Here is a 121,896-nt window from a genome sequence, read left to right on the forward strand (position 1 = left end):
TATTATATTAAAGAATACTAAACTATACTAAAGAATACAGAAAGGATACTTACAGAAGGCTAAAAAGTTAATAATAAAAACTTGTGACTCTTTCCAGAGTCCCGACACAGCTTGGCCCTGATTGGCCAAAGAGTGAAAACAACTCCCAGCAGAATGCAATGGAACAATCACCTGTGGGTGAACAATCTCCAAACACATTCCACATGAGCACAGCACAGGAGAAGCAAATGAGGTAAGAATTGTTTTCCTTTCCTCTGAGGCCTCTCTCAGCTTCCCAGGAGAAAAACCCTGGGGCAAGGAGCTTTTCAGAGAATGTGAATTGCCACAAGGTGCTGCCCCACAGGGGACAGAGCCCATTGCTGTTTGTCCCAAACCGATTAAAGAGCTGAGAGTGGCTGTCAGCACTTCCACTGCCTGGACAAGGTGGGGCCCAGCCCTGGGAGCAGATGTAGAGCAGTAATCCCCAGGTTCCCTGAGGGACGCAGAGATTAGCCCGGAACGCCCTGCTCTGAATCCCTGAGGAGCTCTTTGGAGATCTAAAGCACCGCACGGATCCCCTGGCCTGCCCTTGCTGGTGTCCTCTATGTGCGTGGCCATCCTCTGGAGAGAGCTGCTTATCCAGCATGGATCCCACCCTGCTGCCCAGGGTGATTCAGCTTCTCCTTTCCTGACCAGAGCTGGTGCTTCTAGCAGTTTTCCCTGGGATCTTACAGGGGCTTTATTGCCAGAAAAGAGACCATAAAATTAACCCTCCTCCTTCTCCAAGCCTTGTAACTTTTAGAGGCAATGCTCTTCTAGTGAGATCCCATTTGGGTGGGATTCATCCTCTCCTTCTCCCATATATCCCCTAGGCCAGATCTGAAGGGGATCTCCTTCCTTGCAGTGATGCTCAAGTTCCATCTATCCTCATAATTAATGTTGGTCCAGCAACAGGCAGCATAATTAATGTTAGTCCAGTTTTGCCAACACAGGCAAAACCCCAGCCTGTGCTCATCCAGGTTGTTGACTCTTTATCCCCTCCTGGCACAGTTTTTCCTGCCTCAGGATATGATTTCCCGGTTAGGATGGCATGGTGCATGCAGGCCTTGAGGAGCTTCAGGAAGTCATTTCATTTGCAGTGGATGTGCCTCTGCCAGTGCCTGGGAACACAGCTCTTGTTTGTATCCGTGTATCTGTGTCCTTCCCGTGCTGGCAACAATGGCCTTGGGAATGCTGGCTGCCAGGCAGGCCTTTAGTCACTCCATTGTGTCACTGCAGTGCTGAGCAGCCACTGATGGGCCACAGGACCTTTGCTGGAGGGACTTTCCTTATTTCCTGTTGTTCTGCATCCCTTAAATTCCTCATCTCTCCCCGGGCCCATGGCATTGTTCGGAGTGGGCTCCGTGTTCTGCCTGGCATCTTGTTGTGGTGTCTGCTTGTGCTGTGACCTATGGAAGCTGTGAAGGTGACATTAACTGGGAGGCACTCGTGTCCTTTCACAGCTTTGTGTGTGTGCTGCTTGGCACGGGGATGGAGTTGGTGGCGTAACTTAACACATTCCTGATGAGCTCAGCTACCCGGGGTGGCTACAGCTTTTCCACTTCTGCAGGCTGACAGACTGGGGGAGTTAGGAACAAAATTCCACTGGAAGTCTCAGACAGGCAGTGTTTGGTTTGGGGTGAATGTTTCTGTGGGCTCTGGTGACACAAACAGCGAAAGACACGAGGCTGGGTTTGTGCCTCCTGTTCTCATAAGCCATTAGCCACCAAACAAGCAGTCATTTACCTGGGCCTGGCTGAAGCTGCCTTCCAAAACTCCAGTTTTTAAGGGCTGGAGCCAGCATTTGGCCAGTATTTCTCTTGTGAAGATGAGCCACTGCTCCAGGCTCTGGAGGCTGCACATCCCTGCAGCTCCTTGTGTGCTGTGCTGAGGCCTGGCAGGACTCTGGAGCAGCAGCTCCCACAGGAATTGGTGTGATCCAACAGCCATAACCTGATCTGGGAGCTGCCAGAGGATATTAGGGCCAGGAGGCCAGGCTGCAAACACAGTGCCTGTGCAATGCAACGTTCTTGGCCCTCTGTGAGTCTGCTTTCTGTCCTGAGTCTTGCTGCTGTTTGGATTCCTCTGGTGCTTGCAGGGGGCTGGCTCCTCTCCCTGCTCCTGTGTGGCTGGTGGTGGATGTTTGGTCAGGGGTCTTCAGCCCACACAGACCTAGAGGAGCCAATGGTTGTGATGAGACAGAGAAGCACACAAGATTGCTGCTCCCTGGGAGCCATAACTCACAGCAAATGAGAAATACAGCCTGGGCTTGCCCAGCTACAGGCAGGACAGGTTCCTGTTGGTACTGGGCAACAGGAACTTGGTGGAAGGCAGAAAGGAGCCACCAGAGCCCAGCCTGTCACAGCATCTCCACAGCTGTCCTGTGGAGCTCCCTAGCCTGGTTTGTGGTCTCTCTCCTGCACACCTGTAGGAAGAAACAATCAAAGGTGCAGGTTAGATTTGACCAGTGGAGTCAGAACCTGCTGGATGGTTTTTGCTGCTCACCTGGCACTCACTTAGAAGGGACACAGACTTGGCCAATACAGTTCAGCTGGGGCTCCACAGAAAGAAATCTGCAGCCCAGAAAGTGTTTCCGCAGCTGATGATGGCCAGTGCTTTTTCCAGCTCGGGGAAGCTGCTGCCAAGAACAGGACAGCGTGCAAAAAGCACAAATGCCTCCTAAAGCAAGGCAGCAGATGCCCCAGGGCAGCTGCCAGCAGCTTTTCTACCTGCCTTCCTACTTCAGGGAAGGACATTCCCTGAAAAGCCCAACAGTTGCTCTGACTTTCAGCCTGGGCCAGGTGGGACCTTCATCAGCTTCTCACCTTGCCAGCTGCCATGAAAGCAGCGATGGCAGGTGTGAAATTGCAGGTGACTTGCTTGCTTCTGGCACTCCAGTGCTGTCATTTTTGGCTTTTGACAGCCTCTGAGTGGGCAGGATGAGGGAATCACACTGAATTCATGCCTTCTGAGCAGGCCTTGGGCCATGGAGCACTTGGGTGGAAGGAAAAGGGTTAAAGGGGAGATAGGAAACACTTAGTTCAGGGCTAATTCCATAGGGTGATTTCTGGGAAAGGAGGGGCTGCAATCAGGCAGGATGAATTCACTTCAGGATCTTGGGAAATCAAGCTCAGCATGGCCCAAACCAAGGTGAAAATGCAGCAGGAAAAAGCAATGTCCCTGCTTTACCCCACCTTGTGTCAGTGCAAACAGCCCAGATAACATGAAAATCAGACGTGGTGCAATGCTGACATTGCACGAACAACCAAGATACCCGTGGGGAAATGGTTCAGCTTGAAAAGGGCTGTCCTGGAAAGTCCTGTCCAAGGCTGAGAGCAAGGGCCCTCTCCAGTCCTCTCTGCATTTCTGCTGAAGGTAGCAGAGAAAAGCTCTGCAGGGAAGGTGGGAACTGCTGGGTCACTGTCAGAGCATGGAGAAGATCTCTGTTACTCCACAGCAGATCACTTTTGATCAGTGCAACCCCTGGAAACAACCAGATGCAGCAGAGGTTCTTCTTTTCTGTCTTCTAATCCTACAACTGAGTTTAAAATCTGCATTTTTAAAACTTACCAGGAGTACAAGTTATCTTGTAAAGTAACTGCAACTGCTTGCAAGTGTTGGGCTCTGCTGAAAAGAAATCAGACACAGATCCTCATTTTCTCCAGACTGCTGTTTGTCCAGTTTGGCTACATAAAATTCAGAAGTGGCTCCTTTAGTTGCTGACAAAAGTGTTTCAAATGCTGCCAGACAAAGCTAAAAACACACACCCACACCCACAATGATCAGTCAAAGCTTTTGTTTTGTCACTTTTGTTTCCTGTTTCTTTGCATGCACACAGGGCATATTTTGGTTCTCGGCCCATTAAATGGTGAATGAACGCTCACAACATCCTTCCCTGCCTCCTAAGTGGGGCAAAGTCCTGCAGGTCAGCCTTTTTGTGGCAGAAATGGGTGAGGGAGACTTCACAGACTCTAAAAGCACTTTATTCATGTTCCTGCATGAGCAGGGGAAATGGAGATGGTTGCAGACAGCAGGTACTCTCCTTCCATGAAGCTCTAGAAAGTGATTCTGCCTTAGGGAAATGCACTGTGCCAGGATGAATCACCTGGAGGAGTTTTAGGAACATGGGCTCTCCCAGATTTTTCAATGAGCAAAATTAACTCTGAAGAGCAGATTTCTCCTTGAGCTTACACCTGAGGAAAGAACTTGTCAGAGGATCCTAGGAAAAAGGATTTGAAGAGCCCTGAGAAGTTGTCTGCTACAAACCCCTGTCTCAGGCTGGGTTATTCTGCAGGTGGGAGCTGGTGCTGGGCACCCTGTGCAATAAGCAGGGGCTCTCTGACAGGAACCTGGGTGCCTCCCATTGCAGTGGCACCCCATGTCTGAAAGGATGTTCCAAACCACACCAGGGGTTTGGGTGACTAAACCACATCCCAAAGTACCACATCCACATGTTTTTTAAATCCCTCCAGGGATGGTGACAGAATGCTGCAGAAGTTCTTAGAGGAGAGCTCTGGGACCTTCCCAGGAGGAGCAGAGCACCTGTACCAGGGGAATGACATGTCCTATTGTCACCCCCCTGCCTTCTCTTTCTGCTGCTTGATGGGAGGCCAGACAGGCCTTTGCTGTGATCTGGGCCAGCCATCCTTCTGTTCCCATGTCTCCAGTGGGAAAACCTAAGCCTTCAGGGTGTTTGGATGCTGTGGGAACAGGTGCAATAGGGGGACCTAAAAAACAACAGATCAGAAAACATATGGGCCTGCCCCAGCCCTTAATTAACCTAATTGCTGTAGCTTCCACCAAAGTCTGCATGTTTTCCTAGGGTGGTTTCTGTCACAGCTCCATTCCCTGTGACAGAGAGCAGACACAGAAATGTCCTTAGCAGCCCCTTCCATCCCACAAGGGCTCTGTGTGGAAACCCAGGGCACTGGGAATATTTCTCTGTCTGCTGTGGGGTGCCCTGACCCCCAGGGGAGCACTGACTTTGACCCTCATCCATGGAGAAAGCATCCTAGGCTTTAAGATAGGCTGGAATCCACAAAAGTGTGAAATGAATTATAGAGAGCAGTGTGGGTGTGTCACTGGGTGAGAAATTGAGGGTTTGGGATTTTTAGTGTGTTGTGGATGGAAGCAAGATGGGGAGCACAGGGTGTTGTCCTGGGTTTCTTCTTCATGCTTCTTCTTCCTCCTTCTCCATGGGTTTGGGTGGCATTTTGTAATTGGGCAGAAAAGTCCCCATTGGGGCTCTTTGGGATCAGTTACTGGGTTAAAAGGGAAAAGAATCTGTTGTATTTGTGAGGTGCCCCATGGCAGGAAGGAATGATGAATCTGACCCTGTGCTCTTAGAAGGCTAATTTATTGTTTTATGATACTATATTATATAAAAGAATACTAAAGCAAACTATACTAAAGAATAGAGAAAGGATACAGACAGAAGGCTAAAAAGATAATAATGAAAAACTGGTGATCTCTTCCAGAGTCCTGACACAGCCTGAGTGTGATTGGTCAATGAGCAAAAACAATTCACATGAAACCAATAAAAAAATCACCTCTTGGATAAACAATCTCCAAAGCAGCAAAACACAGAAGTGAATCCGATAACTATTGTTTTCATTTTTCTCTGAGGCTTCTCAGCTTCCCAGGGGAAAATCCTGGGCAAGGAGATTTTTTCAGAAAATATGATGGTGACAATAATCCACGTGTCAGTTCTTAATTGGATGGTTTAGTCTTAAAATACCTTGTACCAAGAGATTGTTGGCCATTTTGTGCCTTCTGATGAAAAGCTGCCCAACTCACAGCAGTGAGATGTTTTACTGATAAGAAATAATAAACACTTGAGTCCAAACATGAACTACCATCTCAAGTGCCTTCAATCCAGACCCAGAGAATCCCACAACTGGTACCACCACTGCCCTGCAGGGCAGACCACCTCCCTGAAACCCAACTGCTGGGCCCAGGATGCAGGTTCTCCACAGCCCACCACTCCCTCGAGGTGCTGTGGGCTTCTCTGGAGAGAGACTGGGGGCAAGGGATGGGTTTGGGGAGCTCACAAGGGTTACCAGAACCCAGAGCTGGGGCTGCTCAGCCTGCCCTGTGTCAGAGGAGGAGGCTGCCTGATTGCTGCTGCAGGGCACTGACTCACTCAGGTTTATGAATGTATTGAGCCAGCTCACCTGCATCTTACATGGCACACTGAAACCTCTGGGTATTTATAGAAAGAAAGTGGTGCCAGACGAACACAAAATGCTCTTTGGTTCAAGAGCACAGCTGGGCTGCAGCACTTTCTTCACGACTTCAGAGCTAGAGAAAGGCTAGGCAAGAATCTTTACTAACCTCTTTTGTTGCTCAGACAACAGCAAAGGTTTTTCTCCGTTCAGAGTCACTCTTCCTCACTGAAAGTATTTGGAGAACAAAGTCATTGCCAGTTTGGTTAAACATTTGTCTTTCCGTGACACTGAGTTGTAAATAAAGCTGTTGTCCTAAAAATCCTACAGATAACTAAGTTTCCTGAGGCTCAAAGATATCCTCTAACAGCAATCCTTGTGCTGTGCTGCAAACTGACATGTGAAATTGGCTGTCCAGATGTCTGGCAGCGAGCAGCCCGGCCAGCCAGACGGCTCTTTGCAAGGGAGCAGCTATTCCCACTGATGTGCTGCACTCCAGCAGAGCCTCAACCCTCCCTGAAACTCAAGGGCTGGGGATGTGAAGCACAGCAGAAGGAGCTGCCTTCAGAGGTGCAGAGAGAGAGAGAGGAGAGTGAGTGCAGTGTCTGATGCAGGCACATCTTGTCTGGCCAGCCAAGCCAAATGTTGATCACCTTAGGATTCACCATGCTGCCCAAAAAAGCAAACCAGACGTGTAGTAGTGTTGGCAATCTCTGTAGGAACCTCCTGCCTGCCAGATCCTCTCTCCCCGCCCTCCCAGCAGGTGCCAGCTGGGTTTTTGCTTTCTTTCATCCTATGCTTGTGTTTCATCAAAGCCAGCCCAGTCAGGGATGCAGAGCCTAAGGGCTTACTAAAATTAGACCTGATCTTTGGTCCTGTTTGCAAGTTGTTTCCAGGCACAGCAATGCCTGACACACAAACTGGCCAAGAGCAGGGTTTGCAAGTCCTAAGTGCAGCCAGCTATGTTTGTGTCACCGTTTGCAAGTGCAGCTATGTTTGTCTCAGTGTTTGCAAAGGCCTTTGGAGCAGCTGTGTGCCTGCTGGGACAGAGCAGCAGCACGCAGGCTCAGATCAGAGAGCCCCTGTGAAATAGATCTCAACAGACAAGCAGCCTCCACTATCCACCTACTTGACACAGGGGGATCACAGGAGAGCACAGGGGATGCAATTTGGACACAATCCCAGCAGGCTCACCCAGTCCCCACCACTCAGTGCTGGTGCCACACTGCTGCGGAGATCTCTGGGAACAAGCAATGAACGAGATGTTAAGCCCCAATTAAGTTAATGGGGCTTAAACAAATCTTTCAAGTTGAATGTAGTGGTTTGTGTTTTAGTGGATCTGGATCTTTCTAAAGCTTCCCTTCCCCCCTCATCCCACAGAGCTACTTAAATAACAGTGGTTACTAAAGAGTAACCACTGGAATTATGAACGCCAGTTCAGACCCCAAAGTGCAGTTTGGGGTCTAAAGGAAGAGGTGTCTGGAATATCTGTACAAAATACCTTCAAAGAGATGATGAATAAGCAACAGAGGCAAGGAGGGAGAGTAAAAAGGGTGGTTTGTGCCTGTTTTTACACTTAGCTCAGAGTGGTTTTTGAATGAAGATGACATGTGGATGTTGGGTCTCTGGTTTGGCTGATTGCCAAAGGTGCCAGGGAAATCAATGCCCAGTTGGTAGCTGACAGGGATGCAGCACTCTTTTAAGGATGTACCTGAGAGAGCTGAAGGGATTCAAGTTCAAAATAAATAAAAAGAAGTGATTCTCCATTCTTTTTTCACCTGTCCTGGAGCCTGAAGTCCCGGAAGCTCCCTCTGAGCTCCAGGGAGAGGCAGGGGAGATCCTGGTGTCAGCCCTGAAACAGGCTGCTCCTGGACTGTTAGAAGCTTTCTGGGCCAAACCCAACCCCTTCAATTTCACCTGAAAAAAAATGGACAATCAGATCTGCTGAGCACCCTTCCAGGAAGTTTTGCAAGGCAGGCTTTTGTTACCACTCTGACTATAAAGGTCTACAAGCTCTCATTTGATGAACAGACAACAGCATTTTTTTCCCCTCCTAACAAGGTTTCCTTAGAAATGGATCCACTGCTGAATCCTGAGTCTGCCCAGCATATTCTGGGGGACATCTGGTGTAAATTCTTCATTATTAGATTACATTAGTTGCAGCAATAATCATTCACATGGGATTATTACATCCAAGCTTGTCTCATTGCCTTTATCCTTTCACACATTGTCTTTCCTGGTTCCCCTTCAAAGGGCTGTTGTGAGTCTGTGTCGGAGCAAGAAATTAACTTGTTAGTAATTTATGCATCATTTCCTCCAGCCACATGTATTTAGGGCAAGATCAATAAAATAGAATAAGGAAGCAGGTGGGTATTGTCACCGTGGGGCTGAAATAATTCCTTTGGTATCACTGTAAATCTTTCCCTGGCACATGAGAACCCACAGTCCTGTCCATCACCAGTTTGTTTGGCTGGACTGCATCCACAGGACATTGATTCAGCTCTTTTGTGTGCTTGGAGAGTTCATGTCCTGCTGCTTCTGCTCACAGCCACACAAAGTGCCTCAAGTTAAGATTTTTTTTTTTGAGAGAACCATATTTTGCAGCCTTTCTTATGGCTCCTGTGGTGGAATCAAAGCTGTGCCATGTCACACTGGAGATTTATTTCTGGAGCAGCTCCATGCCCTGGCAGCTGCTGTAATGTGTTAGGTCTGAGAAAGGGAAAGGGGTGGGAAGAGGGATCTGAGCACCACAGCTCAGGGCTCAGCAAACCTCACTGTTTGTGGGCACTGGGGAGGCAAGCCAGAGCGGATCTGAAAGGTCACTGGCAGATTCGAGGGGATCTGGAGTCCCTGAGCAGTGATCTGCCTGCTGGGCAGCCCTTCCAGGCTAAAAATAAAATAAAGAAAGAAAAGAAGGAGTTTGGATCTATTTTACCCACAGCAGTGCAAGGACATCAGAGGGGCAATGATTGTAGCTGATGGAGCACACTGAATTTCTAAAGAGAAGTCTCTTTTCTCACCTCCTGGCTTCAATCCAGACTACCCTGCAGGGTTTCAGCTCCATGAGAACTTGAATTTGAGGAATTTGTTGCAGTTTCAGATGAAGAATTTCCTGAAAATGCAAAGCAAAACCAAAGCAGCGATTTGGCACCCTTGCTATCTCTGCATGCCTGGACTCCTGTGGCTGCTTCTCCTGCAGGAGATGTCCTGGCACTTGGCACTGCTGTGGAAGGGGCTGTGTGGCCTCACTTGGCTTTGGCATTGCCCTGACTGCTGATCTCAGCCCTGCATAGACTCCAGACCACCAAAGTCTCTGGAGGGCAATATCTTGAGACCACTCTGCACTTTGAAACCCTCATGTTTTGTTGCTGCAAACGTGGAGAAATTTTGAAGAGGGAGGTGGTTAAAACCCCCCAGCAGGTCTGGCTGGCACCCCAGAGGAATTTTTGGTGGAGCTGGGCTGGGCTGGGCAGCACACAGTGCACAGGATGGGGCAGTGGAGGCAGAGCAATCTTGCCCTTCACAACCCCGGCGGTGTTGACACAGCCCGAGGGGGAGCACGAAGGAGATGAGATACCAAGATTATCAGTTCAGACAGGGGAGAGGAATGTTGTTTGCCTGTGGCTCTTCTCCATCAGGACTGGCAAAATCCAAACACGAAGATGTCTACGAGTGGTTAGAGAACGTAACAGAGATAAGCGAGCACAGGAACAAAGCCAGGGGCCCTAACTTCAGCACCAGAAAAACCGGTCACAGCACAGGCTGGTTGTTTTCTGAAAGCCTCCTGGAGACAAGGGTCTGTCCAGGTCACCTGCAAGAGCTAGGGACACTGCCCAGGAATGTGTACAGAACATTGCTGCCTTCACACCTGCTCCCATTGTCCTCAGACAGCTTTGGTGAGGCAAAAGCAGCTGTGCTTGGTCTCCACAGGAGGCCAGTGGTGATGGGGCTGACACTGCCACCTTCTTGATGCTTGTTACCAGATAGAGTTGGTGCAGATGAGAAAAAAACAGTCAACTGGCAGAGAGAAGGAGGAAGGCAGAACTGAGGCAGATGCTCAGACTGTATGGATGGCAGTTGTTGTTTTGTTCCTTTAGGAGCTGGGATTAGAAGAGAAGTGGCTTCCAGGAGACACTTTGTCAGCAGAGCTGCTCTGGACTGACGGCCTGGTGTGGCAGGGCCCTTCCCAGGCAGCCCAGCCCTCCCCATCCCTCCCCCTGGCATTGCAACATCTCCTGCTTTCCAAAGAGACAGGAGCCCAAAGAGCAAACACAGCAAACCCCAGCCTCGGTCAAGGTCTGGAAGGTAAATTTGTAACTTAGGACAGATTGGGAAGATGCTGCTCTGTAATATGTAAATACTCCTTTCTTTCTCCAACAGCCCAGAGCTGCTGAGGGAGCTGATCCCAAACCTCCCTTCATGGTTGAGTCTGCTGAGGAGACTGGACACAGGTTGGAAATGCAGCCGGGCATGCAGGCTCCTTATTCCCTGGAGACAGGATCCTTCCCTCACTTCTGTAAGTCCTGCCCTGAGCCCGGGCTCAGCTGTGGGCTGGGAGGCTGCAGGGGAAACCACTGAGAGCCTTGCCAAGAGCTCTGGGCTGTGCCCAGTCTCCTGGGCATGCTGCTCCTTTGGCCAGCAGTGCCAGCTGAGCAGAGCCTGTATGGGACTTGAATTTGGGTGCAGGTTTTGGAAAGAAACCCTGATAAGACTGTGCTGCACTCTCCACTGCAGGAGAGTCCAGACACTGGGAAAAGCTATTTAACAGGAATGGTGGAGGTGTGATGGCTCGGGAAGGAGGGGACGGCTCTGTCCTTGAAGGTCTCTGATTTGGGGCAGGGAGATGGGCAAGCTGAGCTTTTGTCCCTCTGTATTTTTTCCAGACCCATGAGCCTGTGTTTTCCTCCTGCAGCATAGGAAAAGGAAAGTTTTCAGGGTGTGGAGGGGGATACTGTGTTTATTAATGCCTGTACTAAAGGAGTTCTGGCTCATCAAGGGTAAAAAAGCTCAGGTGGCAGTTACTCGTAGAGCTAGTCAAGAGTTTTCCATGAGAATAATACTTTTAACAAAGTGATGGTTCACTAAAAACTGAACCTCTCCCAAGATAAATATCGAGTCTCTCAAATATATTAAATATGTGTGTGTATGTACAGAGAGAGAAAGAGAGAGAATTCCACTGGAAAACTGTCTTAATGGCCTAATTAATTTCAGATCCCTTTGAACCTGGTTTGGGTTTTGAACTGATTCAATGTGTTTCACCACCTCTGCTGCATATGAGCTTTTTGGAATACGTGTGTATCAATATTCTGACCAAAAGGAATATATTTACTCGCCTTTACATATTTCCAAGTCACATGAAATATAAACCAGCTACCTCTGTTGCTGCTTTATTAGTAAATATGTCACATATCCATATCAGTATCAAGTTTAATTAGCATCAGCAGGCACACTGCTTGCCTGATTCCTATACATCAGTGGAACTGATCCAGTCAGATGCAAAGTAACCTTTGCACAAGTTCTGAACTCTAGGAAACAAAACCAACCTGTGCTGGGCAGATATGTAAGTAAAGGACAGAGAGAAAATTATCTTATTGTCTAAAAAACTGCCAGCCTACTTTCACCCCTCAGGACGAAGGAAGGCAGCACAAGATCCCTGCTTGGTGCTCAGCCCCAGTCTCAGTTTCAGGCTTAGCCCCCAGACTCTGCTGTCTGGAAGTGATCCACAGAGGATTTGTGACCAGCTGCAGCCAGCAGAGCCCAGAGATGGAGTCCAGTGTGTGCTGCCCAAACCAGCTGCAGGTACTCCCAGGCTGGCCCCTTCCACTCTGCATCTGTCAATTAAGTGAGCATCCTTCCCATCCTGACTTTTCCCAGCTGACCTTTTTCAGCTCAGTTGCAGGCTCTTCCCCCTGACAGCTCTGAAGATTCATTCTGAATGCTGCAGAGGCAGTTGGTTTAGGGGAGAGGTCTGCAACCTTTCCCTTCCTCAGAGAGCAGCTCACGCACACCCCAAACCACGGTGGGGAGCTGGGAGATGCTGCCTGTGCCTGTCCCTGCAGACAGAGAGCTGGGAGCTGGCTTTTGCACGAGAAAGAAATGTCTGTGCCAAGCTCCCAGGGAGCTGGGAAATCACAGGTGACTGTGGGAAAGGGATTTGTAGAGAATTCTTAAAGCTTGACAGAAGGTTCACATAGTGTGTATGCCACAGGATAGGACAGACATTGCTGAGAGAGAAATGGAATAGAAGCAAGTTTCGAAGGATGGTTTTGTAAATACGACTGGATACTTTGGAGAAATAGAACTATGGAAGATGCATTGTAGTAGGACTCACGAGGGGTAATTTTAGATGATTGCCTTTAAGGCATCTACAGCAAAAGCTGATAGGCCAAGAAACCCTTCTAGTGCATTGTAATTAAGAATTAATTGGCTTCTGATTGTGATGACATGAATTATAACACCTGTATTGTCTCACCCTTCTCATGAGACTGAAAAAGGAATAAAAGTTTTTAAAACAGCTCTCAGTTGCCCCATCTCTGGGTCAGAAAAGGCTTAATCTGACATGGAACAACAGGAACAACTCCTGCTGCAACTTTCATGTCACTCCAGTGACCTCTGAGGGATAAGACTTTTCTTACTCAGCTACTGCTTGCAGTGGAGACAGAACATTAAAAGCACTTTAATTGGCTAATGAGAAGGTTACTCCTAGGCCAAACCTAGAGTGTTGTAGCAGACATCACCACAGTGGCAGTGGAAAGGGTGGGAATGTGTTTGTTTGCACATACTTTTTCCTTCAGCCAAAGCCCCAAGGACTTTTTTTACCCACAGGATGAGGCTAGAGGGTGGTTTGGAATTAGATTCCTCTCACCTTGCTATAATGTTGGTTTCTTCCCTTGCTCCTGTTGCTTGCTGGGGTGATTCAGAAGCAGAGCCGAAAGCCTTCACCGTGTGCCTGGTGTGATGCCTGGCTCTGTAAATCAGACTGTGACCCAGTCTTGCCTGGGCTAAGCAATCTCCTGCTGCCCAGGAGGCACTGCCTCGCTGGGCTGCCCTTGGGAGACACAGGACCTGTCTGGAGCAGGTTTCTCTGTGCCCTCTCCTGTGTCCCAGGGGCAGTGCAGCAGCTCTGAAGGACCAGGATGCCAGTGCCTGCTCAGTCCTTGATGTCAGTGGTTACTGAGCACAGCTCTCTCCTCAAACGAGCCCTTCTGCCCTGTGGGGATTTTGGGAAGCTCTTAGCTCCTTTCTTGTTACAGGTTTTTAACGGGAAGCCTTTGATACAGTTCTGGCAGAAATTGCTCTCACCTTGGCCTGCCTCTTCTGAGCTTTCTCCAGAAACATGGCTGCATCCTGAACAGCACATTTTGGGGCCAGGTTTTGGATGGACCATTTCCTACCTGTGAGGGGTGGCAGAGGTGACAGTGGCATTGTGGGGAGGCCAGGCTGCCTCTACTCCCAACTGGCAGAAGTCCTTTGCTGTTAGGAGTTGTACAAGGGCTTTATTTGTATTTTTTGTTATAGCTCATTTTACTCTGGTTATGTATGCATTTGTTGCTAGGGTAAAGCCTCTGAGTGTTTGGGGGAAGTAAAACATTACACTGCAAATCTTGTAGGAGAAGCTGAGTTCAGAGACTGAGACAGACTCAGGGGTGGATTCTCCAGTCGTTGGCACCAACCCTGCTGGGCTTGAGGGCACAAAGCCGAAGTGCACAAGGAATCTCAGTCTCCTTCTCAAAACAAACAAAATTCGAGTCTGCCATCCCTCAGCACCCTGGAGACTACATGCTGGGTCTGCTGTAAACCCAGAGCAGATGAAGTTGCCTGGGGAGTTGGGCTGTTTTGAGGTGCAGGCTCACTCCTTTCTCCTTGGGTCCATTTCTTTGGGATCCCCAGTGGAAAGGAAGGCATGGGAGCAAAGATATCTTGTCTGGGTGCTGGGAGCTGTGCTGGCTGGTCCTTTACATGGGAGCCAGCAAGGTTACAGAGTACAGCACTCTTTTGGGGGAAGGCTGCCTCGATGTTACAGGAGAGCACAGCACTGTTTTGGGAGGAAGGCTGCCTCGATGTTTGGCTGGCCCTGGGGGGGCAGTGAAGGGGTTAAAGCTCAGCCGTTCTGCCCAATCAGTCTGGCTTGCCTGTAATAACCAATTAACGAAGTGTAATTGTGCAAATCCATATGTGGCAGTAATTACCAGAAAGATTAATGGATTCCTTCCTTTCGAAGCGGACCCCACCGCAGCTTGCCAGCGTCCCCCCGCCACCCAAAAGGGCTGGCAGAGGGGGGAAACAGGGAGCTGCTCTTCCCTGGACACTGTGATGAAGCCAAGCGGACAGGGAGGCCCTGTGGGGACTGCCCTGTGCTTGTTTAAATAACCCTTTTCATCTCCCTGCTTCCCCTACGTCCAGCTCTGCTCCCTGCCTTGGAGCCAGCCTCCTGAGGACAGTTTGTGCCCAGCCTGTCCAAGCCCGGGCTGCCATGTCCCTGCCCTCCCCATTGTCCATTCATTCCCTGCTCCCTGTTCCCCTGTTTAGCCCTAATTGCTGCAGAATATCGAGTCTGTTTGCCCTCTTCTTTTGTAGCTTTATTATTTTAGTTGCAATGGGTAATCCAGCAAACTGTTAAAGGCATACACGAGGCGAGGAGGGGACAGCAGGGCGCTGGGGGCAGGATTTCAGGCCAGGATGTGGGGTTGTGTTCAGGGGAATGGCAGCTCACAGGCAGGCTGGGCATGACACATGCTCTAGGGTGGGTTTTCTTCAGGATGTGTGACCAGGGAAGACAGGAGTGACCCTGGAGCACGTGAATATTCCCCCCTCCTTCTTGAATGTTATGGTTCTTGGTTCAGGTGTTATGATAAGGGTTTTTTTAAATTGATGTTGGATTTCATTTTGATGGGGTATTATGTTTTTAAAGGATATGTTTTTTAAGGTTTACAATGGTTTTTATGGGTTGTAGTATGAAGAAGAGGGTAGGTTTTTAATTCTGTTGTGGTGGCTTTTATTAGCGTGAGTATGTAGCGTTTGTGTTGGTGGGTGTGAGGTAGTGTCCTGTAGTTAATTGGTGAGGTTTTAAAAATATTTATAATTGCATTATTGTTTATTAATGCTCCTAATGCTCTGGGGGGTGAAACAGGGCACTGAGCGCTGCTGAGGGAGGAGGGGGAGCATTTGTGGACCTGTCCCCTGGCAAATCACCACCTGGGCAACACAGACCCCTCCACAGCTGCACCAGCACCTTGAGCACTTGAGATGCAAAGAGCCTTGTCCCACCTTGGTTAGACTCAACCCCCATGGCCAGAGGGAGCTGGGAAGAGCTCAGCCCTGTTCCAGGGCTGGGCCATGCTCCCTGGCCCTGTCAGGGATCTCGTGCAGAGCCCCAGCCCATGGGGAGGGCTGCTCTGCTGGCTGGGGAGCCATTGTCACCATTGTCACCGGCTGCACGCACAGGGCCACACGTGCCCCGGGGCTGGCTGTGCCTGCTCAGCAGGGGATGGGGCAGGTGGCTTCAGTGAGATGCCAGGGAGTGGTCACATCACATCTCACGTCAAGCATCCTCCTTGCCTTCCTCTCCAGGCTGAAAAAGGGATGCTGGGTCCGTGAGTTTATTTGTTTGGTGTTTGTTTGTTTGTTTGTTTGTTTGTTTGTTTGCCCTCTGTGTGTAGGCTGGGATTTGGATTTGGGATAGCTCAGAGCTGTGTGGGCTGGGTGAGAGCTTATTCTGGATGTAAAAAGCAGTCAAACAGAGCCAGGCCAAAGGTCTGTCCCTCTTGAAAATGAAGGATGCATCCAGGGAAGATAGGAGCAGAGTGAGTACTTCCCCCAGCAGGTACCCACCAGCAGCCTGAGCTGCTCAGCATCTCCCATCACTGATAACCTTGTGGGTCCAGGACAGGCTGCCCCCAAATCTGTGAGGACATCTGCACGGACATTCCTGCAGAGCACACCTGGATGTTCTCTGGCAGCCCTGGCCCCATCCACTGCCACACAGATGGTGACAGAAGTAAATGACCTTTTTCTTACTGCTGACTTGTTGCAAAGGCCAGGAATGTGGCTGCTCTGAGGGAGTGGCTGTGCAAGGTGCTCATCAGAGACACAAACAAGGCTCTTCTCCAAGGAGGGTTACAGATGATGGGGGAGGTTCTGGGAGATTCTTCCCTGAATGTGATGGGAAGGCACAGAAAGGTGCAAATTCCTAAAGGAGTGGGAGAGGTGGAGAACACTGTCTGAGATTCTGCTCTTTGGTCTCATTGCTTGGGGTTCTGGGAGCCAGGCCACACAGACTGCTTGGTTTCCACCCAGGAAAAGGCACCAGGGCTGCTCTTGGCCATTCCAAACAGGATTGTTTTGTCTGTCAGAGAGGTGTGTCTCCTGCAGTCACCTGAGGCCCTTGATTCTTTCAGCTCTTCCATTTCACCTACCCATGGGTTCATCAATACTCCTCTTCCCTTGCTGCTTGCTTGTCCTGGGTCAGAGATTATGTGTGCCAAAACATGGCAGGTAAATGTGTTTCCTGGCTCTGCTCTCCTTTCTAGAAAGCTTCCAACCAGGCACAGATGCCTGGGGGGATTCAGGGAAATAGGGCACTGAGGGGTGTATCTTGCACAGTCTATGGTGGGCTTGAAGTGTTGGGTCCTTGCTGACCTTGATTTTAGGTACCAGGGCTGCCAGATTTAGTAGATAGGTGTGATTTAAAAGCCTCATTACTTAAATGAGCCGTGGAGATGAATTTGTGTGGATATGGCTTGGCTCTTAAATGCCCAGAGTTCCTGGTGGGAACACTCTTTGGCCTGTGCTGACTCCCAAACTGTGCTTGGGAACTATCTGATGGGAAGTGCCAGTCTTTGCAATCATCAGGACAGGACAGACCTTGGGACTGTGCCCTAGGACTGGTGAATTTATCAACCTTTCAGGGTGTGCTTCTGCTCTGGAAAACTTAAAGCCTGAAAAGAGACCAGGCTCCAGATTTTTCAGCTGGGATATGTCTGGCTGGCAGAGGAGACAGCTCTGTGGAGAAGCTGATCTTCATGGCTTGCTTTAATAAGATGACTTAAGCCAGTGCACATCAGTGCAGTGCCAGTACCTGAGTATGCCCACATCATCTCAGGTCATTTCTCCGCTTCTGCTGTGTAGAGGCTGCTCCTTCTGCTCAGAGGCTCAAAAGGACAGGGCCAAAATGTGTGGCTGCTGCTCTTTTCTCTCCCTCTCTTTTTCCTGAGGAGGGGTTGAGGGACAAAGAGCAGATATTTGACAGTAAATGTCATTCCACATCCCTGCAAATTCCTCAAGTGCTTGCTCCTTGCTGTTGGGCTGTCATTTGTGGTGTGGTCTGTCCCTGCCTTGATCCTGGGCTGCTCCTTTCTTTGGGGCATGGGGAATTTTGCCATGCTCCCACAGCTTTAAATACCAGTGGGCTTTCCATTTGGTACAGGGGAACTTGTGGCTTTTGAGAAGAGAGGACAAAAGGCAATGGAGGGCACTGATGAGGAAAGAGATGCTCACTGCAGCAGGCTCCCAACCCATCCCTGGGCTGCACAGGGCTGTGAAGGGATTAAAACATCTTCTGCAGGGGAACATTTCTTGCTGGAGAACATCTTGGCTGAGTTTCATGTTGTGTTTGTCTCCCTTTGGCTGGAGAAGGGCAGATGAGCTGCTAGGACAGATGAGAGTTGTATGTCTGTGTGGGCAAGGCAAAGGGGAGGCTTGGTCCTCTGCATCTCAAACAGACTGGGCTGGCAGAGTCTGCTGGAATTGGTTGCACCTATAAAGAGATAACCTCAAAATGAACCTGTTGCTTTTCTGTGAAATGTCTGCATGGCTTAGAGGACAAGTACAAACCACCAAGAGTGGAGTGGTTTGGGCCACCAGTGGAGGCAGAGACAGTGAGGCTGAGCTCTTTATATCCCCCTTCTCCTTTTTTTTTTTTTTTACTACCAGTTCATGAAGGGATTCTTTGGGTTTGCTTATCTTAAATACATAATTTTATGCCTCATTACTTGAGTTGTGCTTAATTTCTTGCAGTTGCCATGCCTGGGCAGTGTCTCCAGATCTGGTGTTTGTGGAGAGGCTGTGTGGGTATATTTGCACCAGAGCATGGACATGGCTGCATCTATGGGCAAAGATGGGCTCTGGTTTACTGGCTGGGGGGCTGTGGTGTGGGGCTTTTATTCCGTGATGACACAGAGGCATCACAGGTGTGAGCTGGGGGCTTGCATGGTCAGGGTTGCTGGATTGGGGTATTTGGAGCAATGGAAACTTGTTCCGAGGCTTGCCTTGAATTCCTGATTGGAGTTCAGGAGACCCATTCCCAGGAATCCTGTGTCATTACAGAAACAGGAGAGCTTTCTTCATGAGAGGAGACAGCAAAGCCTTAAAAAGCCTGCCTCTCCCTCCTTGAGGACACATTTGGGTTTTAGTGGTATTTGATTTCCTTCCCTACTCTCAGGGAATCCAATGGACAGGAAGAAATCTACTGTAAAAAGGGTTAAATGTGCCAATGGCACCTGCAGAAGTGAAGTGGAGGTGGGATCCAGGTGAGCTGTCTGAGGAGCTCCAGGAATCCTGTGAGAGAGGCAGCTTCCCACTGTGGCTAACAGGAAATGCCTCAGTGACTGGAGCAAGGACTAAACTCCAAAGACAGCTGCCTGAGAAGTGCTGACTGGAGCTGTGCCATGGTGATTCGGTGGATGTGACTCTTGGGCCCTTGGTCCAGATTTAAAGCTCTGTGGCCATGCGATCCATAGTGCTAATTTGGCAAAAATGCCCTCTCCTTCCTCAGATCTTTTCAAATTATTGTAATAGGGTCAATTTGATAAGGCAGGCTTTATCCTGGACCAGATCTGCCAGAGAGCAGACTCTGCTGGAGACATGTGAGGAGAGACAGGAGTGATTCAGAGAAAGCTGGAGCCCTCGCTGTGGCTTTAATTTGACAGTGTGCAGTCAGAGGCTCACATCTGATCCAGGCAGAGTTCAGTGCAGAAACCCAGTGTGAACAAGTGTGGTATTTTCAGGGTTCCCCAGATGGAGGAGGAATTGAGAATCTGACTCCATGTTCTTAGAAGGCTAATTTATTATTCTATGATCTATATTATATTAAAGAATACTGCACTAAAACTATACTAAATAGAGAAAGGATACAGACAGAAGGCTACAAAGAATGATAATGAAAACCCATGACCCCTTCCAGAGTCTGACACAGCCTGACTGCGATTGGTCATTAAGTCAAAATAATTCACATGTTGGGTAAACAATCTCCAACCACATTCCAAAGCAGCAAAACACAGGAGAAGCAAATGAGATAATTATTGTTTTCCTATTTCTCTGAGGCTTCTCAGCTTCCCAGGAGAAGAATCCTGAACAAAGAGGATTTTTCAGAAAATATCATGGTGACAAACAAGCTTGAAGCTGTGGCCTTTCTTGGAGAGAACATGAATCAGAAATCCAAAAGTACCTGCTGAGCTCCCCTCTCCCATGCCAGGACCCAGAGGGACCTGGGATTAGATGTCTTATGATAGATATCAACCTTCTGGGCTTTTGGGGCCTGCCTGCTGTGGCTGGGACCTTGGGGACCCATGGCTGTGCCCTCAGCCATGAAGGTACCGGTGCTAGCCCTTGATGTGAAGCTGTTCCTCTTGGATGCCTCCAGCCTTCCTCCTCTGAGAAAGGAGCTACTCCAAGCAGAAATAACTCCTGTTCCCTTGAACTCCAGGATGGCCACGTTGTCCTGTCAGGTATAAATAGACCATCTGAGGCAGCTGGACGTGATGGAGATTGACAGGTTGTCTCCGGAGTTTTGCACTTGCTGAAGCAGGAGGAAATGTAAAAGCATCAACGTGGGGATGCACAGCATGAGAGCAGCAAAAAAAGCCCCCCAGCTGCACAGCAGGCTGTGCCACCTGCCAGGGAGGATGCAGGTGGGAGCCCTTGGTGGCCCTCAGCAGGGCACTGCTGTGACAAGACCTTCCCTGAGCCCTGCAAGGTCCAGCAGATGCCTTGTGTGTCACCAGCTCAGCCTCTGGCCAACAAGTCTGCTCACAGAAATCCAGGTTTCCCAGCAAAAGAATAAAGCAGGATTAAGGGTGGGGGGTGGGGAAAGGGGTTGACAGTTTTCCAGAAGTTTTGTAGAGATAGGTATGAGGACCAAGTTTCACTCAGGTAGTTTGTTCCTAGGTAGGCAAAGAAGCCTCTAAATCAGAAATTATTTGTGACTGAGGGTTACCTTTTTAATTTTTTTTAAGTACTTGTCCCTACAAGCAATAATGGAGGGTTAACCTGGACAAGGAACATCTTCTGTTGAGATGCTTTGTCTGAAAAATGGCTGCTGTGGGAAAACTGGGAAATTGCATGGGCTGTGTCTTTCAAGATTTCTCTGAGAACCCTGGTTTTTTGGTTGGTTTTTTGTTTTTTGGTTTTTTTTTTTTTTTTTTTTTTTTTCAGCAGATGAGGAAATCCTGGTCAGGGTGTAGTTTTCTTTGAAGAAAGATGACCTAACTGTTTTCAGGCATTTTGCAGAAATCTCCGCTTCATATCATGTGAACAACAGGGTTAAAGATGGGCTTGTGTTTAGATGACAACCTGTATGTTCTCAGGTGTTCTGAGTGGAGAGTTTGCTTGGAGGGTGGTATCAAGGAGGTATCAAGGGAACCTGTCTTCACATGTCCTTTGAATATCCCTTGCAGAACATCAAATGACTGTCAAGGTGAGCTTAACAGCTGAGTGCTCTTTTCCCAACAAAATCTTTTCTGGACACAAGGCCCTTTTGTCAGAGACCTGCTTTTGGATCTGAGCGACTTCAGCACTTGCACATAGAAATCTCCACTTCATTCAGTGCTCATCCAGCCTGGAATCCTGGTTTTACAGCACAGTTTGCTGTCCTGTACCATGGACAAGAGAAATAAGGTGCCTTCCTTGAAGTGAGAGGAATGGGGGACTCTCCCAGTTGGAATGCTGTCGTTCCTTTCTTGTCTCTCTGATCTTTATTCCAGGAAAGGTAAAAAGTTGGAGTGACCTATCTGAAAGCAAGGAGGGAGCTGTGAACTTCCAAATTCTGAGCTTCCACCCTCTCAACCCCACCCCTGCTTCATCAAAAAATGCATGCCCAAACCCCTTTGTGCTGCAGCACAAATCCCCTGCATCACGGGCTCGCTCATTCCCCTGCAAAAAAAAAATTCCCAACCCAAAACAGCCCATACTTTTGACAAAGCATTATTTTCCAGAGGATCCAAATGGCCACTTCTTCGGATCCACCTTCACAGGAATACTTTGCTGCATGCTTTTCCATGACGCTGCTGACCTTTCTACTGGGGCAAGGGGGAGTCTCTGGGAAGCACATAGGCAGTGATTCTTCACTGGCACAAAGGCCGGGATTGTTGGCAGCTTGACGCCCCAGAAAGTGTCTAATTGACTCTGCTCTCTCTAGCTGGGCTCCCAATGGATTTTCTGCCTCAGGATATCTCATGGTTATAGTGGACCTGTTGTTTTTGCTGCCCTCATGATATTGAAAAGTGCATTGTTGGAGCAGGGAGCTCCAACAGAGGCAGAGCTGCCTGTCGCCCCGCCAGCCATGGCCAGCAGTGCCACGGGGCCACCTGCCAGCCTCACCCGGGGGCTCCAACCTCTCCTGGAGCATCCCCTTGGCTCGATGGGTACAGCTGACAGGCCTAAATCTGCCCTTTGCATCTCAGGGAGTGGCAGCATGGGAATATCTCTGCTGGTTTAGCAATGTTTGTTCAGCCTGATGCCTCAGAGTGGCCACCAAGAAGAGAGGCTGGGAAAGATTAAGAGAATAAAAGTGGGAATTTATTGAAGGCCTTCTCTAGCTACCCTGTCGCCATCATATTTTCTGAAAAATCCCTTTGCCCAAGATACGTCTCCTGGGAAGCTGAGAAGCCTCAGAGAAAAATGAAAACAATAATTATCTGATTTGCTTCTCCCATGTTTTGCTGCTTTGGAGATTGTTTATCCAACAGGTGCAGTGTTTGATTGGTTTCATGTGAATTGTTTTAACTTAAGGACCAATCACAGCCAGCTGTGTCGAGGCTCTGGAGAGAGTCACGAGTTTTTCATTAGTATCTTGTTAAGCCTTTTAAGTATCCTTTCTCTATTCTTTAGTATAGTTTAGTATAGTATTCTTTTATATAATATAGATAATAAAATAATAAATTAGCCTTCTAGGAACATGGAGTCAGATTCATAATTTCCTCCCTTCGTCGGAGGACCCCAAAAATACCACACCACACCTTGGGCAGTCAAAAGCCTCCAAGGGGCTATACCCAGGATGTACAATGGTCACAAGTTTTTCCTACAGTTATAAGTTTGGTCTGTTTACATACCAGGGGTTAATCCTCCAATTACAGCTTCAGGTAATGAAGTAATTTACTCCAAGTTTGCCCCTCCAGTTCACTGTTGTTTACATCTCTTGGTGCCTAAGACAATAGGGTGTCCTTGAGTTTCAGGCCCAGAGAGGAATTGTTTTGTCTGACCAAAATGGGAGAACAGTAGCTGGCAGGCTATGGGGTTTTAGAGTTGTACACTAAAGCAGTACAGAATCTGAAAAATAGAAAAGCTAAATCCTAAGGCATCAACTCCAGTGCATCACCAGTGTGGCCTTGGCCCAGGTGCCTTTGGGCTGGGCAGAAGCCTTGTCAGGTATCTCTGTCACCTTGCACAAATGCCTGGGAGTGCTTTACCTTCATCTCTGTCAAAAGACCTAAGTGCCACCACCACTGGTGCCTGTCTGAGGAGGTAATTCCCTGCAGGATTGGGCAGCTGGGCTCCGCAACCAGCAAAGCTGCTGGAGGTGCTTAGGCAGGCATAAGAGGATTCAGTGACACTGCTGATTAGTGTCCAGGGCCTCATTAGGGTGCTGGTAATTGCAGGTCTCCCAAGGTTTAAACAGGCTTCTTTAAATCTGCCCTCAGAGGCTACGCTTGGCTGCATGGCACGGTGCTTTCTGCAAGGTAGGCAGTGCCCTTCCTCCCTGGAGCAGCCTGGCACTGGGGATGATGGCCCTGGCCAGACAACCTGGGGGTGGCACTCGCACTGGATGGCAGCTGTGGGGCTCAGGGAGAGAGAGGGAAGGCCTGGGGAGAAGGAGAGGGCAGGCTGTGCTCCTGCAGGTGTGTTCGTGGTGCTGCTCTTTGAATGTGCTGCTGTCAGTAATTGCATTAGCCCGGTGGGGCTCTGGGCTTAATTTCATTAGCTTGGTGTCTGTGGTTATTGCTGGGCATGAGGAGGGGCAGGGATGGATGGGGAAGGGCTGATGCAGCAGCTCCCTTCCTCTCCACCTCCAGGCAGGCAAGTTGCTTTTGGTGACTTGTGCCTGTCCCAGGCCAATGCCATGGACCAGTGCAACACATGGATGAGGTTGGCTCCATCCACTTTGCCAGCCTGGAGAAATCCAGTTTCAAGTCCCTGCTCTGGCACTGACTTCCTCTTTGGCCCTGAGTAGGTCACCTGGTGTCTGTGTCACCCTGAGGCCAGCAGGGAGGAGAATGGGCATTTCGGCTCTTAGGGCACTCAGCCTGGTAGCCCTTATTGCACCTCATTAGCCATGTGAAGGGAGCCCCAGCTCTAACACCAGCACCCCACAGGAAGTGGGTTTTCCCTGGAATTCTGTCACTCTGGAGCAGTGTGGCAGGAGGAAGATGAATGCTGTGGGATTATAAGAGCTGCAACCTTTTTATTTGGTCATATCTATGGCATCAGTATATCCATGGACTGCCTTTGCCTTTGAACAAAGATGGGGTGGGGCTTGATGGAATTCTTGAACGTATTTGGGGTTTTCCTAGTTCAAGGAAAAGGGACCATATTTACTTTCCAGCTTTCCTGGTTCTGGCACAAAGTGGGATAAAATTATTCCCCTGTAGGCCCTTATGCAGTCAGGCTCCAGAGACCAGCATCCTAAAGGCTTGGTGGAGCAATACTGGTGGAGGAGTTCTTCGAGATGCTATTCCAGCAGACTCAGGATTCTATCTACAGTACAGTGGCCTTGGAAAGTTACCTGGGAGGTGAGTGAGTGAGCTCAGGATCCCAACACAGCGTTAGCATCTCGGCTGGCTTGAACAGTCCTGCTTTGTCAGGAGTCCTGCTCTGACCGATGCCCCCAGGTGTGGCTACACTGAATCCCATCTGGGTGCAGCATGGCTCTGGTTTTCCCTCCTAAATTAACAGTGGCAGTCTTCTCCTTTTACACAACAATGAGGACAGGCAGGGGAATAAAAAGCATATAATACTCTGAAGCTGTGAATTGTGCTATTCTACAAGAAACTGAGGGGCTGCCTCTGTAAGGCCCTGCAGTACTGCTTAAGGGAGGCTGGGCTGGCTCCTAGAGTCTGTCTGTCACAGACTGACTTGGGTGCAGGGACTGGAACTTCTCCATGCTCCAAAATCCATGGTGGCCTCCTAAATTAATTGCCTGCCACTTGATTTGCCTGAGGAAAGGGCCTGGAGGGGTTTCCTTGAAGTTGCTCTGTGTGTGCATGTGTTCTGCAGTGCTAAGCACTCACTAACCCAGATCTGCTAAAAATCAATAAAGTAATCCACTTACTGCTTGGGACTGCCAACCTTTTTAAGGAGCTCAGAGCTGTTTTGTCTTCTTTCCCCTCCCAAAGAAAGAAAAGAGCTGTGGGGAAGGGGGTGCTGACAGAGCTGGTCTAAAATCAGGCTCTTTGCTCTGGGCAGATCAATAAAAATAATTCCCTACTAAAACTTCATTAGCATGGAATTAAAGCTGCTGAGATCCCGTGTGGTGGGTGAGAATAAATGAGGCTGCTAAACCTCGGCACGGCTGGTGCTTAGAACACAAAGCTGCTCACACCTCCCTGTTCCCAGGGCATGCAGCTGCATCTGCCCCTGCCTGGCAAGGGCACAAACCCTCCTGTCCAGCCTGAGGGCAAGGGACAAGCCAGGCTGGCATGGCAGGGAGGTGTGGCTCCAGCAGGTGGAAGCGAAACCGGTGCGCAAGAGTGGATTTGTGTCAAAACAGCATCTGAGTCCTGAGTGCTGGTGGGCACCTGGAGACCAGGGGCACGAGGCCACACTGCAGCTCTGCATGGGGGTTGGATAGGCATGGCAGAGCTTTCCCATGACACCAGATCAGAGAAACATCCCTCTGGCAGGCTGCACAAAGTTCTTCTCTCGTGTGGAAGTTTTGGATCTTACTGAGTGCATGTTTGCATGTGTGCGTGTGAAAAATCACTTCTTTTGAAAGCAGGTTGTTTGCTAGGCTTGTTTGATTGAAAAATGTTTCTTTCGGTCTTGTGACAGAGGGAAAAAAACTTGCCCTGCTGAGAAATCCAATTTTCTATCAGGAGATTGAAACAAGGCACCTTGCAGCGTGATCCTCAGCAGTGCCCTGGGTTTGTGCCTGCAGGGCATTGAGGTATCCCTGCCTGGTGCCAGGCTTTTGCTTCCTGCTCCTAACAAGGATCCCCAGCGTGGCTGTTAAAGGACAGCAGTGGAAGCAAAGCCAGTGTTGTCCTGAAACAGCAAACTTTGCCAACAGGTTAGAAAACCTGGTGGTTGCTGGGATTGACACCACTTGGATTAGACAGGGTGGAGTGAAACAGGAGCTGTGCCTACATCTCCTGCACCTGGATGCAGCTGTGAACACTGGAAGGACTGGCCTGAGCTGAGGACATTCCCTGGGGATGGCCCTGTTGTATGTTGGGGTGGTGGCAGGGCAGGACACCAGCTCAGCTGAACAAGAGAGGGACAGGACACAGCACCACACAGTCAGATGCTGCTGTGTTGTGCTCTTGTGGTGGTCATCAAACCCTTTGGTCCCCCTTCCCCAGAGCTCAAAACTTGTGGCCAGTGAGAGGGATGTGTGCTCAGCTGCCTCTCCTCCTCTAAAAACAGCTCTGCAGTGCCATTAATGTTTGTGCAGTAAAACAAATGAGATGTGAAAGGTGGCCAGAGAGAAAATACAAGAGTGATCTCTGCTGTTTGTATTCCCCCTGCAAGACTGCAGTTGCTTGGTGGTTTTTTGCCTCAGTAGAACCTACTCAGAATACTGATCTCTTGGTTGTTTTTTTTGTTTTTGTTTTTTAACTGTGAGAAAAAAAGAAGGTGTGTGTAAACCTAGGCCATAGCTAATGGGCTATACAGAATGCTGATACTGCTGCCTGCAAACCTCCTTGCTCCTGACAGCAGGCAGGTTATCCATTTGTTCTGCTGTGAGGAGATGCACTCCCAAGTGTTAGGTTCCCATTCCCAGGTAAACTCTAAGCCCTGGAGCTGATCTGATGTACCTGCAGCACATAAAGAGCTGTGCATCCATGCCATGGTGTCCTCCCAGCACTGCATATCACCAAGCCCTCACACGCAGATGCAGAGCAGGAACTGGAGGAAATAAAATCACCTTTTAAAAATAAAGGTTGTTAACATAAGGGAGAGGAAAAAGCCTTTCCCTTGCCTAAACTCTAGCTAGAGATAAATGGATGTGGCAATGTCTGAGAGCAAAGGAAGAAACAGAGCTAACAAGGACAACCTTTCCTTCTCCTTCAGACATGATACCTCAGGGCTGACTGCACCTCAGTCAGCATCTGCCTGAGCTGCTGCTGGGTGCTCTGAGCAGCTCTGGGCTGGCAGATTCCATACCCCCACTTCCAGCATGCTCTGTGCCAAAGGGCAAAACGGGTCCTGGGGTGACCTGGTGGGAGCCAAGGGCCAGAAGGCCCTTGTAGGATGCCAAACATCCTAATCTGCTCTTCCCTCCTTTTGTCTTGCTGCTTGCATGCCATGCTCCCCATGGTCCCCCTGGGAAGGCAAAGCCCCTTGCTAGCCCCTTTCTCTGCCGTGTGGCTGGTGGCAATGCCAGGTCTGCAAGCCACCTTCTCCTCCAGCACACATATTAATGCAGACCTCCAGCAAAATTTATCCCTCCTCCATTCCTTTGAGGTGGCTTCCTTTGAGGCTTCTCAGATCAGAGCCCAGAACCAGTGGGCTGTGCTGTATCCTTACCTCTCCCCAGGAGCTGCAGGAGCTGGGCTGGGGTTTGCCAGTCAGGGAACTGGAGCTGTTCCTAACCTGGAGCACCAGGCACAGTGCTGGGGACCACATGTGGCTCTGCCCCTGTCTGGCAGCTGACTGCTCGTTTCAGCTTATTCCTGCACATCTCCCGCAGAAATTCATTGCTGGGAGGGCTGGGCATTAGATGAAGTTGTGGATGTGGGTCTGGGGCTGTCTGAAGCTGTGCTGTGAACTTTACTGACTGAATGCAGTCGGTATCGAGGTATCCCTGCCTGGTGCCAGGCTTTTGCTTCCTGCTCCCAACAAGGATCCCCAGCGTGGCTGTTAAAGGACAGCAGAGGAGCCAAAGCCAGTGTTGTCCTGAAACAGCAAATTTTGCCAACAGGTTAGAAATACTTGTGGTTGCTGGGATTGACACTCATGGATTGAGCCTCCCCGGGCTCTGTCCTGTGTCCCACCTCCTGTCACCCCACACAGCTTTAGCAGCCGGTTAATGAGGCTTTTGGGGCGGTTTCCGTGTGTTTTGTGCTCCTTTGGGTGGGGCTGGGTATGAGAGCTGAGCTGCCAGCTCTGCGAGCCCCAGGAAGGTCCTGCTGGCCCTCAGCCTTGCATTTCCTTGGGGTGGCTGCAGCCCAGCACCGCAGGGCTGTGCCGTGATTTCGGGAGCGCAGCTGAGGCACGATGTGGTGTGGGATGCGGGGTGGATCTGCAACTCCTCCTGGCTAGGGTTGCTCCCTTCCCTGGCCACAGAGACCCTCCACACGGCCGGAGCGCCTGGAACCAACACTGGTGGAACAGCAAATCACCCCCTCCTTCCCCACGACGCTCCTCCCCTGAACAACTTAACCTCTCCCCCTGCTCCCAATTCTCGATCCATACCGGAGCCGCCGTGCATTGATTGGCGTCTCCGCCGGGCGATTATGCTGCGTGCCCGGAGCGCCGGGAATTCGCAGGGAGCCGAGGCAGCCGAGCACGGGAGCGGGCGCTGAGGAGGAGCGGGGGAACGTGGGCCTGGCTCGGCCCCGGCTGCGGCCGGCGTGAGGCGAGGATGGGCCCGCGGCGGGGGGAAGCTGCCCCGGCACCTTCCGAGAGCCCCCTCAGAGCCATGCCCCGAGCCCGGCTGCGCTCCGGGCAGCTTTGAAGTTTGGAGGAGGCAGTTGTGTCGAGAAAGGCGAGCGATGAACTGAAGATTAAACATGTATGGGAATTATCCTCACTTCATTAAGTTTCCTGCGGGCTTTGGCAGTAAGTATTTTACTTGCGTTTGCGGGCTGTGCCTTCTGGGATGGGGGGAGGAACTGATCCCACGGTGGCGGCACGGGGGGCTGTAAAGGGAATTTAAAAACGTGTTTAACCTAGCTCGGATGTGGCTGTAACCGGCAGTGCCCGTGTGCTTGCGATCGAAGCTGTCCTGTGGTTTTATGTGCTGTGAACTTCTGCACAGCCACACCAGGCTGCCTGAAATTCTGCCGGCTTGGGTCAAACCGCTCCCCTCCGCTTTGAAGTTTAGCGGATCATTTTCGAGATGCGTGTTTGTGTGTGCGGTGGCTTGAATCTCTTCATTTGTAAGAACAGCATCAAACCAAGTAAGCATCTTTCCGATTTCATTTTTATTAACTTTTTGGGGGGGAAAAATTACTTTTGAAACCTGAAACACCTCCCGAGAAAATCTGAAGAGGGCTAATTCCTTGCTTTGTGGGGCTATCTCCTGCCCTTGTGACACAGATCCCACCGTAATCGTGTGGAGCTGTGTCGGATTAGCCAAGGGAGGCTGCCCAGGAGGCTGTGACACCCCTGTGCCCACCGTGGGCGAGCCCTGGCTGCAGGAACCGCGGCTGCCCTCGGGAAATGCACTTTGGGATTACTCTTTATGTTTTATCTGCGGTTATTCCCCTTGCCTTGACACTGGGGGAATGGGTTGAGGAGCTGTAGGTTGGAGTGCTCGGCTGCGAGGGGCTGGGAGCACCCACCTGTGGACTGCTGGAGTGCTGGTGGAGCAAAGTGCATGCGTGTGCAAGGTCTTGGTACCTCTGGAGAGCTCCTTAAGTTGTTCCCAGCCCTTCAAGGTGTGGAAATGCCTCCAGGATTCGCTCTGGAGGCCCCCAGGCTGGGTACATTCTCTGCTGGAGAAGCAGTTTGTGCAGACATCACATTGACATAGGATGCTCCCACTTTGTGTGGGGTTTTTTCCTCCCCTCCCTTTTTCACCAGATGCTCACCTCTGGTAATTTTCCGTCTCCAGAAAAGTCATTGGTATTGCATCAAGTTATCCTCGAGTTTCACAAGCTCTCGACTTCCAAAATACCTTTTTAGGCTGTTTCTGCAGAAAGGGGATGACTCGTTGGGAGAATCTGTTGCTCACTGGTGGTTTTAAGGACCCAGCAAAGACAAGCTGAACTCTCTCCTACTGCTGCAATAACAATGAAACAATGAAAGTGTTATTTGTGTTTAATTTATTTCTATTAAAAATTTGCAACGAACCAAGAGCAAAATGACTGTCAAGCTGATCTTCATAGGAACCAGGCAGAGATCCCTGTAGGGACAAGGGTCACAACACTCAGCAGAGCCTTTGGGAGATTTCTAGGAGAGGAAATTGGTAATAGGAGCAGAGGGATTTCCGTTCCACCAATGAAGGTGAAGGGACTGCTCTCTAACAGTTCAGTATACTGGGAGTTTAACTTCCATTTAAAGTATTAAACTGGGGTTTTAACCTGCTTCCAGCTTGGTGTTAGAAACAGAGGTGTTTTCTGTATGTGAATGCCTGGCAGAGATGCAAAAGCATTGGCCAAGTTTTGTTTGGGATGCTTTAAAACAGTCCCTCTGTCCTGTCTTGTGCTCCCTGGATGGAGTTTACCACTCCTGGTCACGCTCCTCTCAAAGCGAGAGGCCTTCCATGTCCCTGTGGCAGCTTGGTGATGTGGCAGCTCCCTCTCCTTGGGTGAGGGGGATTCTGGCTGGCTGAGAAAGCAGTGCCTGTTTTGGCCAGACAGCTTTGGGCCTGTGTGAGAGGGCAGCCAGGCTTTGGAGGAGGAGAGATGGTGGTGACCACGGGTGGAAGGGATCTTCCACTGCCTCGGGTCCTCACCACGAAGGCCGTGCAGGCAGCCTGCATCTCCATCAGGCCCACCATGTGTTCCTGGTGTTTACTGCTCCCCCAGCCTTGGAAAAGCCATGAAACTCTTCCTGGATGTGAATTAGGGAGAACATCAGGGTGCCAGGGCAGTGTCCACCCTAAGCTGTCAGCTTGTGGCATTCATTGCACGGTGTTGCTGGAGGGCAAAGTTAAGGTGATGCAGGTTCTGCTGTTTTTCTTGAATTCAGATTTCTTTTAGCTTTGAAATTCTGAGCTTCAGTTTCAGCATAATGGCAAAAAAAGGGATCTACTCGCTGTCTTTTTCTTTGCTTTCATGTACCTGTTCTATCTGCTTTACCTTAATTTTATCTGCATTCAGGTTAGAAATAAGGTGCGTGTTTTTGACGGTGTGTGCAACACTCACTTTGATCTTAAACATCTGATTAGCACCACCAAGTTTGTCTGAGAAATACATCCACAACTTGGTCATAAGCACATGATTTGTGATGAGACAAGGACAATCAGACTCCTGGGTGTCACAGATGAGTTTGTAGAATGGCAGGGAAAATGCTCAGATGAGTCACCCTTAGACATCTAAAGCAGGAGATGTGCTGGGCTAAGGCTGGGCTACAGGAGCAAAGAAAGGGCTTAAAAATGTGGTTTTATTCTCCAAAAGGATGCATTTCACCCAAAGCCCAGCTCCCAGGGCAAGGAAAGATGCTGTGCTGGCTGTCCTCTCTCTCTGAGCACTCTCTGGCACTGTTGGTTGGGGACAAGAGCTAACTTGGCTCCTCCACAAAGTCTCTTTTATTGGTACTCATGTAACTTGGCCTGTGGCCACACCACCTCTGGCTGCAATCTTGTCAGCTCTCCCAAGCAAAGCAGGGTTAGGCCAGGTCGTTTAGGGGATAGGGAGAGGAAAACCCACATTGTGCTGGACTGGCTCTGCTGCCTGGCTGGCTGGCACCTTTATCACATGTGGTGGTGCCAGGTTTTGTGATCTGCAGGATGCTTTTTCCCCTGGGTGTCATGGCTTGCTGTGTCCATTCCTATAATTGTGGATATGAGGGTGGAAAAGAGCCCTTTGACCCAGCAAAGGCGTGAGGAAATCCAGTGACTGGGCCACTCCAGTATCTGGGGAAATGAAATTTTAAATTTTGTGAAAAATTTTCTTTTAAAGCAGGAGACTCCTGCCTTCAGTTGCCTGGGGCAACCAGAGTTCCTATAGTCAGTGGGATCCATTCTCCTGGGGACCTGTAGCTTCTCCACAAATTCAAAGACAACTGTAGGAATTTGTGTATGCTTTTTCCTGGTGGCTGCTGGCCAGGTGGGAAATCTGATCAAACAATCATGGAAAAAAACCCTTCAGGCCTCAAATTCAACAACTTTTTCCTTTTTTTTTTTTTTTTTGGAGACGGGGAAATTTATCCAACTCTTATGTGTTACTGTGGTCACCAGGGAGATGTGACACCTTGTTAGGGTGAGTAAATTTGGCTTGCAGTTCTGTTTTAATTACTTGATGTGTAGTTGCTAAAGGAGTCTTTCCCTGGTGCAGCCTCAGCAGCAGATGCTATTTTGAGGTCTTTGCCTGATTGGACTGAAATTGGATGGTGGGTCAATAGCTTAGTAAGTCCAAGGACATTTGGACACAACAGACAGCTTCCTGTGGCCAGGTTTTGAATGGCCCCTGTTTGCAAGGGAGCCACAAGAGCATTACCAGAGAAGAGAGGAAGCAGCTCTTCCCACCACCTGGAGAGCTGAGGGAAACTTTCTGCTGCCCAGTGTAGGTCCCTCTTGGAGAAACCCCTGTTCCCATGGGTGCCACTACAGCTCCTGAGAGTTTTCCTCTTCGTTTTTAGTGTTCAGGGAAGGCTGCATTATTTATTGGCATGGAGTTGAGCAGGAAGATGGAAACACAGAGGTTACTGGACCTTAAAAGCAAGGCAAACCCACTAACCTTTCTGTGGGATATTAGCATGGCAGTTTGTACTGTCTGTGGGAATCTGCTTGGGTGGTTAAAAATATCTTCGGAAAGGGAAGAGTTTTTTGGTTCATCTTCTGTGTATTAAACAAAAACAACTTCTGCAGTCACAGCAGCAGAACTTTGCTTGATTCCAGTTAAGGTGGGTATCCTGCCACCATAACTGCAGCCACTTTCAGGAGTGTTTCTCTCAGGTATTTCCCTTTCAAGGTCGTCCCCAAGGATGAGCTGTTTGGCAGACTGCAGCTCCCACACCCACTCGTGCTCCTCTCCTGAAATCAGCCCTTCTCTGCCTGTCTGTTCCCACTTCTCAGTGCTTTCTGATCTGCAGAGGATGAAGTATCTGCAAAGTCATGTGTCAGGCAGGGCAACTCATACCTTTAAATGTTTGTGAACTTTTTCTCTGAAGCCTTGGGAGCATAACTGTTTTTCATTATTTGATGACTACCAGCTTTTGATTCTCTCTGATATTAAAAAGGAAACTGTGAATGTTGAGAGTGTCATCATCTCTAGGCTTGCCAGGGATCTTCAAGGGCTGTTTTAGGCCTTAGATGAGGCCAGACCCTGGTGTTGAACACAGGTATTTCTCTCAAGGCTTTGCTGGGTGTTAGAACAGAAGGGGCATATGCCAAAACAAACCTGCAGCCTGTGGTGGTTAAACAGACAGTGTGTGCAGTGCTTGGATGTTTCTGGTCTCTGCATTTCAATTCTTCTTTCTGCTCAGGCATAACTGCTGAAGCTGATGTTTGATGCTATTATCTGTGTGAAAATCAAGACAGTTTTCTTGGTTGCAGCCTGATTTCTTCTCGTCCTATTTCCTTCACCAAGATACAGGGGTCGCTTGTGTGCTCTTGCAAAAGAGAAGTCTTTCTTTCCATGCCTTCCTCAGTTTTACTTGTGAAGTGCTTGGAACACAGAGGTGCATCCACAGTGCCTTTATCAAGCTCACCCTGGTTCAGTTTCACTGTGCCAGTCCAGACCTGGCTGTTTAGCATTGGTGTGGTGGACCTGGAGCTTTTGTGCCCTGCAGGTGCATCTGTTGGACACCTCCACATCTGCTGTGATGTAGATGGTGTTCTTCTTCTCCTGATTTATGAGGCTATTCATGCAAGTTTCCTATCCCTGGATTAGGATTTTGATAAAGTGAAGATGAAACACAGTTGGATGTTGAGTATCAAAGCTTTGTGTGTTTGCTCAGCTTCAGTAGCTGGTGGGTGAGGGTAATGCTGTTGCTTATGTCCTCAAGGGTAGTATTTTCAAAATGCAGAGGAGTGAGTGTTTCTTGGGGTCTTTCTTCATTTTTTTTCCTGATGTCAGCAGAGATACTTAAGCTGGCATTGGATATGATCCTTTTTCTGAATGCTGAAGTAACAGTGTGGACACTGCCTGTGTGTGTACTTCAGGTGCTCCCTGACACAAACAATGCTGTAATTTGCAGAGCCACTTTGAAACAGTGAAACACCCTTCACCAAGTTCTTCTTTCTTAAGCTTTGCTCCCTTCAAAGAGAAGGCTGGAGTGTGTGCTTCTGTTTAAGGCAGCTTGTGGAGAGTTGTTGGAGGCACTGGCTTCTCTGGGCAGTGCATGTTTGCAGCAGAGATACTGGAAAATCCACACAATCCTCCTGTCCTCCCTTCCCTTGCTCCTCCAGGAGAGAAATAAATACAAAATTGAGCTGCCCTGAACTTGGATAGGAAACTACCTGTATTTTATTAGCAGTGTGCCCCGTGGCAGGAAGGAATGATGAATCTGACTCCATGTTCTCAGAAGGCTAATTTATTATTTTATGATACTATATTAGATAAAAGAATATGATACTAAACTATACTAAAGACTACAGAAAGCATACTTACACAATGCTTAAAAGATAATAATGAAAATTCGTGACTCTTTCCAGAGTCCCAACACAGCTTGGCCCTGATTGGCCAATAAGTCAAAACAATTCACATGAAACCAATGAAACAATCTCCAAACACATTCCACATGTGAGCACAACACAGGAGAAGCAAATGAGATAAGAATTTATTTCCCTTTTCCTCTGAGGCTTCTCAGCTTCCCAGGAGAAAATCCTGGGCAAAGAGATTTTTCAGAGAATATGACGGTGACGTACCCATCCAGGCATTAATGTGGAGAAGGGAACAGGGCAGAAGGACAAACAGCCCCACTTGTGGGTCAGAAATAAGCCAATGGTGAATGCAGAGTAGGTGGTAAAAAGCAGCAGCAAGCCCCTATGCTCAGTGCAGGCCCCAGCTGGCCTTCCCCAGCTGGTGTGGGGACATGGCCAGCGTGGTTGGTGCCCTGTGCTTGGGGCATCCCTGTCCCTGCTGTCACCTTGCATTACCTGATGGACACTGCAGGCCTGGGTAAATGTCACCTGTGCCCCTTGCAGCGGGGGTGGCTGGCTGGGGCTGGCTGCAGGACTGACTGCTGTCTCCCCAGCCCACCCTGCTCCTGCCCACAGCTGCTTCCTTGCTGCAGAGCAGCTCCTCCCCAGCTGTAGGAGCGACGATGGGTAGGACGGTCGGGACAGACGGAGACCAGAGATCTCTGCAGCCAGGTCGTGGAACTTGTGGGTTATTGCAGAGGGCCTGGGTGCAGGGCCCTGCTGGGAGCTGCCAGCCACAGCTCAGAGCAGGCCTGAGAGAAGTAGAGAGAGAGAAGGCAAGAAGGTGGTAAAGAGGATGAGAGAGTGAGGAAGAGTAAAAGAGAGAGAAGTTCCCGTTGCAATACCATAAATCTTCTTCTGTGCTGAACGTTCTAATTCTCACTAACCAATCTAAGATACAAATCCTATAGCATGTACATACAGCCTGTAAGAATCATTACATTACCATACTGTGTTACATTTTAAACCCTAAAAACTCCTCTTTGGACCCCTCCTGCCAAGCCAGTAGGGTCTGCTCTGACTCTTGGAGCTGCCTGCAAGCAGAGGGTATTGTTTCATCAAAAGGGAATTACCTTCAGCCGGCCATACCATTGTTTTCCAGTTGTTCAGTAACTAAGGTATCTCAGAGCTTGCTTTCATTTCACTCTCGCTTATAGTTTTTATATTCTCAAAATCTTTTGTCAGGCAATTGTATTTATAAGGCTTTCCTGTTTCATCTTCCCCAACACCTAGCCCTGTTCCACTGCCATTTGTCCATCTCCCAAATGATGAGAGAAATAGCTGGAGTAAAGCCATTCCATCCTGGTGAACCCAAGAACTTTCTGGGTTCTGCTGGGAGATGTGGGACACAGATCATCAGTATTTTCTTGCAAGTCATTTAATTTAATTATTTTCTTTCAAAACTTGGCTGTTTGCACAGTCCAAACCTCCCTGGCTTCCTTGAACTGAAACAAGTTTGAGTGTGTTCAGCTGAGCGAATAATTAACCCCAGGGTCAAGGATGCTTTGGCTTGGCTCTTCCTGCACACCTTTCAGCCATGAAAATTGCTCCTCTCCCAAGCTGATAGTCTGCTAACACTCATTTCTTATATCCCTCTCTGAGCACTCTAGCCTGAAAATGAGAAGCTGAGAGGAGGATTTTTCCCAGGTGCAGGAGAATGCTTTTCTGCTCCCCTGGCAGATGACTTAGCAGATTTATCCCAGAAAGGGACTGGAAGTCAAAGTTTTTTGTTGTTTGTGGGCTTTTTGTCTCTGTTGTTGTGCTTTTCTAAATGGGGGCTTTATTCCAATTTCTAACAGATAGCTAAAGTTGTTGTTTGGGAAGTGGAAATTTAGCACTGCTGGATTTGAGCAAGGGGTTTGTGAGAGCCTTGGCAGGACAGTGTAGCCAGGCACTGTAGAAACAAGCATGAAACTTTGGTTTGTGTCATCAGGCCCTGGCAAAGCCTGGCTGTGCTCTCCAGTAGGTATTTTCATTTATCCATCCATCTCCACCAGCAAGCACTCCTTTGTCCATTTACACTTCCTATTCAGTATCTCATTGCTGGGATAACAGAGGTGTAACAGGGTGAACCCCTCCAGGTTTCCTGGCTTTGACCTTTGATCTCATCCTGGCGTCTGGGGGATTCACCTGGGCAGAGCCCTGAAACATTTGTCCCTTGGCAGGGGCATGAGCCTACCATGGGACTTGCACTGACCAGCAGCCTCCTGGTGGTGAAAGCCTTGCTCTGGGTCCTTGTGAAACTTGGAGCCTCTCTAATGGAGAAACTTAGCAGTGACAGCATTTCTGAAAGGTCTGGCATAAAAGCAAACAGTTAACTCTCCTGGGTGTCTCTCCTTATTGGTTTAAATCTTCTGCATGATACTTTCAAAATATGCCCTTTTCTGTGTTAATGGAAAAGGATGAAGAATGATTCTTCTGCTCAGCTGTCCTGGTGTGATAGATCTTTGCCCAGTATCCCCTGCAATGACTTATTTTCCAAGCTGAGGAATCCTCAAAGGCAATGTTGTTTACCGAGTTATTGAAAGAGGCGTAAAAGCAAATTCTTTCTAGGTCTGTGCTGCACAGACCTATAAAGAATCCTGCACAGGAGGACTGGGTGTTGTGGTACCACAGGTGATGAAAAATGCATTTGCTTTTCTCTGAAGCTGATAATGGCCCAAGTCAGGATGGTCGTTTTAAGCCCCAAGAAACATCTGAGGTGCCTGTGTGAGCTGAGTGCATGCTTAGGTAAGGGGGGGTCCAGGCAAACAGCACAGCTTCTGCCCAGTGCTAACGCACTCTCTCCCTGGGATGAAGGACTGGAGCACTTGGAATCCATTCCAAGGCAGAGATTTTGCTGTCTGCTGGCAGAAGTCAGGCTGTGTGTCTCCCTGATGGTGGCAGGGGGATGTGGGGTGACTCTGTGGCGGCAGGCAGAACCCTGTTCCTGCCTCCAGAGCGCCTCGCTGCCTCTGAGGCTTCTGCTGTTGTCATTGAGCTGGCTTCCTCCTGCTGCACATCGCTTTCCCACCGGGAGAATTGATCCAAAAAGCCAAAGCAAGAATTGACAAAGACCTTTTCTCCCCCTCCCTCAGCAGAATTAAGTCTGAAGCGGGTTGATAACGGCGGATGGAGTCCTCCTTGACTCTGACAAATGTCTTTAATGTTATTCAGCAAGCTGACCTTTTCCCGTCTTTATTGTGCATCTTCCCTTTGAATCAGATTTGATTGTTACTTCAGGTAGAATAACAAACACTGTCACGTAAATAACTTTGCAGTAATGGTAAAAGGAGGGAAAAAACCACAAACAAACAAAACACCCAAGCGTTGCCTTACTTGCAAATGCAACGGGAGAATGTCTCCTCTGTGCCAGCCATGAAAAAGCAGCTGTGTGACCTTCCCACACAACATCTTTGCCTTGCTACTCCAGGGAATCATCTCCTGTGTTGAAAAACCAACAGAGAAATAATGGTTCACAGAAATGTTAATGACAGCTAATGCTAACTAGGGCTGGTAAATTCTAAGGGAGGGAGAAAAGGTCATGGAAATCCTTAAAATGCACCTAGATGCATGACCCATTGGGACTAGTGGGCATTTGATGCCTAGATGCCCTCTGAATATTTGAGACTGGTCTTACAGAAGACAGTATTTAGGCCTTGGCTGAGCTGTTCAGCCTCAGAGTCTGCCCTGAAGTGGCAATGATCAGGGTTGTGTTGCTTTTTACACCACCTCTTCCTCAGCAGGGTTCAGGGGCAGACTGATCTTGTCTTGTGGCTGCTGTGAGGCTGAGCTTGGGGATGTGCACTGCAGCTTGTCAGTGTAGAGGGAGAAAACCCCCTGTCCTTGTAGCTGTGAGAGTGCCCTGGGACATGTGTGTGGCCAAAATCTCAGCTCTGATTTGTACAAATGAGGAAAAAATAAAGGACAAATTGTTTTGGGGCTGCCTTGTCCTGAAACTTGCATTGCATGCATGTCATGAGCCATTCCTGGGTTGCTCCAGCTGCTGTGGAAGATGCTGGCACCCAGCTTTGGGAGTGAACGTGTGAAAAGGCACAGTGGATACACAGTGGGTGGGGAGAGGGAAAGCTGAGCCATGGGAGCACAAGGCCAGAGGCACCTCAAGGAGCAGAGGTGCTTCATCATAAGACTTGTGGAACATTCAGAGTTTCCAGGCTGGCTGGTGAGGATGTCAGGGTTTCAGAAGTGTGCTGTCCCTAGAGCTGGCTTGGACAAAAGAAATGGGACCTCAGGGAAGAGTTCAGAGAAAACTGAAAAGCAGCCTGAGGCAGGCAGTGGTGCCTTCCTCCAAGTCTGCTGAGGCACCAAAGTGGAAAAGGAATATTTTGTTATTAAACATAATCTCCACAATACGTTTTGTTGCTGTATATTGTGGATTCTTTAATTTCTTTCTTCTGCCAAGGCTGGGATTAATTAATTAATTAACTAATTACCCGTGACTCGCAATGCGGTCTTTTTAATTAAAAAAAAAAATATATATATATATATATAAAATATAATATAATATATATATTACAACATATATTATATATATGTTATTATATTTATATATAATACAATACTGCTCAAATTCATGAAGAAGAAGGTGAAGAAGGACTAGTTTTCGCTCTAAAACTTCTATCTTGTTTTATATATTCTATATAAAAATATATATAAATTCTGTAGATATATTCTGTATTCTAAAACTTTAAACCCTAGGTTTTCTACTATGTGATATTACACACTCATAACCTTAGTTTTATCATTTAATTTTGGAGGTCTTCTCTATGGTTTCAGGTTAAATGTAGTGTTCTCTTGGGGGGTCAGCACAGTAAGTCTCAAATTCTCAGTACCCAGCATTCCAACAGTATACAACTCACTTTCCTGTACTATAACCAACATTTTTTTCTTTTCCCTTTACAGCATGCTTTGCTGCTTGGTTTTGAGGCTGGGCTGGCATTTTAAGCTGACACAACCTGTGGTATTTTCGGGGTCCCCCGTGGCAGGAAGGAAATGATGAATCTGACTCCATGTTCTTAGAAGGCTAATTTAATTTTTTATGGCATTATATTATATTAAAGAATGCTATACTAAAACTATACTAAAGAATAGAGAAAGGATACTTACAGAAGGCTTGAAGATAATAATGAAAATCTGGTGACCTCTTCCAGAGTCCCGACACAGCTGGACCGTGATTGGTCATTAAGTAGAAAAAATTTACATAAAACCAATGAAACAACCACCTGTTGGTAAACAATCTCCAACCCCATTCCAAAGCAGCAAAACACAGGAGAAGCAATCAGATAATTATTGTTTTCCTTTTTTTTTTTTTGAGCATCTCGGCTTCCCAGGAGAAGAAATCCTGGCAAAGGGATTCTTCCAGAAAATATGACTGTGACAACAACCGAGGCTGGGCATCTGGTGGCTGTTACACTCCATCTCTCCTCTTCTCCCTGCAGATTCCCCGGTGCACGGCAGCTCCACGTCCGTGAGCCTGTCCTCGGGGCTCTCCACGGGGAGCCCGGTGGTGGAGGGGCCCCCCAGCTTCCTGGAGCCCCCCGGGAGCGCCGCGCGGGCGCTGCCGTCGCCCATGAGCGCCCTGGGCTCGCCCTACAGGGTCATCGCCTCCTCCCTGGGCTCACACCCCGTCGCTCTGTCCTCGGCCCCCGGCGTGAATTTCGTGGCACACGCCAGCCCACAGGTGGGGATGGGATGCTTTCTTCGCTACAATTTGGTGTTCAGGATGGGTGAAGTCCCAAAAGTTGAGGGAGAGGGTTGGCTGGTGGGGAGTGCGGCCCCTCGGGGAGCTCAGCTGGAAAGAATATTTTCTAGCACATGAGTCTGCATTAATCAGCCTTGCACAGACACACAGAGCACACCAGTTTTAAATACCTTACAGGATTCTCGGGTTTCTGTGGTTTAAATGGCTCCTGAGGTATTAGAAAGTCTTTTTTTCCCAGCCCCATGATCGAAGAAGTAGAGATTCGTGGGTTCTGCTTCTCAAGGTTGTTTATTTTCTCTTATCTGTTACACTCTTTCTCTGCCCTGCTGAGATCTGTCCAGCAGGTCGGGTTGTGGCACAGTCCCTGCCCTTGGGGCGGTGTTAACTTTTTATACTAAGAACTACATGTACTTTATTTACAATAATTTTCCAATACCTATCACCTATGTTAGACAGTCTGTCTCTATTCTAAACCAATCCAAAAGTGTCACCATCACAGCAGAAGATGGAGGACAAGAAAAAGAAGAAGGAGAGGACATGCCCAGATTCCTCCATCTTGCCTCTTGAACCCCCATTCCAAATCCCCAAAATTCTACTTTTTCACCCTGTGACAAATTCACTATCACTCTACTCAAACCCTTGTGCCTTGTAACTCTTCACACAAAGTTGGAAATTGTTTCCATGGGCTAACATCAAAGGCACAGGTGTCTTTGACTCCATGCCAAGGTCTCTGAGCCCCCTGCCAGGGTCTTGAATCATCCAGGGAAGCCAGAGGAATGTCCTGGGTCCTGACACAGGATGAGGGAAGAGAGCTAATTTCCAGCTTTGTTCTTGCTGTGGGTGCAGTCCAGCTCCCCTCTGCTGCAGTGTATAATTACTGTACATGGAAACAGACAGGATAGCCAGGGGCTGCAGCATGTGAAACATTGCCCTTCCTCCTGCAAAAGCATATCTGCTTCGTTTGGTTATCTGGAAAGGAGACAGACTTTCTAGGGAGAGACAAATGTTAATGCTAAATGCCAGCCACCTACTGTGTTGCATATCAACTTGGCCTGAAGCAAAATGAAGCACTCCCATCCTTGCTGCCGATGCTCATGTGGGTGCTGAGGTTTCCCTTCCAGACAGGTCTTAGGGCTGGTGCCTCCCCAGAGCCATGGGAGGGCTGGGAGCCTCCCAGGGTGGCTCTGTGGGATGGAGACATGCTGCTCCAAAAGCCTGGCACTGTCTCCTGCATTTCTGGTGGCACTGTGGCATCTCAACAGAGAGCTGAAATGTTCTGGGCATCCAGATCTAAGTGAAAATTCTGCCTCTCAGGAGCAAGATTTTGAGTTTCATTAGTGGGACCTGAAGGTGGGAAGTGCTCAGAAGCCTCGTGGCTCCTCCTGATGAAAAAGCAAGGAGATGGTCCTCAAGCCCTCTCTGCCCCATACCATGCTGCTACTCGTTGGAATGCCTGAAGCTCTTCTTAGTGCTTGGAAAGCTGGGAAAGGATGGGATGGGAAGGCCTCTGAAGAGCTCTGAAAGTGAATAAAGTTTGGCTTACCTTTCCCCAGCATCCTCAACTCCTGTGTGGGCCCCAGCTGTCAGCAGTGGGAATGCTGGAGGATTCCTCTTCCCCTTGCAGCACCCAGCTGTTCCCCATAGATCTGACAGTGTTTGTGCCCATGACATCAAGGACAGGAAATTGTGGCAGCACTGGCTGGTTGGAAGCCTTTCCTTTGGGACTGGGGGTGCTCTGGGAAGTGGTTTCCCCAGCCTGGGCGCTGTGCCAAGTTCCCAGATCCGAGGAGAGGGTTCCATTTGTGTTTTCTCTAATGCAAGGAGACAGCTGGGCCCTGGGGATTCAGCAGGGAGGCAGCTAATGGATTTGGGTTCAAGCAGTTGTCCCAGATATCATCCATGATTGCACTTCACCTGCAAGAGTCAAGCTCTAAGGACACTGATGGCTAAAACTGCCCTGTGTGTCCCCCTTCCCTGTACACTCTCTCCTTTTTATTGTTTCAAAGTGCATGCAGGGAGGAAGAAAAGGTGGTACCCGAGTTCTGAGTAACATTTCAAACCATAAAAAGTTCCTCCTGGCTCAGCATTTTGCTGATGGACACCTGTGGGGAGGAGGGGGTTTATTTCTCCTTTCCTTGGCCTGGATTTTGAAGCATGAGGATTTACAGTTGCCTGGTTTGAGCCTCTGCTGAGGAGATCAAACCTCTGTTTCTCTGGGCAATTTTTCCCAATACACTTATGTGTCCTAGTGGAGCAAAACAACTTGGCTCCTGATTTTTGCTGGATAATTTTTACTTTCCATCTTATTAAACCTTTGAAGCTTGGAAAATGAAGGGATAGTGGTGAGGGAAGATAAGAACAGACTTCACCTTTTTATTTTTCTAATGACAGGTCCAAAAATTCAAGTGGAATGAACCATTGTTCTTTACCGAAATTTACTGTGGAAATTACCACTTTTTTTGTGGGAAATGTACAATTTCTTGGAGCAAATGGAGAACAAGCAAGATGAATGAAATGTGGTGTTAAATGTTACAGAGATTGGAATGAAGGCTCGAGCTGGGTCTTCATCCAAACCCTTGTTTTCTATTCCTGCTTCTGCCTTCTTTGAGCTGATAAATTGGCACGACTGTTCCAAACAAACCCAGGGATGGAACAACCATCCCCAGCCCTCATCCCACAGCAGTGGGGAAGGTGATTTGGTGGTGGATGGTGGGCTTGGAGAGAGATTGTTCTGCCCAGACTGCTTTTGACAAGACGTGCTCAGTGGCCCTTAACCCTCCCCGCCCAGCCTGACGTAGCTCCAAAGCAAACAGCAATAAAAGGAAGCCCTGAGCAACGTCAGGCTTTGGTCTCTAATCAATGTGGGTTTGTAACCTTTAACTTCAGCAGCCAGGAGCAGCTCCTGGGGATCTCAGCTGGGGGCTCTGCATTGTTTGCCTGTATCTCACAGCTGCTGATTTTTAGATGCTCAGCGAAATCCCTTCTTTTTTCTTTTTTCTTTTTTTTTTTTAATAATCTAGTAACACCAAATCTGCCACCTGTGATAGTGTTTGGGAACCTAAGTTCCAGAGAGTCACCAAATGGTCATGAACTCATGTGTATGTGCAGATACTGTGAGTCAGGGAAGCTAACCCACTAATTTTTATTTATTTTTTCTTTTCTTAAACACCATTACAGCTTCCCTAGCCATGCAGCAGTGCAGGTTTGATTGTAACAAATCACCTGTCTGCAAAGCTCTGCTTTACTAAGCTGTTAGTGCTTGTGGCTGCCAGCAGCCAGCAATCAGCATCCTCTAATGAAGCAGCCAGGATCCCACCAACCTCATGGCTTGGAGGCTGTAACTGAGCAGCTGAGGTTAGTGCCTGTCCTTTTCCAGCTCTGCTCAGTCCTGGCTTTGGTTACAATATCAGGCAGTGTCTGCTTAGTGCCTGCTTAAACCCCTCCTGCTGGATTCAGCAGAGGATGTCTGTCTGCCCAGAGCAGCCCCATGGTGATAAGCTTGGGGTACAAGCCTGGCAGGAGCAGCAAGGGAAGAGTCAACTCCATTTGGGGGTGGTTTCACTGAGATGTGGGTCTCTCCCCTCTAACCTGTCTTGTGGTTTGTGCAGCTCAATGTCCTGAACAATGTCAGCAGCTCGGAGGATGTCAAGCCCTTGCCGGGTCTCCCAGGGATGGGGAACATGAATTATCCATCCACAAGTCCGGGATCCCTAGCCAAACACATCTGTGCCATCTGTGGGGACAGGTCCTCAGGTAGGAGGCTTTCTCTCTCGGGGAAGGCTTTGTGCCTTGAGAAGCCTGGTGCTTCTCTCCTGGTGCTCTTGTGCAGCACTGAACAGGGTTGGAGGCTTGCTGGGGCCACACTGGCATGGTAAGGTCATGGCTGGGTCTGGCTGGCTGTATTGCAGATTAGTGCCCAAAAGTGAGAAAACTGAATGCTGTACTCTTCTCCCTCGTGTGTGTAACCTCATTTTATCTTCTGTCCCTGTTTACCAAAGGTAAATCTACCAAAATCTTTGTGTTCCCATCTCCTGTGCTTTGTGTCAGCTGGGCTCTGGCTGTGTCTGGGTTTTCTCTGGTACCCCAGTGAGCCTTGCAAGCCCTCTCCATATCAGTACACCCCGTTTGCTGCCTGTGGCTGTTCTGCAGCTAAGATGCTTCACATCACTCCACTGGCATGCAGCCCCTCCTTATCACAGGAAAACAGTGGTCCTGGGGTTTGACTAAGTCAAACTGCTGCTAAGACTCACTGAAGCCAGTTCAGGCCTGCCAACCCCTGCAGTTTTTTTGCCTTTGGATTTGATTTGAGCTCTTCCACATTCAAATCAGGGAAGGAGGGGCAAATCAGGGAAGGAAGGGCAAATACCTGCCTGCCCAGCGATTCCCTTGCCTCCCTAGGGAAGCACTATGGGGTGTACAGCTGTGAGGGCTGCAAAGGCTTCTTCAAGAGGACGATCAGGAAGGATCTGATCTACACCTGCCGGGATAACAAGGACTGCCTGATCGACAAGCGCCAGCGCAACCGCTGCCAGTACTGCCGCTATCAGAAGTGCCTCGCCATGGGGATGAAGAGGGAAGGTAGGGCTGCTGGGAGCAGTGGGATTGGAGAAATTTTCCTTCATTCATTAGGATAAATCAGGCTCTTGGTGACCCTCCCAGGCTGAGGGCATCAGGGTGTTTCGGACTTCATTACGTAAAAAGGAAATGAGAATCGTGGTTTAGGTTGGAAAGGAGTTTTAAGATCAAGTGGAACCATTGGCCCAGCAATGCAGATTCCACCGCTGAACCCTGTCCCTAAGTGCCACATCTACCTGTCCTTTAAATGCCTCTGGGATGGTGACTCAGCCACCTCCCTGAGCAGCCTGTTCCCGTGTTGGACAGGGTGCAAAAAATGCTTCCTCTCTGAAGACTTTATTCCTAATAAGGGCTAATAAGGGAAGAGACTGATGGGCAAGCTGTTACAGTGTATTTTTCTTCTCACCTAATCATACACAACTGGTGAATATTGAAGCTTTTAACTGATTTTGACCCAACCTTGCCTCTAGTTAGTGACTCTTAATGGCTTGGACCCCTTGGAAACCTGTAAACCTCTGCTGAGGACAGCACCCAGCAGTGAGGGGTTCTGCAGCATTCTTGTCTCCTTTGTGAAGAGCAGCTTCCTTTTTTTGTTTTTGATTTGCTGACTTCATTTGTCACCACCTAATTCTTGTACTGGAGGATAAGGGTGAATGATTTATTTCTATCTCTCATTTTATAGTTCTCTGTCATTTCCCCTCTGTAATTTCCACTCACCTGCTGAGCTGGATTGTCTCCCAAATTATCCTAACAGATGCAAGGTCAGGGAGTGACAACCAACACAGCATTTAAACTCATTTTTTCTAAGATAAAGTAACAGAGCTGCCCAGGGAAGCAGCTGTAACTCTGGGCATGAGCTGATCCTCATCCTGCAGCATCACCAAAGCTGTGCTGCCTCAAGCTCACAGGGCAGCAGGGGACTTCACAATGCCAGGCTGGAATCAAAAACTTAATCCCAGGTATAGCACCCTCATCCAGCCAGGTGCAAAGTGGTTCAGAGGACCACGGTGTTAGCACAACTTCCTTTTGCAGAGAGTGAAAATTTAAACCCCAGGATCCTGGTGGATCCTATGGGAGTTTGGCTACAGCAATCACAGGCTTTTTTTGGGAGCTGCAGAAACTGGGGACACAGAATGCAGCTTGAGTTCAGGGGCTGAGTGATGTGACTGGTATTTCCTTGCCATGTTCTTTCTTTCAGTAAGATTTTGGTGACTTCAGAAACACCTGCATGGCTTTCTCTGTCCATTACTCTAAAGAGCACAAATATTCCCCCCCAGCTAGCTGGCTTATATTGTGTCCTGTGTTGCCCTTCCTCACAAGCACCAGGCTGGATGCCCCACTGATCCATCTCCTTGGGAGCTGCCATTTCACCCCACCAGTGAACTGAACAAATACAATGCCTGCTGGTCACTTCTTAAGCGGGATTGTTGTATTTCCCTTTGGGATTTCTCAAAAAAAAAAAAAAAAAAAAAAAAGTGTACCAGGTCTTTTGTTGCACACAAGATACAGCAGCCCTGGGAGTTAAAAACTGAGCTTTGGAGAGAATTTCATGATTCTGTGCCTTCTCTGGAAAACATATAGAGAGGGGAGAAGGGAGTGAAGGTGTTGGGGTACTGATGTAGAAGGAACTTTCTAGTGGGGAGGATCAGGAAGAGAGGTGGTGGAGGGAGAGGTCATGCCAGGGCTGGGCCAGACAGGGTAGTATTTTACTTAGGAATGAAACAAGCAGCAGGTGTGAATCCAGCTGGGGGTTTGGGACTGTCTGGTCCTGCTGCTGGATGCTCTGGCTGCTGTAGAATTGTTGAAAGCATACTGGGACTGGTGGAAGCACGCTGAGAGCACAAAAAGCCTGTCTGTGAGTGCTGGGTCCCTCCTGCCTCCTCCAGCACACAGTGACAGCCAAGTCCAGGCTGCCACCTGGAGGCATCAACTCTTCTTGCCTCTGTTCTGGAGCTTCATACTTTGGAAATCACAATCTTTGGTCAAATTTGGAGGCTACTGGTCTGCAGCAACCTCAGAGTTCTTGGTGTGGGAGCAGCCATTTTAATGGGTGAACATCTGAAATAACCATTTATTGTAAAATGCAGGTCCACCGACAAGGGGACAGAATGATGAATCTGACTCCATGTTCTCAGAAGGCTAATTTATTACTTTATTATACTATATTAATAAAGAATACTATACTATACTAAAGAACACTGAAAGGATACTTACTGAATGCTAAAAAGATAATAATGAAAACTCGTGACTCATCCAGAGTCCCGACACAGCTTGGCCCTGATTGGCCAAAGAGTGAAAACAACTCACAGCAGAATCCTGTGAAACAATCACCTGTGTGTAAACAATTTCCAAACACATTCCACATGAGCACAGCACAGGAGAAGCAAATGAGATAAGATTTGTTTGCCTTTTCTCTGAGGCCTCTCTTGCTGCCTCTCAGCTTCCCAGGAGAAAAACCCTGGGCGAAGGAATTTTTTCAGAGAATGTGAATGCCACCCCCATTTATTTTCTGTTGTGGCCTGCTTGAGGGGGTTTCCATCCCACTTGTGGGGACCCCCTGTGAGCAGGTGAGCGTTGCTGTGGCTGTAGAGAGCCGTGTTTGTGTCCCACAGCTGTGCAGGAGGAGAGGCAGAGGAGCAGGGAGCGCAGTGAGACCGAGGCAGAGTCCACGAGCAGTGGCAGTGAGGACATGCCTGTGGAGAGGATCCTGGAAGCTGAGCTGGCAGTGGAGCCCAAAACAGAGGCCTACAGTGACATGGGCACAGAGAGCTCGGTAAGAGCCCCTGGCAGCACCTGCAGCCAGAGATTTGAGCAGACAAGCACTGTGTGAACAACAAGCATTGTACAAGGGGGTTTTGCTCCACACACCTAAAAATCACCAACAGTTTCTGTTTTGGAGATACTCTGAATGGCAACTATATGTTATTTTCCAAGCATTTTTTTCCCCAGTCTCTCTTCGTTTCAGTGAGGAATCTCCTCATTGAAATAGATGCTGGAGAGCCTGAGCCCTGTGCTGGCTTTCACACGAGCATAGCCCTGAACACTTCTTGTCTGCCCCCGTGACCAAGGCTGGGGTAGAGCTGAACACAGCAGGTTTACTGCTGTGGTTTTACTGGGTTGGATGAAACTGGTGCTTGTGCCTGTCCAGGGGCTGCTCCCTGGCTTTTAGATATGCCCTGGGGAGCAGGACTGCAGCTGACCCTGAGGGACTTGCTTTGCAAAGGGTTACAAGCAAACAGAAAAGTCTAGCAAACAGCTTGATGCCTTAGGATTTTAGCCTTTATATTTTTCAAATCCTGAGCTGCTTTAATGTATAATTCTAAATTCTATATAGAGTGTTAGCTACTATCTTCACATTTTGGTCAGACAAAACAATCCCTCTGGGCCTGAAACTCAAGGACACCCTCACAGCCTCAGGCCCCAAAAAGGATAAACAAAAGTGAGTTGGGGGAGAGAAAACTGGGGGAATATGACTTCATTACCTGAAGCTGTAATTGGAGGATTAACCCCCGATATGTAAATGGACCAAAATTTATAACTGTATGAAAAACTCATGACCATTGTCCATCCTGGCTGTAGCCTCTGGGAGGCTTCTGGCTGCCCAAGATGTGCCTGTTGAACACCTTCAATAAATTCCTGTTTTTATCCTCTTAATCTGGTCTAGCCTCTGTTCCAGGTGGCCACTCCAAGGCATCAAGCTGACTTGGCTGGCTGCAGAGGGGACAGTGGTAACAAATACCTTCTCTTCCCAACAGCACCCACCTGAGATTATTGTTAGTTTGGGTGTTGTACTTGTGGCATTGAGTGTCATTAATTCAATTGTGATTATCAAAGACTTTCCATTGATGAATTCTCCTCTTTTCCTCTGCTCTTTTCCTTTTGATACCCCTCTCTGTTAGACAAATGACCCTGTCACCAACATCTGCCACGCTGCTGACAAGCAGCTCTTCACACTGGTGGAGTGGGCCAAGCGCATCCCCCACTTCTCCGACCTGACGCTGGAAGACCAAGTCATTCTCCTCCGGGCAGGTAGTGTCCCCCACCTGTGGCTGTCCCTGCTGCTCCTGTCCCTTCTCTGGGCTGTGTGAGAGACAGCCAGACTGGGTGGTGAATGTGCAATCCTGAGCCAATCCATTCCATGTCTCATTCTGAGAAACAATGAGAGGTTGGCAGAGGCTGTGGATGGGGCAGTAGAATCTGTTGTTTGTAAAGAGATTGCAGTTGCTAGGAATATGTTTTTTAGGAAGAAAACCCAGAATATTTTCCCCCTTTTCTTTTTTGTAATTTTAATTGTTTTCCCTTTGAGCCAGTTTCTGCTCCTTGCTTGCTCCTAGTCAGGATCATCAAGTCATAAGATATCCTGAGGGGAAAGGAACCTGCAAGAATCATCAAAGTCCAATTCCTGGCCCTGCCCAGAACAACCCCAAGAATCACACCATGTGCCTGAGAGCATTTTCCAAATATTTCCAAGGGATTGCCCACCCCTTGCAAGGGGTGCAGCTGGTACCTGGGGTGCCAACTCTCCCCTGAGTTTAGTCCAAAGCCATCAGGGAGAAACCAGCTCTGCTGCTCCATGTGGGACTGCTTTTTGGCAGGACTGCCTGACGTGTCCTGCCCTCCTGTGCTTGCAGGCTGGAATGAGCTGCTCATTGCCTCTTTCTCCCATCGCTCTGTGTCAGTCCAGGATGGGATCCTGCTGGCCACGGGTCTGCACGTGCACCGCAGCAGTGCCCACAGCGCTGGCGTGGGCTCCATCTTTGACAGGTAGGTGGCTGCCATCCCCCAGCAGGGCTGGCCAGGCTAGCTCTGCCTTCCCCTCTGAATGGGAAACATGTCCTTAAGGGGAACTGGAGCAAACTCTTCATGGCTTGGGGCAGAAGTAGCTTGGAATGAGCAGGGGATGTTTGACTGACTGTTTAAAAAAACAAGAATGAAAGGTGAAAGCACAGTGGGAAGGGATTTGCAGCTGCAGAAGCAGATGTTGGGTTGGGTGTGGAGGGGGAGGAATGTTCCTGTCTCAAGAGTTTGCTGTAGCTGTATCTAGGCCTAATACTGCTCCCCAAGAGCTTTAGATGGCAAAGCCTTAAACCCCAACTTGCTTGTGTAACAAGTGCATGTATATTGTCCCTGTCATGCCTGCTCCCTGCCTGGCAGGACACTGCCTCACCACTCCTTACCTGGCACATGTAAGGACAGAGCCCGTGTTTTGCACCACACAGTAAAAAGTGGAGAAAACCCATGTGGTTTTCCTTGAGTGAGTGCAAATTGGGAGTGCTGTGTGCTGAACAAAGTGAGAACAGGAGCAGGTTTGATGCTCAGGATGTTGCTGATGCACTTGTAGAACAGCAGTGTGGGGCATGGCTGTGCCTCAAAGATGCCTCTCTTCCTGCAGAGAAGAATTGAGGGTATTCCTAGTGCCTATTTTCAGTGGAGAAATTGGTCTCTGACTGTCTGCTCACCCATATCCCCCACATGCAGGGTTTTGACAGAGCTGGTGTCCAAAATGAAGGACATGCAGATGGATAAGTCGGAGCTGGGGTGCCTGCGAGCCATTGTCCTGTTTAACCCAGGTAAGCCCAAGGTTAGGGACAGTCCCAGGTGACAAGCACTCCCTCAGGGCCACAGCAGGTCACTGTGACAGTGAGCAGCAGGGCTGCAGACAGATTTCATGCTTTGGGTTGGAAGGTTCCTCGAGGACCACATCATTCCACCCCTCCCCTCTGCAATGGGCAGGGACAGCTCCCAGCAGACCAAGATTTGTCCTAGTCCTCTCCTGCCTGTGCAGACAGTGCAAAGACTCCCTCTGCAGAGACCCTTTCCCCACCTGGATTTCTTGCCTTGACCAGATGCCAAGGGTTTGTCCAGCCCCTCAGAAGTGGAATCTCTGCGGGAGAAGGTCTATGCCACGCTGGAAGCCTACACCAAGCAGAAGTACCCCGAGCAGCCAGGACGGTGAGTGCCCCCAGCAAGGCAGCGTGATGCCCATCCTGCAGAGAGGAGCCTGGCTGTGCTGGCTCTGCCTGAGCCACAGTGCCCAAATCCCTAGCCTTGAGGGTGCCGTGGAGATGGAATTCTGTTGCTTTCCAATCCAATCCTACCCTCTGCTGGCCGAGCTCTTGAAGCGCCGGCAGCTGCGTCGGTGCCTGCGGAATCTTCTGCTGGTTTTGGCTCTGGCTGTCACCACAGATCCTGCAAGTGGGCTCTGGCTGTCACCACAGACACTGCAAGTGGGCTCTGGGCAGGGGGAACAGGGAACAGGCTGCCAGCTGCATCCCCTTCCAGCTGTGCCTCCAAACCAGAGGCAGTGACTGGCAGCTGAGGGGCTGCACACCCTCTGGGAGCCTGGGGAGTTTTTGAAGACAGATTTAAATGGTACTGTGGAGATGTAGGTCATGTTAAGATGTTCAAATCTGGACGTGTCTTCTTTTTTGTTTGCTTTCTTTTTAAGTTTTTGGCATTTTTAAAAATGCCAAATTCTATTATGGAAAGGTACATATTCCCACCACACGAGGCAACAAATGCTTATATTGAAAGCTTAAGGGAATCTAAGTCTGAGAATGCCCCAAAAGCATTTTCGTGGGAGAATCTGGGCTGGTGCAGGCTTGGAAATAGCTGGGAGAGGGCAGCCAGTGCCTCCCTTGTGCCTCTGACTCTGGTCTTTCCCAGGTTTGCCAAGCTCCTCCTGCGCCTGCCAGCACTGCGCTCCATTGGGCTGAAGTGCCTGGAGCACCTCTTCTTCTTCAAGCTGATTGGAGACACCCCCATCGACACCTTTCTCATGGAGATGCTGGAGACACCCCTGCAGGTCACTTGAGGGTCAGTCTAGCCAAAGCCTGGCCCCTCTGTGCCCTGCACAGCCTCCTGCCCCTGTGCTCTGGGCCTGTGAGAGCTCCAGAGATGTCCTTGGCCCTCCGCTCCTCCTCGGTGGGATTGTCGTGGTTTTGTACAGCTGTAAATCACCCCCTCGAGCCCTCCCTGGCCTGTCTGGGATGGGGGGGTCACAGATCCTCTACCCAGCTAACCACCCCCCTGTCCCCCTGTACAGATAATTGCTTTAAATTATTTTTTCATTCTCAATAAAAGTCAACAAAACAAATAAAATAATGAGTGAGGCACTGATTGGAGTTGGAAGAGCAGTGTCCTCTTTTGCTGTGGTCACAGGTCCAGCTTGGGGTGGGGCTGAGGGTTCCTCCTGAGACTCTTGGATAGCCCAAATCAGGGCAGAAATGTCACTTGGGATATCTCTGCTTGTGCTGGTGGACACAGTCCTCTGGCTGAGAGAAGACACAGGTATTGCTCCTTCTTGTTTCTGCTAAGGAAAAGCCAAGAGAAACTTGCTGCTGTGATCAAAACATTTCATTCCACCATCTTGGACTCTTCAAATTCTTTGAAGTTCTAAAGTAATATTTAAAGCAAGTTTTTAATGTGTGAGAGGGTGCTTGTCTGATTTTGGTTGGTTGGTTGGTTGGTTAATTTGGTGTTTTCTTTTTCTTTTCTGAGCTAGTCTAGCCACTTACAGAAGAACCAAAGTGTTTCATTTTGGTCCAGGTGGAGCATTTTGAAGTGAAGCAAACCTTGTGTGCTCATGGATAACTTTCCATTTTCCTGATTTTCCTGAAGCTTCAGGTGTCCCATTCTTCTTTTTTTTCCCCTCCATATTTCTGCTCTGGAAACAACTTCACAAACCCCAACATTTATAATCTCCCACTTCCACAAGTGAAACTTGCAGGGAAGGAAAGAACAAGACCCTCTAACAAACCACCCTCAAAGGCTTGCCTGCTCTTTCCCCTGCTCCAACAGCACCGCTGGAGCTCCCCATGGCAGCCGAGCTCACCAGAGTCAAACGAGTTAAAGACATTAATTTGTTCAATATGCAGCGCTTATCCTGGTGGGAAAATGTCCTCCCAGGAACCCAGCAAAACTGTCTGCATTATTATTCATAAAACAGGTGTAGTGTTAAGTGATCTGCCCCTCCTGACCCTCTCAGCAGACAGTGGGGTGAGATGCAGCTTTGGCTGTCCGCGTGACAGATTGCGACGCTGCCGGCTCGGGGAGGTTGGAGGGAGAGGAGGGCTGACAACAGAAAAAAGGAAGGAGGATAAAAATGAAACGTTTTGTTAAAGCTCCCACATGGGGACATGATTCATTTTCCAGTTTTTCACTGAGAGAGGGAAAAGGAGAATCTAAAAGAGCAGAGACAAAGAGGGAAAACCCCAACATTACGAAAACACTTTAATTTTTTCTTTTCCTCCTGAGAAAAACCCAGGGAGAATTTCAAAACCTGTGAAAAGCACTGACCAAGAAGCTACTTTTTAATTGAAAAGGTAATTTTTTGGTTAAAAGAGAAGTGTTTAAATACAGAGAATACACAACCTGCTCATTGAGAAAGTGTTGCTGGAATTTGAGATGCTGCACACAGGCTGTGCTGGGATGGTGCCACACCACACTGCTGGTTAGATGAAGCAAGCAGTCACCTCCAGCCTGGGCTGCTCAGGCTTCCCCTCTAAGAGATGTAAACTTCTAAGAGCTGGTCCCCAGCTGCCTGGGTTGGATTTCTTTTCTGATTGATGCTGATCTCAATCCACTGTTTGTAAACAAACCCAGGCTGCTGCCTGTGATATTTTGATTTTGGAAGTGATGGGGCAAACCAAAATGGGGCAGGAAGCCTCGAGGTGGCTGCAAGACACACTCACTCTTAGCCGTCTCTAAGGTTTCTCTCTGGGTCCTGGGCCACAAGGTCTCCAGGTTGCAGTTTGAACAGGGCTTTGTCCTGTTTCTCCAGATGACTACTGGGTTTTTGGAAAAAAGAATTAACACACAGCACACCACAAACTCCCCCACCCTGTGTCTGGCAGGGCAGAGAGACCGTGACTCTCCACGTGGCCTCTGTGAGTAAGACACCACTTGCTCATCTGAAAGTGCCACAAGCAAACCAATGTCCTCTGCAGAGGAAACAAGCCATGGAGCAACCCAGCTCTAGCTGCAGTCACTGGGGACCTGAGGGTTGATGCAATCTCCTGGATTTGGTCCCAACCCTTGGATTCCTCATTCATATTGTAGACCTCTCTCCAGGGGAGTTGTCCAAGAGCTGTGCCTCCCCAAGCCTTGCAAAGTGTAGGAGTGAGTCTTTGGACACCCTGAGGAACAAATCCCATAGCAGCTGGCAATAACTCAGTGGTGTGGTTATCCTTCTGTGAGCTGCTGCAGAAGAACAGCAGCTTGGCATGGCGGGAGCTTCCGCAGCCCTGCAAAAACCCATTTTCATCAAACAGCAGAAATCACCATCATTGATAAGCCAAAGAAAGCTTCATCCAGTCATTGGTTGCCCCATGAAGCCCCTCATAGCCTCAGATCAAGCTCAGACAATTTTTCCTTTGCTCTGGGATTAATAAGCAAGCCAGGCTCTGGGAATGATTGGTGCAAGGCCATTTTCTCTTTGCCACCATGCATCACATCTCATGAGCTTCCTGAGTTAGCAGCAGGTCCCCCCACCATGGACAGGCTTTTTTGTGGTGCACAGGCCAAATGTGTCAAAGCATTTATTAATTCTGAGCTGCTCCCTCTGTGATGCTCTGTGGAGGGGGCTTCAAAAAAATAGTGGAGTTTTGGGTTCTGTAGCAGCTGCTTCAGTTTCTGCTGAGTCCAACAACAGCACTTCTGGATGGAGAATAAAAAGAATACATCTCAAACTATAAAAGTTTGAGCTGGTTTATGTTCAGTTCGACTCTGGGCTCCCTGATGGGTTGAGTGATTGGGGGACACATCCTGTAGACCTGACATGACTCAGACACCAACAGTGTGGATCCAACTGAGTGCCACCAACACTGACCTTCCCCCAAGGACCTCTTGTCTGGACTTTGTCTGGCAGCCCTTTGATGGGACTGCCTTTCCCATCTCACCTGAGCTTCCCTGGGATATTCTCTTTGCTGCCTGATTCCTCTGCTCCTCCCCTCTATGTCCCTCCCAGCTCTCTGCTGTCCCATGGGAGGCCCAGCTGGGAGGCTCAGTTGGTGCCTCTTGGGGCACAGGGAGGAGGGGTAGAAGAAGAGTAGGCTCCCCAGAGCTGCTGCTGATGGCAGTGGGAAGCAGGGTGTGTATCCTCCCTCAGGGAGGATGGCAAGGTACATTGTGGTGGAAAGCATGGCAGAGAAGCCCTGATAAATCCCCAGGTGTTTATCAGTGTGAGTGACAAAGACCAACCTCTATCTAAGCAAGGCTGCCGCTCCATTTCTCTCTCCTCTCTTCCTGCGCCCTCTGTGCAATCAGCTCTACCTGAGACAGGCATGGTCTGGTGGATTTCAGTGGTGAAACGAGAGGATTTCATCACCCCAGGGCTATCTGACAGCATGGTGGTTGTGGGCTGGTTTCTGGCTTGCCTCTCTGTGCCAGGCTGGCCAGCCCAGCTGGCTGTGCAGCTGCTGATGCCTCTGAAGGGCTCTGGGGGTAGCAGAAGGACAGGGAGGTGTGCTCCTTGCAGGGGGAAGTGGCATCAAGGGACATCTCTGCTGCTGGGCAAGGCTTTTTCTTCTGTGTCAAGTTGGCTTTGGCGTTCGAGGCCCCTGGATGGTGCTGGCCCAGTGACTCCTGTCCCAAGGGAGGTGGCTCATGGCCGTCTTCTTCCTTGGTCTCGTGTGTGCCTGTTTCTGGAGCCAGCCCTGCCTGCTCCTGGGGCCAGCCCTGCCTGCTCCTGGGGCCAGCCCTGCCTGCTCCTGGGGCCAGCCCTGCCTGCTCCTGAGGGTTTCTGCATCTGCTTGGCTGGGCAGAGTTAAGGTGATGCTGGAGGAGGGATCTGGCTGCTGCTGTCTGCAGCCAGGGCAGCTGCTGTGGCTGTGGCTACCTGGGAGCTGAGTGCTGCTGATCCCCTTCCAGCAGTGAGCAGTGGGGACCTGCACAGAACGTGACAGCTGGGCAGCCCCAGCAGGGCTGGGGAAGATGTGCAGCCCCTCTGCCAACGTTGTGGCCTTGCTCATTCAGTTGGCTGCTTCTGTTTCATGCACTTCTCCAGCACCACCCACTTTTTGCAACACCTGGCTGCCTGCAGACCCTACAGCTAGAAGGAAAAAGGCAAGACCTGCTTTTCCTCCGGTTTAATTCTCTTTGGTTGCTGATGTTTCCCCTAGTTCAGCTCTGGGTGAGCTAATAATGGAAACAGCTCCTCAGAAGCTGTAGTGAGCTGCCTGAAATACTCCCCCCATGTTTTGTAGGGCCACTGCCCATGTTGCAGCTGCACTTTGGGGGGGTTTGGAGTGTATTTCTTGCATATTTTACTGGTTCACCTGGTGATCACCTTTTGCACGAGGCCAGGTGTGCTCCAGTACCTCTGACCTGTGTGGGAGCTGGGGGATGTGTAAATCATGAGCAGCAACACCCGGGTGTAACACACTTGCCTCAGCCCCCAAACCTGATCTTCACAGACCAAGCTGGGAATTGTACACGAGAGCTGTGAGGTGAGACAATCTCCAAACCCTCCCTGTATGGGGAAGAGGAGGAGGAAAACCGTGGGGTGGCAACATCCAGGAAAGAATGACTTCCCTCCCAGCTGTTCCTGCATCTCTGAGCAGGGAAAATCAGGTGGGCGGTCTGAGTCTGCAAGCAAAGGGCCCTGCACAGGGACACAGTTTTTAGCCCTGCTTGCGGATGGTTTTCCCACCCCACGGGGCTGCCACTCCCTGGCTGTGAAAGGAAAATCTGCCCTGCACAGCTCTGTGGGATGGACAGGGTGGGGAAGAGCAGCAGGCAGTGCTTGGAGCCCCTGGTCATGCTGCAGTCAGTCCTTGCTGGGCTGGTGTCTTGGCAAGGTGGCTCCAGTGGATCTGGCTGCTCTGACACTTGGCTGTAGCTGCTCGGAGACCTTCAGGAGAGCCAAAGACAAAGGTGCCAGAGCCCAGTGCCTCCCTGCTGCCGCCCAGCCCTGCTGGATGTGAGTGGTCAGAGCTGTTTGACACTGACCCGTGTGATAGTACCAAGGCTTTCCTGCCTGAACTCCCGGTGGAGTCACACTGGGACGCAGTAGGGCTGTCCCAGGACCGTGTTGCCCTCTCCCGTGGGATTTTGGCAGGGCGGTGAGCTGCCTGTGCTAACCTGTGGCCTCTCTCCTTCCTACGAATTCCCAGAGGACATGACCTCGGTCCCTGCATCACCCACGTCATCTGGGTGTGGGGAGAACTCGGTGACGAGGATGCCCCACAGAGAGGCTGGGAGCGCATCTGCCCCTGGTGCCAAGGTCAGCGGTGAACACAGGAGGTGAGGTCCCTAAAAGCCTCCCATCCTCCGCGATCCTAAAGCGGGTCCCTCGCAGCTCTGCGGCCATTCCCCTGCTCGCCGGCCGGAGTCGGGGGACCCAGCCCTTCTCCGTGCCGGGGAAGCCGTGGATTCCCGTCCGGGCTGCTCCAGCAGCGGCAGGTATGCGGCCCCAGCCCCGCTGCAGAGCGCTCCGACCTGCGGGGCCGTGAAACTCCCCGGAAAACAGCGAAAACCCACAAGCAGGAGGGAAGGGAGAGCCGGGAAAGACGGGAAAGTGCTGGGGCTGCGGGAAGGCTCCAAGTTTCATCTTCCCCGGCCGGGCGGGACCGTTCCTCCGCGGGTTTCCCCTCCCCGAAACCGATGCGGTTTGGCGGAGACGGAGCTCTGCTTCTCCGGGGCCGCTTCCCCCTGCGGCCCCGCGGAACCGGCGCCGGGAGCGCACCGAGCCCCGCTCGGCGCCAGGGTTCACTGGAGACGAGCCCTCCGGGGCAGCTCTCCGACTTTGGTGCTGGGATTTTTTTTTGCTGTTGTTGTTGTTATTTCTTTTTTGTTTTCCTCCTCCCAGCACTCATTTTCTTTAAACACTCCGGAGCCGCGGGAGCGAGGCGCCCGGGGCGATGCGCAGCGCGGGGGAGCGCATCCCCGCCGGGGACCGCCCCGGGCAGGGGACGGACTTTCCCCAAAAACTGCCGGCCTGGGCTTCTTCTGGAAGGGGGACTTGATTTCCAGCCGGTTTCATTACTGGGAGAGACTCTGTGGTGGGGCACCACCCTCTACCTTTTTTTTTTTTTTTTTTTTTCCCTTCTTTTTGGCTTTCTAAGAAAAGAAGGAAAAAGAAGCCAGGGAGCGGAGCGGAGCCGGAGCGGCCAGGCCGAGCCGTGCACCCCGGAGCCGGGAAAGGCCGACGGCCCCTCGAGGCGTGGCGGGGCCGGTGCCTGCAGCCAGGCAGGAGAGCGGGGAGGAAACTTATTTCGAGTGGGGTGGAGAGGGGAGGGCAGGGGGTGGGGGTCGGGCAGGGAGGTATCAGCTCCAGGAAATGTGCCTTGGCAGCAGTCGGACGGGCGCTTCCCTGCAGGTTGGTGCGCTCCTCTCCGGAGCCGTCCAGGGAGCCGCGGCTCGCTCCGCACCCCGGGCAGCGCCGGCGGCGGGGAGGCGGGGGGCTGCGCTACAGCCGGGGAGGCAGGAGCCGCCGCAAGACCCCCCAGGAGCGGTGGCTGCTGACGCCTCTCCCGCCGGCTCCTCGCAGGAAGGCACCGCCCGGGCCGCCCCAGGTAAGCGGCCGAGCCCCGCCGACGGCAGCCCCGCATCCGTCCTCCCGTCCCGCATCCTCCCGCCCGCGGCTGCGGGGGGCCCGGCTCCCGTGGCCTCCCCACATCGGGGCCGCGGGGCTGGGGGGCTGCTGCGAGCCCGGCCGGGGCAGCGGCTGCGCAGCGTTCCGGGGGGCCCGAGGGGTTCTCCTGTTGGAAGGGAGGAGGGAGCGCGGCGCCGGGAGCGGCAGGCAGCCGGGGCGGGGAAGCCCCGGCCGAGGGCGGCGGGGCCGGCGGCCGGGCTGAGCGCGGTGTGTCCGGGCTGTGTTGGCAGGCGGGCGGCGCGGCCCCTCGCCCGGCCCGGCTCCCCACCATGCTGGACGGGCTGAAGATGGAGGAGAGTTTGCAGAGCGCCCTGGACCCCGCGACCCCCTTCTCCTCCTTGCTGGGTAAGTCGGGGCACCCCGCTTGTTCTCCTGGGGACCCCATAGGGCGGGGCACGGCCGGGCGGGCCCGAGCGATGGATGGGCACGGGGGATTCGGGAGGCCCCGGGACGGCTTTCCCCGGCTCGGTCCTGCCCGGCGCCGCGCCGCTGCCTTCGCCCGGGGTGTGCCCCCGGCGCCCGCCTTCGCTGCCCCCGCTTCGTTCCGCGATTGCATTAAATTGTGTGTCCCCCTAAACCCCCCTTGTAACGAAGGGCTATCCTTCGTATCGAGCAATAAATAATTCATTTTTTCTTTCTATCTTCGTTTTAATATCGGTTTCAAACCGTCGCCCTCTCTCTGAGCTGCGGCTCCGCTGCCGCCTTTCCAAGAGGAACGAAATTGGGGGCGATGTGCCCCCCCCGGAGCTGCCCTAAGGCACAGGTCCCTCCTGGATTCCGCAGCAGCTCCCCGCACACCCCCGTCTCCCCGCGACCCACGAGCCTGTGCGGGGGAAGCGAGAACCGCGGGACCCTCCGTCCGTCCGTCCCTCGCCCGGCCCGTCTCCCCGGCCGCCCTTCCCTCCGCCCACCCCAGCCCCGGCTCCTTCCCCGCAGGCAGAGCCGCGACCCCCAAGTCGGTGTGCGAAGGGTGTCAGCGAGTGATTTTGGACCGGTTCTTGCTGCGCCTGAACGACAGCCTGTGGCATGAGCAGTGCGTCCAGTGCGCGTCCTGCAAGGAGCCCCTGCAGACCACCTGCTTCTACCGCGACAAGAAGCTCTACTGCAAGCTGGACTATGAGAAGTAAGTGTCGCTTGCCCCTCCTGGAGCCCCCCTCGCTCTGCTCTCACCGCCCACAAAGCCCCAGTGTCCTGCAAAAGCTTGTGGGGGGCACTGGTGTCCCGGTGCTGCTCCCCGGTTCCCTTGTCCCGTGTTTCCCTGGAGGTGTCAGCCCTTGCCGTGCAGCACGGCGAGTTGTTCTTCTGCCCCGCGGTCTCGTTGCCCCCTGGTTCTCCCCTTTTCGGAGGTGCTGTGCTCAGGTTGTGCCCTGGGAATTGAGGATGTTTTGTTGGGAGCCTGGGAAACCCACAGTAACCCCAGGTCTGCGTGGGGACGGGGCCAAGCATTTTCCCCTGGCTTTATTTTCCTATTGAGCATCTGCAGGAGGAAAGTTATATCCTCCCTGACCTGGTCCTGGGCGAGGCTATTGTCCTAATATCCTCACAGGCAGGGAAATGCTATTGCTCTCCCCCCTGGTTGGTGGGGAAACTGAGGCATTTGGCAGGAACCAGGGAAGGCCCTGCTGAATTCGGAGTGTTGACTGTCACGCAGAGACTTTTCCTGCATCCAGGTCTGTGATGGTGAAGAAATTTGGGTTTTAAAGCCTCCCAGCCCCGACGCTTTCCCCTTTGGAAGTGTGGGGTTAGGGGGAAAGACAATGAGAAAATAATTTTTCTTTTTTAAAAGCAAAACTGTTCTAGTGGGTATGGGGAGAAGGCTACTGAGTCTTTCCTCCCCTGCAGCTGCTTTAATTTTTTCCTGCTCCTCCTGCTCTTGCTGTCCTTTCCGGACCCCGCTGCCCGGCCAACTTTCAGAGCTGTTAAATTTTTGTTGCCTCTGGGCTGGTTGTTTCTTGAGGAGGGTGTAGGTGGGGGGCCTCGCTATGGCGATAGCATGGCTGTCGAAGCCCTGCAATTTAATTCCCTTTTTTATAGCAGAAAACAGCGATTGCTGGTGCTCTCCTTCCTGGCCTTCACAGTGCTGGTGAGCGTGCCGGGGTCTAGCCCAGCTCCAGGCCTTCTTAATGTTGGGGTTTTGGGGTTTTTTGGGTGGTTTTGGGGTTTTTTTTTTTTGTCCTTTAAATCCCGTATTGTGGGTCTGAGTTTAATCACTATGGATACAAGGCAAATTGAAAGCAGAATTTGTGCGCGTGACCTTGTTTTCAAATGTTTACGAAAGAGCGGAAGAATTAGCTGCTGTGAGAGTGGAAAGGAGAGAGCTGCGCCACGGGGTTGGTTTTTGTAGGCAAAAAAATTGTTGAGATTGGGTGCGCTGCTTGTTTGTCTGTAGAAATTTGGCTACTGGTTCCCATACATTTCCACCACGGTTCAATCCTCATTTTCTGCTTTATCCGTATTTTTGTTTGGACCATCAAGGGGAAATTGGGGTGACTGTCACCCAGAAATGCCTTTCCAGCTTGCAGCACATGTGGATTTTACTCTTGACTGCAGCTTGTGAGCTCTTGAAGTGGCTCCAACCTGAAACCCTCCTCTGATGTCTGTTGGCCGTGAAAGAAATCGGTGCCGCAGTTGGCTTCTTGCTGTGCCCATCTATCTCACTGTTGGGATGGACAAGGATGATTGCAGGAAAAAAATGTTACAAATTTTTCCTGAGGTCCAGTAATAGCACACTTTTTTTTGGGTATTTCTTGGCTGTGTTTGAGTTGGTGACTTTTGCCCGAGCCGGGAGGCTGAAGCTCTGTGACGGGCGGTTTCCCGAGGTGTGATGGTTTTAACCCTAACTCGCTGCTGGCCTCTTCTCCTCCTACCCCTGCCTGCTTCTTGCCATCATCTCATTGTTCCTTGCGTTTAATATTAATTATTTTAGCATGGGGGTGCAGTTTTGTGTCCCTTCTCCTTTCATCCTCCCTGCAGGACTCTGCTGTGCCGCTGGTGCAACTCCTTACCTGGTGATGGCAAGGATGCAGAGCAGAGTCTCAGAGAGCTGCTCCCTTTGGGCTCTGCCAAGCTTTATGTAACACTCTTTATTTACCAAAAATCCTTCTTTCTTTTCCCAAATGCCCGTCCTGCCTTTGGACTGAGCATTTTGCTGGGTGCAGGAGCACCGTGCCTGCCTCACCCGCGGTGCCAGCGCCGATAGCAGGGATTTGCGAGCGAAACGCGCGGAGGAAGAGCCGCTGCTCTCAGACTGAGCTCATTATCTCGAGCCGGTTAATTATCACAAGTGACTGACACTCCTTGCAGGGGAAAGCCGCGGATCCTCCCGGTGGCAGCGGCGTAGCCGGGCTCCGGAGGCCTCTCTGGGTGGGAGGGCTGTGTGTGGAATGCTGGGGGTGTCAGGGAAGCAGCCGGGATCCAACCTGCTGTGGTCATGGCATCGGTGTTCTGCGGTTGTGTTTGGTTGTGAGGTGTTTTTTTTGGGTTTGTTTTTTTTTTTTTTTTTTTAAATTGAAAGAAGGGATTTCTCTTCCAGATGGTGAACGTTGGGGTGTTTTCCCAGGGAGGAGTAGGTGCAGAATTTTCCGGCACGTCTCTGCGCTCTCTGTTTGAGCTCTGTTTGTGACAAGGCCGCAGAGGGTTAATGAGGGAGCACGAGACGGCAGCCATGCCTTCGGTTATAAATACACCCATGGAAAGTGTTACGGACGGGTTTAAGGGAGCATCTGACTCGCTGGACTCTAGAAATCGAGGAGTAATTTGTTAAAACACATGTTTTACATTTCTTTGTCTTTCACAAAGAGGAAGAACTTGGGAGAGGACTTGGAAAGGGATGGATTAAAGGCCGTGGGTGCCAGGTCAGGTCTTGGCATCTCTTTGGGGTGCCACGGCTCAGGACCCAGGGGCGGTTCGGATAGGGATGCTGTGTGGGAGCTTGGGGAGTTGGGGGTCACTCTCGGAGCAGTTTCCCCAGCACTGATGGGGAGGGCTCCTGGAGAGGAACGGCTCAAGCCTGTGCCCCTGGGACGGCGTCTATCTGGGGCAGAGGACGCTCGTTACAGAACATCCCGAATCCCGCGGCAGCCCCCGGCGCTTGTCCAAACCTGATAACTCTCAACTATGACAAGGTTCAGTCTTCACCCTGGCCGGCTCCCCGGCTGCAAAGTGGCCCTGGGGACATGTCCTGGCTGTGGGGCCCCTGTGGTGGTGGATCTGGGGGGGCAACACCAAACCTGGCCATAAACAGGGAGGAGTGCTGGAAGCGATGGGAAGAGTAAGGCTACTCTGGAGCTTTAAAATCTGCACGGGGACAGGAATCGTTGAGCCCCCTCTTGCCTAGTGGTGTTTCACAGTAGGTTTGCACTGGCCAAGCAGAGCCAGGGCTGTAGGGAGGACCTGGAGGCACGGGAAGATCCCCACGGCAGGTTCTGGGGGCCGGGAGCGCTGACAGCGGTGCGGTCATGACGGGGGGCGCAGCTGGGGAGCGTGGCGACGGCGGGATGGCTTGGCACATCCCCAGCCACGGCGCAGAGCCCCGGCCCCGGCCCCGGCTGGCAGGAGCAGATGGCCAGCACATCTCGGAGCAGGCCTGGCATGTGGGCGCCGGCAGCGGAGGGGCGGCTGCAGCCCCCGAGCCGCCAGCGCCGCGCCGGGCTCCCCGGCCGAGGCAGGCAGTTGTGTGATGCTCGCCCTGTCTTCGCACGGCTTGATGGCTCTGTGCTGTTGCCAGCTTCCACGCGGGGCTCTCCTTGCCTGCCTCCAAGATCCCGGAGTCACGAGCTTGTGTGGGTGCTGCGGCCTCCTCCTCCTCCTCCTCCTCCTCGGCGAGTTAAAATCTGAAGTTGTGTCCGGCTGCAAAGGGAAAAAAATAAAAATCCTTCCACCCTCCTGGTGTGCACGCCTGCGAAGGAACTCGTCGGCGCTGGGTTTTAAAATCAAACCCGGCATCTTCGCGTGGGGAATGAGCCTCAGTCCTCGGCAGCGTGGTCCTGCCAGGCCACGGGTGGATCTGTGGGCTCGGGGTGGCCTCCTCTGGCCTGCTGGAGGCTCCTGTGGCAGCTGCTGCTGTAGAGGAGGCAGGGGGAAGAGGTTTGGAGCATGGTGGCTGTGTATCCTGCTTCACGTGGGTCATGTAATTGCGCAATTACCTGGCGCTGCTTTCCCAGCCCGGAAGGACTGTGAGGGGAATAATCCCAGATGGATTGAATGGAGGCAGTGCTGGACACTTCAACACAGCCTGGTCCCACCAGCTGGAGAGTTCCTGTGGTGTGGTGGGTTTGTCCTGGTGGCTTGCAGTCTCTCACCTTGCCTTCTCTTGCTTGGAGAAGTGGGAATTTCTGTGCTTTTTGTGGCTGATGGGAGAGAACTGTCCCTCCAGAGAGCCACAGGTCAGCCCAGATGCAGTCCAGCATGTTCTCTGGAGGCCTGTTTCCCTTCTTGTAGGGCATGCTGTGGAGAGGATGATGCTGACTTGGGTTTCTCCAGCTGGCCAGGCACTGGGAGCAGTCAGGCTGGCCTGGACGGGGTAGCAGAGCACACACCAGCTCCGTGGCACAACGTCCCTCTTGATGGTCTCTCTTTCCCCATCTCTCAGTCTTTCCCTCTAGCGCTTCCCATGCTTCTTGCCTGCTCTCCATCCCCACCTAGCACCTCGTCTCCTGTAGCAATCACCTCTCTGTCCTCACCCACAGCTCCTGGAGGAATAGTGCTGACTCCTTGTGGGCTGGGAGGAGCGAGGCTGTGGGGCAGCCGAATCCCCACCAGGACACCGTGGTTGGTACTGCGAGGCTGGGACCAGGCACTGCCTCTTTTGTTTTTTTGTTATTGAGTCAACTTCTTGTGCTGGCAGGGGGTGGGAAGGCAGGGAAGCAGCAGGAGGGGTGTTACAGGGGCCACTGTGGGATCCGTGCTGGAAATGCCAGGCAAGCTAAATAGGCCTTGCCTCCGTCTCCACCAAGTCCTATCCTCTCACTTGTGGGACTCCCCCTTTCCAGAGGGAATGAAGGAGAAATTTGGCATCTTGCCCCTTCTCTCGGCCCTTAATTAGATTTGTCTTACAATTAATGTTTCATAGAAAGGCCTGGAAGTGAGTGAGGTTTGGCAGATTTGGAGCTAGGCAGTCGAATAGACTTGTCAGCTCTCCCTCTGTGGTGGGGACAGGGGTGGCTTTGGGGCCACCCCATTGGCAGTGGGGTCCTGGAGACTGCAGGCCAGTACCATCAGAGTCCCACCCTGAGCATCCTTGGGACTCCTTATGGTTTCTGCCATCTTATTTTGGACATACCATGATTTTTTTTTAATCTTTTTTCCCCCACTCTACGAGCTGGTGCTCCCTGCTCAGCCCCCGATGCGGCTCTTAAAGCTGTGGGAATCGCTTCAGGTTTTTGCGGTCCTGACAAAGGCACCAAAAAGAAATCGGCCGGGGAAGAAAGAGGGGTTTGTTTCGTTTTGATGAGAATTTTGTCTCCACCAGCTGGAGAGACAGCTGGGGTCCTCTCCTGCCCCGGCTCGCCAGCCCTCGCCTCGCCGGCTCCTCACCTGCTCGCAGCCGCCAGGCGCGGGGAGGGATTTGCCAAGCCGGGGGTTTCAGAGACCCCCACTTGGGTTTGTGCTTCCTTGGGGAGCCCTCCAGCAGGCTCTGAACCTGCTGGTGTGGCCAGGCCAGCTGATTTGGGAGCGGGTGGCAGTGCTGGGTGTGAGCTGTGCTGACGGCTGCCCAGTGTGCGGGCAGGATTTGCTGCATGTGCTGCCGGGGAGACTGATCTCTGCTGGCTGTCCCCAACCCTGCTGGCAGCCAGTGGCGTGGCCTCAACGTGCCCAAAACCCACTGCAGTTCCCGATTTTGATGCTGCACACTCATCCCAGGGTGTGGCAAGGGGGATCCCAAAGGCCCCTCTGCCTTGGAGCAGGAGAAAAGGGAATTTGGGGTCTCCTGCTCACAAGGCTGCAGGTCCTGCTCCTGGCTGAGAAGGGGGAAGACCCAGCAGTTTGGATCTGGATTCGCAGCTCCCCACTTCTGGTGAACCTTGTGGTGTGCAGCCAAGGGGGTACTCAGCACTCAGTGCTGGGGCATGTCTGAGGGAGGTGGGAATGAGAATTATCCCGGGTATTTTTCTTCTCAAGATGGTCTTTGTCTCTTTGTGCTCTCTTGTCTCTGTCTCGTGCCCTCTGTAGAAGCAAACATGAGGCAGGATTGGGGCCTGGGCTGTAGGATTGTGCCTTTACCTGCAATTCAATCAAGCACCTCCTCTGTAGCAGTAGTGAGGAAGATATTTAAAGCAGGGAGAAAATACTTGGATTTACTAGCCAAAAATACTGGGGTCAAGCCAGCTTAATTTATTTATTTTTTTTTTACATAAATGTGTTTTCCTGAGAAATGTGAATTTCTGTGTGTTTGAGATTTCAGAAGGGGAGAGGTGAGGGGGGCTAGCAGCGCTCTCTGTCGTGGCAAACTCTATGACAACCCCTAGTTTTGTTCCTCAATACTTTTATCCTGGTTGGAATCCTGCTTCCTGGCAGAAAGAATCCAGCTGGTCCGTGGTTATCTTCTCCTGGGGTTGTTGGCCCTCAGGGGCAAAGGATGCACCAGTGTTGTCTTACATGTCTCTGTGAAACCAGCAGGCATCTCATTGCAGCTCTGTTTGAGGTTTGCTGTTTGTTTTTGTAGGGTTTTTTCTTTTTTTTTTTTTTTTAAGATGGCCAAACCTTGGTTGCCCAGGAGAGGGGTTCTGTAATTCCTGGCTTCCCACCTCAAATATTTACGGACAGCCAGATGCCAGAGCTTTTGCAAAAGGAGTGGGGCAGGCTGAGCTGTGCCGTGCTGGGGCTGTGCAGGGCACAGTGCTGGGCTGATGGCACCCCTGTCCCCTTTATTTGGGGGGTTTTCTGTCTGGTGGCTCTGTCTTCTTGCTTATCTGGGATTTTTCTGGGATCTTTTTAACAGAAGCTTGTTAGGGATCCTTCAGGTGTTCCACCTTTTGTAGGCTGGCTGGCTGAAAATGGGAGTTTCTGCCACAAATGTTGGAATTTTCAGGAGGGTGACGCGAGAGTTTCTGAGTGCAGGGATGAAATCATGTTGTGTTCAGTGCAAATAATTTATTTTCTCCTGCTGCACTGTATTACTGTTTTCAGTAGAGTGTTTCAAGTGCCCATGAATATGATCCTGTTTTCTGGATTCAGGTCTTCTGCACCAGTGCTTGGTCTGGGTACAATGGACCATGATTGCACACAAGAGAAAGAACTGACAGTTCTTTCTTCTGTCACCCATGAAATGGAGCTGGAAATACAAATCTAGCTTTAAAATGCTTCTTTCATCATCATTAGTGCTTACAGCACTAATTTGAACACTGGATACGAGTCCTCTGTGTCTCTCCAGATCTGCCTGATTTTTATGTCACGCTTGCCTTTGGCTGCCTTGGACCACAGGTGAGCCAGAGTTCGTGTTGCAGCTCCTCCCAGGCTCACATTGGCATGATTAAGGTACAGATTGACAGGAGAAGGCACAGATCGTTAGGAGAGCCCCTCTCCTCTGTATCCCAGCAGGCAGTGATGCCAAAGGGTCCCTGTGGCTCCGTGGCAGTGGATGAGTGGCTCTCCCTGCACGGAGACATCCCGCTCTTCCTCGGGGCCAACGCCTGGAAGGGCAGAGGATGCTGGAGGATGCTTCCTCTGCCAGCCCTTGTGCTTTGTGAGCATTGATCCTCCCGAGCTGTCTCCAAGTCACTGCTGTCCCTACATTGTCTCTCTCTGCTCCCCACCCCTCTCCTTCCCTCGTGGGTTTCTTTTCCTAACGCCGTCCTTGACAGTGGAACAAATCCCTTTTCACGGGACCATCGCTCCCCGGCCCGTCGCCCCCCGCCCCTGCCGTGCAAAATCCCCCTCCCCTGTTCCTCTGGAATGACAACCACCATCCCAGTGGGGTGGAGAGCCCCTGAAATCCCTCTGGGCAAGGTTCCCTGCCCTATAAGGGAGCAAAGTGGGGTCTTAAAGGCATAAGAGGCGAGGGCGATTCCTGGAGAATCCATTGTTTGGATGCAATTGATCTCTTTGGGAGGTGCATCCTCTCCTCTGATGTTGTGCTTCAGAGATCCTTGGATGGACCTGGAGCCTGTGTGTCCAAGGACTCCTTCCTTCCTGCCTGGGGCCAGTGGGGCCATGCTATAAGTTGATTTTTCGCTGCATAGTATTGCACAAGGTGGCTGAGCAGGAAGAGGGTGGTGGGAATTTTCTCTTTGCTACTGAAAGCTCACAGAAGCTTTTGGCTGGAAAAATTTGGAAAGGAGAGAGAAACAGGTTAAGGGACCTGAAGGCAGTTTTCAGCAGCAGCAGCTTTTATTTGAAAGAGTCAGTGTTGTCATTTCTTGCCTCCAACCCCTGCCATTGTAAAATCACAGGGATGCTTTTGTTGGCAAAATTTCTGCTTGGAATTTGCTGGCCCTGCTAAGCCTTTAATTCTGGAAAACTGCATCTTAGCTATGAAAAGGGTTATTAACCCCTGCAGTGATTTATCTGAATGGGAGGAGGGCAGTGTCACATGTTTGCAGTGGCCTCCACAGGGGTGATTGAGATGAATAAATTAATGGGTGCTGCTAGTGGAGGTGGGTGTTTGTTGAGGAACAACCCCAAAACTCCTGCCTTGATGATTTCTTTGTTGAGCCTGGGTTGGAACTGCCCTCCATCCTGCTTCTGGGGCACCTTTTCTGGGCATCTTTTCCGTTTCTGGTCTTGGAGAGTCAGCAGGAGAGGAGGGAATGCCAGCTGTGCTCTGCTGTCAGGTGTGCAGGACCCCAGTTCTTGCTGGGTGCTGAAGAGGGGATGACAGCCTACTTTCCCCTTACAGACCATGTCCTGTAGGTTCCTGCAAGGGCTGAGGGGGAGGAAGAGGCTCACACAGGATTCAGCCAAGCCAAGGTCTGAACTGCCCCATGGAAATGCAGAACTCCAGGTTTTGGCTGCAGGGAGAGCAAGATGTTGCTCACCTGAACGGTGTCCTTGAACCCAGCCATCCTCTTGGCTTGGGTGTTTGTGGACTCTGGAGTGGTGGGGTGGCTCAGGCTTTTGTGCCTGGAGTCTCACCTGTGCCAGAGGGATGACCAGCAGGGTTGGTGATGGGGAGGGAGCTGAAATCCTGGATGATTTATATCCTGGCATCTCCTCTGCCCAGCAGGAGTGCTATCAAGCAGGTAATTTTAAGTGGTGCTGTGGGCGTGGGAGCTTGGTTAGGAAATCATGAAGTGTCTGAAACTTCTTGATGCCTGCTCAGGTGGGTGCTGCTCCTTCCCTCTGCACCCGTCATTATGAGAGGCTGAGAGAGCAACCTCAGTGGACTGGAGTAAAAGTTTAATGAAGCTTAAAGCCTTGGAGGCCAGGCTGTTGAGTCTGAGCTTGTTTCAGCTCTGGATCTGGGAAGGAGGCTTAAGCAGAAAGGAGGAGAGGCTTCCTGCATGCATTACCTCAAGGACATTAAACCCCACGCTGATGGGAGAAGCTGTTGTGGAGATGGATTAGGAGAAAGTAATGAAAGAAGACATCAGAGATGGGTGAGGGTGGGTGGAGGGCCCTGTGTGGTGAGTGTAGCTCCGTGTGAGATGTTTATCCTTGGCAGTGGGAAAGCTGCCCGTGGCAGAGACGAAGTTTTTCTGGCCCCTGCTGTGCCAAGATGCACTGTGCAGCCCCAAACCCGGGTGGTGGAGGTGCTGGCATGCAGCAGGACCTGGGTGGCTCAGCCAGCTCCTGTGGGAGATGCTCCAGGCTGGGGAGGGTTGTTGGGATGCTGGTGTGTGGGACACAACGAGTTCCGTGGCATTGTTTTGCTGCTCCATGGCCAGCCAGGTTCAGAGGCACTGATGCAGGAGGATGTGAAGTGATGAATCTGGCTGCTAAACCAGAGGCCCAAATCCCAGCTCTGCTGGGATGGCCCATCCCCATCCTCCAGAGGAAGTGCAGTTTCCCTGCCAATAATGTCTTTATGCTATTTCCAACCACATAACAAAACATCCCAGGAACTCCCTGAATCCTTGGCTTTTAAAGTAAGTATACCCCCACCTTGAACTGATTTATTTTTGCCTGTTTTGGGACTTCTGTCTCCAAGCATCAGCCGTGATCCTTCCCTCCCCAGCCTGATGCCTGCAGAGCACCATTCTCAGGCAGAGCAGCCTCATTTTGGGGTGATGCTTTGCAGGTCTCCTTCATCAGCCAAGGACATGTATCAGGCACATTGTGGGGGAGAGGTGCTGATGAAACAACACCCAAATCTGTGCCTTTCCCTTTAGTTCCCTTGTGCCAGAAAAGTGCAGCAAAAGTCAACCAACGACACATCTTGCCGAAGCTGCATTTTTTTTTCTGTGAGGATTAGTGGTTCAAGAGCGGGGATTTTCAAACTGACAAGCCCTTGGCAGAGAAATAATTACAGGCTTTTTTATCCTTTGTATTTCCTAAGTAGTTCTAAATAACTTTTTCCCTTGAGGCATTTTTTTAAGTCTAAAATACGGGGGGAAAAATGTGAATTTCCTTAGTGTCCTTGAAAATATGCAAGATGTTTGTGGAGACTATTTAAGTTTCAGCTATAAGGTTTTCTGCGTGAGTTTTTCGCTTTAACCACGTCCAATCAACCAAAGTTTCTTGGCTGGTGATGCTTCAGAAATGGATCTTAGGAATTGGAGATAGAGGGAGATGGATGTGATCACTTCTTGGCCATCTCAGGAATGCGAGTTTTGCCTCTCCAGTGTATTCCCCAGGGTTTCTTACCCCACTCCTTGCTGTAAGAGAAGATTTCTGGGGCCGGTGGAGTGGGTTTTCCTTGTCAATGTCTATTATTTGATTCCTCCAAGGTGCTGTGTGTCCCTCTGGGAAGCCATGGCCATCCCCCTTTCCTCAGCATCCTGCAGCATTTCCAGGGCCTGCAGAGCCCAGCAGGGCTCACCCGGCCCTGTCCTCTGCTGGCTTCTCTCCTTGCCTGTACCTCCATCCTGAATGCTTTGCCCACTCTTTTTAATTTAAAAAACAGAGAGAGTGATGTGAAAAAAACCTGGGGGCAGCTCCAAGACACACATGAGCTTCTGCTTTTATCCTGGGGAAAATCCACCTCCCGTGGGTTTCCATGGAAGCCCTGAGCATGGTACCCTAATTTTCTGAGCACCTCTGTGCTGCACCAGGTTTTGCCATGCCTGGAGCTCTTTTTACCCCTGCTCTTTTGCCCCTCTAGGAAGAGCCCTCTGGAGGCTGCTGTCCCAAATCCCAGCTATTCCATGCCTGACCAGGTATCCATTCTTCCCTAATGCTAAGCCCTGCTTGTGATGCAAGGGGGGATCTGGGAGGACCCCCTGGTGTTTGCACTCACTGCAATATCACAGGGCAGTGCTGGGGCTGCCTTATTGCCTCTGCTGTCAGGGCAGTGCCTGGGTGCTCCCCTGGGATTGCTGCTGCAATATTCCTGCCGTGGGCAGGCTGCTGTTAATAACAGCTTTGCTCTACCTTGGCTTTATTAAGTGAGGGAAGCCTCCTTTCCTTCCACCCCAGGCACGTCAGGGTCTGGCCTTTGGGGTGAGAGGGAAGGAGGTGGGAGAGGAGAGGGGGGAGTGTTTGAAGTAATTAGAGATGCTTGCTGCAGAGTGGGGAATCGCCAAGAAGGGTGGTATCTTGGTGAGGACCCCCTGCAAAACCCCCCTGTGGGCTCTGCCTGACTCACCCCACTCCTCCCAGCCCTTCATCTCCCTTGGGGCTGTGGTGTTTAGAGAGTGGGGTGGTGAATTACTTGCTTTCCCTGTTCCCCCTTCTGCTGAAAGCCCTTTTAGGGTACTTAAATTCTGGTTGAGCTGGTGAGGAGGCCACAGGGTAGCTCCAGGGCTCACAAAATCCCTTGTGCCCTGCAGATATGGCAGGGGACTCTGCAGGGGAGTACATGGTGCCAGGAGGGGACCTGCCTGTCCTGTCTCTCCGCTGCCTCAGCCACCATTTCTCAGGGGAAGGGTGTTTTGGGGTTTTTTTCCTCAGCTTCCCCATCCAGACACTGCGAATCCCACTAAAACTTTTGACTGGAGCAGGGATTACGCGCTCGGGTTTCAGCCCGTGTCTGCAAGTGGTGTAAACTTTCTGCTGGAGCTCAAGTGACATTTTGTGGGAGATAGGAGAGTATTAAGTGTTGGTCCTTGCAGATAAAAATAGCCACTGGCCCAGCGACATTCTCTGTCATCTTATCTTTGCTGCATTGCCTCCACGCTGGTGCTTCCACCCTGGGCTTTTCTCATCATCAGGTGCTGGGGGCACCCAAAACCTCACCCTGAGCATCCTCACCTGGCCAGGTCAGGGCTGGGCACTGGCTGTACGGCTGAGGCCAAACTCAGATAGGAGCAGCAGCTCCTGGTTTTGTGTTCCTGAGAGCTGGAAGGAAACACCAAGCCCAGGATCCCTCTTCCCCGGGAACCACGAGTCCAAATTGCTCATTGCTGCAAACCTCAGTGCTCGAGTGGGAGCTTCCCTGGTTCAGGAGTCCCCATGTGCTCACACGTGGCTGCCTGAGTGTTTTTCCCGTTGCTGTGTTCCCGAGCTGATGTTTTTATCCCGAGGTTACAGCCGGGGCTGGCTGGGGGCCCCCTGCAGCATCGGCAGCGCTGACTCTTGCTGCTCCAGCACTGCGGGGCTGGGGCCGGGCGAGAGGAGAGGGAAGGAGAGGAGGAGGAGGGAGTGGCAGGGTCTGGCTTGCTGCTGAGCTGTGACCAGATCTGCTGCTGGGAGAGGCTCTCTCACCCTGCCTGGCCTGCATCTTACCCAGCTCCTCTTTGGAGCAGCATCCGTGTGCGCCATCTCCATAAACAGCTCTGGGAGAGCCCGTGTGTGGTTGGAAGGATGGCAGCAAGGGCACGGTCTCCTCCTCTTGAGCCTCTCCTCCTCATGGCTGGGCCAGGAAGTCCCCTGGTATTGGACTGGGCATCCTTTGAGGGTCCCTTCAGTCCATCTGCTTGTTCTTCTGAGTGAGGATGCTCTCATCACTCACCCCAAGGATCGCTTCCTGAGGAGAGCTGCACAGTCAGGCTCGCTTCAATGCAAACTTTTAATTGCAGCCCTTAAATACCTTTCTGGAACAAGTGAAGGCATTTGGGAGCAGCATCTTTTCCTCATTCCCCTTCCTCTCTGGTTCAAGGCCCACTTGCTCCTGGGGGTTTCATCATCCTGCCTGGTGTCCTCCATCAGCTGAAGGATCTCTCCCTCCAGGAGTAAGGAGCAAGGTCCTCCTCGTGTGTCTGGAGCCAAACCAACGCGGTGGCACTCGGCCACTTACAGTAGTGGGCGATTTCTGAGCCCCTGCCAGGAATTCTTCCAGTGGGATTGGGAAGGCTGTGGGGTGTTAAATTTGTCCTGCAGTGTGTACCCTCTGAGCAGAGCCCGCTGTGTTTTGTAACGGGTCATACGATGCCGGCGGCGGCAGCCGCCCGCCCTGCGCCTCAAGGTCAGGGCTGAGCATGGGGCCACAGGGGCAGCTCCTGGCTGCAGCCCTTCCTGCCTTCTGTGCCTCTCCTGGGCTCAGCTCCCTCCTGGGGCAAAGCCTCTGTCCCCTCAGGAGCCCAGGCTTGGAGCAGGGGGCTGTTTTTCCCCATCTGGTGAGGCTGCAGCCCTTCCTGCCTTCTGTGCCTCTCACCAGGCTCTGCTCTCTCCTGGGGCAAAGCCTCCAGCACCCTGGGAGCTTGGGCTGTTTTCTCCCACATGGAGGGGCTGCAGCCCACATCTCAGGATGTTTCCTTGCAGGGTGTGCTCCTGGGATACAAACCCTGCCCATATCTTGTGAGCCCCCACCACGCTGTCCCCACACCTGCAAGCCACTGCCCTCAGCCAGAACTTGGGCAGGTGCAGCTCTGGTCCCTGAGAGTTCTGCAGCATCATGCCAAGGACAGGACCTTTCAGGGTACTTACAGACAACATTCCCTCGTTCTCCTTGCCTTAAAACATTTCCCAGTGAGGAATTTATCTTGTATCCCTGCAGCTGAGGGAACTGCTGAGTAGAGAAGGGTCTGGCAGAAGTGAGGAGTGCAGGGTGTGGGGAGTGTCACGATGAATAATCAGTGATGCTCCTGCCTGCTCTGTCCCATGGCTTTCAGCCCCCCTCAGGAAAAGCACATCCATCCCAATGGGAAGAGCCTCTCATGGTCTTTATCAATAAATAAATAAATGTTTGAGGCCCACCATTGTATCAAGGAATTAGAAGGGACTGTTAGGACAGGCTGTTAAGTAAGAATTAAGAATTAAAGGTTTCAAATATTAGAGGGCAATTGGCCCTCACCAGTTCTCTTGTTACACAAATGTTTCATTTATAATTTGGACCCAGGCTGGGATGTGCTGAGAGATGCTCAGGCTGCAGCCTGCACACGGGGGTTAACGTGGTGCTCTCTCCTGCCAGAAAATAATAAAAGCCAGGGACTGTCTAGGGATTGTGCATGAAGGATTAGGAAGAGGATATGCACGGGCCTGTCTGCAGCTGGTTGAAGTCTAGTGCAGAGGGGTGAGCCTGGAAATCATTGTTTTCTGATGGCTGTGAGGGGGCCAGCATGGAAAGGGATGTCTCCTAAAACCTGGGGGTCTCCACAGCCGGCTGATGTTTTTGGTGGGAGGCAGTGAGTGGATCTTCTGTCCCTGAGAGACATCTGTGCTGGTCAGGAGGGAGGAAGCACTCTGCTTTCCACGTGTTGCAGTTGTTCAGCGTGAGTGGAGGATGCTGAGCTCAAGGGATGGGTTTTTTTGGTGTCAGTGGAACGTGCTGGACTCTGGGGAGCAGAGTTTGGGGGCTTCCTGTGTGTGAGTGGAGCTTGTTGGGATCTGGGGAGCAGGGCTTTTGGTGTAAGTGGAAGATGCTGGGCTCCAGGGACTGGGTTTTCAGTGTGATAGAGAATATTGGGCTCTGGGGAGCAGGTTTTGTTTTGGTATGAATAGACTTTGTTGGACTCTGGGGACTGGGGTTTTGGTGTGAGCAGAGGATGCTGAGTTCCAGGGACCAAAGTTTTCCACCTTTCTATCAGATCCATGGATTCTGCTGGAATCCTGGCTTAATCCACAGCATTTCCTGTGACCTTTTGGCTTTTGAAGCTGCAAGTCCCAGAGTGAGGGAGTTGAATGAAGTCCTTGCTTGGAGAGGAAGAAGCCAGAAGATGCTTGGGTCTCGTGTTTGTTTGACTTTGATGCTGGCAGTGCTGTTCCCAGAAGTGGTCCCCTTGAGCTGGCTCAGGAAGCTGGGGTCTCAGCTCCTCAGCTTAGAGGGAGCATGAAGATTTCCCAGCATCAGGTATCCACCATTAAGGATTTGCCTCTGCAACCACCACGCTCCTGGAAGGTGCCTGCTGAGATGGAGGCATCAGAATTCCCCAGGGCAAGTCAGGCCTTTATGGCCCTCACCCAAGACAAGCACTGGTTGCTTTTGTGGCAACTATTAATTGCTTCCTGAATTTAAAAGGCATAAGCAAACTCTCTTGCTGGGGAACGAGTTACCTGGCACGTAAATGCTTTGCCATTAATGCCTGGCTGACCCTGACCATGATGTGAGGACCAGAAGAGCTTTCAAAGAATTTACCAGAAACCATTTTCAGGGGAGGCTGTGGGTTGTACATTCTGAAGTAATGGGATGGAGGGAATTAGGTTAGATCATAGTTTGCAGAAACCGGGCACGATTCCCCACCGAGGGCCTTGAGATCATCAGAGCAGCAGTGGTGAGGGGAGGCCCCCACGTGTCCTCAGCCACTGCTGAGCGAGTTTACAACCTGGAAAATGAGATTAGTGGAGGGTTTGTTTCACATGTGACACTGGGGAGAAAAATGGGGTCCTGCTACATCCAAAGGTGTGTTGTAAAGCCACAGGGGTTCCTGGAGGAGCACCCGGGATGGGGCTGGTGGTGCTGGCTCCAGGATGCCCAAGGATGCCAGCACCCATTGCAGCAGCACTGGGGTGCCTTGCAGCCTTTTGTGGGAGTGTCTTGGGGGGTCCTGTGCCTCTGCTGAGCTCAGCCCAGCTTAGGGGGATGCTTCACAAAGATATTTAACTGTTAGAGCAAGGCTGCCTACCTGGCTTTCACAACCTGCCCTAGTGTATAACACATCTCTCCTCTCCAGCCATGAGCTGTCCTGGAGCTGTTTGCAGGTTTCTGGGGGGGGGCCCAGCCCTGCCTTGCCAGCTCCCCAGCTCGGGGATGGGGCTGCTGAGCTATTTCACAGGGAGCTGCTGGCCTGTGGGGCTGTTTGCTGCCTCCCTCCCCTCCAGCAAGGCCTTTCATTTCCTTGCTCCCTCCTCTGCTTTGCTCTTCCTCAGCCCGCCCCCACCGGAGGGATGGAGCCGGGCCAGCTTTAGGGATGCTGATGGTTTGGGGGGTTTTTTTAGCTCTGCAAACAGCGTTAAACCGCTCTCATTTGAAAGGGCAGGTGTGGGAAAGGAGCTGTTTCGCCTGAAGCAAAAAAAAAAAAAAAAAAAAAAAAAAAAAAAAAAAAAGTATTTCCCAAATCCAATATCTATGCAATGAGGGTACCGTGGTGGGAATTGCACATCCTTCCATAGGGCAGTGCTTGCAGGGAAAGCAGTCAGGGGCCAGGCTGCCTCCAGTCCTAATAATAGTCTTGCTGGCTGCCTGGGGCAAGGCACTGGGGCTTGAAAGACCAAATCTAGTGGCTGATATTTGCCTGCCTGTGAAGGTTGCTGCAGCAGATCCCATCCCACTCGTCCATTGGCTGTGGAATTGCCTGGCACACAGACAGAGAGGTCGGTGATGTTTTCAGGATGCCAGCACTCCACGCTGAGGAAGGTGTGAGTCTAAACCAGCGCTGGGGTGTGTGGTTTTGCACTTCACTCTGTCCAGCAGAAGGACAGAGTTCAAAGGGGTTCTGGCCTTCCTGGAATAGGAGATGGTGGGATCCACCCCGGAGCTTTTTCTGCTCTTACCCAGAAGAGTCCCACCCCAGCCGGGAAGCCCCGTGTTCAGCTGGGTGTGGAAGTCTGGGGATGGAAAAGTCTGTGTGAGAGGACTGTGCTCCACTTCTACTGCTGGTCTTCCTTCTTGAGCACCTGTGAGGTTGTGCTTAATCTGGGGCTGAGCTTGGGCTTCCACTTTATTCTCCATCTAAAAGGAGGGAAAGGAAATTCAGGAGGCCCCAGCAAGATGGGCTTGGAGCAGGGTGGCTCTCCCTGCACTGAGCAGGCGTCGGTGTCCAATTTTCTGTCTTGCTGTGTTAAATGGACCTGGGAACCCGTTGCAAAGCCAAGATTGCAGAGGCAAACGCCCCGTGGCCAGATTGCAGGGTCTTGCTTAACCCAGCTCTGCTGGGCTTTTCCCCACAGTTCTCCTGTGAGGTCCCAGCTTCACCTTTTCACCACTGAGAAGCTCCCCGGGATGGCAGGGCTGGCCCTGGGGGACTGGGTTTTCTTTTGGAGGCAGGTTTTAATCAGCCTCCAAAGCATAGATACTTTCTGTGATACCTACTTAGAGGTGGGAATTACCCACCAATTGTGATGCTTGTTTTGAAAGGAGTCCCTTCCTTTCTCCCTCTCTGGACGTGGTTTGGAGGGACCTTCCCATGCTGGCACTCTTGACATTGCCACCCCAGGAGCAGCCCACCGAGGTGTTCATTAGGCTTTGGAGGTAACACTGTGGAAATCAGCAGGGAGGATCTGTCAGCAGTTGGTTCCCTAGCCCGGGGCTCAGTGTGGCTTTGATTTGGGCTCTGTCCCTGCTCAGGTGGTTTTCCTCCTTCCCTGCAGGCTTTCACAGGGACTGAGGCTGCCTTTGGCTTCCTGCCTGCACCTGCACGGCCCTGTGGCCTGAGGTGGTGGTGCCACCACCGTGGTTCAGCTTGGAGTGAGTCCTTTCCCACCTCTGCATCCCACAGAGGAGCCACCTGGGGAGGGGAGGTGCTGTAGAAGTCAAGGCAGGGTGGCCTGGTGTGCCACGTCCATCACTGTGTCCAACCACCCAGTGAGTCACACCCCTGCCTGGCTTGGGGATCACCATTCCTAGAGGCAGAGAGTGCCAGGTGTGGATTTTTTTCTGGGAACAGGGACAGAGAAATACAACATCCATGTTTGCAAGCCACTGGAGACATCTCTGGAGGAAGAGGAGGAGGAGGAGGAGGTGTGGGCGTGCTTGGCATGCAGCTTCTGGAGGGGTGGGGTGAATTTTAGGGGCTTGGGGTTCCCTTTGCACTGATGCTGCTGGGAGAGGCTGTCTTTTTCTGGTGTTTTCCATTGCTTGGCTCAGCAGTGGAAGGTGAAGGGTTCCCCTGCCTGCCCTGGCTGTCAGCAGGGCTGTGCAGGCAGGACATGGGAAGGGAAGGAGAGGAGGATAACGCCCCAGCCTCAGGCCCTGGCCATTTCTGGATGAGTAGGTCATCTGGGTGTGGGAGGGGAGCTGGTGTCCAAGCCAGCCCAGAGAGGCTGGGATTGGGTGTATGTGTGATTTGGGGGAAAGTGAGAAGGGATTTCTTAGGCGAGAGGAATGCAAGTTTCCTCCTTCACATATGTCTCCTGTTCTTCCAGTTTGCAACAAAAGTCATCAAATTGCCCAAGACCTGGCAGCAGGGACAGCCTGAGAACAGCCCACAAATCATGGGAAAGCTTCTCCCCTCCTCCCTGCCTGCCTCCAAGTACTCAAGCATCAGGAACCACTTCAGTTCCCCTTTGGGCAATAAAACTCTTGCCCCTTCCCAGCCTGGGGCAGCTGCACAGCCCAGAGTTCTTGTGTGGCGAAGCACTGGTCCTGGTGGGTTAGAATTTGGGCTTGCCCCTGAACTGGTGGCTCTTTCACACCCTCCAAATGCTCCAGGGGAGGGCTGCAGTGCTCAGACATGCGGGGTGACAGCAGCTGTTTGGAGGGGACACCGTGACACCACCGGTGTGACCTTCCTTGTCACCAGGCGGTGGGGACAAGTGACAGTGACTCAGGTCCTGGTTGGTCTGCCTGGATTATCAGGCACTGGGAGAGGAGTCAGGCACTGCCAGGGATGCCCAGCTGGGCAGTTTGGTGGTGTAGGGCTCCAGCTGAGAGGCAGAGAAGCAGTTATGTCCCAGGATGAAGGGGGTTTTAATGTGCCAAGCCCTTTCCTGCAGTCCTCCTGGCTGCTGCTTTTTGTTTGGCACAAGGAGCTGTCGGTGCAGCAGAGATCAGGAGAGCCTGTCTGAGCTCTCCTCTTCCCCCTCTGCATCTCAGGGACGGGCAAAACCCCTCCTGCCATGGGAATGGAGAGATGGAGACTGTTGCTGGAGAATTGCTTCCTGCAGTTTTCTTTGTGTCTCCCAGGACACCCAGAGCAGTGTGAGAGGGGCTGCCACCCTCCATCCCCTCCATGCCCCTGACTGTGAGTGCTTGCTTGCATCCTGCCTGGTTTTGCACCCAGGTCCATGAGGATCCCTGGAAGAAAGGCACTCTGCTTACCTCATTTTGGCCATTGGAGTAATTACAGGGTTTTGGTACAAGAAAACAGTTCTATCCATTTCACTGTCAAGTGTAGCCAGGACTGGAATCACCAAGGAGTGCCACCCTCAGGGTGCACCCTGTGCCCCATGTCCCATCAGACAGTCATGGGGCAGTTGTCACAAGCAGATCTGGGGGCTTTGGGGACAGAGGAGACAAGGGGGGCTTCAGCCTCACAGGGAACAGGGGCATCTGACACTCATGCTTGGGACATCCACACTTGTCCATGCTGGCCAGGAGAGGCTGAGCACTGAGAGCTGGAGCTCTGCAGAGGAGGAGAGGAATTGCTTCCATGTCCAGCTGGGGTGTGGGGGCTCTCCTTTCGCACCATGAATGCTCCACACACCGCCTGCTGTCCCACTGCCTTGCCCACCTGGGGGGAAGGTGACAGCTCTGCCACCTCTCCCCTTCCCATGTGGGGCCAATCCACCTGGGAGCCAGGAGGGGAGGTGTCTGTGCAATGTGTGAGAGGGGAAACAGCTCCAGGCCAAGCCAGGTTTAACTCAGTGGTTCTACTCGGGACATTATTTTTTCCTACAAGAAAAGCCCACCCCAGCAGGATGCTCTGCCACCATGAGGTGCTGCTCCTTCTCCCATGGCCTGGTGAAGCCATGCAGGCTGCCCTGCTCTCTCCCCAGGGAGCAGGGGGCTGCCTTCCCTTGTGCTCCCACACCGAGCCTCTTTCTGCTTCCCTGCTCCCGCCTTCCTCCTCCTCCTCCTCCTCCCCGCAGCATCTGCTCCGGATGTTTTTTCCCTGAACTGCAGAAGCTGCATTTTTCCAAGGTGAATTTCATTTGTTTTTTTTTTTTTTAATCTCTCCAGGGTCCCCTTCAGATTGCTTTGCTCCCTTCCATCCTCTCCAGTTTATTATCTTCTATGAAGGTTATTAACATGGTAATTAGTCCCTAATTGCAATTGCCAATGAAGATGTCAGATAGGGCTGATGCTACCCCTGATCCTTCACAGTACTCACCCTGATGCTTCAGTGTTTTTCCCTGAATCCCTGATTCCTCTGTGCTTTCCCTGAATTCCCTGATTCCTCTGTGCCTCTCCCCTCACCTTTTGGTTCGGTTTCACAGAGGAATGCTCACGTCTATGTAAGTGACATTTCTCCCCTAGCAAAGACCCAGCCCAGGGTGCTTTATAAACCCCCCAGGGCCACGCTGGTGATGGGTGCAGCTCTGAGAGCCACCTCCTAGCTGCTCTCAAGGTTTTGTCTCAAAGGCAGGGTCATGACTGGCTCTCCATGGCAGCTCCCTTGGGAGGCAGAAGGGAAAGGATTTTGGAAAGTCGAAGGCTGGCATTTGCCATCCCACCTATTCACTCAACCCTCTGGCTGCTCGGGCACTGTGCAAAGGTCTCCCGTGGCTATAAATAGGCAGAGGGGTAGGCCAGGAGATGGGGAGATGGGATGAGGACAGGCAGGGAGCCAGCCCGGGCCGGCATCAGGAGCTCTCGCCGCCTTCGTGCACACGGGAGGCGCGGTTTGTTCCGGCCCCGCTGCTCTCAGCAGCCGAGGTTTGCCCCCGCAGAGGCTGTTTTGGAACACGAAACCCCCTGGTTACCTCTTGGAGGTGCTGCAGAGAGCTGGGGCTGCCTTGTGGCGAGGTGTCCTGGCTCTGCTGTGGGACGCGGAGCCACGTGCTCCGTGCAGACGTGGCCTGCGGAGATGAAATGTGGCTCTTGACCGATTGCGAATAAATCAGGGTCAGGAGCTTGAATGCTGGCCAAGAAACCCAAAGGGATAAAATACAGCCTCTCTACAGACTGTTAGCAAACAGCACGTGGGCTGAGATCTGCTGGATAAATTTATGCGCTGTGAATTGTTCACCCAGCTGTAGTGGAGGGATGGATGGACCCACGGAGAACTGATAACCATATGTGGTGGACATGCCTTTGGTGCTGACCTTTAGAGGGTTCAGCAGGGCTGGGAGGTGGCATGGTGACGTCTTCTCAGGGGTGCCACCAGCAGGGAATGGGGCACACGTGTTGCTTGGTGCGAGGGAGGGGGATTCAGGCTGCCTTTGCTCCGGGAGACGGGCTGGCAAAACAAATTACTGCTCCTGACCTTGGTTTGCCCATCGTGTCATTTGACGTGGATTGAGGGTAAATACCAAGCTTTTTGCCTCTGTGTTGTCGTTTCCAAGCTGGTGGGACTTGCCAGCCTGAGAGCTCCCATTCCTGGTGCAACCCATGGAGATCAGTTTAAAATGGGAGGTGGTATCAGGGGAAAAGTGAAAAGATGGGGGCACAGAGCCTCCAGCACCTGCTGTCACCTGTTTCGGGTGAAATTCTGGGGACTGCTTCCTCTCTCTGGCCCCGAATTCCTTGTGGCCACGAAGGGGAACATGGGCTTCATGTTGGGATGAAACAGCCTGGTGGCAGAACCAGCTCTAGGCAGGCTGAGTCAACGAGACTTTGGGCTCAATTCAGCTGCTTTAAACCAGAGACATGGGCCTGGCCCCAAAACACGGGGCCAAGCAGCCTCACACTTGTCCAAGCTGCAGAGGAGCATGAGTGGTTTGTGGCTGGTCCCTCCTTTCTCTAACCAGGCACCTGCTTCCCACCCTCCACCCCAGGATGCTGGATGTGTGCATGCTGTCATCAGATGGGACTGGCTCATGTTTGTGTGTCAGCATCTTACACATCCCCAGCTCTGTCCTGGCCTTAGCCCAGCCTGCTGGGGTGACCTGACCCCCCGTGGGTACCAGACCCTGTGCCCTGACCTGGTATGGGGTGGCCCTGCTCTGTCTTCTTGCCTCATTTTACCCCAGTGCTTCAGTGGGAACCTGAACTCACCCAGCTGTGATTCAGAGAAATGTGGAGAAAAAAGTATCCTTGTTTTGAGGGGAAAAAACATTTCTCCCTGATGCTGGGCCAGTCCTGCACTCCAGAGCTGGCTGGGCAATCTGCCTTCCCTGGGCTGCAGGGGATGTGGTGGGGAATGTGAGCTTTCCCTGCTTTCTGGGGTTTTCAGCATTGTTTTGAGGTTGGCATCTGGGAAAAGAGGCTTAGAAACTGGGCATCCTTGGCAGCCTGGGAATCCTCGCTGGGATGGAGCAGGGGCTGGCTGTGCCCAGAGTGTCTCCTGCACTGCTGCAGCAGGGTGATCCCCTGTCCTGCTGATCCATGTCCCACCTCCATGGCTCATCCATCAGCTCATCCATCACCCCCTGTGCCTTTTCCTTGGGCTGTGACTTTTGACACAGGCAGGACACATTTAACAGTGTGCTCTGAACGCTTTGCAAGTGGCCACCGGTGGGCTGGGAGCCGTGGGGCTGTGTCACAGCTCCTGCTGGAGTGACACCAGGGCTGGCATTGCCATCCCTGTCCCTGTGGCAGCTGGCAGAAGGTGGGAGTCACCAAAGGCTGGTGGCTGTGAGGGTGAGGGTGAAGGATCCCCACTGTGGCTGTGCAATCCAGTCATCTCACTCTTCTCCTCACATTTGTTTGGGCTTCATCAGAGCAAAACCCAGCAAGTTTTCCAGGCTGTTTTACCCACCTGGATGTCTTTCCTTTCTCCCTGTGGCAGTTGTAGATTTTCACAAAACCTTTGCAGGAAGTCTCAGATGAAAGCTGGAGCAGTGAAATCAGTGTGATGAAGCTTGGGTTGGATGTGCCTGTTGCTTTTGGTGGGGCAGCTTAGAAAAGCCCAGCACTAAAGACTTTGGGGGGGTTCCAGTCCTTGGTTTTTCTGGGTCTGGGTTGAAGGCACTTGAGACAGTTAATTCATGTTCAGACTCAGGTGTTTATTATTTCTTATCAGTGAAACAGTCTCACTACTGTGAGTTCAGCAGCTTTTCATTAGAAGGCACAAAATGGCCAACAGTCTCTTGGTACAAGGGCTTTTAAGGCTAAACTATCCAATTAAGAACTGACACCTGGATTATTTTCCCTTTTAACCCAATAACTGATCCCAAAGAGCCCCAATGGGGACTTTTCTGCCCAATAACAAAATGCCACCCAAACCCATGGAGAAGGAGGAAGAAGAAGCATGAAGGAGAAACCCAGGACAACACCCTGTGCTCCCCATCTTGCTTCCATCCACAACATACTAAAAATCCCAAACCCTCAATTTCTCACCCAGTGACACACCCACACTGCTCTCTATAATCTATTTCACACTTTTGTGGGTTCCAGTCTATCCTGAAGTCTGGGAAACTTTCTCCATGGATGAGGGTCAGAGTCAGTGCTCCCTTGGGAGTCAGGGCACCCCACAGCAGACAGAGAAATATTCCCAGTGCCCTGGGCTTCCGCAAGACATTTTGAAGGAAAACCTTTATTTTTAATTGTTTTTTTCATTTAAAGGATGTGATTCAGCAAGAACCTACCAGCTGGTCAGTTCTAACCTCCTACCTGGACACATGTCTGGCTGCTGGGGGTGGAATTTGTGGCACTGCCACTCTGGCAGGGGGTTCCCATCCCAGTGGCACATGCACTGGCTGGGAGAGCCTTCTCCTGAATGAAAGCTTTGGGATATCTTCTGCGAGGGGTTCGCAGCTAATTGGTACAATCAATATTTGTTTTGCAAATGCAATTGGAGGGGAAGAGGGATTGAGAGCGCCAGAAATTCAATTGACCTGTAAGAACAGATAAGGTGTAAAGGGAATCCTTCCCCTGCCAAGCAAATATTTAGAAAGGAGAAGCAATAAAATGAATAAGCAACAAAGTAATATCCTGCCTCCACGGCCGAGGGAGGCTGCTGGGAAGGGCTGCTGCCCCCGATGCTGCGATAACCCTGAGCAGACGAGTGGCAGGAACCTGTTTCCTAGAGAAAGCATGTTTGCTTTTGCCATCTAATTCATCAAAAGCTCATCGTGCTGCCTTGACAGCACTGGGACCTGTCTCAGGTAGCCTGGCAAGCTGGGCACTGTCCCTGTAGCCCTGCAGCTATGACTGTGGCATAAACTCAGTGGGGGCACAGGGGACAGCCTGCACCCTTGGCTCCTCTTATAGGGGTCTCTGCTCTTTGCTGCCATGTCCCTGCTCGGCCTTCTCTGGTGATCAGACCACACTGGGAAGGGTTGTGGGTGCTGTGGGATGTGAGAAGTGTATGGGAAAGGGCATCAGTAGTTCCTGCCTGGAAGGATATTCTGGTGCCTCCACACTCCTTGGTGTGAAAATACAATGGTTAAGGGAAGAAAAAAGACAATACATGTTTTTTAGATCAAAAAGCTCCAGAAAAACATTTTAGGTCAGGAGTGGTGAGGTGGCATCCAGCCAGGGCTTTGGCTGGATGGAGCAAAGCACCCGAGTCCCTCTTTGCCAGATGGCTCAGCATCCCTGGGCACAGCCCTGCAGTGTGACTTGAACTTAGGCTTATGGCTGAATTTAAAAATCTCTGTGAAAAGCTAAGATTTTTCAGAGAAAAATACCTCATGCTCACCTATATGCGTGTATGTATATACATACACACACATATATCTATGTATTAAATAGAGCAAGTAGAACAAAGGAAATTAATTTTATAGGGAAGCTCTTAAACAGGTCCAGTGCTGAGCATCTTCAGGCCACTTTGGAGCCTTTTGAGCATCTTCCCCCAGTGATGGATATTGACCCTTCTGATTGGTGTCAGGATCTGAGAAGTCTGGAATCAGTTAGGGCCTTTTCTGGGGGCTACTGGAATCACCTTGAAATCCATTCACTACACAGAAGTCAAAAAGAGGTTTGGATTTGCATTGGCGGATTGCTGAATTTTCAAGAGAACATTGGCTAAAAACGTGAACTTCCTCGGGCTGAAGAGGAAAAAGCTAGAGAAGCTCAAGCAAATTTTGGGCTCTTAATAAAAAACCTCAAATTTTCCTGAGGTTTTATCCCTCTTACTGTAAGACTGAGCCCCTCTAGGATGCTCTGTACCTCCCAGAAGCTGATGCTCAGGCCCACGAAGGGCAGAGCTCTGATTTTCCACATGTGAGATGTCATTTGGGAGCAGACCTCTTGCAGGCATCACAGAGGATGAGCTGCTGGGCTGGCTCTGCCTCTGAATCCACAGACCACTGATGGCATGAAATGCCCCCCATGTATCCTCATCTGTTATCTCATCCCTGTCTCAAGTGCCACGAGGCTGCAAAACACATCCCAAACATTTGTTTCTCCCAAAACCCCATCCTGAGAGCACACACCAGGAGAGAGCAGCAGCATGAGCTCAGCGGAGCGAGGAGGGGGGAGAGAAAAAAGATGGCTTAAATTTAATGTCTTTTCAGACGAGTATTTCCATTCATTCCAGAGCATATTCCTCTGGCATTTCCAGCACGCTTGTTTAGCCGAGTAGTTAACAAACTTCATGGAAACACATGTTATAGTGCTCTCTAGTGCACGGAGCTGTGTATGAAGGATGATTCTTCTGAGATATCTCCATGCGAGCGCAGCTTTTGCTCCGCAGCAGCCCGTTAGCCACAGCAGCTGCTTCCCATTGTGGAGGTGCTGCTGAGGGGGGGGAAAAAATCCCAGCAAACCCTCAACCCCATCCCAACAACTTGACAACACACGCAGATGATATTTATGCAAAACCCTGCACGAGGGTGAGGGAAATAAAAGATAAGGCAAGAAATAAGCGGGGCGGGAGAGCGCTATCTCCCTGCCGGCAGCGCCCGGCGCGCTCCCGCCGATCTCTGTTTGCCGAGCTGCTCCGAAGCAGCTGCTCCCTGTGTCCAAGTGAGTTTACTCTGTTTAGCTTTTATACAGCCCAGCGATTTTTATGGCCACCAGAGCGCCGGGAAGCTCCACAGGATATTGGCCGCCTCCTAAATGAGAATTTGCCGCGTCGGCACGTCGGCGCAAACAGCCCCGGTGAATGTTGAACGCCTGGGAAACGGCAGCTCCTGCAGCCCCATCCCTGGATGCTCCCAGAGCCCCTGGGGGGAACGTGGGGTTGCTGTAATAAAGGGAAAGGAAAGCCTTGATTGTAGCCTAGGAGACTCGAGAGCAGTTGAGGCTCCCGGCTGGACCCTGGGCACCCGCACTGGCCGCGGTGGGGATGTTCCAGGAAAGCCTCGCAAGGCCAGGGGAGCCCTGGGGGATTTGGGATTTGGGGGGTCCTAAAGGTGAGGTTGGACTTGCAGGTCCAGGCAGGTGTTGAACTCATTCCCCTGGATTTGCCTGATCCCTTTTTGAACCTGTTGGTGCAAGGCGGAGGTGAATTTGTGGCCTCACAAGGGGGCTGGGGCTGGAAAGGACTGGAAATCTTCTCAGTCCTTCTTCTGCTTGGAGCAGGGCTCACTTGCATGTGGATCAGGTTGTTCAGGGCTGGAACCAGTAAAGAATTGGCTGTGCCCAAGGAATGAGATTTTCGTTTGATCGGAATGCTCTATCTTTCCTTTGTTGTTGGGTTGGTTTTTTTTTTTTTTCATTTGTAACTCTCCATTTGAAAACCTGAATGGAAAATAGAAAGGTTTAATTTTGGCTTTTGTCTGTATTAATTTTCCATCACAGGAGGTTTAAAAAAAAAATCAGAAACAAATATAATGACTTGCAAGAGGAGTACATTAATCTGGAGTAGAATGAAAATAACTCCTTCCCCCACGGTGGTACAGCACCTCAAAAAAACCAGCGTGTGTGTAAAATCCCCAAGGGGGTAGGAAATCCAGCCTGCAGGAGGTTTCAGCCCGGATATCTTTTTCTTGGAAAACAAACAAACAAACAAAAAAGAATAGTTTTCAAGATCTTCACATTTTTATCCACAAAATGAATGACGTGAACAGCATTTCCTTCTCTCCTGGTTATTCCTGCCCCGCTCACAAAGCCAGCCAGATCGGGGTGGTGGTGGCAGCAGTGGCACATCCTCCCGCTCCTGGTGACTTTGCTTTTCCATCATTTGCCTCTCCATTAATCTCAGTACAAACAAAGGCTCTGAAGAGACAAGCTGAAAAGCTCCTGGGGGTACGTTTAAATCAGTCCTTTCTAATAATGTCTGTCGACCTCTCTGTGGAAGCACTGCTCCCCAAGGAAAGGACACGGAGCTGCGGCAGCGTGCTGAAATATGGTGGGGTGTAATTAATTCTGACCTCTGGCTCCCGCTCACTCACTCTCAATATTAAATTTGACTAGTGATATTGTGGTTTTTCAATTATCCTTGTTTTCTTGGGGGCATAGGGGGGATGAGGGGGGTCGCTGCTCAAAATTCAGCTTGGTGGGAGATGCATTGCTTGGATGCAGGACTGCTGAGCTGGGGGCTGGATGGGATTGATCCTTGGGTTGGCTTCACTGGGATGGCATTTGGGCCTGGACGTGGGATTGTGTGTGCCTCTCCCCCTCCTACCTGTGCCTCTAAAACCTGGTGCTTCATCGGTGCTGGGATGGGACCAAATCCCTCTCTGATGCTGCACACCATTGTTGAGGGTGGGGGGACTCCAAAAGAACAGGTCTTTAGGGAAAAATGGGATGGAAAATCAGCATTTTGGTCTTGGCCTTCTGGCCTTGCTCGGGAGATCACTTTCTGGCCACTCCTGCCATCAAGCAGAGGATTTTTATCAGGCTCTTGGTGGGGGGACAGAGCCATCAGCTGCTGCAGGACCTTGTTGGTGAAAGTCTTATTAGTGTGTCCTTGATCAGAAATGGAGCAACACAGAGCAGCCTTGGAAGATGTGCACTTGCTCCACCTTCTCCTTGGACACAGGGAGGGCTGCTGGTGTGTTTTGGCAGCGGCTGCTCGCTGGGAAGGCTTCGTTTGTCTGTTTACTTAACCCCATCATTGTAGCACTGCCCCTGCTGTGGTCTCCGAGGGTCCAGGAGGTGTTAAGTGACCACTTTTGGACCCCATCCAGGAGTCAGGGGCGAAGGTGCCCTTTCCTGGGAAAGCTCAGATGGTTCCCATGTAGCAGAAGGAGGGTTGAACAGCCCAGCATCACCCCCCTCTGCTCTGCTGCCCTCCCTTTCCTCTCTGCCAGCAGCTCCCCAGCGTGTCCCTCATCACTGGTGTCCTCTGCCGTGGGACCAGGCCCTGGGGGGGGAACACAGGACCTGCTCAGGTGCTTGCATCAGAGCAAGAGCTCCTTCAGGGATGCTCCTGCAGAACACCCATGCACAGACCCCATAATTTAACCTCTTCAAAACCTCTGGGTCTCTGGATGGGGCTGCCCCCCCCTCCACACCCAGTACTGGCTCTGCCTTTGGGAGCAAGCTGTGCTTACTGGCATCCTCTGCCATGATGGGCTCTCTGAGAGTGCATGGCACAGTGGGATGCTGGATGGGGTAGAACCCCTGGGTTAGGACACTCAGAGAGCTGGGTTAGGTGAAGAAAGGCCAAAAATAGGACTCTCAGGCTTCTCCTCCCTTCCTCGCTCTCTGGCCTCTCGGAGCATACAGCCACCAGCCAAGTGAATCAGTGATTCACCAGGGGTGAATCTGACAGAGGCCAAATCTTGGCTTCTTGGGCTCCCTGTTCCCTGTTGGCATCAGCAGCTCAGCTGAACCCTGGGGAGAACTTGCACCCCAGGGCCATGGAGCCGAGCTCACATCAGCCCCTGGGGTGAAATAAGCTCGTTTCAGCTCAGTTGCCATGTCCCCTCAAAGTGTTGGGAGATGCATTCAGGCAGCAGGAATGAGAAGGGCTTGAGCTGGGGGGGAGGGAGGAGAAGGGAAATTAAAGGACAGGAAAAAAAAAAAAAGGAAAAACGCCACTTGCTGCAGAGCGAGCGAATTCTCCAATAAACCTGAATCTGCTGAGAATACATTTTACAAACATGCAGCGAAGTTGGCTGCTTTTGTTTGGGCGTTTGTTAAGCATTAACTAAAGAATGCCATGGTCCAGCCTGCTCGGTGTGAAACCTAATTCTCCCCCTTTCTGGAGCCATGGCATGGAGTGCTCAATTTTTTTCTCTCTGTAGGACTGCAGCCTTCTGGTACTCCAGCCAAAAAACACTCATATTTTAGCAAGCTTAGCCCCGGCCCCGTTGCCAGGCAGTAAAGCGAACACTTGTCCGCCTCGGGGGGGAGGGAGCTGGGAGACAGGGAAGGGTCAGGAGAAGAGCCCCGGGGAAAACATCCCTCCTCTGTCCCACCAGAGAGCTCCCTGAGGGCTTGGGGTGCACAGGGAGGGAAGCGAGGGTGGCTGTGGGCGCTTTCCTCCGTCAGCTGGGGAGCCTGGAGACACAGTGTGGGTTTGGAGGTGATCCCTGGTGTGGAGTTGCCCTCTGGATTGTGCTCCCCATGCCCAGGATGTGCCAGCCTGCTCTCCACAGTGCTGAGTTGGACTCAGCTCTTTCCGACTCGCTCCCGTGGTGTCAGCACCCCTCCTGCCAGGAGCAGGGATCCACGGGGTGCCCTGTGGCTGCAGCTGAGGGACACCCTCACTGTCACCATCCCCTTCCTGCTTGGCCATGGTCCATGCCCTCTGCATCCTCCTTTGGCTCCGTGAGCAGCGACAGGGTGACGTGAGCCCAGCAGCAGCAGGGCAGCAGTGGCTCATTCCCAAGCCATGGGTGCAGGGTTGACAGCAAGTGGCATTTCTCCACTGCCAGCCCCTCGAGGACCCAGTGCTGATGTCCCCCCTTCCAGTGAGTGGCAGTGGGTGAGAAGATGACCAAATGCCAAGACTACTCAATCTGATGTCCTCACTCCCTGTGGCTCATTGCTGGCACTCACTGCCAGCCTCCTCCAGCACCCCTTGGGCTGATCCTTGGCTCATCCCCACACCAGGATCGTGGCCTTGGTGGGATTCATGGCTCGTAGTGGCCAGGCTGGAGCTCCCAGAACCTCCTGATGGATTGGTCAATGCCAGTTTAGTTTTTTTCTTGTGGGTCTGTGCCCTTCAGCATGGAAAATTTAAAATTCTCAGCATCCAGGATTCCAACAAGTGAGGACCTGCTCAGGCTCCTCCTGAGCCGTGATCACAACGTGGGGTGAGTGGGGCAGGTCTCTGCACAGGTGTGTTGGAAAACCCAACATCCCTGCGGATGGTGCCAGTGCAGGGTCACCCAGGGGCTGCCCCTGCCCCTCTCACCCCATCCCTGGTGCAGGCCGGGGGGAAGCAGAGCTGCCTCACCTTACCTGCCGCCCCAACCCAAGGCTCGGCGATTGGGATTTGTCCTTCACGATCTAATATCGGCGTCCCCGCCCCGGGAGGCTCCGCGGGGCCGCGTTTGTATGCGGGGCACGCAGACAGACAGCAGCCGGGAAGCGCCCGTCAATCACGGCCCCTTTCAGCCTGTCACCTCCGCAGAAAGGGGGAAAGAGGCGCTGATGGCTCTGCTGGGAGCCGGGGCTGCACCCCGGCCATCGGGAGGGAACGGGGGATGCAGCATCCCAGAGGTGGCTTTGGCCGTGCGTTGGTATTTTGTAGGTTTTGGTGATGCTGCGTGGATGGGAAACCCCAAAGGAGAGGTCTGGGATGCTTTGTCGGGAAGGAGGAATGGCTTGGAGGAGTGGGGCTGCATCCTGGGGGATGTGCCTAACGCCGCCAGCAATGCTGAGCTTTTGGAAATGCCCAAATATTTTACTTCAAAACAGGATGAGAGTGTGTGGCCAGATGAATACAATACAAATACAAGATTCTCTTGAAAGCCACCACCAGTCCCTTTCGGCTTCAAAACTGCAGCTTGTGGTTTCAAAAGAGACCTAAACTTAAAAAAAAAAAAAAAACCACAAAAAAAACCCGAAACAAACAAATTAATCAAAACAAGAATGGGAATATTTTTAATATCAGACACAAAAGGCTGTGTGTGGTATTAAAAATTGCTCACATCGTTATCTTTTTGTTCCAGTTGCCCCTAAGTTGAGTGTGTTGGTTTTATTTACAAATACTCACTGTCAGTACTCACCTTAGTGAGGTGTTTACTGAGCTGCTGGTGGCAGCCTGGTTCTCCACCAAGCATCCCAATCTCCCTGTCTGGTGCCCTGGCCAGCTTCCCACCTGGCTAAACAAACCCAGTGCTGCCAGTCAGGCCTGACTTAACTTTGGAACCACAGGTTATGGAGGGGAAAAAAACCCCTACTGAGAACTAAAGCATCCCTAAAATGCCAGAAGTGAAGCAGGAGAGAGCTGGGCATGCAGCTGAAGGTCCCAGAGATGGAGAAAAACCTCTGTGGATCCAGGCTGGTGTGTCTCACTCAGGCTGAAATGTTAAATTAATTGCTAGAGTCTGGGTTTCAAGGGAGTTGAGACACCAACAAGACCCTTTGCTCTCTCTCCATTACCACCTGTGCCAGATCGTGTTTTTTCTGCCTGTGACCTTTTAGTGCCTGAGGTCTCAGTTTATTGTGTGTTTATAAGGAGCTCTTTTTGGTTTTATGGGGATTTCTCTGCGGCTCCCATTGCCCAGGGGTGGGGGAGTCCTGCACTGGGCAGTGAAAGACCCCTGGACTGAGCAGCATCCCTCAGTGGGAGCTGCTTTGGAAATAAAATCATTTATTCAGCCACCTAGGAATGGCTTTAGGTGTCTAATATTAGGCAGCCAGTTACCTAAATCTTCTGCTGTGCAGCACACTTTGGGCTTGGAAACATCCACTGCTGGGGTGGTGCTGCTGTGCCTGCTTGGCAAAGGTTTGTGGCTCTCTAAGAAGTGCCTGGGAAACAAATTTTGGGCACATTTATTCCTGGAGATTAGATGGCAGTAATGTAATATCTTATCAATATTTTAGTGCTGAGAGCAGTTGGTAATCCCAACAGGTAGGGCCTAAACATCATTTAAACAGGATGAGAATGTGTTGCCAGACGAATACAAATCGCCTCCACTTTGACATAAAAGAGACATAATTAAAGATGAAGTGACTACAGAAATATTAATGCAAGCCAGTGTATGTCTGAGCTGGAAGAAGCAAAAAAATGACCCTTCAGAAGAGATGCTTTCAAGGGAATGCACCTCCCTCTCTTCCCAGGGCAGTCACAGGGATGTTGGAAATACATCTTAGGGACAGACAGTTGTAGGTAAGCTTGGAAAATTAAAGCTAAATGTAGAAAAATAAAAGCTACTAATGGCAATTTGAACTCCCTAACCTTTTTATTTGACGATTTCCCACTTTCTGTGGTGATGACAGTGATTTATAAAAGCTTTTTAACACCCCTTTCTTTTGCTTTGGGAATGCCATGTTTTGCTGAGCATGCCCAGGATTTGGCTGGCAAAGGGGAGAGTGCTGCACCAGACCCTTGTGCTTGCCAACATGGTTTGGGGAAAACCTGGGAGGAAGAAGGCACTTTTCCCAACAATCCCCATTTTCTGGTTGTTTTCCCGTGGGGGTTTTGCATATATCTGGTCCTCTGCTTCTCAGAACAGGGCTGATTCGGCACATTTCCTATCTGGGTTTTTGTAACAGCCAAAAAAAAAAAGATGGAGTTGAAAGCTCGGAGGTAACCTCTGCAGGATGTGTGCTGACTTTTGACTTCTCTTTCTGGGCCAAAGTCACCAAGACAGGGGAATAATAATGTCCAGTTCCCACAGATATTTCAGATGAGGCTGGGTAAACAGTGGGTTTTTTTCTATGTGATGTCCAAGCCAAGAACTCAAATATCTGGGTGTGGCAAAGAGGTTCTGATGTGATAACTTCAAACATCTCTGTTTGTCATCCCATTTGCTGAAAATATCTGGGCCTAAGGTTAATTCCAGGTGCCTCCAAGTCCTCTGAAGCCAGCACTGATGCTGCCACCTCTGCTCTTCTCACCTCACTTTCCCCCAGCTGTAAATCATTGATCATTCTCAGTAAGGACATTTAAACTGGGAGAAAGAAAAGCTCTGTTCCAACCTAAAGTGTTATTGCTGTTGTTATTATTATTGGCTTTTAAGTCTAGAGCCAGAGTCTTGAAACCTGGGAACGGTTTAATTAGGGATGCCTCAAACGCTGTCACATCAATGTCAAGGAACAAGCTGAGCTTTTCCTTTTCCTTTTGACACATCAAGTCTTCAGTCTGGCACTGGCTTTAACCCCAGATTTGCTGCCTTGGAGATTTTTATGATATATTAGACATTCCTGATGTGTTTCTGATTTCTATGGTATTTTTATGCTATGATATTTATTATGAAATTCCTGATTTTTATGGTATATTAGACATTCCTGTGTGTCCATTCCTGTGCAATTGAGGATGGGGCCAGAGGGATGGGGTGGTTTGTGGATGAGGAAGGGTGGGGATACTTTCTGCAGGTGCTCGTGGAGAGGCACAGATGAGCTCCCTGACCCCACTTCTGTCTCCAGCATCTCCTTGGGTCTAGGCATGAGCTGGAGGGAGGTGACACTGGGGAGTTGGCTTGATAGAACTCGTGTGGAGCTAGTGCTGTCTTGTGGTGGTGGTACCTGGACTGTTGGGTTTGATACCTTTGTTTTCTGGGCGTCAGGTTCTTCATCACTTGCCCACATTTATGGTAAGCACCTGGTGAGCCCCAAAACTGCTAAAGTTGACCCAAAACCAGCATCCCTCCATTGGCACTGGATGACTGTGTAGCACTGAGAGCACGTCCCTGTCTCTGTGGAGTGCCAGCAGCGCTGCTCCCAGCCCCTCAACCCACCGAGGGGGTGACACAGCACCGTGTGACAGTGTGCAAGGGGGTGACACTGTGCTGATCCATCTCCCTGTTTTGGGGTTGTGAGGGTCCCCAGGAGGAGGTGAGGGGTGAGAATTGACTCCCAAGTTCTCAGAAGGCTGATTTATTATGATAAATGATATGATATGATATGATATGATATGATATACTAAAACTATACTAAAGAAAGAGAGAGGGTACATCAGAAGGTTAGGAATGATAATGAAAGCACGTGACAGACTCAGAGTCCGACACAACTGATGGTGATTGGTCATTAATTAAAAACAATTCACATGGACCCAATCAAAGATGCACCTGTTGGTAAACAATCTCTGTAAGAATCCGTGTCTGGGTGGGCTGTTTGGGTCCACTCTGGCTAGCTATTGACCCCAGCCCACACCATCTTACACAGACCAAAGCAAAAGACTGGAAACACTCTTCTCCACGTGGGAAGGTTCTCTCTTTATTCCAAGAGACACATCAGATGGACAAACACATGGAAAAAGAGGGCGTTCCCCAATACAACAAACCTCCAGACCACATTCCAAGCAATCAGATAATTATTGTTTACATTTCTTTTCCGAGGCTTCTCAGCTTCTCAGGAGAAAATTCCTGGTAAAGGGATTTTCCAGAAAACGCCACGGTGCCAATCTCCCCGCCGTGGCTGCCCCGTGCCATGTCCCAGCGCCCGCGGGGTGTGACGGCGGGCTGGGCGTGCCAGAGAGGTTTGATATCTGGTTTGATGTCTGGTCTGATATCTGGTTTGATACCTTCAGGCATGTCTGTTGGTCTGGCTCGTCCCGCAGGCTGTTCGCGGTGAAGTGCGCGGGCTGCCTGGAGGCCATCGCGCCCAGCGAGCTGGTGATGCGCGCCCAGAAGAGCGTCTACCACCTGCACTGCTTCTGCTGCTGCGTCTGCGAGCGGCGCCTGCAGAAGGGCGACGAGTTCGTGCTGAAGGAGGGGCAGCTCCTCTGTAAGGGCGACTACGAGAAGGAGCGGGAGCTGCTGAGTTTGGTGAGCCCGGCTCTGTCGGATTCTGGTAAGGGGCCGCCCGCGCCCGGCGTCTCCCTGCCTGGTCCCACTCCCAGGCCCCTCAGGGGTCTGGAGGTGAGGTCTGGGCTCGCTGCCCTGAACTTCTGCCCTTTGGTCTGAGGGGATAAGCTCTGACAATCCTCCAGGCACCTCGCTGGTGAGGGCTTGAGCAGGGAGCTCAGCGGTGAGGGTTGGAGGATGCTCTGTGGACCATCCCACTTGCTGAGGCTCATTTCTGGAGAGCTTTGTGCTCCTGGCCTGTGCAGAGCACCAGCACGCCACCCAAGGGGTGTGCAGCTTCCCCAGATGTGGGAGGGAGAGCTGGCCACTGACTAAAGCTAGGGCTAAACCTCTGTCCCTGCCCTGTGCCTCAGTGTCCCTGCCTGTCCCTGTTCCTGTCCCTGGAAAGGTTGAGAACAAGAAAGGAGCTGCTTCTGCTGTAGTCACCCCTTTTAATAACAAAGGGAAACTGAGGCACAGAGCTGAAATATGAGCTGGCAGCAGGGAGTCGGCAAACCTTGTGTCCCCAGCAGCTGATGGCCAGAGCCAGCCTGCTGACCCATCATGGGGACACCGTGGGGACACTGCAGAGCCGAGGGGGGCTGCAGGGGAGGTAGCCCTGTGGCTGGAAGTGGGCAGGGGGCCAGCATCCTGCTCCAGCCAGGGTGTCACCACCAGGTTAGGGTGCCCAGAGCATCAGACCAGCATTAAAATATGTTATCTGCAGTCAAGGCAAATGAAACCTGGATGTTTCCCAGGAAGAAAAGTTTAGTGAGAAAGCCCAGGGCTGGGGACTGGGAGGGTGGAAATTATCTGCTAGGCAAAATCCTCAGGATAACACCATCCCCACAGAGCCCTCCTCCTCACCAGTCTCTCAGTTCCCCTTAAAATCCCTCACTGGAGAAAAGTCTGCTTCGTGGAGGGAAAGGATTTACCTTGGAAATTCTCTGCTCTGGAAAAGACTGCCAGCATCTGTGGTGGGGTGGCTGTCTTTTCCCTGCTGGAGCAAAGCACTGGATTTTAAAAAAGTAGAAATCAATATTAGGAGTGTGTTGTTAAGGTGTGAAGCACGGACACAACAAAGCCTGGTGCTCTCTGTCACTGGAGTGCTGTAACTGGGAGAACATTTGTGAAGGGATGGGGACGTTTTTCGTAAGATAGGGAGCAAAAATTGCCCAAAGTCTGTATTTCTCTTTAGTACTGAGCTCCTCTGCACTGAAAGCCCATCTCTCTTGCAGCACTGCCTGTGTGGGTTCTGTGTGAGCCCTGCAATCCTGCTTGCTCAGGAGAAAAAAGCCCTCCTTGCAATTAACAGTGGTGATGTATAAGAATCAGAGTGAGTCCATGGGAGGAGGTGGCTGAGGGGAGCTGGTGAGTGATGGTCCAGCACTGGAGGAGCTGGAGAGGCAGGAGTGCAGGAGGACCCAGCCCACTGGCACTGGCTCTTCCCTTAGCCCTGGGAAAATCCTTAACTGATTGAAGAATTACTATTTTTTCCTCTGGGATATACAAACCCTTTTCAGTTAAAATAGGAACCAATGAGGAGATGTCATGCAGAAGAGAAAGCAAATCAGCCACAATGGTTTGGGTTTGTTCCTAGTGGGGGAAGAGGGCATCTGGGGAAAGGTTGGGGAGCTTTTCCTCCCCAGCGACTCATCAGCCTGTGCTCCAGCCCCAGTGCCAGCAGCTCTGGCCAAACCAAGAGCCTCAGCTTAGCAAAAACCTCCAGGCGACAAACTTATTTTGGTGGAAACTCCAGCTGAGACCTGAGGCATGTGAAGGGCCAGTGTGGGAGTCAAAAGGGCAAGGCAACCCCTTGGCTGATCAGAAACCCAACCCAAAGCCCCTGCCGTGGCCTGGCAGCCTCTGGCTGGGGGGTCCCGGCCCTTGCCATCTCCCCACAGACCCCATAGCTTGTCCCTGGCTGCTTTTGGTGGCTCCCAGCTTTATCTTGGGACGTTGGGGACGATGGCACAGCAGGGACCAGCCCAGGTCCGCATTCCCCGCGGCTGCTCAGTGTGTGGTGCCTTCTCCTCCCGCCAGACCCCAGCGCCGTGCCAGGAGACGCAGAGTGGTGTCCCCTCTCTGGATGCCCGTCACCAGCAGCATGTGATGAGCACCTCCAGCCTCTTCCCTGTCCCCCCCCACCCCCGGCTGCTTTGAAGCCCCCCAGGCTCTCTCCCTCCCTCCCTCTCCCCCCCGGCCGCCGCACACCAAGGGCCACTTTATGAGAAAGCGCAGATAAAAAGCGAGCCATATGTTGTCTGTAATCTCCCAAACCCTCGCTTCAATTACTGCCTCCCCCGAGCCTCTGCCGCCCAGCCTGAGTAAACAAGCCCCTCTGAAAGAGGACCCTGCTTTCCAATTAAAAACGTCCTAACGTTTCTGCTCTCCCTAAATCCTCCCGGGCGAGGAATGTCCCGGCCCCGGCGGCGGGATGTGGGCTCGGCAGGTCGGAGCGGGGGCACGCCGCACAATATCCACAATATCCACAATATCCACGGCCCCGGCCCCTTCCCAGGTGACGTCAGGGCAGCCCCAGACACTCATTAATTTCTCCCCCCCTCCTCAGTGGGGAAAGGCTTGAAAGGGAGAGTTAATTAAAAGTAATACCCCGCCAAATCCGGCTTCACTTTTCCTTCTTTGCCTTTGACACTGGGAGGGATTTGGGGAGCAGGTGTTGGCGGGGGGAGGGCTTGGAGAGGCTGCTCTGAGCGGGTTTTCCCTCTTGGAGTGGGTTTTAAGCATCATGGACCTGATGGAGTCCATGAGCCTGTGGCTCTGCCCCTCCTGGGCTGCAGGGGAGTGGGGTGCTGACCTCGAGCTCGGGTGCAGATGGGTTCGGGCACCAGTTGGCATTCCTTCTCCCACGATTTGTAAAAATCTCTACCTTTCCATTAAAATCAAACTCCTTCAGCATTCAGGAAAGCCAGCAGCTTGGCAGAGCAGGGACCTGGCGCTGGGAAGGAGGCAGCAGCAGCAGCAGGAGCCACTGCTCAGCTCTGTCAGCCACCAGAGGCTCCACAGCTCCGGCCTCCCCTGGGGTTTCGTACACCTGCTCCAGTGTGGCATCCCTCGGGCTGGGACATGCAAGGAAACATCAGTTTGTCCTTCCTGTTGGTGTGGGAATGTCATGGGTGTGCTGTGAGTCAGAAGGGAGCTGGAGCAGCAGCAAGGCTCTGGTTCCTGGGGGCCAGACCCAACTCCCAGCTCTTTGGGGGCTGCCAGTGTCAAGAGCTCTCCCTGCCCACTGACAGGGAAAGGCTCCTGGCTGGAACCCAGGAGAGAGCCCAGGAGTGTGGAGAGCAGAGGTAACTGGTGCCTGAGAGCATTCTTGCTGCTCCTCTGGGATCTTTGCCTCCCCTCACCCTGGAAATCTGCTCCCACCTTTCCTCATTCCCACCTGGGCTGCCATTGGATTGAAACTCCCCTGCTGTGTGAGATCCATGATTAGCTCTTGCTGTGGGGTTTGACCTGGCCCGTTTTCCCCATGAATTACCCTGAGCCAGGCTCACACTCCCAGGTACATCCCCATGTGCCAGAGCCACGGCAGCCCTGGGATGGGCTCGGGCCAAGCACAGCCTTGCAGAGCCCACATCCATATCCAGCCAGCACCTCGGCTCCATTAGCCAGTCCCAGATGAGCACCTAAGGAGCTTTCTGGAAAAGGCTGTAAGTGATTTATAGCTAGCCAGGGGGAAGGTGCTGTCAAACCTGCATCACAGCTGAGCAAGCAAGGTCATCAGCAGGGGAGGTGCAGTAAATGAGGAGAGCTGGGAAGAGGCACTGTCCTCTTTCCTGGAGCAGTTCCTGCCCAAAGGCTCCATGCCCTGAGTGGTGGAGAGCAGCAGGGAGACACACCTGGGAATGCAGTGGGGCAGCCCATCACAGTGAGTAGCTGAGGGTTGAAGGCTGAAAGACCCTGGGTTTCTGTCCAGGGAGATTTAAAACTCCACAGAAAGAAGGAAATAACAGGCAGAAAGGTGCCCCTTACATGTATGGATAAAAGTCTCTGCTCTGAAGGGAGTTGTTCTCCATGGCAGAGCAGGTCAGGAGGTGTTTGTGAGGAGTTCTTGGCTAACATGGTTCTTGGCTAACACGTTGCCCTTTCTGAGCATCCCAGCTCACCCATCCCCCTGCCCTCCCCCGCCTGGTCTGCCCAGGCAGAGGGACCCCCAATCTCTGGGGGACAGCCCCAGAGGCACAGTGGTCCTTGACAACTGCTGGCCCCTCACCTGGGTCATGTGACCTGTGTGTCTCTGTCCAGATGTGTCCCCAGCTGTGGCCTGGCTGGAAATTCCTGTGAAGCAGGCAGGGATCTGGCTCTGGTGGAGGGAAAATCAGCTGTCCCAGGGTTTCACATTGCAGCTGCTCAGACTGTTAGGGAAAAGAAGAACCCCAAACCACATCTAGTGGCTGAGCAGTCACAGACTTTAAGTGCCAGTAGCTCTCCCCTACTCCCAAACCTCAGCTTCTCACATACTCAGAACAAGATCCCCACCAACACCAGCTTGTTTTAAATCTCTCACATTTTGACCATGCTGGAGATGGTATGTGCTGCTTGTTTTCTGTAAAGGACCTGCTTTTTTTTCATTCTTAGGCAAAAGTGATGATGAGGACAGCATCTGCAAGCTGGGCCAGGCCTCGGGGAAGGGCGCTGAGGACGGGAAGGATCACAAACGGCCCAAGAGGCCACGGACCATCCTGACCACGCAGCAGCGCAGGGCGTTCAAGGCGTCGTTTGAGGTCTCCTCCAAGCCCTGCAGGAAGGTATGGGGAGAAGGGCCCATGCCCAGCTCCTGAGGATGTCCTGGATGCTGAGCATGGCCTTGTCCTGGCTGATCTGACCCTTCCCAAAGTCTCCCTGAAAGGCTGAGTGGGCTGAGATGTAGCCCCACATTTCTCTTCCCAGAGGAAAGCAAGGCACAATTCTTCCCAAGAATGTTTCTGGGTGTCACATTCTCTGAACCTCGGAGAAAGAAAACCCAAATCTTATCATTTGCCGTGCCTGTGTTTGTGCAAAAGTAGAATGCAATATGGAGATTGTTTACCCACAGTGTTGGTGTTTTGTTTCCTTGGCCTATCAGGGCCAGGTGTGTGTGTGTGTGTGTCAGGACTGTTGGGTGACAGCCACGAGATTCAGTGCAGTGTGAGCAGTTGTGTGCAGAGTGAGTGCTTGGCAGATTCAGTTTAGGTGTAATGTGTATAGTATGGTATAATAAAGTAATTAATGAGCCTTCTGATGTCCATGGAGTCAGTTGCCTCTTTCTCTCCCCTCATCGGGGCCATGCCAGCATTGCAATCCTGAGGGTCGCTGCTGTCGCTGTTCTCTCCCAGGTGCGGGAGACGCTGGCGGCAGAGACGGGGCTGAGTGTCCGTGTGGTGCAGGTCTGGTTCCAGAACCAGCGAGCAAAGGTGGGTACCAGGGGTGCCAGCACCCATTGCTGGGGCTCCCTCCCTCCTGGCTTTGGCTTTCATTCTGGTTTTTTCCCCTTTCCTCTCTCCCAGATGAAGAAGCTCGCCAGGAGGCAGCAGCAGCAGCAGCAGGACCAGCAGAACACACAGCGCCTGAGCGCAGGTACCCTCCTCACAATTCGGGTTTCCCCATCTCCCAGCCCTCTCCAGGCTTCTCAGCGGAGCTCAGCCACCCAGAAAGCAGCAGCCAATGACTTGATCTTATCTCGGTGTTATCTCGCAGCCCAGACGAACGGCGGCGGCGGCGGCCCGGGGCTGGAGGGGATGCTGAACCCCTACACCGCCCTGCCCCCGCCGCAGCAGCTGCTGGGCATGGAGCAGAGTGTCTACGGCTCCGACCCTTTCCGGCAAGGGCTCACCCCACCCCAGATGCCCGGAGACCACATGCACCCCTACGGTAGGGCTTTGGGGATGCTCTCTTTGCCCTCTCTCCTTCAAAGAGATGCTGGGTTGTGGTGGCGTCCTCTCCTGCCTTGTGCTACTGATGCCTTTTAGGGGTTACCTAAACACAGAGGCCAGGCAAAGTTAAAGGAATAAAAGCAGATATTTACTGAAGGGCCTTCAGGTACATTAAGGGCAGGTGAAGCTTCCCCAAGGGGCTACACCCAGGATGGACAATGGTCATGAGTTTTTCAGGCAATTATAAGTTTGGTCCATTCACATATCGGGGTTAATCCTCCAATTACAGCTTCAGGTAATGAAGTCATGTTCCCCCAGTTTGCTCCTCCCCAACTCACTTTTGTTCATACATTTTAGGGCCTGAAGCTGTAGGGTGCCCTTGAGTTTCAGGCCCAGAGGGATTGTTTCGTCTGACCAAAATGTGAAGACAGCAGCTGACACTCTGTATGGACTTCAGAGTTACACACCAAAGCAGTACAGGCTCTGAAAAATACAAAAGCAGAAATCCTAAGGCATGACTAGAAAAGCTGGGGGTAGCAGGCACTGTGGAGGTGCTGGAGCAGGCTCTGAACCCCTCCTGTCCCTTCCTTGCTTCCCAAGGTGCCGAGCCCCTCTTCCACGACCTGGACAGCGACGATACCTCACTGAGCAACCTGGGGGACTGCTTCCTCGGCACAGCAGATGCAGGGCCACTCCAGGCACGAGTGGGAAACCCCATCGACCACCTGTACTCCATGCAGAACTCCTACTTCACCTCCTGAGCCCAGCGTGGTCCCCCCAGCAGGGGCCGCAGAGCTCCCGGGGTCGGGAGGGAGGGGAGCAGCTCTGCTGGGATGCCGTCAAATAATGTTTTAGCTTGGGATTCCCAAGGAGAGAGTTAAGTTATGGGTTGCATAGTTTCATGTTTCTCTTAGGAGCCTAGGATTAGGGACAGGAGTGGTTTTTGCAGCTGGCTGGTGGATTTTCAGATTTCAGACGGGGACACGAATTTCTCGTTTCGGCAGGGGGAGGGGATTCTCCTGTAGGAGCATCCCAGCACTGTATCCCACCTTTAGAAAGAGCAAACTGCTGATCTTCATGGGGAAAGCCTGCAGCATCAGCTGGGCTTTGAAATCTGAAAAGCTGACAGCGATCTGGGGAAACAGGAGAGGAACTCTCTGTCACTGCAGGGTTTGGTTTTTTCCCCTCTGTTCCCTCAACCAGTTTGAGTGCCCGCTGCTTAAACGTAGGGACTTTTAAGATAGATGTTCCCATGTGAATATAGAGAGCTAGAAACCCCTAGCATTGTCCCTGTCCCCGAGGATGGGGCTGTGTGTGTGGATGTGTGTGTGTGTGGGCACGCGTGCGTGCGTGCAGAGCCGTGTGGCTGGGAGTGCAGCACTGCACGGCCACACCTGCCAGATTGTATCAACAAAAAGTTTATTTCTAAGTCTATCAGAAATTTACTGTACAGCAAAAGTAACTTTATTTTCAGTGTGAACCATATTTAAGGAAATTACTCAATGCACTTAAGTTATAAGAGGAAATAATTTTACTTTTTATAAACGTTATGTTTAGGTTGCAAAAGCCCAGTGGCAGGGAAGGAACATCAGTTCATTTCAGGCAACAGGTTTGGGTTTTGGGGTTGGTTATTTTCGGTGTTCTCAGGTTGCCCCACTGGTTTCGAGGTGCAGTTGGAACACAGAGCAGAGCTGGCTCCAGAAACCTGCTCTTTGCCAGCAGATTGATGGGGACAGCGTGGTGGCCAGGACCTGTCCCCACTGCTGGACGTGTCCAGGAGCCCCGTGTGGTGTGGACGTGCTGGAGCTGGTGGACATCCAGCCCATCGGGGCTCAGCCGTGCTTCTCCACATCACCTTTTCCTTCCCCTGCAGGTCCCAGCCTGCCTCTAGCAGTGACCCCATCCCATATCCTGCAGTCTGGGTGCTAGGCCAGTGTGAGCTGGTGTCCTGGCCCTGGGAAACGCTGCAGCCCAAGCCCCCACCCCTCGGGGGAAGCAGACAGGAGGGACAGCCCTGCCTTTCCCTGCCAGACCTGTGGGAACCCGGGGGGAGTTCTCCTTGGGGGGGAGCCTTCAGGTGGCCCTCAGCTCATCCCCACTCTCGTTTTCATGCGTTGTGTCCTTTTGTGCTGCTGTTCACAAACGATGTAAGCGACAACCCCGTGGAGAGAGGCGTGCAAGTGACTGTGAGGCTCAGAACAAAACACTGGCTGGTCACTGCCATCCTGTCTGACACTGAATGTAGCAGGGTCTGGAGGTGGCTGACCCGGCGAGAGATGCTGACAGCACTGTCAGGAATCACGCACCCAGATGAAATTAAAAAAGACAAAAGGAAAAAAAAATTCTCTGTTAAAGAAAAAAAAAAAGAAAAAAAGAAGAAAAAAAGCCTGGTGTTTTCTTGTGTTTTCATGTGTGGTTGTGTCCTCTTGATTGGGAGAGGGAAGGGTTTGAGGCGACTTCAAAGGAAGCAAGGTCTTGGGTAGGGTGTGGTGAGGAGGTTTTGCTTGATGGTTTTCTGATATCAAATATTCTGGCCTGGCAGCCAGAGCTCAGCAAGGAACCTGCTTGGAATAACTGGGGATGGAGACTGAGGTGATGGCACTAAAGGCACAGGGGGCTGGGCTGGGGCGTCTCACCCTGAGAGAGTGGCTCAGGATCTGCTGGCTGTGTCAGGGAATCATGGAATGGCTTGGGCTGGAAGGGACCTTAAAGATCACCTGGCTCCAATACCCTGCCGTGGGCAGGGACACCTTCCACCATCCCAGATTGCTCCAAGCCCCATCCAGCCTGGCCTTGAACACTTCCAGGGATGGGGCATCTGCAGCTTCTGCAGGCAGCCTGTGCCAGGAACTCATCATATTGGTGGTCTGGGACTAAAGTGACCCCTGGAGTGTCCTCTGTGGCCAACAGACAGAGATTGGTGGGTCTGGAAGGTGAGACAGCTGTCTCTGACCCCCACCCACCCAAGGGGGCAGAGAGGGGCTTGCTGGGGCTCTTCACCAAGCTCTCACCTGGACTAGCACTCCATGAACACCAGCCCTCCACGTTAGGACCATGAGCAACTCCGTGTTAGGACTGCCTTGAAGGGATGGGTGGGTGTTTCCCAAAAGGAATTGCTCTTACCACAGCTCCCAGACACAGAGAGGTTCCACAAATATGCCAGCAAGTGGGGATCCACAGCTCATTTTCTGAGTTGTCCATAACAAGGTGTGCTCCTTCCTGCCCATCATCAGTCCCTGCTCTGCAGCTCCTGTGCTAGGAAATGTTTTCTAATTCCACCCTGCAGGAAAAAAAATTTAAAATGGCATGACTGTAAGAAGAAAACTTCTCATTTTTTTTTTCCCAAGTTGTGAAATAAAGAGCAGCCCAAGAACAGCCTGGATGCCTGGGCTGGTTTGGGGTTTTGCTCTGTCTCAAGACAACAGCAGGGAAAGGGGTTGTGGAAATTACAGCTTGGGGTTTCTCTAACATCAGGCTTGGTGGTCTTGGATAAATACTTTGCTGGTGAAATAGGGCAGATCTGGATTACAGGGGGTGTGGAGGAGCTGCTGTGGCCCATGAAACCAGCATGATTTGTAGGATCAGCTCTAGGCAATGGCTGGGTTAACACCACCCAGTCTTGCAAAGCTGAAATAGGTTTCCCTTCATGGTTATTGAAACTGCCTCCAAAATTCCTCTCACTTGGATCCTTCTTAAAACTTTGTGTTTAAATTTGTGGGGTTTTGTTATTAATGTTTTAAAGATAAAAGATTTGTCTTCCCCACCTACAGCTATTTCATGTTTGAAAAATGCTCAGGTGCATCAGCCTGGTTTTTCATCAGCCCAGCTGCCAATTTGCACTTGCTAAATTGCTTCCCCCAGATAAAAACCCCCATGTCATACAGACTGGTTGCCTGCTTTTAAAATCTTGCAAAAATGTAATGACACCCTATAGTAACAGTCTCTTGATGCAAATCTGGATGTATGGATAAAATTGTTAGATAGAACATGTAATTTTGGGAAAGGATCAGAATTATGGATGAGGGCAGATTTTTGTTGAGCAAAATCAGAAGAATTCATGGTTTCAAACCTGTTCTTCTGCCAGTTGGCCCAGTGCTTGACACAGGCCGAACATGAGCCCAGTTTGCAACCTTGCCATGGAGTAGCAGATGTGGGTCCTCCTGTCATCTGGATTTCATATCCTCCTGCTCCTTATTTCAGGGTGTGGATGGATCCTGCCAAAGCAAAACTGGCTGGGCCTTATCTTCTGCAGGTGGTGGAGTCCCTGCATGGCAGGTGACAGGCTGGGTGGGTTGTCAGGTGTCCCTTGCTTTGTCCCCCCGGGATGTCCTTTAGTGGGGCATGCTGTGCTCCGTGTCTGAGCCCGCTCCCGGCTGGGGAGTGGCTCCTAGGACAGGTGACACCCCCTTTGTCAAAGGCAGGAAGAAAAGAGCAAGGTCTGACGTGCAAACAGGTTCTACCTTGCTCTCCAAGGCAAGGGCAATGCCAGGAACAGGGTGGGAGCTGACCTTTTTGTCTCTAGTGGCTCCAAACAAAGCTGCTTCTGTTCAGGCACTGCTCGGTGGCCAAGGAGAGATCGAGTCAGAGATTACTTGTCAGTTGAGGACACTGATTAGATGATACTGATAGGCAGCCAGCTCTGAGTAATATTATGCTAATTAACTTGCTCTTTGTGAATGGATGGCTCAGGAGCTCGTGGCAGATGCAGCCTGGAATGGAAATCAAAATGGCATTGGCCAGTGCTGGCTGGGTTTGCAGCTGGGTATTTGAGTCTTGGTGGTGTTTTTAGGTATTTGTTGGAGGCTTGTAGTGCACAGACATAGGAGCTGGAGCAAGCAACCTTCCTGGAAGGATGTCACCTTGCTGTCTAGGAAAACCACCTCTAGTGAAGGGCTGGAGCCTTGCCTTGCTCTGAGTGCCCTGGCTCAGCATGTAACTGCAGTCAGCAGAGCTGTGCTGGCTCCCTCCAGCTGGCTGTGGGCAGGAGGAGCCCCCAAACCCAGCCAAGATCCTGGTGCAGTGGGGACACAACCAAGTGGGCAGCCCAGGTCAGGGCCAGCTCCACAGCCTCTTGCTGCCCTGGGAGTTTGGGGGCTGCTTTCTGGTGGGATGTGGGCATGTCCTAGGACAGAAGAACCTGCAGGAGAATTTCTTGTGTGCCCACACCCATGGGTCATCTCTCTGCATGCAGGAGGTGGAGAGGGCTCAAATCCCAAGAAGCCCATAGGCAGGGTCCTTTCCTGGAACTGGACGTGAGAGGTGACAAATTCTGGGGTGGTTTTTTTGTTGTTGTTGTTTTGGTGTGGGGTTTTTTGCTGGGGGTTTTTTTGTTTTTTGTTTTTTGTTTTTTGTTTTTTGTTTTTTGTTTTTTGTTTTTTTTTTTTTTGGTGGGAAAATTCCAAAGCTTTGTTTTTTTTCTGTCACCTTTCCAGTGTGAACTAATTTGCCAGATGTTTGGTACCTACACTGACACTCTTCTGGGCACTAAATGTCACCCATCATTAGAAAACGCTTGTCTTGTGACACATGGTAGGGCTCAAACCACTGAGGACCAGAGCCTTGGCTTTATGCTAGGTCTGTGAGCAACATCCCAGGTAACACCAGCTGTCCAAAGCTGTTACTTGCATTTTCTACGTCTTTTCTTCCACTGTTGGTCATCTGCATGGAAAATTTATTTGAAAAAGGAACGAAAAACCTCTTTATAAAATGGCGAAGACTTGTGATGGAAAGGCAAGAAAAGGGTTAGAAGCTCCTCAGGTGTAAAAAGGTGAGTAACAGCCGCATATCTTGTTGGAGATCAGACCAAATTCTTGTCTCCATTCCTCTAAGTGGCAACTGTGTTGGCCATGAAAAGGTTATCTTGTTAGCTGTAGACCTCCTAGACACCGGTGTGGAGGCTGACATGTGCCTGCCTGATTGGCAGGTCTAAGTTCACAGGCTGAGGACGAGCGTATCCAACTGCAAACCATGTCAAAACACTCTGAGTGATCAAATACCCACAGCACTTTCAGTGAGGAGCAGCAGATTCCCACTGCCCCGGGCCCTGGGAGCTGCTGCTTCAGAGAGGGGATCAGATTTCTCCTCTGATGACCCCGAGAACAGGGGGCTCATTCAGAGAGATGCCTGCTGGGCTGGATCTCAGTCTCAGGGCAGGGTGAATCTGTGGCAGGAGCTGAATCCCTGAGGTGAGGGGATGATGGGGTGAACCCCAGAAGGCTCTGCCCTACGGCTCTGTCTGTCGCCACATTTCTCCTCACAGAGAAAAGCAAGGCACAACTCTTCCCAAGGATTTCTGAGACTCACATTCTCTGAACCTCAGAGAAAGGGAGAACACAATTCTTATCACTTGCTGTGCCTGTGTTGTGCCAAAGTGGAATGCCACATGGAGATTGTTTACCCAAAGTGAGGATGTTTTGTTTCCTTGGCCTGTCAGGGCCAGTTGTGTGTGTGTGTGTCAGGACTGAGGGTGACAGCCACGAGATTCAGTGCAGTGTGAGCAGTTGAGTTTTAGATGTATAGAATAATACAGTATAATAAAGTAATTAATTAGCCTTCTGATATCCACAAAGTCAGATGCATCTTTCTCTCCCCTTTGATTTACCATACCTGTCGATTTGGTGCCTTTGGATGGGGTGAAGAGCCCCAAGAAATTGCACCTAACCAATCTTCTTTAGGACTCTCAGAGCCCCCAGACAAGAGCAGTGCTCTGGGGAGCTGAGCTTTGGCATCTCAGCTCAGGGCTCTGAAGCAGCTCTGGCTCTCTCACCTCTGCTCCTTGCAGTACAGATGCAATAGTATCTGCTTGGGAGAGGAGGGGCTGTGCAGGGAGTTATCCACCAAGCCTTAGGCTTTTTCTGCACATTCCCAAGAGCATCTGCAAGGAAACAAGTCTGTGCTCAACACCAGCTCAAAATAACATGCAGGCACGGAGAGCCCCGGGGCTGTGCATGAGACAGCGAGGAGGAGAGGGGAAACACTGAGCAGCTCTGCTCAGAGAGGCAGGGACTGCCTGGAAAATGCAGCATGAGATCATGGAACTGGAGATGCAGCGGAACACCTGTGCCTTGGATGGCTGCTTGTGTTGTCCTGACAACCTCACACTGGTGTCCCAGGCTTGGAGGGCTTGGCTCCGCTGCCGAGTGCGTGGAGGTATTTGGGAAGTAACTAGAGAGCCCCTGAGGAGCCTGGGGAGAGGAGGCTGGTGAAACCCTTCCAAAAGGATTAGCTGGAGCCTGCCAGGAGCTGTAACTGACTGTTGGCTGCTCTGACTCCTCCTGGAGAGGGCGGAGGGGTGAGGAAGGAGCAGTGACATCCCAGCAGAAGACCTGGGGGCTGGGACACATGGAGCCTGATGCCACGGGGCCACAAGTGCTTTTTCAACAAAGGCTGGGGTGTCGGAGCTGGAGATGGGATGGGAAGCTCAGGCAGGACATGGTGGTTACAGCACAGTGGCAGAGATAAAAAAGGGGATGTTAGCTGGGAGGAGGGAGGCTGGGGAAGAGGGAGTGGTCACTTCCCTGCAAGACAAAAGGAGCAGTCCCACCGTGGCTGATGAGGAGGCCTAAGCAGAGGCACCATGAACCACCAGAAAGCCTTTTTGGATCCTCAGATTTAAGCTGTGAGAAATGGGGCCAATTCTCAGCACCAGCTGGCTGAGCCATCTGCAAACAGCGGCAGGGAAGGGGAGCAGCGTGGCTGGTGTTTGACCAGTGGCTTTCCCATGTCAGGATGGGCTACCTGGGAGTGTGAGATGGGGAAAGGGCAATGAATCCAGAGAAAAAACATCAGAGAGTCTTTGGCAAGGAGCTAGAGCCGTGAAGAAGCCTGAGGGCAGGTGCCATCCTCAAAAACACTGCAGTGTGCTGGGCAGGAGTGGTGAGAGCTGTGCCCCAGAAATGGCTGTACAAACCATTGCTCTGCCTCTTCCCTGGGCTTTCCAGTTCCCATCAATTAGAGCATAATCACTTCCTTCAGGAGGCTTTTAATTATGAGCAAGCTTATTCAAAATGATGAAATTGCCTCCTAATTGATTATTCCTGCAGTTTAACAGCTGTTTCCTTGACTTGCTTACTTTTTCCTTGCCTCCAAACAAAAATCTGCTGTTGATACCACCAGCTCACCTCCAGCCAGGAGCTCACAAATGTTTGTGGCAGTGCTGAAGGGATTGACAGAAGCACCTGGTGGAGAGATGTGGCAGCCAGGGCCGGCTGAAATATGAACAAGCAAAGGAGATGCTGCACTTTCAGCCCTCCCCGCGATGGCCTCAAAGCTGTGGCGGGCTGGGGGAGGAGGAGGAGGAGTCTTGTTTCATCCCAAAAGCTCGGGCCACCCGAGCTTAGGTGCTGCCTGACCGCGTGCACCCGGCCAGCCCCTCCCGATAGCATCGCGGCCAGCACAGTGGGTGCTTTGTGCCTGCGGGGATCTGGTTTCTTGGGAGCAGCTCTGCTCCCGGGGAAGACGATGACAGCGGGCTGAGGGGAAGCGGGGCTTGGGGAAAAAAAAAAAAAAAAGCACGAACTTGTGTATTCCTCTGGGATTGTTTCGAGGTGCTTCCTGAGAAAAAAGAACCTTAGAAAGAAAATAGGAATAGAATAGAATAAAAGAATAGAAGAATTGAATGAAAGAATAGAATAGGAGAAAATAGAAATTTCCACAAGACGCACCTGAGCATTCAGGTCTTGAAAGAGAATTACCTGGTCTGCATCTCCCTGCTGACATCTGTCATGAGCTTACTCAAACTTTCACCCAAGTACACATATTCCCTTCTCAGCTACTATTTACAGGTCCCACCTTGCATTCCCAGCAAGGGAAGTGGTGTTTCTCTTTTCTTTCCCAGCAAATGTTCCCACCTTGCTTTTCTGTTCAGGCAAGGCTTAAGCAACTGTCAGCTCCTTGCCAAAATAATTTGGGGGTTAGGCTTCTCTGGGTCTTGCATAAAGGGATGCTGAAGAGATTTACAAATCTGTCCTCTAGTTCCCTCCTGCTCCATGGGGAGTTTTCAGCGGAGCACATCCCTTGCTGGACTGTGGGAATTATGTTGGCAAGCCCTGCTACGATGTCACACCTGCAGGGGAGGTGTGAGGAAGGGCTTGTGGCTGCCCACCAGAGGAATTCACAAAGCCATGGCAGACCAGGCTTCCCAGTAGCTGGCCTGCTACTGAGTCCTTCTGGCCAACAGGTTTCTCTGCTGGGGGAACCCCAGGAGTTTTGCTGAGCTGATTTGAGACCCACAAATACATGTGGTGTGCTGGAGTGTGGAGATGTGTTACTGCCACTGCTCACTCTTCTCTACTGGATATACTGTTATTTATTGGGCTTATTTTCCTCTGATCCAGGTGTCTGTGTCTTGGCAGGGTGCTAAAAGTCCTTTCTGGCTAAAAGTCTTGCTCTCCATCCCTCTTTCAGCAGCAAGCTGTAGTGAATGTGAGGCTGGAAAAACCTCTGGAGGCTCTCACTGAGAGTTTAACAGTGTGCAAAACTCTTCCTGTGAGCAGGTCTGGAGTCACCCTAATACTAACTGCTCCTGCTGGAGTGTGGGATGCCTCAGAGAGGGAACAGGACTCTCATCTACAAGCCAAAAGTCTTAGGAGGTCCATGGGAAATAGAGCAGTGAAAGACAGGGATGGTGATGAAACTTTGCCATCTGCTCCGGAGCAAACCTACTGCAGGGAACGTTGAGGGCAGTGCCAACACTCTCAACCCCCCAGGAATGTCTGCAGTCACACCAGTGTGGGAACCCACTGGAGGTGGCAGCTCAGCTGCTGGTCCCTAATGAAACCTACAGTGCACCTGGCACCTCACCTCTCTGCTGGAGAGCCATGGGAAGCTGCCCTTCAGTGCACTCCTGTGCTCCTGAGCTGTGCTTTCGCTGTGGTTTGCACTGGTGGGTGGCTGGTGGGACACCCTGCAGCAGGCTGGCTGTCCTAGGAGACACCCCCTGAATAAAGGAATAAAGGAAGGGATTTATTAAAGGAATAAAGTAGGGATTTATTGAAGGAATAAAGTAAGGATTTATTGAAGGAATAAAGTAGGGATTTATTAAAAGGCCTTCACAGGATCCACCTTGGGCAGTACAAGAGCCTGGCCAGGGCTACACCCAAGATGGACCCTGGCTCACGAGTTCTCACAATTTTATAAGTTTTGGTCCATTTCCATCTTGGGGTTCATTGTCCAATTCCAGCTCCAGGTGATGCAGTCCCATCTTCCCAGTCTGCTCTCCTCAATTCCATGTTGTTTGCACTTTTTGGGCCTGAGGATGTAACACTGTCCTTGGTTGTGGGGCTGGAAAAGGATTGTTCTGTGTGACTGAGCTGTGAGGAGAACTTGCCAACATTTTACACAAAGTTCAGAGTTATAAACTAATGCAGTACAGAATCTAAAGAATATGAAAGCTAAAACTTAAGGCATCAGCTGCACCTGATTGTCTTGTCTGTTCGCATCTGTGGTCTGGAGGACACAAACCACAGCTCTCCACAGGCCACCTGTATGGCCCAGCCCAGGCTGAGGGCTCTGTCACGTCCAGGTGACACAGCCGTCCCCGAAACCACGGCGCTGCGCGGGCAAACTTCCCTCGTGGGCCCGGCGGATCCAGTTTCACTCTAATGGCTTTCCCAGGATTTGAAGATGGGAATTATTTGCATTCTTGACTCGGAGGTGAGTGCAGGTGCATCAGATGGTGGCCCTGAGCACCCCTCGGTGTGCTGTCCCCGGCCCCCGGGCACACAGAGCCGCTATTGTGCCCGTGCCCCGGCTGCCCGTGGGACAGCGCCTCAGCTGCTCAGGGTGCTGCTGTCTGGCCCTTTTCTAGACACCTCTCCTTTTTCTCCTCCAGAGGAGACATTTAAGAAGTCAAATCCAGAGCTGGTCCATGGGCTTTTGGTCAGAGGTCCATGGAAACACCCTTTGCTTTAAACCACCCTCCTTGTGCTTGCTCTGCCTAAACTGCAGGACTATTTAACACGCTTCAGCTTCTTATAAAGTTTCTGTCAAGACGGATTAGCAGCAGGCTGACAGATTGCTATTACAGCCCCAGTGAACTTTTAATACCTGCCAGTAAGTTCTGTGAGTCCTTTAAATCCTCCTGTGGATGCTCGGGATGGGGAGCAAAGGCTGCTGCTTACACTGCCGGCATTCAGCGTGCCCCTGCCCCTCTCCCAGCTGTCAGCATCCTCCACTGGCCACGAGGGATTTCTGCCATGACATTCCCCGAGGCCTCAGAACAGCTTCCTGGATGCAAACTGAATCCCCTCTCCTCGTGGAGACTTCCTGGATGCAAACTGCATCCCCTCTCCTCGTGGGGGCTTCCTGGATGCAAACTGCATCCCCTCTCCTCGTGGGGCAAGGAGATGCTCAGGGTGGGACTGGAGGTGCCCCAGCAGGCTCCAGGCAGAGGAAGGGCAGCAGCACATCTCAGCTCCTGCCTGTCCAGGGCAGGGGGCTGGGGTGTGAGCAGAAGCCAGAGAGATTTGGGGGAACCCTCAGGGGCTGCAGCCTGGCAGCTGAGGATCAGAGCACCCCTGAGACAAGCTGCCAGCTGCCCTTCAGGCAGGCTTGGCTCCATCTAGAAAAGTTATGGCCTGAGGGCCAGGCACCCTTGTACAGGTAGTTGATGTGATTTTCTTCTGCAGTTGATGTGATTTTCTTCTTCCCTCTACTGAATTTCTCATCTTTTTATTTGAATGTTGGCGCACCTTTTCCCACTGCTGTCACCAAAACTGAGACATCCTCAGCGAGGAGGTGAGCCAAGGAACAGCTGCCAGATGTCCATGTGGTGAAGTGGCTGCCGTGTGAAGGGGTGTGCTGACGTGGTGCAGCTCAAACAGCTTCTGTCCAGCATCTCTGGGACTCTGCTGGGTACCAGCACACCCTCCATTCCTTTCCTCCCACAGCTTTTTTCCCCCAGCTACTAAATCCCCAGCTTCTGGAAGCATGGTGTGTGCAGGAAGAGATTGGCTGTACTGGATAGATTCCAGTTGTGGGGGAAAAAGCTTGAAACTGCCCTTGCCAAACTCTCTAAACTCAAAAACCAGAAGCCACCTAATACTCATTTTGGCTGTGTCTGGATGTGTTCTGCTCTTTAGGCTTCACTTACTGGGATGCACATTTTCCCAGTAGGCAGTTTGCATCCAGAGCCTTATCAGCCCTTTGAAATGCCATCTTTCTTTTGTGCAGCGTTGGACAAGTTTGTGTAGCTTGGCAGAGAGACAGTTGTTCAACATGAGGCTGCAGCTGAGCAAGATGTCTTGTCTTGGCATGGCCAACACATGGTGGCTGCTTTTCTGGCTGGAATTTTGGCCTCCCGCCTGCAGGACGTGCCTCAAGGCACCCAGCAAGGGCTGTGGAGCTGGATGCTGTGTGTCCTGATGCCACAGCTCTGCTGAGGTGCTGCTTGGTATGGCTCAAGCAGGGGTTGTTAGAAACTCTAACCAAAACTGGAAAACTGATAGGGGCTGCACGTGTGCTGGCAGGAGCCAAGATGCAAAGGGACCTGCACCAAATGGGTGGTGGATGGAGATAAAAAGAGGAGCCTCTTGTCAGTGGAGGAGGATTTGGGGTGCTGGCAAGCCAGGATAAGTTTAGGTTTGCTGCTGGGAAGGAGAATGAGAGATCCTGTCTTCCTGGTGACCGTCCCAGCCATGCCCTGCTTTGAACTGGGTTAACTTGAGCAGCTGCTCTTTAAGAATCTTTGATTTTTATTTTTTTTTTTAATTGTACAGCAGTATGTGTTTTTGGAAAGCTGGGCTATTATCCCTCCAATAGCAAAATCCAAACCAGAAGGGAGAAAGGGAGGGAGGGAGCACGAGAAGGGGGCCTTTGAAGTGAGCTGCCCGAATGAAACGTGTGACATCAGAGAGATGGCAGATAGCTGGCAGAACAAGGCCGCCTTTGAGCCCACCTCGGGCCCAGCCAGCTCGCACTTTACACCCCACCTCCCCAAGCTGGAGATGAAAGATGCCCCAGGCAGCCTGCCTGACCCCATTGCCTCTGCTATCTCCACTTGATTGCACAGTGTTTTGCTCCAAACAATCCTTCACTGTCCGGGCGGCGCAGGTGAATCCGCGGGGATGCCGCGCATAGCACGGCTGCTTTGAGCCGCGCTCACCTGCTCACTTAGGGCTGGCTCCCTTAGGACAGGCTTTGTTCCACGGCAGGGCACGGAGGAGGGGTGCAGAGCAGAGGATGGGCATGGGGGAAGATGGAGTCAGGGAGCAGCTTTGGCCGGCAGGTTTGGGGAGCCCAGGGTTGTTGCCCCATTTCTCCCCGCAGAGAAAAGCAAGGCGATCCTCCCAAGAAGGTTTCACATCCTCTGAACCTCAGAGAATGATCAAAACAGTTCTTATCTCATTCACTGTGCCTGTGTTTGTACAAAAGTAAAATGAAATGTAAAAATTGTTCATCCAAAGTGACGGTGTTTTGTTTCCTTGGCCTATCAAAACCAAGTGTGTGTTGGGAATGTCTGCTGACAGTCACGAGATTCTGGGCAGCGGAGTGCAGTGGGGTGCTTGGCAGATTCATTTTAGATGTAGTGTAATTTAGTATAGAATAATATAGTATAATAAAATAATTAATTAACCTTCTAATAAAACAGAATCCTCCTCATCATTCCTCTCCTTCCTCGGGGGCAAAAATATCCACTATACAGGATCTTGTGCTGGATGCTCCGAGGAAGGATCCAGGCTGGATTTGAAAATAATCTCCTTCTCTTTGTTACAATCTGCTAAAGAGCTCTGGTTTCCCCCAAAATGGGCCATGAAACCAGGCTTCATAGGCTGCTTTAACACCCTCCCACTCACTTCACAGGCTGCTTTAACAGCACCACTCACTGTGCTGTGGCGTTCTCTGCCAGGAGAAATATCAGGCCAGATCCCACCCTGGAGTCCCCAAGCCATGGAGCAGGACACAACCAGTGAGGCCACGAGCAGGGCTAGAACAGACTCCTGACTGGCCCATTTCTGAGTAGCAGAACTCTTTCTGAGTAGCAGAATGGTCTTCCCAGCAGTGTAAAGTCCTGATGGGACCTCTCCCAACCACGTGACTGCTCTCATGGGACCCGTGTCCTGCCAGCCAGGTTAGGAGGGGAAGGGCAGGTGGACATTCTGCTGGTGAGAGCTGCAAGAGCCATCACAGCAGGAACAAATCACAGGGCTGGCCAACATCAGCTCCCGGTTAGGAAAGATGGAAAAGGACTGTGCGCTGAAGATGGTCTTTAGAAGATCGACAGCCAGTGGAACTCAACCCCTACTTCTGCTCTGTGGATGAACAGGCTGAGGGAAACCTTGAGCATCCAAGGGGCACCACAGATATGTCCACACAATCTTCTCAGGGGGCTCTTCCTCAGCAAATGCAGCCAGAGGCAATTCCTGGCTTCACAGGGGGGCAGGAGTCAAAGCCCTGAAGGGCATTTGAGCAGCTGAGCTCCCAAAGGAAGATCTGAGCACCTTTTTGACCTTTACTGAGCAGATCAGAGCCAAGTTTTCCCTTGCATTCAGTGACTTGTAAAGACTGAGTGCCCCAAAATCAATGTTACCCGTGAGAACATGGGAATTAATTGTGTCAATCTATCACTCATCTTGCCCTATTACATTCAGTGATTAGAACTTGGCCTCAAACACGTGAACAAAATGTCTTCTGTGACAGGTAACTGCTGCATGGGGGATGGCAGTGAGAGGCTCAGAGTGGCCAAAAACAGAGAAACAAAGGAAAAGTTTGGATCCAGCACTGTTTGTGTTGGTTTTGGGCTTTTTTTTCAGTGCAATGCAATGCTTTCCTCGCTTGGGTCTAGTTTGGTCAGCGTCACATCTTGGGAACAAAGGATTAAGTACAAAAAAAAAAAAAAAATTTGCAGAAGTCAGGGTTGCAAAGGAAGCAAAGACCTCAGGACACAACCCTGTCTTGTCCCTCCTGATGGGCCCAATGAGGAGCTTGTAAAAATTTGCTTAGCCAGGACTTGTGAAATGCTAAAGCTGGAAAAAAATGTAAAACAACAAAAGGGAAACCATCAGTAGGGGGAGGTACATGGAGAAGGTTGGCATTCTGTTCTGGACTGTCCTGGAGCAGTGCTAAGGAATGACACACCAGTCTGACTGGTCATCTCCAGCTACACCCTGGGGCCAAGGGGGAGACTTGCAGCACTCCTTAAAGGTATTATTCAGGGACCTTCCAAAAATCTGCTCAGGGACAGCTGTGAAGGACACCAGAGCTGTGGGAATTTCTGCATGTCCAGCTGCCCCATCACCCCAGCCCAAACTGCCCTCGGGGAGCAAATGGTGCTGCTGGTGACCTGTCTGCCTCACCTCCATCCCAGACAGCCTGGGGGCTGGTGACACACTCAGGTTGCAGTGGTGGCTGTGAAACAGCTGAGGTGCCTGATGGCTGGAGGGAGATGTGACTGAGCTGACTTCAGAGAACCCAGCTGGGCAGCCACAAACATGGAAGCACAGAGCTTGGATTTGGGCTGAAATGACTCCACTGGCCATGGCTTTAGGTTTAATTCATGTCCAACTTAGCTTTAGACTGGCTTCTGTGAAGGAATTCCAGCTTTCCTGTGCACACAGCATTCCTGAACAGCTCTCCATCCCACCCCAGGGCTATGCAGTTCAGTCCAAGTAAAAAGCTGCTTCCCACCCGAGGTTCCTGCTGAACTCTTGGCACCCCCAAGTCTCTTGGGGCAAGTTGCTGTTGGCCTGGGGCTACCTGGAAGTGCCAGAGGGATGAGAGCCCCTCCACCCCTCACCTTCCCACTGCACACCCACTGAGTGTGATGGTTCAGCAGCACTGGGGGTTCACCTGCCTGCTCCATGGCAATCAGAGGGTTACACCTTGGGCCAGCAGGGCAGCTTGGAGACTTGCTGATACCCCTGGTACAAGGCTCATTTTCCATGGGTTTCAACTAGTTTCTCAAACTGGTGCCTGGGAGAGAAGAAAAGCCTTGCTGCTCTACACCAGCATCCCCCCGTGCTCCCTGCTGCCCAGGATCCACACAATAAAGCTGAATTTGGGGTGGGGAAGAACCAGTTATTCCAGGGAGAATCAGACCTGTGAGATCTGTGTTGGTTAGGCTGAGCAGGCTGATCAGTTTGAAAAGCTCAGGAAAACACCTGGATGGGGATGTCTAGGCCAGTCCCTGGGGTGGGTGGCACAGCCATGCTGTACCTCAGTTTTACACCCATCACTTTTCCAAGGGGCACCTTGTCAAACCAACCAGGACAAGGTTCAAGGTGCACAAATCACGCAGGCCCTGGGCATGCTGGACTCCTGTAGAGCTTTGTGGTCCCACATCTGAATTTCCTTCTGTAAAATGGGGAGAAGAGCATTTCCCCCTGATTCCTCCTCCTTCAGGGTGTGGTTGTACATCAGAGGGCAGAAACACTGCCCATTGACACCAATCCTTAAGAAGACTGCAGGGCTAACACCAAACTGCTCTGTGCTTTTCTGTGTCACTGATACCTGTGTTCACCAAAAGCTTTTCTACAGACTGTGCCCAGGCACAGAGCTCAGCACATCTCTGCCCCAGCTCTCTGGACAGAGGGCCCAGATCCCTTTCCACATCAAAAAGGACTTAATTTGGGTACAGAAATTTGGAAGGCCACCTCAGTGGGAAAGAAGAAGAGAAATTACAGCTAGAATAGGCAGTAGGGGCCTCCCACCCTATGCCCTGGGTGGGCCCTGTGCTGGCCCAGCCTGCACTGAGTATCCTCCAATAGCCAAGGCTGTGATGCTCTTCTGGAGCTGCCATTTGGGAGCTTCCCCAAGCACTTTTCTGTGCTCCCTTCCTCACTGTAGCAAGAAAGGGGAGGCAAGGAACACAAACCAGAGAGAATCTGGCACCTGAGAAGGAGGATGGAGTGCAGAGCTGGGGATCAGCCCTACAATCAACCCCTGAGCTGGGAGGGCCCAGGAAAAAATTTCCATCTCTTCCTAGGCACCCAGCTCTGGGGCTGATTGTGGGTTTGGTGGTGCAGACCCCAGTGTTGTGCCATTCCCTGGGCTTTTCCAGCCTGCCTGTGCCACAAGGACATGGCAGCAGCTCTGCCTCCCCGGCCACCTGTGCCGCAGGGGTGGCTGCAGCTTCTCTGTACCCACACATCCCCTTCCTCCCTCTCCTTCATTAAGGCACTGATCTCTTCCCAATAACAAGGGGGCTTCTGTTGGACAAAACCTGCCAATTAGTCATTCTGGCTGGGTATAAGTGTGGCACTTGAACAGCTGAGGGGACGGCGGGCAGTCCTGCCCCTTCTCGCGGCGTTGCCAAGCTTGCCATTAACACAAAGTGACAACTAATCTCTCTATAGCATCTGACTGAGCAGTTTTAATTAATAGCTCTGTACGCTCCCCCACCCCCCAGCTCTGCACAGGTACAGCGTGCCTTTAAAGCTCCTTCCCTGCCACTGCAGCCTGCCTGCACAAAAGGAGCAAAACAGGCTCATTCTGCCCCAGCTGGTGCTGCTGGTTTGAGGCTGTGACCCCCAGGCTGAAGCAGGAGCCCCCCACTCCCTGTCTGCTCTGTGGGGTTGAGCACCCCAATAAACGTGGGGGCTTTTCTGTCATCTATAAATAAACAGAAAATAACTGCTTTTTAATTGAACACTGATAAGGGAAAAAAAGTTAGGGGGACTTAAGGTTAATTTTGAGGCTTTGTTTTTTTTCCTTCAACAATACTATTGCTAAGGTCTTTGGAATACCTCCATCTGGGTCCTTCAGTGGTGACACTTATATGCAGGCTGAGCTGAGCAATGATCTGAGCTAGCCAGCTTCATAAACCCATTATTTTGGTCCAGATCTCTGAGTCTGCTTAAGACTGGCTGGGGGAGAGGGGTTTGCTCAGCTCTGCTGGGGCTGGCAGGTCTGAGCCAGCTTCCTGGCCTGGATCTGGGGGAATTGGAGGGCACTGAGGGGGCATTTGTGCTGCTCCTGCAAAATAGGCTTTATTCAAGTGCAGGATAACATTTAAAAAAAAAATCCTATTACCACAGCCAGGTTCTCCCCTGATGTGAAGAGCCACAGCTTGGCAGATGGCTGCTGTTGGGACCTCTGCAGTTTCAGTGCAGAGGTGTCCTGGCTTGTTTTAGGACAACTGAGAGGGCTCATCCATGGTGATCTTGAATGCTGCTTTAGGCAAATATTAGCTTGAGGAGGCCAGTCTGGGGCCATGGCTCTCGGTGGTGTGACCATCACCATGGTTGCAGCAGGAGCAAGGCCACCCCCCAGCATGGCCAGGAGCCCAGAGAAGCTGCTCTGGGCTCTGTGGGTCACTGCAATGGGAGCAGCACACAAACTCCCCCAGGGAGAGGGAGAGCCATTGTGGTTGGAAAGTCAGCTCGACATTTCTGGTGAGGACTGGCAGCAAAAGCTGGGCAAGCAGAAGGTGCAAAGGCTGGCAGAGTGCAGGAGTATGGAGAGTCCCCTCCTCACCTTCCCTTAATTCAGTGGTGCTTCTGATCCAGGTGTTGCAGGGTAGCCAAGATCAAAGATGGGTGGCTGGATATCCTGATCATGACAAAATTTCTCAGGCTCTTGGGTAAGAGGAATACACGAGGTCATGTCCTCCCACACTGACGTGGCACCACCACTGCCCTGCTGCAGCTCCCTCCTGCCAGGGCTGCACAGTGTCCTTCCTTCAGATCACCAGAGACAGCCATCAGAGGGGGTGAGGAAACTCCACAGGGTGCCCCAGCCTGGGAGGGCATCCATGCATTCTCCAGGATCTCATTCCCACGGCGTTTCGGGGGGTCTTACACAGTCCCCTGGGCAGGACAGCTGCAGTGTGGGTCCCCCCGGGGTGCTGGGAGCCTGTGGCCTCCAAAGGTGACTGCCCCACACCTGGTGATGCTCCAGCTGGATCTGGCTTGCTGGACATGCTTAAGCAATTTGATCCTTAGGCAATAAATGGCAGGCAGCCCTTGCTCTTCACAGTGGGCTCAGCTCTTGCTCTGGCTGGGAATATCTGTCCATCCTGGAAGTGTTGTTTATCCTGGACAAATGCAGGGGCTTGTGCTTTGCTTTGTTCTTGTGAAAAGCACAGGGCTGTGTTTCCAGATCTATCTCTTGCTCTGGAAACACAGCAGATGTGTGGGATGTGGGAGAAGTGTGTAGGAGCCCCTTTCCTGGAGATGGGATCTAGAAGGAATTGACCAACCAGTCCCACCCCTTTCCCTCTGCTTGTGCTTGTCCTTTCTGGCTTGGTCCTTGCTGGTGACTTCTGATCCCTCTCCTGCTTTGGAGGCTGCCCAGGCAGCATCCAGAGCTCTGGCTGCTCTTGCTGGAAGCTGTGTGCCTTGCTTTGGCAGGGAATGCATCCTGGGGCTGCCCAAGATCACCCTTGGTCCCCAGGGTGACTCGTTGGACTCAGCCCCCTGGACACTCCTAGCACAGCACCAGGCTGTCCCCTTGTCCTAGGACACGGCCCTGCCAGGACCACAGAGGCTGTGACATTGCCCAGAGCCACCAGAGCTCTCCTCCTTGCAGCTCACCCTCCCGACAGACACATCACCCACCGGGATACTCGGGGATCGCCTCGGGCAGGCAGCTGCGAGCACAGCCACGCATCCTCATCCTCCTCCTGCCGACCGGCCCTGCCCACACCCCGCCCCGGGGCGAGCATCCCTGCAGGGCACATGGGGGGATGTGTTTGGGATGTGTTTGGGATCTGTGCACCCAGCTCTGGGGCGAGCATCCCTTCCCAGCGGGGCACACGGGGGGGATGTTCTTGGGATCTGTGCAGGGATCTGTGCACCCAGCCCCGGGGCGAGCATCCCTGCAGGGCACACGGGGGGATGTGTTTGGGATGTCTTTGGGATCTGTGCACCCACCCCGGGGCGAGCATCCCTCCCCTGCAGGGCACACGGGGGGATGTGTTTGGGGTGTGTTTGGGATCTGTGCACCCAGCCCCGGGGCGAGCATCCCTGCAGGGCACACGGGGGGATGTGTTTGGGATGTCTTTGGGATCTGTGCACCCACCCCGGGGCGAGCATCCCTCCCCTGCAGGGCACACGGGGGGATGTGTTTGGGGTGTGTTTGGGATCTGTGCACCCAGCCCCGGGGCGAGCATCCCTGCAGGGCACACGGGGGGATGTGTTTGGGATGTCTTTGGGATCTGTGCACCCACCCCGGGGCGAGCATCCCTCCCCTGCAGGGCACACGGGGGGATGTGTTTGGGGTGTGTTTGGGATCTGTGTCCCCAGCCCCGGGGCGAGCATCCCTCCGCTGCAGGGCACAAGGAGGGGATGTGTTTGGGATGTGTTCGGGATGTGTTTGGGATGTGTTTGGGATGTGTTTGGGATCTGTGCACCCAGCTCTGGGGCGAGCATCCCTTCCCCGCGGGGCACACGGGGGGGATGTTCTTGGGATCTGTGCAGGGATCTGTGCACCCAGCCCCGGGGCAAGCATCCCTGCAGGGCACACGGGGGGATGTGTTTGGGATGTCTTTGGGATCTGTGCACCCACCCCGGGGCGAGCATCCCTCCCCTGCAAGGCACACGGGGGGATGTGTTTGGGATGTGTTTGGGATGTGTTCGGGATGTGTTTGGGATGTGTTCGGGATGTGTTTGGGATGTGTTCGGGATGTGTTCGGGATGTGTTCGGGATGTGTTCGGGATGTGTTCGGGATGTGTTTGGGATGTGTTTGGGATGTGTTCGGGATGTGTTTGGGATCTGCGCGGCCAGCGGTGCCCGCAGCACGCCCGGCACGGCGGTGGGGCCCTGCCCCATCTGCCCGCCCGGCAGCTCGGCGGGGAGCTAATGAGCAGCAAGGTGAGAGGCAGGAGCCAGCCTGACATCTCCGCGGCTCCGCAAGCTGCCGGCGGAGCGCGGGCAGCAGAAGGACGGCACCTGCCCCCCCTGCCCGTCATCTCCAGCCTCATCATGAGGTTATTACCGGCCCGCTGCTTGACGGCCGGCAGCAGCATCTCTCTCCTCCTCGTCCTCCCAATTCCCACTTGTGGCTGCGGGAGAGGTGAGGCAGGGATGGCGCTGCCCTCACGCCTGGGTTTGGCCCCGGCTGCAGTGGGAGGGAGGAGGGAGGAGGGAGGGATGGTTTTGACCTTGCTCGCAGAGGATGCTCGCCGCCTGTCCGTCCCTGTTATCATCTCGTGAAGGCTGCTGGCCCGTTGCAGCCTGGTTTGACAGGGGGAGAAGTCTCAGAGATAATTAAGTTCCTACAAGTTTGGTGAAAACAGGCAGGCGAAGGAGAGGGGTGTGATGAGGATGGCTGCGGGAGGAAGGCTGAGCCAGGCTGCCTCGTTCGGGGGAAGCACTGCCTGGGGCCTGCCTTGGGAAATCAGGAATGGTGCTGAGCAGGGGTTTTCCAGCGCTGGCTCTGCCGGGGGAAAGGATGGGACTTTAGACAGTACACCCAGGAACAGTGAGATCCCAGAGTGTCACCGTGATATTTTCTAAAAAATCCCTTCGCCAGGATTTTTCTCCTGAGAAGCTGAAAAGCCTCAGAAAGGAAATGTAAAGAATCATTATCTGATTGCTTGGAATGTGGTCTGGAGGTTGCTCACCAGCAGGTGCAGCTTTGATTGGTTCCATGTGAATTGTTTTAACTCAATGACCAGTCCCAGTCCAGCTGTGTCAGACTCTCTGGTCAGTCACAGGGTTGTTCATTCTTGTCTAGCCTTCTGTCTGTATCCTTTCTCTATAGTTTAGTATAGCTTTAGTATACAATTTCTGTTACTATAATATCATAATATAATAAATCAGCCTTCTGAGAACTTGGAGTCAAATTCCCATCTCTCACCTCGTCCTGGGGACCCTCACAACACCACACCAGAGCATCCCAAGAAGGAACTCACACGACGAAGGCACACGAGCTCTTTAAGAATCCTTTAAAGGATAAAAAGCCCATCTGTGTTTGTGCCAGCCACCAGGGCAGCATGGTGTGTGCCAGTTGTGTGTGTGTGTCTCTCTCTGCCTGCCCAGCACTGGTTCAGAGGCTCCAAGCACTTGTCACCATCCCACCTCAACCAAGAGCAGCTGCAAGTGGCTTTGCTGAGCCAGTCACCCCCAGCACGCTATCAATGATTGTATTAATTACTAATGCAGCACGAGGAACCCGTGTGCCACCAACCTCCTGACATCCAAAGGTTTGCAAGGCAGGATATGGAAGGGCTGCTGCTCACCTCCTCCTGCCTCAGCTTTGGGGACAGGCTGGGAGGTGTGGG

The 121,896-nt window shown here is 51.6% G+C and overlaps 2 protein-coding genes and 1 long non-coding RNA gene across 5 annotated transcripts; 2 read left to right on the forward strand and 1 right to left on the reverse strand.

Annotated features, from left to right (window-relative positions):
• The first annotated feature begins 27,996 nt into the window (after window positions 1-27,996).
• RXRG (retinoid X receptor gamma) lies at window positions 27,997-51,466 on the forward strand. The gene is made up of 10 exons (XM_059854717.1): window positions 27,997-28,394; window positions 39,525-39,766; window positions 43,396-43,540; window positions 44,186-44,365; window positions 46,975-47,135; window positions 48,262-48,391; window positions 48,994-49,126; window positions 49,841-49,932; window positions 50,209-50,314; window positions 51,029-51,466. Exons 1-10 carry the CDS (start codon window positions 28,346-28,348, stop codon window positions 51,174-51,176), a joined length of 1,386 nt encoding a protein of 461 aa, XP_059710700.1. The 5' UTR covers window positions 27,997-28,345; the 3' UTR covers window positions 51,177-51,466.
• A 6,183-nt stretch (window positions 51,467-57,649) lies between these two features.
• On the forward strand, window positions 57,650-101,218 carry LMX1A (LIM homeobox transcription factor 1 alpha). 2 transcript variants are annotated; one of them, XM_059854720.1, is made up of 9 exons: window positions 57,650-57,876; window positions 58,187-58,301; window positions 58,893-59,079; window positions 93,638-93,870; window positions 98,463-98,632; window positions 99,200-99,277; window positions 99,371-99,440; window positions 99,561-99,734; window positions 100,337-101,218. In XM_059854720.1, exons 2-9 carry the CDS (start codon window positions 58,226-58,228, stop codon window positions 100,495-100,497), a joined length of 1,149 nt encoding a protein of 382 aa, XP_059710703.1. In that variant the 5' UTR covers window positions 57,650-57,876; window positions 58,187-58,225; the 3' UTR covers window positions 100,498-101,218. The 2 variants fall into 2 exon arrangements, with proteins under 2 accessions (XP_059710703.1, XP_059710701.1); XM_059854718.1 differs by having other exon boundaries at window positions 99,371-99,734.
• Window positions 99,881-104,101, reverse strand: LOC132331344 (uncharacterized). Of its 2 annotated transcripts, none has more exons than XR_009487561.1 (3): window positions 103,806-104,101; window positions 102,860-103,016; window positions 99,881-100,219 (listed from the first exon to the last, which is right to left on the reverse strand). It is a non-coding gene; the product is annotated as an uncharacterized LOC132331344 (long non-coding RNA). The 2 variants fall into 2 exon arrangements; XR_009487562.1 differs by lacking the exon at window positions 99,881-100,219 and adding an exon at window positions 101,894-102,024.
• Between the last annotated feature and the right edge of the window lie 17,795 nt (window positions 104,102-121,896).

Source organism: Haemorhous mexicanus, chromosome 9, assembly GCF_027477595.1.
Source record: "Haemorhous mexicanus isolate bHaeMex1 chromosome 9, bHaeMex1.pri, whole genome shotgun sequence".
NCBI classification, from domain to species: Eukaryota; Metazoa; Chordata; class Aves; order Passeriformes; family Fringillidae; genus Haemorhous; species Haemorhous mexicanus.

Excerpts from the sequence above, each read along its gene's own strand:
- RXRG (XM_059854717.1), top strand. The coding sequence starts at position 28,346 with ATGTATGGGAATTATCCTCACTTCATTAAGTTTCCTGCGGGCTTTGGC. Across the intron at positions 44,366-46,974 it reads CATGGGGATGAAGAGGGAAG|CTGTGCAGGAGGAGAGGCAG; the intron begins GTAGGGCTGCTG and ends TGTGTCCCACAG. Across the intron at positions 48,392-48,993 it reads AGTCATTCTCCTCCGGGCAG|GCTGGAATGAGCTGCTCATT; the intron begins GTAGTGTCCCCC and ends CTGTGCTTGCAG.
- LMX1A (XM_059854718.1), top strand. The coding sequence starts at position 58,226 with ATGCTGGACGGGCTGAAGATGGAGGAGAGTTTGCAGAGCGCCCTGGAC. Across the intron at positions 98,633-99,199 it reads CCTCCAAGCCCTGCAGGAAG|GTGCGGGAGACGCTGGCGGC; the intron begins GTATGGGGAGAA and ends GTTCTCTCCCAG. Across the intron at positions 99,278-99,370 it reads TCCAGAACCAGCGAGCAAAG|ATGAAGAAGCTCGCCAGGAG; the intron begins GTGGGTACCAGG and ends CCTCTCTCCCAG.